The sequence below is a fragment of the Emys orbicularis genome, chromosome 12 (assembly GCF_028017835.1).
Source record: "Emys orbicularis isolate rEmyOrb1 chromosome 12, rEmyOrb1.hap1, whole genome shotgun sequence".
NCBI lineage: Eukaryota > Metazoa > Chordata > Testudines > Emydidae > Emys > Emys orbicularis.
In genome coordinates this window covers 22,195,465-22,339,643 of record NC_088694.1, presented here as the reverse complement: position 1 = coordinate 22,339,643, position 144,179 = coordinate 22,195,465, and the positions used below count along the sequence as shown (strand labels likewise).

The window sequence follows — 144,179 nt, the reverse complement described above, 5'->3', positions numbered from 1 at the left end:
ATGCCTATTACAACATGTGGTGTACCTCATCCAGAGCTCTAAATGTCCCAATAACCACTATGTGGGTGAAACCCGACAATCACTATGCTCTTGAATGAATGGGCCCAGAAAAACAATAAAAAACGAAACACCATATCACTGATGGGTGAACACTTTTCACAAAACGATCACTTCATATCTGACCTCTCAGTCCTTGTTCTCAAAAGAAACCCGCACAACACCTTCAACAGACAAACCTGGGAGCTAAAAATTCATAACTTTTGTTAGACCATAAAAATCATGGCCTTTATTAAGACGCTGGATTTATGGTTCATTACAACAATCTATATCCCTCTAATCCTTTTTTGTCCTATGACTTCAGAGATGTTAACTACCCATTTCACCTTGAATGGTCACTTACAACATGTTAGCGCCTTATGCTAAACAATCTTTTCCACCTGGTATTTAGTACCTTAGTACCTTTCCCAGATCCAGGGCCGGCTCCAGGCACCAGCCCACCAAGCTTGTGCTTGGGGCGGCACCTGGAGGGGGGCGGCGCGGTGCTCCGGCTCTGGCCGCCGGGGAGAGCGGAGCCGCAGTGGGCTCGCCACCCTCCCCCGGCGCTCTGGCCGCCGGGGAGAGCGGAGCCCCGGCCGGGCTCTCCGCCCTCCTCCCGGCGCTCCGGCCGGGCTCTCCGCCTTCCCCCCGGCGCTCTGGCCACCGGGGAGAGCGGAGCCCCGGCCGGGCTCTCCACCCTCCCCCCGGCGCTCTGGCCGCCGGGGAGAACGGAGCCCCGGCCGGGCTCTCCGCCCTCCCCGCGGCGCTCTGGCCTGTGAGTTCAGGAGTGTCGCTGGGGTGGCAAAGCTAAGGAATTATCTACACTGGAGTTTTTCTGAGCCCCCTTGGAAGCTATGTCTACAGTACCACTTATGTTGGTATAATGTATGTCGCTCGGGTGTGAATAAACCACCCCCTGAGCGACGTAAGTTACACCAACCTAAGTGCCGGTGTGGACAGCACTATGTCAGTGGGAGAGCTTCTCCTGCCGACATAGCTACTGCCGCTCATTGGGGGTGGATTAATTAAGTTGACAGGAGAGCTCTCTCCTGGCGGCTTAGAGCGGCTACACTAGAGGGCTTACAGTGACAAGGCTGGATCAGTGCAGCTATGCCACTGTAAGCTCTCTAGTGTAGCCATAGTCTCAGACTGAGGTAAGCTTCATTGGTACAAATTGTTTTTATGCATCAGTGCAGTGTGTCTGCATGCAGAGTTTACACCAGGGCAGTGCGTCTGCATGCAGAGTTTACACCAGGGCAGCTACAGTGGTGTAATTACACTGGTGGGGGAGTGGTGGGAAACAACCTTCCATTGTAGACAAGACCAAAGGCCAGAAAGGGGGAATACTGGGCTAGTGCCAGTGGCATTTTGTACTAACTGACCACAATTATGCACTGGCTCACCTAATATTTTATGAGTGAAGCGTCAACCAGTGGGTGTGGAGAATCTCCCTATCCTCATATAGAGCCTGATCCTGGAAAGACTCTGTGTCCTAGTGTAGATCTGAACTTCAGTTTTAGTTTCATTAAAGTCCTGACTCAGCAAAGTACATAAGTATGCCATTTACTTTTAATTAAACCATCCCTTTTCGGGAGCACACTTAAACGCAGGCTTAAATTCCTTTGATGTCAAGGGACTTAAGCACGTGCTTAAATGCTTTCCTGAATCAGGCACTCAGTGGAAGGATGAAGGATGGAACACAATGCCCAAGCCCCCCTCCCTCCTTTTTTAGCCCATCCACATTTTTAGCAGAAAACAGTAAAATATATAGGAATCACCTAACGGGTTCCAGGTTACTGCACAATGGTCTGGCTTTCTCTCCCATACAGCGGTTATACAAAATGTTCTGTTGCTTTGTGAGCCGAGACAGAGTCTGTTTTGATGTAGCATCTATACGCTGGAGGGGGAGGAGGGAAGACACTGGCATGGTGCCAACTGCTCTGGAGTTTTTTCTGATGATAAATGGTTCACAAGGAGTCAGCATGACCCGCCAAGTAAACCCAAGTGCTCTCAAAGAGCCGTGGGCTTCAGATCCTGCTGACAGACAAGCACTCCTTATCGGCTTCTCTGTTTAAACATACATTCAGAGTGCGGGCACATAGACTGTCTGCTACAGTCAGAGACCAGGGGATGCCAGTAAAGTGCAATGGATTGGCAGATAATGTCCAGCCAGCTGAGGTCAAAGCCTGATATCTGAAACTTTCTTCTGTTCCTTTGACCTCTGTAGAAACCTCACATCTCCTGATAGCAATGAGCTCAGAGCAGAGCAAGTGCCCTTAGCTGTGGCTTCTGGCAGATCAGTTATGGCATTATGAATAATACAATCAGATTTTGTCAACTCAGTGAATTTAAACTCCAATATTTGACTGATATGGGGAGGATCTGAAGCCTCCTGAGATATACCAACCAGTTTTTGCAGAAGCTGGTTGTTGGAGCTCAACGTTAGAAAGAACATCTTTCTGTTAGTTTTCTTTTAGTGAATTCAGTGCAGGTGGAGGATTCTGGAATGATGGCCTTGAAACCTGAAGTCCCCTATTTCACTTCTGAATAGGTGAAGCAGCACTACAACCTGACCCATCACTCATCCCATCCAGTTTCACTCTTGTTCTAGTGGGGCCATGTTTAGAGGTAATAAATTAGTTCAATCTCCATGGCCCATTCAGTTGTTGGCCTTTCTGCTGGGGATGGCAGCAAGTGTGCAAATTGTGGCACAGACACCTGTTCACTCGGAACCTGACCGAGAGCTCCATTTCACCGCATTCACTGAATAGCTAGAGGAATGATGCTTGACCACTGCCTACTGGTGATGAAAGTATTTACAGTCTGAAGATTTATTCCCTGACTCGTCCAGTGTGCTAGCACTTCTACCAGGACTAAAGCAGCACTTTAAAACAGTGCCCTCCTAATCCACGGATATGGAGAACAGAAATCAATAGTCACTGCAGAACTGGGGTCATCTTTGTGTAGCATTTTTCATGCAAAACTCTAGAGTGGGTTGAACATTTTTTCAACAAACACTCCTTCTCGCCCCCTCTCCCCCCCAAAACCCCTCCCCCCAAATAACCTGTTGAATTTTAAAGAATCTTTTAATTTGTTTTGGAAATTTTTGGTGATAGTTTTATCAAAATACTCATCAAAACCTTCATCAAAAACATTCTCGAAACTGCTATTGAAATAATGTTAAATGAAAAATGTTGATAATGATTTCAGTAAGAATGACATTAAATGGGCTTTGTTTTTGTTTTGTTTTTTATTTTCCACTGGCTTGGCAAAACACAGTTCAAAATTCTTCATAAAATTAATATAGTTAGAGTTTGCATACTATAGTTATTCAGCTGGTTTCTGTGATACAGTTAATGAACTAAACAAAACATATTATTTTATTTGTATTGTAGTAGTGGCTACTTACTCATGTCATGGATCAGAACCTCATTGCACTGGGTGCTGTACAATAACCCCTCCCCCCCAATTATAATGACTGAGTGATTGAGAAAGTAAGGTGTGGATCAGGGAGAAAGTTCATTTTCAGATGAGAGTTGGAAAAAGGATTATCAGAATCTTAGCTCTTCCTCTGCCTCGGGCAAATTGCTTCAGCACTCTCCCTCATCAAATCCCCCATCTTTGAGATGGGGGAATAGTTGCCTATGTTAAAAGGGTGGTGTGAAGTTTAATTAGTTGCAGGAAATGTGCAAATGGTAAGTGCCATATTATTGCAAAGTATGATTAATAATAATGATTATGATCAGAGCCGGTGAGGTAGATAGGTACAGGGAAATTGTTCCATAGGGCAAGAGCTGCAAAGCAGAAAGCTCTTACAGCAACAGTGCTGAGCTTGGCCTGGTCTACACTACAAAGTTAGGTCAGCTTAGCTACATCACTCAGGGTGTGAAAAGCTTCACACCCTGTGCAATGTAGTCAAGCTGACCTAAGTCCTAGTGTAGACACTGCTAGGTCAATGGAAATAGTCTATGGAAGTAGGGCTAAGTGAGAAGAGGGAGCAGGCTGGTGAAGAGAGATTGAAGGCCTGATCACAAATTCAGTTGCACCACTGTATGTCATATGTAATTCAAATGAAGCCCATTGAGTTGATGGGGCAATGCTGTGTGGTAGACAGGACCCAGGAATGGGAGTCATCTGCTGGGGTTCTATGCTTGGCTCTACTGCTGTATGAACTTAGGTATGTCACTTCACCTCCCATTTGGCACATCTCTAAAATGAAGATGCCGATGAGATATCTCATATGGGTGAAAATAAGTATCTTTAATATTATACAATTAGATGGGAATCAGGTGCTGAGACAGTGTCCACGAGGTAGGCTTCACCAGTCCAGAGAAGGATTCAAAACTAAGGCGGCTAATTAGCTTTGCAGGTGAAGGTTCTCTTGTTCGCTCAGGTTCTCTTGTTAATTCTTTTGTTAACTCCAACATCTGACATGCATATTTGATGTTGTGAATGGGGATCTATGCACGAGTAAAAAGTGTCAGTGCTACGACCCACCCCTACGACATGCCTGCCCTAAAACAAGGTTTGTAATAGGTCATTCGGAGATTTTTCCCTTTTGCACAGCTTCTTTTTCCAACTGCCATTTATGCACTTGCAATGGCGTCCCCACTTTCTACCATTCCAAGAAAAACAATTCTTCTGTCAAAACCAAAGTGCCACTGGGGGCAGATGCAGATGGTTTCTGAATTTTTCACTTTGTTTCTTTCGCATCCTGTGTTTGCGCTTTAAGAAACTGACGTTGAGAGAGGGGGGAAAAAAACAGGTAAACAAAAGTTGACTTTTGTTAAACGACTGACACTTGGCAGTTGTGTGGAGGTCACAGTGCTCAGTCAGTGTCAGCCTCCATTCCCCAGAGTTGTATCCTGTAATGTATTTATTTATCATTACAGACGGCCACATTTCCCCCCCCCCTTTCAGTTTGTTCTGTCCAAGGCCGCAGGGTTCCGACAGAGATCAACAGTGTTCCTGCCGTGATGAAGCAGCTCGTCAAAAGCTGAATTAGATGTTAAATCTTTCCAATGTTGGGGAGGAGGTAGAGGGAGGGGAATCGCATTGTGCTAAGAATTTATCATGTGTTGTTTCCTGTGAGATAATGTGTAGAAGATTTGTTATGGTGCAAGTTGCAAACTGCTGTTTCAGGGCTATAGTGTCTGCTAAGCTTATGATGTATTTGATCCTTTCCAAAAGGCTTCCCTCCCCCTCTACCTTTGGTTAACTTGTATGTCTTAGATCTGGGTGGGTATTTAAAATACTCCACTTAGCTGGATATTGAAGGTGGCTCCAAAATACGCTTGGGTAAATGGGTAAATAGGCCTGGGAGGTGTAAGGTTCAAAGGGACTAGGATATCGTATTGGGAGTGGTGAGACCTGGTTTCCATCCCCAGCTTTTGCATTTAAATCCCTTGGACAAGTCATTTTGTATACATTCACAGAGGGACTTAGGCATTGTGATGCTCGTCATTGCAATGCCTAACTTCTAGGTGCCTAGAAGATCACTGGGATTCACAAAGCCTGAATTAGGGATCCAGGCATCCTAAGCAATGAATGGAGGGAGATAGTTGCTTAAAAATGGGATTCACAGAAGCCAGCAGACTGAGATGCCTAAGCTACCCAATGGGAGATGCCAAGATGCATCTGGATGCCAGGCAGTGTGTGTACTCAGAGGCAGAAATTTAGAGTCAAGGAAGCTTTTACTGCAAACATTTAGATGCTGAGTGAGTTTAGCTGCCTACAGGGTTAGGTGGCAGTTGAGCAGGGATTTTGTGAATATCTCGTGCCTAAATGGTGCCTAAATCTGGGTCTTAGTCTGCTAAAGTGGCAGTTAAGTGCCTAAGTCCCTCTGTGAATCTAGCTCCTAGGCTCAAAGGAAGTGACTGATTTTGGTGCCGAACTTGAAACACCTATGGTCTGCTATTCAGAGCTGCTGAGTACTCACAATACCAGCTTAAATTAATGGGGACTGCAGATGCTAAACACCATTGAAAATCAAGCTCAAGATGTATTAAGGTGGCCATCCATTTGTTAAGGCATTTGGAATCAGTGCCCACTTTGGAAAATAGGGAAATAAAATGCCCCCCGGCCTTAGTTTCCCCATCTGTAAAACGTTAGTAATGGAACTCTCCCGCCTGTCTGTCTTTTCACCAAACTCATTAATTTTCTCACTCCCCAGAAATAAATCCAGATGTGTTTCACGTTCATTTAATTGTCTTTACTAGCTAGTGCTTGGTGGTCATCAAACTGGGGTCAATGGATCACAACTGGGCTTCAGACCCCTTCTTGTTTAACCTGCAGAATGTGTTATTTTGCAATCCAAACAGCAGGTGGGGTTGGGAGTTCAGAAGGGAGATGGGTCCATGAGAAGATCTCAATCTCTCTCTCTCTCTCCCTCTCTGTCATTCAGTCATCCACAGGACACACTAGCTGGTGTTTTGGGCTGAATTAGTTTCCCCTAATTCCTCAATAAAAAGCCAGGTGTGAGAACAGATCAACTGGTAATCCTGACATTTATTTGCACTGTGTTATCTCAGTACTGTATCTGGGTCAGGATTTTTCTGGTCTGCTTGAAATGGGCAAAATGTCCACAGATCTGAAGTGTCACCACTGACATTATGAGTGCCTCAGTTATCAGGCAGGCAGGAAGTGTATTGATCAATCAGGTTAAGCAGCATGTGCAAACCTGCCACTCTTGACTGCCCAAAATATAGTGACCCAAAGATTGGAACTGTTGGCGTTTGTGGCAGGCCCCCACTGCAAAGAGAAACTACCCTTCCTGCAGCAGGCTGGGGTTTCTGTGGTCTCTAAAGTACATGTCTGTCTATCTTAGGTCTGATCTACACTATAGAGTTAGGTCAACACAAGGCAGTTTATGTCAACCTAACTATGGAAGTGTCTACACTTAAATTTCGCTCCCACCAACATAACTGCCCTGCTTCGGTGACTTAAAAACTTCACCTCCATGAGCGCCGTAGAGCCAAGTGCGATGTAGTTAGGTCGACATAGTGTCAGTGTAGACACTGTGTCGTTTACGTTGACTGCTGGCTTTCAGGAGCTGTCCCATGATGCCCCACACTGAGAGTACAGTTGATAGAAGAGCTCCTGATGAGGACATGCACCTCCGACACAAGGAACAAAGTGTAGAGACGCATGTGTAATGTAATGACTGTGGCGGCTGTATACTGAGGTAAGCTAGGTCAACTTAATTTTGTAGTATAGACATGTCTTTATTTGGCCCCTATTACCATGGTATCTAGGTGCTTCTCAGTCTTCACTGTATTTATCCTCACTACATGCCTGTGAGGCAGGGCAGTACTATTATCCCCATTTTACAGATGGGGAACTAAGGCACAGAGAGATGAAGTGACAGAGACTCACAGAGAGATGAAGTGGCAGAACAGGGAATTGAACAGCTGTCTAGAATCCCAGGCTAGCACTCTGACCACTTATCCATCCTTCCTCTCCACATGCTATATGTTTGCTGATTATGCAAAGTCTGGAGGGGTTAGGGATGGTGGCACCTTGTGAAAAGGGAACATTCTCCTGCTTGGTGCACTCTACCTCTACATGTCATCTTCAGTGTGAAATGAACATAATGATGACACTACCCCAGGTTTCTTGGGATTGTATGTTAGCCTTCCGTGAGCATGCTTGAGATCATGTGTTAGCTTTAAAAAATTGTGGGAAATGGGAGAATGAATATAATACAGTGATTTTACAGCTTTTTAGAGAAACCCCCTATTTCAGTCCATAGACTACCCCCACAACAACAGCATATTTAATTCAAGCCTGCTGAGAAGGGAGATTCACATGAGCTTTGCATGATTCCTAACTTGTGCCATGATTCCTGGTTCTGGATCCAATTCTTCAGCTTGGGCTATGAGAAGTCTGTAATCATATTGTTGTCAATAACCTCCCTCCCCCTATCCCGGCACCATTGATCATACAGAGTAGCCCATTTAAGACTGTTCAAGAAATGGATTTGTCACAATGATACACCTCCAGTTCACAAAAAGAAAAGAAATCCAATAGAAAAGTGACATGATAAAGGATTAGCCATGTTAAACAAAGACATTTTCTGTGTATCACACCAAGACCTGGTGTATTTCATAACACAAGAGAGCATGCTTCCTCAGAATCCCAGGGAAGAGCCAACCTGTTTAAAAGAATAACATTTTGGTGCAACAGAGATACACATTTACCAGATCTCCAGTGCATTTTGCAGAGAACTTCGCAGCCCCTCTGATCTATGACAGGGGTAGGCAACCTACGGCACGCGTGCCAAAGGCGGCACAAAAGCTGATTTTCGGGGCATTCACACTGCCCAGGTCCTGGCCACCGGTCCGGAGGGCTCTGCATTTTAATTTAATTTTAAATGAAGCTTCTTAAACATTTTAAAAACCTTATTTACTTTACATACAACAATAGTTTAGTTATATATTATAGACTTATAGAAAGAGACCTTCTAAAAACGTTAAAATATATTACTGGCACGCGAAACCCTAAATTAGAGTGAATAAATGAAGACTCGGCACACCACTTCTGAAAGGTTGCCAACCCCTGATCTATGACTAAAATTTAATGGCAGCATGATCATTTGAACCAACCTTCTTTGAGACTTCCTATTGCAACAATGAAGCTGTCAATGGCCTTGATGTATTTTTAATTGTCAGAAGAAGAGTGGGATGTAACTTCAACTGGGAGGTGCCTGTTGATAAATCTGTCCCTTTAAAATGTTGAGTTGCCCCCAAGAAAGGAATCCAGTCAGGTTGCTTTTTATAATTGGCACGAGACTGTAAACAGAAGTATGTTTGTGTGTTCTGTAGATGAGTGTAATTGATTCCTCTCTTTAACCAACTCCACGCTGGGTGCTGCAGAGAGAGACACACACAGACAGACAGGCAGTTCTCCCTCTTTTAACTTCCCTTACGCTGCTGGAATCACAGTGGTGCAATGTGATGTGTTTCAGCTGCCAATCTGACACACACCTCACTGGAGCCTTCAGAGGTACAGGGCAAGGTGAGTGTGATTGGAATCATAGCTCTTTCTTGACCTGTCTGCTACTGGAACTTCTTTCCCTGGAGAAACCCCAGTGAAAATATTTAAGTGGAAAACACTCCTTGTGCTCTCAGCTTCTGATGAAACAAATGAACGTGGTGTTACATGAGGTGTGGGGGGCACACAAATTCACATACTGGTTTTGGAAGAAGGAACCTACGTATCATACAATGAGAGTCTTCGGCAATGCCTTAAACAGAGGACTCCTCTTCTCAATATTTAAGGAGCAAAGAGCTGATCTTCAAGTTTACGTAATTGTCATGCTGTCTGGAGTGGCTCACAACCGTGACTGAGGGCCTACCTCAGGGCAGACTGTCAAAAATAGGGCAGACATCCCAAACTGGTGGTGTGGTCTGCAATAAGATTTCACCAAGCCAGTAACAAATGTGAACACCTGGATCGCTGGAACAGTCTTACTATGGAGTCACACAAAGCCCCCTTAGACTCTCCAGTCTATCTTGCCACCCAAACTGGACTTAGTGATAAATTGTGACTTATACCAAAAATGCATTCAGGTTGCTTCCAGTCCCAAGAGACCAGTTATTTAGCACAGATCAATTGGTACCCTTGATTTTACATCAGACCCATGTAGCCAATCCTGTAATAAACTATCTAAAGGTTCATTAACTAGGAAAAAGGAATAAGAGTTATTTACAGGTTAAAGCAAGTGAACATGTACATTCAAATGAGTTACCATCTCAAGCCTAAGAGTGACAGAGTTGTAGTGAGCTGTCAATTCAAAGTGTCTTTCAGGGCAGACCTAGGAGGCAGCCTCTGGGGATCTCTGGCTTCAGTTTAGTATCTCAAGCCCTTCAGAGTTCAAACAGCCAAAATGATGGAACATTTTCCTTTGGTTTTGTTTTTATTTCCTTCATTCAGCTTCCAAGCCCACAGGAGAAACTTCCTTGTAGGTAGCATTTCCCAGGTGCGATAGGGCCGTTAACCAATCTTTTTTATTGGGATAATCCTTGATGGCCCATCTGATTTTGATAGTTCTTCTGGGCGGAAGGAGGAGGGGATGATAATCCTCGTGCCTGAGTTCGCAGCAAACATTTTCAAAGTTATAAAGCAAAACTTACAAGATTTCTTATAGCATGGAATGCAGACATTACAAGTGTGATTAATGCATGCAGCAACTTACAAGCATTTCATAGTCTAAACACTAAATACATTCTTATAAGCTTGATACCTATTTTGAGCAAAACTAACATACAGGTGACCTAATGTGGGCTCCAACTTCGAGGTTGTCAGTTCTTAGCTAATGCCTGCAGCCTGGGCAAGAGCTGGGATCTGGCCTGCCAGCGTCACACGTGTGTATTTTGAAAGGATTGTTCTGTAGCAGAATTGAGCTTTGTCTCTAAGGGTACGTCTTCACTACCCACCGTATCGGCGGGTAGCAATCGATTTATCCGGGATCGATATATCGCGTCTCGTTAAGACGCGATATATCGATCCTCGAACGCGCTCACCGTCGACTCTGGAACTCCACCAGAGCGAGCGGCGGTAGCGCAGTCGATGGGGGAGCCGTGGCCGTCGATCCCGCGCCGTGTGGACCCCAGGTAATTCGATCTAAGATACTTCAACTTCAGCTACGCTATTCGCGTAGTTGAAGTTGCGTATCTTAGATCGATCCCCCCCCAGTGTAGACCAGCCCTAATAGTCTAGGATATTCTGATTATAAACGTGGCTTCTTTCCTTGTGGCTTTCACTTAAAAAACAAACTAAATGGGGAATGGATGTCTCAGAACAGCTTTAAAGGGTCCCACCATGGCACCACCAGGGGCTGCAGCAGCATGACAAGAGCTGGACTTGGGTCCTTATCACAGATAGCTGAGGTGGGAGGGGATGCTGATGGTATGGGATTGTTGTTTTGTTGCCTTTGAAGTGGATGGGCCCCTAGCCTTTTCTCTCTCTCTCTCTCTTCTCTTCCTTCCTGTCTTTTTCTGGGGTGAAAGTCTCATGGGATTAGGGCAAATTAAAGATTAGATCCTTTTTATACCCCTACTTTCTGAGCATAGTAGCAAGGGGTTGGACTGAGTAGGGTGGGACTCTCACTAACATATGAGAGTGAGAAACTCATCCTTGGGGATGGAAAACATCCTGGTGGGATGAATATCATCTGGAGGTAGAAGACTCGTGGGGTTATGAGGTGGTGAGATAGGTTGCAGAGGCTGATTGACAACTGGTGTGTGTGTGTGTGTGTGTGTGTGTGTGTGTGTGTGTGTGTGTGTGTGTGTGTGTGTGTGTGTGTGTCAGATTGATGGGTAGAATTTCTCACAGTAAGTACATGACTCTAGTGCTCTGGGATCTGTACTGGCTACCTATTGTGTGTGGAGTTTTGACTTATAATGTCCTAAATGTCTTAGTACCTGCTTATTTGAGATAATGCCTTGTTGTCCTTCTGATACTGCTGCAGCTGCAGGCAGCAGAGGCACTTGGGCAGAAGTCCTTTCAGTTTAAAAGAGGGAATGCTGTCTGGATGTTCTCACCTGAACCTGAAAATTCACGCCTTCCACCCTGGTCTGAAAGAGCCCAAATATACTGATCTGCAGGGCATGTTGTCAAGTCCTTCTCTTTTCCCAGGCCTTTGGGGAGTGGTCACGAATGCTGTGGGCTTGAATTCATGCACTAAGGACTGAGATTTCTCATTGGCATGGTTTCTGCTTCTTTCTGGGCTTTTGGGAGGCCGCTAAGTTTTTGTTTGTTTGTGTAACTTGGCTTGTATTTTCAATACATGGCAAAGATACTGAGAGTCCTGGAGGGGCACCTTTTTATATTTTGTATTAAACTACATAAATACATTCAATATAGGTCCTTTCTCTTCTAGGTTGGTGGTTCAAATCCAGCCATGCTTGGTAGCAGAACAAGTCAGTCAGTAAAAACAAAACATCTCCTGATTCATGAATATAAGCACCAAGTTTTGACTTGTTCTGATTACTGGGGTCACAGTGTTGGTTGTATGTGTGTGTATTCAGGCAACAGCCAGAAATTCATGAAAAATGTATGTGAATCCTGAAGGTTTCATAAACGTTGGCCTCAGTGATTATTTGCCTTTGGGTGATTGAGTATCAACTATCATCAAACAAATTGCTAACTAAAGCCCAGATATTGTAATGAGTTCTCTTTAGGTGCAAGGCTTACAATTCTATTCCAAGTACAGGGCCAAAATTCTGCCCTTATTGACACCAGTGCAACACCTTTGGCTCGGCATAATCGTATTGTCAGCTAATCAAGCAATTTCATTGTGGTTACGAATAGTACTTCACTTTGTATACGGGCCTGCATTTTCAAAACATAGCCTCTAGCACTATGCACCCAACTTTGGGAGCACAAAACCACTTGTGCACGTACTTTCACTTTCTGCACACAAGAGTTCACACATGCAAATTGCATGTGCAGAATAGAATGCAAATTTTATTTCCACAAGCGCATGTGAAAATGTGCATGCGCATGTGAAAATGTGTGTGAACTAAGAAGTACACTGATAAACAGAGGCTTGGTTGAGGTCTTTTGTGAAAATTTGGCCTTACATGGTACATCTTAAAGGCTGCTGTTGGATGTCTCTATTCCTCTACCTTTCCTAAACAAATAAAGCTTTTAAAACTGTAAAAATAAAAGCAAGATAATCAGCCGTGGCCTAGTGAGAATGGGAGATGTGGCTTTCATCCCTACTCTCTGCCTTTCCCTCTTTCCTTCAGTGACATGAGCACAGTAGAAGCAGAGAACTTAGCCTTAAATAAATACTTTGTGTGGCTCAATAATGAAAATGACCAGTGGCATTAGTAGGTGCGGTGTTGAGTTTTAACAGTGGTAGAATTAAAGCAGGAAAACCAGGTGTTCTCTGGGGCTGTTTAAAACTTCCCCGTTCACATTCTGGGACATATGGATAAGTTTAGTTTTGACTGAAAATTCATAATTTTGAGTGTTGAGTTTTAACAGTGGTAGAATTAAAGCAGGAAAACCAGGTGTTCTCTGGGGCTGTTTAAAACTTCCCCGTTCACATTCTGGGACATATGGATAAGTTTAGTTTTGACTGAAAATTCATAATTTTTGTTGATGAACACTGTTTTTTGTGTGAATGTGGCAACAATAACAAAATTATTTCCATGCTCCCACATGAGAAAACCAAGATATTTGTCAATTATATTGCAAATTGATCATTTTCCACCTGCAAAAACTGCCTTTCATCATTGCAATAAACTTGGTAAAAGAATGTGATTATATTGCTTTTTCATACATGCAGACAGATATGCATGTTTTGGGGTTTTTTTTAACTTATTTTCACATGTTTTTTGCACAGATTTAATTCTAGCTTCCCACTGTTAAATCACTTAAAATAAGCAAAATGCTAGAGACAGGAAGCAGAACTGACTGACTGGTGCTTAAAAAACTGAATAATAACCCAGAGAGAAAACCTCCTGTGTATCTTTTGATCCTTGGGCTTCAGACATAATTAAGTTGTATAATCAGCTGACCGATCAAGGGCAACTTGGCATGTGAGTAGAAATCAAGAAACTATTATTCTGTGGCAAAACAGCAACCAAGCCAACTCAGATATGATACAAATCAGATACTTGCAAGAATGAGTCTCTGATTGGTATGCTACGTTAATGATGGGCGATTTCCTAAATGACTACCTTCAACAGCAATGGGGTCATTTTTGTTTACAGTGTGAGTAGGACCATGATGTCTTCACTGCAGCAAGGGCGAAAAATGCATTCAAGAAAAAGCAAACCGCCAAAAAAAAAAAATTAAATTTATAAGATGTAAGCAGAGTCAGGATGAGCTCTACCCTGACATCTGGTGGTGAATTATGGTGAGTGTGGAAAAGAACTCCAGGGGCTGATCTTGTTTGCATAGGCACACCCACCCGCCTGGCATGAGACAACAGCAACTGAAAGTGGTTACTTTGGCTGGTGTGGGATCCCCAGTTTCTCTGTTATTGGGGCAGGAAGAATAAAGTTTTGTTACCCTGATTCTGTGAATCAAGGCCAGTGGAACTGTTGTATGACAGAAGGACTCACCATTAACTAAGTAGCACTCGCTTGACAAGGGGCATGGGTTACAAAACCTAATGAATGGAGAGAGGTTGGGGGCAGGTATTTGTACCTGGTGCTGTGGACCCCTTTGTGAGTCTGAAACACCAATTGCTCCTCCTCCTCCTCCTCCTTGCTCTCTCTCTCTCTCTCTCTCTCTCTCTCTCTCTCTCCCTGTTGAATGTCAGAGCTAACTTTGATTTCATTAGGAGTCTAGTTACAGGCTGCTGAGCTGAATTCACTTTGGTCCAATAGTGCACCAGCACTGGGGTTCCCCTACTACTAGCTGAAATCACAAAAGAGCTAAAGTTACTAAGTTACTAAAGTTACTACTAGCTGAAATCACAAAAGAGCTAAAGTTACTAAGAGCTGAGATCACTGAGTGCTGTGTTAACTAGTGGGGGAACCTGAAGCTATATTGCTAAGCGGCTGGCAGAGCAGTTTGCAGGGACGGCTGGAGGAGCAGCTAGCAGAGCGGAGCCTTGCGGGGATGGTTGGAGCGACCCAAGGAACAGCAAGCGGAGCTGAGCCATTTCTGGGGATGGCTGGAACGGCTCACGGGTCGGTGAACAGAGCAGAGCAGTTCGTGGGACGGCAGGAGCGGCTCACGGGACGGCTGATGGAGTGGAGTGGCTCGTGGTGAAGGCTGTGGTGGAACCCCACGGAGAGGCGGCTGGTCGGCCTCGGATCATGTAAGGTGCCCCTTAACACTCCGTGCACCCCCCTTTGAACTCTGGGGCTGCACTGAACAGGGACAGAGACTTTCGGGGTGTTGGACTTTTGGGACTTTGGGTGATTTTTGGGTTGCTGGTTTCAAGAACCAATGGGAAAGGACATGGCCCAATTTGCTGGGGTGGGTCTTCGCTCATGGTTTGGTCTATGAACTCTAGTTGTGGTGTTTTCCCAATTTAATGCTATGTCGTTTACCTCATGTTATTAAACATTTTCTGCTACACCGAGACTCTGTGCTTGCGAGAGGGGAAGTATTGCCTCTTCGAGGCACCCTGGGGTGTGTGTAAGATTTTCCCAGGTCACTGGGTGGGGGCTCGAGCTGGTTTTGTGTTACGCTGTTGGGAGGGGACCCCTATGTACTGAACCCGGCCCTTGCTGCTATCAACTCGGCCTGGCAGAAGGGTTACACTATATGGAGATATACCTATCTCATAGAACTGGAAGGGACCCCAAAAGGTCATCGAGTCCAGCCCCCTGCCTTCACTAGCAGGACCAAGTACTGATTTTTTGCCCCAGATCATTAAGTGGCCCACTTAAGGATTGAACTCACAACCCTGGGTTTAGCAGGCCAATGCTCAAACCACTAAGCTATCAATTGGAACAGCTAAATCTCAGAAGAGGACAGTATAATGTACCTGATTGAATAATAAATCCTGGCACTCAGTGGATCAGACAGAATACAATAGTTATCATTCTGTTGAGTAAAATTCGTAGGCTAAGTGTATGGATCATTTACCGTGTTAGAATGCTGTGCATACACATCTCTCTGGGCAAGTTTCTCATACATATCACCTGTAAGAGTACAGGAAACCATCATATTTACAATATTTGTTGTGCAGTCCATCAGAGGTAAGCCTTCTGCCTTGTGAGATGTGTGCAATAAGAAAAGCTTTGAGGGCAGAACTTTCCATGAGACAGAGGACTAGTATTTGCTGCCCCATGAAATCTGGCCCAAACCAGAAGCTCAGCCAATCAGAGACATTGTATCAAAAAACAAAGACCCAAATGAGAATGACACTCTAAATGCTCCATATTAAAAGGAGGAACATTGAGTGGCATAGGGTTAATTTTTTTAATATGTATAAGATTTTCTATAATCTCAGTATCACCAATTCTGAGGTCAGGTTATAAACAGAGCACATTTGAGAGGGAAGTAAATTTCAGTCTAAAATGAGTGATACACCTCATAACCAGTTATATTAGGAAGGGATGCTTCTTACAGTGATATTCCTCAGTAAATCCTAGCAGATATGACTACAACTTCTACAGCAACTACGAGATATGCAATGAAATGTGAAACTCTTGAAATCAGATAGTTCATTGCAGTTGCAATGGGATAGAAGTTGGCAGCCTTCACGGGGCCCACTCTGTTAAGTGAGAATTCACAACGAATGCCAGCAACTCGGTGACCGAAGATCACTCAGCGATCTCCCAGTCATCAGAGCAGCAACTAATAAATTCTGCTACTCCTGATGTAGCCATTTGGCTCATTCAACTTCAGGTGAAATTGTAGTTGCTGCTCTACACCAGCCATACAAAAGAAGAAGAAGAAGACGTTGCATTGTGTGAAAAGGCCTAATTTCATAGAATGCTTATGAAGTTTCAGGAGGTTTTGCTTCAAACATTTCTGAAACGTCAAATTTTGAAATTAGAAATTTTAGTTCAGCTGATCCATTTTCTCCCTCAAAATATGTGCAAACTGGACATTTTTGCATGTTTTGATGCAAAAGACCCAATTCATTTAAGTGGGGGCTTCAGTTGTGTGTGGCACTTATCTTTACCTCAGGGAAAGTTTCACCCCAAACGTAGAACTGAAAAGTACTTAGACATGTATTGGACAGAAATACTATGCTTCCGGTCAATAAAAGAAGGGAATAATTAGGTGATCTCCCAACACCTTATGTTTCTAAGGCTTACATTTTCAAAAATGACTTGTGATTTTTGATGCCTAACTTGCAGCATGTTAAAGAGGCCAAATTTTCAGAAAGTGCTCAGCACTAACCCTGAAAATTACGTCCCATTAGGGTGCCTCCACATGAGCACCCAAAAACTGAAGCACCCCAAATCGCTGGACATTCTTGAAAAGACGGGCCTTCATGTGCACTGTTAATGATATGTAATAACTTTTTTACTGTTGTTTTTTAAAACAAAGAACATATTTGGGGCTTATCTTTTGCATGACCATCACTTTGTCCCAAGGTATAGGGGAGTAACTAAAAAAAGATTTATTTTCCTTTCTGCTACTGATTCAGCTAGAGTCGACTTTGACCTGGCCTGGTGCCCATCCACCTTTATTCCAGATGTTACCATGGCGAGCCTCTAGGGCTGTAACCAGGCAACGATAGGGAAGAAGGCCTTGCTGGCTCCAGGCCTAGAAACAAAGGAAAAACAAATAGGAGGGTATCTTGAGTCTTCTACTTGTATTAGTTTCCCAATCTTGCTTCCTCTAATGTTTTATTATTTTTGTGATAGAATACGGATGGTTTGATTTCAGCTGTGCACTCATACAAAAGCCTGCTAACCGCTATGGACTCTTGGTATGGTAGGGCTGTAGCTGCCTCTATTGATCCTAATTTAAAGCTGTAATTGCAAATAAAAACATCATTATTTCCCCTAGCTACCTTAATTGAAAGGATTGATTCACGGGAGCAAAGCATGATAAGAACTTCTACATGGGCCAGGTGCTTATGGATGATTTAACACCTTCATTTCAGCTCCAGCGGCATTCTCTCTCATACACAAAGGAATATTGGGGAGATGAGAGGGTGGAGGAGAACCTTCACCTGTTTTAACATGTGCTTAAGTCTTTGTTCATCATTTGAAATGAGGCCTGGTTTGCCAGTGACTCTTTATAGTCTGCAAGAAGTTCATTGGCCTTACCTTCCAGGTGGTAGGATTGGCTAAAGAAGCCACATTTATATCCAACCCTTATGCATTCACACTCCACTGGTGTGCAAATAGTACTGTGATGGGTCACAATAAGTGTAGAAAGGAGAATATTATGAGCATGAATTTGCTGAATAGACTGAACTACATTAATTATACCCCACAAACTTTGATTCCTTCCCTCTTTTACCCATAGATGTAATGTGGGCTGATTTAACCTTGCAATATTCAGTTGGATAATCCCAACCATGGACCCAGCTAGGATGAGGTCATTACATCTAGAGACATACGTGGTACCAAATCTTCTTCAGGGAGAGACGAAACAACTATATTCCCCAATGACTGATACTTTGAGGTGATCCCTTGAAACTTTTTTGGGTGGTGCAGTCAGTGCAGCCCTTCAACCCAACTTCTATTCTACCTGAGGTCACAAACCAGAAGTTCTCTGGGCTAAAATTGTTGCAACTATTCATTATTATTTCATAATATTTGTATTTAATTATGAAGTGCCATAAGTGTGAAAATTGGATCCACAAATGTTAAAATCCAAATAACAGGATGGGTATCCCTGTTTGGAAGAGAAGTGAATGGCTAATACTGACTGAAAATCCTACAGCAGACTTGTAATGCAAGAGGGCCCAGAACCAGAGTCGCCCACATGAAACCCTTATTGCTGAACTTTGGGAAAAGTCTGGATCAAGATCCAAACTTTGTACTTATCTCTATAATGGAAGTGACATGGAACCCTGAATCCAAAATCCCTAAAACCTGTGGAAGATTGGGATTGGAATCTTCATTGGGTCTGAATTTTACAGCTCAGACCCATCTCCAAATACCTAATTTCTAAAAAAGAAAAGGACTCTTTTTTTTTCTTTTCTTTTTTTTAAAGAAAAAACTTGTTATTTTTAGGCTTGTCAGAATTCAATCTTTATTTATTTATAAATTTGACATATATTGATATGCATTTTCAAAATGTTTGTAGATTCAAATTTTCACAGTCGTGGGAAATTATGGGGGGTCAGACAATGGAGGGAGGGTCAGGCAATAATTATTTAATGATAGTAGACATTGAGATTCAAAAAGTTAAAGTTTTATAACCATTAAATCACAAATGGTCACCATCATATGTCAAAATATATAAAGTAACTAGCCTTAAAGCAACTCTGGTAAGTTTTCAAACAGATTTTTTTTCTTACTTTGCCTGCTTGTAACTTTCAATTAATATCTATGGAAGTATTTTTTCAGTTTGTATGTGTATGGTGTAATCAACATTTAGCGACAAAAATGCAGTTCTTTCAAGCCTATTTATTTTCTTTTTTTCAGGTGAACATGTTGTGATTATAGTCAGCTAGAAAATTCACTTTCTCATTGGTTACAGCTGAGTGATACTACATCAGCAACAGAATATGTACAAATTAAACTGTTACAATGAACAAAGGCAAGGTATAACATTATCATAAAAATTACCCACACTACAGTATGACTAATGTTGTGTGAAATGCACTCATTGGTGAAATGATGTCTACGTGTAGCTTAAGAAGTTATGTTCATGGAGATAATGGTTATAGAACATAGATAAGGGAAGGAAAAAATAAGAAGGGTGAAAGAAAAGGTGTGGCAAGGACAGCAGGCGATTGTGGGGCTGGGAAGGATTGTAATAGAGGAGTTTGAACTTGAGGGAATTATGTCGGTACAGGATGTGGCAAGAATTTAACTGTGTTAAAATAACAATAAATGGATTTCCCTATACACACACTCTGAGTGCATAGGTGCTGGAAGTAAGGGTGCTGGGGATGCTGCCGCACCCCCTGGCTTGAAGAAGTAATAACAATCCAGATACATGGTTTCCGCCTTCAGCACCCCCATTATAAAAATTGTTCCATCAGCACTGTCTGAGCAGGTGTTCTCTCTCTCTCTCTCTCTCTCTCTCTCTCTCTCTCTCACACACACACACACACACACACACACATTCTCTAAAACTAGGAATGTTTATCATATGTAAAAATACAGGCTCTAAAATTGTTAATCATTCTCTAAAGCAAAACTGTCATGGGAATTTACCAACATATACTTGCTTGTTTTTTATCAGGAAAAAAACAGACTAAAATAACAATTAATGATAGTTTACTGACCTGTCCAAAACCAATCAAGCAACCAACAATACCTTACCCTTCTCCCGGGCAGCTGGATGAGTCGAATAAATTTTAATATTAAACATTGTTTAATTGGGACACACCCTAAGGGCCTCCCCTGGATTTTGCTCCATCTTCTTTCAATTCTTCCTCAATTAAATATCAGAGGGGTAGCCGTGTTAGTCTGGATCTGTAAAAAAGCAACAGAGAGTCCTGGGGCACCTTTAAGACTAACAGATGTATTGGAGCATAAGCTTTCGTGGGTGAATACCCACTTCATCAGTGTCTGACGAAGTGGGTATTCACCCACGAAAGCTTATGCTCCAATACATCTGTTAGTCTTAAAGGTGCCACAGGACTCTCTGTTGCTTTCCTCAATTAAGTTACCTTTCCATGAAGTTACTTTCCATGAAGTCCATGGAAGGTTTGTCTGTGCAAGGACTGAGTAAGAACCACAATATTGGCCCATTACATTTATTTTACTCTCTATGTGTAGAACTTACATGTAGAAAAGATTGTTCAGTGACCCTGAGTGCCAATTAAATGTTCTTCCAAGTCCTGGCAATCTGGATCACAAAATAGAACCCTCTGAAATAAGTTATTAAAAGTTAGAAAGTTGATAGCCATTATCTAGCTTTTTTGAGACTCAGTTATCTGTTGCTTGAAGCTAGAGACTGAGCTCTGATACTGTCGAAAAATCTTAAGCTTCAAGGAGAGACAAGAGTTTATGTGGAACAACTGACCAGCTACCATATGGACATGTGCCCTACCTCGCCACCTGGTTCGGCTACAAGCCCAAACTCAGGTCAAATTCACCAAACATTTCCCTTTTTGGCAAGCCCAGTGCTTCCTTTGATCAAACCTGTCCCAGTTTATAGTTTTGTGTAGAAAATGGAGGTGGCGCTTCGCTGCAGAGCTCAGGACCGTAACATCCTCAAAGTTGAAGGCTGTTCAGATCTGAAGGTTTGGTTTGGCCCTTTGTTGAGATAGGGCCCAGCTGGGAAGTTTCCATCAGGAGCTGAACTTTCCTAAAATGTTGGAGCTGTTCAGATATGGGGTTTCAGTTGGGGTCCAAGTCTTACAGTAAAACCTGCATTCATCTGAAGAACAGGGTTTTTTACCCATGAAAGCTTATGCCCAAATAAATCTGTTAGTCTTTAAGGTGCCACCAGACTCCTCATTGTTTTAGTAAAACCTGGGGGTTTCCTCTGAGTTTTATTTTGATTTTTGGGGGAGTTTCTGGAATCCTCAAGACTCACAGCTTTTGCTGTAACCAACTGCTTCCTGCTGCCACAAAACACCTTCCCATGAACTCCCTTGAAATGAAACTGCCAAATCTCACACGGCCCTGGTGACCACCCTCATCATACTATACAAAACCCATTTTCTTCATTGCTGGGGGAGGATTAGCATGGCCGAACTTGAACATACTGAGTCCAAGAACCAGGCACTAGAATCACCAGCCTCTCCATGTTCCTCTACTTCTATCTTTTACATTTCTGTGGTGGCTGCAACACAGAAGAATCTCCAGCCCTCCCCTCTTCACTTGGAAAATAAATTTCAGCCTTTTGCTGCCTGAAAGGGAAGATGAACTTATTCTCTTCAGTTTTGATAGGAGTATATACAATAATGTCGAAATCCCAACCTTGAAAAGGGGAAGCTGCACCTTGGGAGCTGAACTGGTTTATAGCTACGCTGATCCTCTTCTTTCTCTCGTCTGTAGCCCCTTAATGGCTTGACAAGAGAAATATAGGGAAGATGCAGCCATCTGATTAACAGTGACGAATGGGGGTGAGGGATGAGAGAGAAAGGGAGAGCAGTGTGGCTAAAAGCCAAGTTCCAGCAAGAAACAGAATATCTGGCTTCCTCTAATCTCTAGAGGAAAATTAAGCTACAAAAACCTTTCGTGGAAACTTTGCACGTGTTCAGTACCATTGGCATGTCTGACAGAAATAACTGATATATTATTTAGTTTATATGATACAGGTTTAAAAGCACAGTCCCCGCCCCCACACACACACACACCAAAAAAAATATAAAAAAAACAGTTGCACTCACTCATGCATTTATGAAACTTTCCCATGGGCAGTGAGGAATGGTCACATGTGAAATGTGTGTTTGCAAACATTTCCCCATCACAGGCCTCAATTCTTCTCTTCAGGGAAATATTTCACTTGGGAGGGCCTTCCACCCATGCTATGATTTGCCCTACCTTCTGAACACACACAGGACACATATGCGTCTTCTGGAGATGATAAGTCATAATACCTAGCTCTTGTATAACAATTTCCATCAGTAGCTCTCAAAACGTTTTGCAAAGGTGGTCAGTATCACAACCCCATTTTGCAGATGGGGAAAGAGAGGCACAGAGCAGTGATTTTACTTGCTCAAGGGACACCCAGCAGGACAGGATCAGAGCCAGGAACAGAGCCTGGTCTCCTGCGTCCCAATCTGCTGCTCTCTCCACTAGATAACATTGCCTCTCTAGGCAAGCTGGACACATTATTCTGTGGAAAGCTGGCAGCAAAACAGGACAAAATGTTTGCAGACACTTTTTGCAATTTCCCCCCTTGTTTTTTGTCATCGAAATTCAAAATTCTGATGAAAAATGTCTTCAAAATTCAAAAAAAGGTAGAGTAGCTCTGAAACTCTGTTCTTAATGTCAATTGAGTCAGCTCAGAAACAGGTGTAAGTGAGAGACGATTCAGGGCCTGAGTATATGAAATACATTAATTGTTTTCATTAATTAATCACATTGAGATGAAATGGCATATATATGGTGTGTTAATATAAATTATTTATGAAGCATATATTTCTCTTAAGGTCTAAAATGTACACTTAGCAAGATGCACATCCCTCACACTGCAGGCGTACCTCAATGGATTTTTGTGTTTTTTTTTAATAAAAAAAGATGGTGAATTAATATAAATCTTTCTCATCTCACCCTATGCTCTGTATGTGAGAGATTGTGTTTAAAGAAACGTTGGGTTTTTTTAAAGTATGCAACCAGTTCTGAGTAAAAGGAGCATTAAAACAATGGTAAAGTTCTGTTTCAATATGTCCTTCCGCTTTGAAAATATCCAGATAAGAGAAACATAGACAGAAATTTTAAGAAGAAAAAATGAACCCTCCTAACCTGGATGATCATTCTTATTGTAAATATAGTATTATTTATTTACCTGAAATTTATTTATTTATTTATTTATTTATTTATTTATTTAGATAGATAGACAGATAGATAGATAGATAGATAGATAGATAGATAGATAGATAAAATGTAAAATTATGAAACCAAAAGGTCACTTATAAGTAAGTCTCCCAATAAACGTAGGCATCCAGTTATATGAATTGGTTGTAAGTAGCTATTAGAAAGTTTACACAGAGCGCAGTTACGCTTGGCCCAGCCATGTCCCCCTGACAAACGCATGGAAAAGAGAGGCTTAGCACAGAGCATGCTGCTCCCGTTCAGAAGAGGGGCTCGGTACCTCCATGACATGCACCATCAACCAGCTCAGACCCGAGGGAGGGAGCGCTGCTGTGCGGGATCCATGTGGGGAGTAGGGCAGGATAGGAAGAGATGGGGGTCAGGCCCAGGACAGACTGGGACACACACCAAACACATGTCCCTTCACATGGAGATGAAGGCAGAAATATAATACGTTCCCGTCTTTCCACTCCCCTTTAGCAGTGGGGAATCCCCTTCAAAGGAAGTGACCAGTTTAGCTGTCACAATCCCGTCCCTTCATAGGTTTTTGCCATTGAAGGGTCACTGTGACTGCTGTGTAGCTGCAGTGTATTTAGCCACTGTACCATAGTGGAGCAGTAACATCACTATGCTTCAGGCTGATGAGCGTCCCATTTAAAAGACATTTTTTTCTAAGTGCTGTGAAATCCACATGCTAACTCAGATTGTCTTTAATGTTACAGAGCCTCATAGGGGCCCAGGTTATTATAAAGTGGTGTAAACAGCTTGAATGTTGAGTATTTGCCATCAGGCCATACAGTTAAAAAGAAATGGAAAAAGAAAAAAACGTAAGGAAATCATAAGCTGTTTGTGGGGATTGCGTGAGCAGCAGAAAAGGCTAGTTCATCCTTACATTTGGCTATTGTAACAGGTTCATATAATGAAGTTGAAAATGAGATTTCTTTCAGGTCTGAAAGGATGTTTAAGGTACTGACGTTGAAAAGTCTATATAGTGTGGTTGAATAACATAGTTTAGCTCTTTATATTCATCTGGTTGGCTGTGGTTTTCTTTTGCTGATCTCTAACGCTAATGGGGAATTAGGCCTGTGGACGGAGGAGAAAGAACAGATCCCCAGACTCCCCGACATTTAGTTATAAGTAACTTTTCCCCCAACCAACACTCCAGAAGGCCCTTTCTCCCATGATTCATTCACCAGCCCCAGCTGAAGTGAACATTTTCCATGCAATGGAACATAACAGCCATGTTTACCTGCCTTTTCCCCTCTCAGGATTTTATTTCTCTTTGGCCTCGGGGACCTTGCTGCCAACCAAAACACAACATGGGTTTGAAACTGAATGCTGCCCATGGCCATCCACAGATGATCCCTCCACTAGACAGAGAGGTTTGTGTTTGTGTATGTGCGGGTGTGTGAAAACAGATGTATGTTATCAAGAATAATTGAGGCTATTCAGAGTGTCACAAAATGGACAATTTATGGCCAGTTTTGGTAATTACTCAGACCAAAGAAGTGACTCAGGTCACTATTAAAAACTTACTGCTTTGTTTATTTTAAAAAAGAAACAGGGAGTTCCAGTTGATGAAGAAAGATACTAAGAGAGGATAATTAAAGGGAAACAATCTTTGATGTTTGTCTTATTACACAGTTTCTTCTTGTTCTGTCATGCTGCCCCCCTCCCCCTCTTTAAAAGCAAAGCTGCTGCTGGGAATGGAGTGAGTGGGTGGCTGCATGGGCATTTAGTTTATTCACTTCCTGCACTGAGCTCTTAGACCTCTCATTGTACCAAGTGGCCAAGTACAGAATCCCTGACATACTAGATCCTCTAGGAATGAAGCCATGGGGGTGCATTTGGGGTCATCTGTCTATGTAGCTGTTCTTAATACTAGAGCTTGTTGAAAGGATTCTAGTACTGAAATACTTTGATTTCAAAATGTTGCTGCAGTATCCCATGGGAGTTGTAGTCTCATGCTCCCTATTCTCCTTTATAGCTGGGCTTAGCTTTAGGTGAACCCCCACTTTTCTGGTGAAATTGTTTTCAACAGAATTTTTTACCTGTCCTATTTCTTACCCCTTCATTTTACTTCTCTCTATAAATACAGTGCATGTCAAACTCCTTGTAAACCAGTTTCCATCTCATATGATACATCTCTGATACTAAATTAACAATCAGTAAAATAACTGCTGTATAACATTGAAAGAGGAATGTAAATAAGCATGTTATTAATGCACTGGTATGTGATCTCTTTCTGAATCTGAGCAATTTTCTTTGCAATATCCATTATTTTTTATTCTATTGCGATCCCATTAAATCTAATTTTCCAATACATGCTGATCACACTGGGTCTCCATACCTCTTTAGAATGGTTCATCTGTATTCTCTGACACTGATCTCTTCTAGGCACCCTCTTAGAATTTGCCATCGGTTTTGAAGGTACAAGCCCTGCCATAGGAAACTATTGTTCGACAAATTTGGCAATATTTACTAGAAAATCCAATATTTTACTGGATTTATAAGGATCCCAGAGATCAATTAATTTGAGGAGTAAATACTTTCCTTATCTTTGGATCCTTTTAACTTCTGAGAATAGCACCCTTCATAGGAATATACGTTTTTCTTTCCCTGAGCAGATAATTTCTACAAGTCTAGTATGCCTACATTAGACAAAGAACTGATGCTCTAGAGGAAGGTGAAAACCCACATAATGCACCCCATAACTAGTGAATATGAAGAGGGGACATCCTTCCTGACCCCTATGGAGATTATATCATACTGCCCTGAAGCATGAGATTTAATAACATGCTAGTTTATAGCCTGCCTACCTATAAATATTGGCCCATTTTTTTTTACTGCAGTTGAGCTGTACTCAGCACAGGTCATGAAGAAGTGGGAGAGCGGAAGGTAGCTGTACTCTCCCTACATGTCTCTCACCTCCAGTTTTGGGAGAAGACTGGTCCTTGTCACAGTCTAGATCAGCTTCAATACTTCCTTTTAGATATTGCTAGTTGCAATAGTCTTAGGAGACTAGTCAGACATTGCCAATGCATAGTCAGTGCTCCCACCATGCTCTCTTCCCTCTGTCATGCCCCCTATTGTGGGGTGTGGCATAGGGTCAGTTACGCAGGTGTTCATCACAGAGGGATTAAGTTATACCATGGAGTACTCGGCTAGCAACTTACACCATCTTTAAATCAGTTTTGCACCACTGGAACAGTGCAAAGCTGATATCTCGGGGGCCAGGGTCATTCCGTTGTGTTTGGCCATAAAAACGTGCATCCCCTTTTAAGATTCATCTACAGTTAGAGAAGAGACCAACCAAAAATCTGGACTGAAACACCCTACACTTTGAGGGGTTGACATATGGCCCTGGAATTGAATATGGACTGAACCAAACCTAGCCCTGAACATCCCAGAGCTTCGGAGTATCCAAAACGAGGCTCCCCTTTAACTCCATGACCTCCAGCATCACTCTAATTTCAGAAAGCATGCCTCAGGGAAGCATGTTCTGTCTTGGGTCACATGCATGCAGGTGGAACAACCTGCTGGGCTTCCATTCTGTGCCCAATCAGGTCTATCAACAGGTGTAGAAGAGAGTGGGCCAGGTCTTCACCTCCTGCTTTTCTCTCCCTCTCCTGCTCTTTCTGGGATGCCTTGGACCCCTCGGTGGTGCTAGGACTGTCAGTCTCTCTATTCTCAGGAGACCACAGGGATTGTATCGGTGACTGGCTCTTGGGGCATAAAGGAGAGGGAGGTTTTGTGCCCTCTCTGTCTTGGGCACTCATGCAGGGGCTGATGCTCTCTATCCCACTGAGTGACCTCCTTGCTCTCATGCAACAGGACAGTGTAAAGAAGGAAAGTCCAGTCAAAGTCCCTCTGTCACCTTCCTCATCTTATGCTCTTCATTCCGTTCCTCTCTAATGTTTTCCTTTGGAGTTCTCCATTTCAATGAGCTCCCGGCCAAACCCTCTCCCCCTCCGCCCCCCGCACCACATGGTTTGGCTGGAGAACCTTGACAGTGGCTCTGTTGACTGTGGTCAGAGCACAGCAGCAAACTGTGACTCTGAGGAAGAACGGGTAAACAAACACCTAAGAAGCAGCATCTGGGAGAGAACTGTTACCACGGCTCTCTGCCGTGACACTATGGATTAATCACTTCATTCATACAAATGCACATTTCCTGGCAGTGATGAAGCTGGCCTGGAATCCAGACCTGTTCTTCTCTAGGTAGTGCCATTATCCTAAAGTGCTTTTATTGATCTGTTGACTCTCTGTCTCCCTCCTTCTCTTCCTCTCCCCACCCCGCCAAGCTCCTAAATGCTCATATCTTGTCTCATACAACCAAGGTATTTTAAGGGGCGAACAATGATTTCGAAGTCAGATTAGACAAGCTGAATTTGACCAGTGTGAAAGCAGATATCCCCCGAGTGACATCTATTTCAGACCAATGAAGGATCTGTCTCCATTTACCAACAGTACTTTCTTCATTCCCCCTCTCTTTCCCCCCTTTTGTATTTGTCCCTGTGATCTTGAAAATTTGAAAAATGGAAGAGATTAATTTCAAAGCCACCATTCAGGCAAGTGTGCTTCTCCTCTGTACCAACCTATGCCTCAGAAGAGGTTAATGCTTTACTATAGTGCTTTGTCTTTAGTGTGGGAGGGATAGCTCAGTGGTTTGTGCATTAGCCTGCTAAACCCAGGGTTGTGAGTTTAATCCTTGAGGGGACCATTTAGGAATCTGGGGCAAAATCAGTACTTGGTCCTGCTAGTGAAGGCTGGGGGCTGGACTCAATAACCTTCCAGTTCTATGAGATAGGTATATCTCTCTATATATGTATATTTTTAGTTGGTTAATACAAAATATAATACAGCTATAATAATACATCTATATGTAAAGCAATATTAAATGCTGAGATTTTACAAAAAGAATTACTTCCTAAGACCCATGGAAAGACAACCTCTTTAGGCCCCTTTGAAAAATTGCAGCCTAGATACATTACTGTACACTAGTACAGTATATTACAGTAACCCTAGCTGCTTCTCCCTTTCAGTTGTGAGTAAAGTGAGATTGCTAGGTAGGCAGGTAGATAGGTAAGGTTGCAATTCAATTTATCATTATTTTTATGCTGAGAGGTACTGGGGACTGCATGGGTCACAAGCATCTTTGAGACTGGGTGTGAACACAACCTTTAAGTAACATAATTTCAGGGTAAATTAATCACAAGCCCTCACCTAAAACAAAGGGGGCTCTGAAACTGCTCAGGAGTTTTAGTCTGGGTGGGCAGAAGGGCTTTTGCTTTGTATTATTTTGAGTAATGTGTTTGTGAGGGAAACGAGAACAGAGAGAGACCGTAGTAAAAAAAAAAGCCAAAAAGCCAAGCAGCAGCCGGTGAGCATGGTGTGTGACCCAGGACAAAACTAGAGAGAGAGGTGTTTTGGGTCTGGTGTTGACTAAAGGGTAGAACTGTAAGTTAAGGAACTGCTCCTTTTGTTTCTGGTTCCTCCTGCATTCAGAGAAGCAGGACCTTGTACATTCCATACAAAATTGCATATAAGAAAATCCCAGACACCATCATCAGTTTCTACCCCAAGCTTGAACTTTGACTAGCTGCTCGGGTCGAAAAGGGGCAACATTATTAGCAAATAGCTAGTAACCAAAGGATGGCTTTGAAAGATTGGTTGATTTATTCTGATCTGTTATTTCAGAATGCCCGGTTTCTCAGCTTCCTAGAAGATTCTCTTCACTTCCAAATAATAATATGTTTGATAACTAATGAGTTAATGTCAGGGAAGTGGTTTGAACACTATGCAGGGTCATATAAAACACTATCAAATGCTAAGTATTGTTATCATTATGTGTTTAGTACCTTGAATCCAAGGATAACAGAGTCCTTTATAAAGCTTAATTAAGCCTCAAAAGACTTTCAGTATGGGATATGGTACAATACATATTTTGCAAATAAGCAAACTGAGGCACATGTAGTTGAATTTCTCAGGGAATATTTCTGTAGTTTTGCAATGCTAAAACAATATGCATAAAAATGCATCTGCATGAAAACCACAAATTCACTTTGGGCTATATTCTGCCATCTTTGCTCATGCTAAGTAGTACTTTACTCTGTGAGGAGGCCCATTGAAACCAATGAGGCTATTTGAAGAAGAAAGTATAAATTAATGAGAGTAAAGAAAAATGCGGAAAATATTTATTCACTTTCCATGGCCGTTCATATCAGAAATATTTTTCCTCCTAAGCATATTCCAAGAAAGAGAGAGCATCAGAAATATTCATTAACACATAAATATTATTTGTCCAACCAGGGATCAGAAACAGCTCCATGTAATTTTAGATGACCAATCATGCAGCACAAATAGAGAATCATGAATGGCACTTGAATCAATAATCAAGGGAAGTAGTTTGCAAGAAATGCTGAGGCTGAAATGTGTTTATATAAGACATCTGTCTAAGAATTTTGAATACAAACAAATTTGAAAAAGTCTAAGTCTGTTTGCAGATAATTGGGGAATAGAAAAAAGAGACTTGGATTATAAACCCCTCAGGGCAGGGACAGTCACTTTGTATTCATACAGCACCTAGCATAATGAGGCTCTAATCTTGGTTAGAGCCTCTAGGAACTATTCTAATACAAATAGTAAATAATAGTAATAACATTCATTGACTACATTCTTCACTACAAATGGCAAATTTGTAATTGTTTATCACAGATCATCACTCAGGGTTCACCAATTTCCTGAAGCAATGTTATGTGCTTAATCCTAGTAGAAATTTCATTTGAACCATCAGCTGGTTTCTGGTGGGTTCTGCTAGCTTCTGTTAATAGCCCAAAGTACAAGTAGGACAGTAGACTCATTGCTGTGTTTGAAAATGTAATGATCTATGCAGACAGCACCATCACCTATAGGTGGTGCTGTATCTTTATTTTAATGTTAAGTTGTTTTCTTGTTTTGATATTGAATTGTCTTGGTGTAGAGGAGGGGCTAGGAAGAAGTTAAATTTGGTTGCCCTGTGTATACCGGAGTTGTTTCTTGCAGTGTCCCAATAAATCCTTTGATATCTATAAGTGGGTATTACAAAGTCCTAGTTGCCAAGTAAAACCTGTTGAAAAATTTCCACATAAGTAAATGTATCATCTCATCCCAATTCCTGAGCCATGGAAAGCTCACAATTTTGATTGTTTGGTAAGGGATATCATAAAGGTAATGTAGGTATTAATTTTCAGCTGCAAAGTCTTCTTTATACAACATAGACTCAACCTGTGGAATTCACTGCTGCAGGTGGTGATCAAGTCAAGCACTGTAACTGGATTTATTAAAAAGTTCTGGATAATTTTATGAACATCAATAACTCTTGCACTTACCCATCGGTAATTTTCAAGGTAGGACTGTGCCAAATGTAGCTAAATGTCATGTTTCAGGCCATAAGTGATCATCTGCTAGGATTCGGAAGGAATCCCCCACTTCCAACAGCAACACACAAACAGACAATATTGACAAGTGCATTTTATGATGGTTAACTTCCTCTGAAGAATTATGTACTAGTCATTAGCTGGAGGGAGGGAGGATTCCGAGATCTTGATCTGATCTGCTATGGCAAGACCTGTAATGACATCGATACCCCCATTTGCAGCCTTCAGATCTTATTATAAAAGGAGGTGTCTGTAACGCTGGAATATAGTGTTTAATAGTTTCAATTACAATGAATTACAGAGAAATCCAGGCTAAAGGCTGGCTGGCTAAAATAGAGCAGTGTCTACCTGTCAAATGAGCTATGCAGCTGAAAGAACAGGTTGGAGGAAAGTCTTCTCTATGAGAACATGATAAAATTCAGGGGGGAAAAACCTTCTCCCGCTCAGATATACTTAATTTAGGGGTGAGGAGTAGAAGGACTTTTTAACATGTAACAACTCATGCGGAATATAATTACAAATAGAGTGGTTGTGAGCTGCTAGGTGAGAATGGCATCAGAACCCATTGTAATTAACCATCCTAGTATGGTAGGGAGGGGTGTGTGGAAGGGAAAACCCCAGGATAAGCTAATTAGCAATATTTGCAAACCCTCACCCCTCTTTGGCACTTGCCCTTTGGAAATCTTCACCACCTTTTCTGTTTGTTCTGGAGCCAGGAACTAATGCTGGCAAATACAATAGTATTAACCATTGGCCAACTTCTCCCAGCATGCGCTGCAAGGCTCTGGAGGGAATATTATGCTAAGTGGAGGATGAGCATGGTTGAAGGGCTGTTAAGTTGAAGCTTATTAGCCTCATTAAGAGCTGTGTGTAATGTGGTTTTAGGCTTCTGATTGGGGAAGAAGAACATTTTTAGTGTGTTTTGTTATTTTGACTACTATGCTTTGAGGCGATTTAGTATCTGGTATTTGGTGGGCCAAATTCAGCCCTGATGTAAGAACACTATTGGTGTTGCATCAACTTACACCAGGGCTGAGGCCGGTCCAGTGTGTTTTGAGGTGACCACTCTCCATAATCACCTTTCATTTTACTCATCACTGGAAGGTCAGAGGAGAAGAGTGTTGCACTCCCAAGCCCAGAAGTGGAGTCCTGCCTGCTTCAGACAGGGCTGCAATCAAAACTGGCTCCGTTGCAAATATTCCCATTCCAAACCATTGAAGTTTTAAATCGTCCTAGTAAATTTTTTCTGAAGCCTTGTAAATCTCATAAAGCACTTGAACAGCTAGTAAATCTTGCCATTCATATACATGTTTTCCAGTAAAGAGGATAATGATTGTTGTTTCTGATACTGCCCCTCCCCTCAAGCCCCCCGTAGCTTGAGGAGCTGCTTTCAGGCACAGCTGGGCAATAAATAAGGAAGTAAGTAAAATCACATTTACTTTGCTTTAGTGCGTGAGAAAATGAAAGGGAGTGCTGCTCAGTGAGTAAAGAAAGTTCTTGTGGATTCTATTCTCAGCCCTGCCACTGTCTGATCCTGTGACCGTGACCAAGTCACTTTTCTTCTCTGTGCCTCAGTTTCCCCCATTCTGAACTGTATCATCATGCTTCCTTATAATAAAGAGGGTTGTGAGTCTTGATTAATTAGGGCCAGACCGTGTGCACACATAGTAGCCTGCGATGGGGGCAATATGGAATTGCAGAGCACTGGGGCAGTTCAGAGAGGTACTGGGCCTAAGGAGGTACAACCCCTCCCTGTATGTTCCACCACACTGGGAGGGTGAAGGGGCTGCGCCCCACTGTGTTATGCTCCAGTCTGCCCCCTTTCTGCAGCAGCCATCCCAACATGACAGTGGGGAAGTGAGGGCAGGGCCGTAGCCTTATCTCCTCCTATGCCTCCCCCTCTCAGGCACTGATGCTTTTGGAGAGGCATGGAAAGGGTGCAGGGGCTGTTTACTCTGACCCTTGAGTGGGTCTGTAAGGGGTGGGGGGAGAGGAAAGCTCCTTCCACCCTCACCACTGCATAAGAGGCAGGTCCACTCGGGCCCATAAAGCTGGGATTTCCATAGGGGCCTAAGTGAATTAGGCAGTGCTTAATTTGTGCCAGGGCTGAACCCCGGCACCTCTGGGCTTGGCAGTTCATAGCTGCGGCACCTCTGGGCTTGGCACATCAGTTATGAAAGTAAAAAAAGTTGTTGAGCCCCGGCATCTTTTTTTTATTACAAATGAAGCACTGGAATTAGGAGCCCTAATCCATTGGTGGGAAGGACCTGAGATGTTCAGAGGAAAGATGCTATGTAAGTACAGTTTAAAAGTAGCAGCATATTTCCCCTTTCATTTGTTGGCTCCCAAACCAAAATGAGCCTATTTCCCTTCCCAGTAACGCTTGTGTCCAAGGGCTCAGATCCTGGCATCAGTGGCAAAGTTCCCATTGCCTTTAATGGTTCCAGCTAAAAACCTAGCCCTGGGAGTGCTGGATCTCAATCCCTCACACGTGAACAGTCTCCGGGTAAGTCTATACCAGTGGTCGCCAAACTGTGAGGTGCACCTTCAGCCCAAGCTCCTCTGCTGAGCTAACTGTGCAGTAATGGAGGCGAGGGGGGGCATGGACAGAATACCCCCCCAATGAAAAAAATTCAATCAGCTCTATTCAGAACTGCTTATTTCCAGTCTCCCTTCTTATTCCTTAGGCCGTGTCTACTCTACAGGCGCTACGGTGGCACAACTGCAGCGTTGTAGCTAAGTCTCTGTAGCGCCACACTGTAGATGCTTCCTACAATGACGGCAGGGTTTTTTTTCCATTACTTTAGGAACTCCACCTCCCCAAGCAATGGTAGGTAGGTCAATGGAAGCATTCTTCCATTGACTCAGCTGTGGCTACACCGGGGGTTAGGTTGGCATAACTACGATGCTCAGGGTGTGAATTTTTCAGACCCTTGAGCACTGTAGCTATGGCAACCTATATTTTAAGTGTAGACCAGGCCTAAATCACAAGCCCATCCTTCTCCTCCTACTGATAGTTTTCTTTTCAAAGTCAAAGCTAGGATTCCCACCCTAAATTGTCCTATCGCATTGCAGCACATAATCCCACTGTTGAAAGGTCTCTGCACGGCTTAGGTACAATGGGATAGCTTAAGCCTAGAGTTCCTGACTTTGGCTAAATTCAGACAGATATCTAACATCAGATTAAATAATGAAAAGCCTTTTTTGGGGGGGAAATGCACATTATTTTTATTTATTCCTAACCCCTGCTTAGCCTAAAATACAGGTGGGATCGTATGATTCCAAAGCAAATCATATCATAAGATGCACAACAGGCTTAAATACAGTGAAAGCTGTACAGTGAGAAACCAGTGAAGACCTCGGAATAATTATTGCTCATGTTTACCCTTCTGTGTCTCAGAGGGTTATGTTTAATCCTTTAATGACGATGATTAAAAACATACCGAAAACACATTGTAATTAAAGGGAGCACTTACTGCGATTCTAAAAGCACAAGGGTAGCTTTGAAGTGCAACTGGACACAGTGGCTGCTGCACAGACATTACAAGAGTCAGGAACATCATACAGTAGGGAGCTGATCATTTTAGGCCCTCTGTATATATGATGGACGTCTGCTTTGGAATTTACGATAGGTGCATATTGCATCAGCCTTTTAATTGCATCTTGTACATCAGCAAGACTTTTGCAACTTGCGTCAGCAGCTAGTTTATGGTGGGTGAAGAATCTGTGCCAATGCTCTACCCTTTAATCTAAAATAAAGACAAAAGTGGCCCTGATTTCTTAATGGAGCCATCTTTTGCCGTGTGGGGCGATATTTAAAGAAAGGGAAATACAGGGAGCAAGTTAGAAATGTTAGCTGAGTATCCTGAAAATTTGGAAGACTGGGGCCTGATCCAGTGTGCACTGTTGATTTAAAGAATCCCATTGACTCCAGTGGGCATTGAATCAGGCCTTCTGTGTGCTGCCAGTATTTTAACAAGGGGCTCAGACAAAAACATTCTCCCATAGCCTGTAATAAATCCCAAGTCCTGAGGGTGTCTGAGTGGCAGAGAGAATGGGTCAGGGACTGTGGAGTCTATTCATCAGTCTTTCCCATTAAGCAAAACAAAACAAAAAAACCAACCACAACATGCTTTCACATACATCACTTCATTTGCAAGAAAGGTTTATCCTTTGTTCCTGGAAATTATAGTGAGTGTATTCAAAACATTGCTTCAGATTCCACTTGTTAATTTGAAGTGGGGGAGGGGGGAGTGGGCGCTGAAGGCTGTAAAGAAGTCAAAGACATCTTCTCTTGGGAATAAATATGTAAGATATCTGGCAATTGGTACACTCTGGTCCATTCCAAAGGAAAATTGTGCTTTTTGGAAGTATTTTTGTGAGCCCCAAGGATAAGTCACTTCTGGAAAGGATGATTTAGCAGCATCCAGAGATGTAAGAGAAAGCAGAAGCAGAGAAATCATTCCAATTTTTCCTTGAGCTTGGTGGAAGATCTTAATAAGTGGCCTCCAGGAGCTGCTGAGAATACATCACTGATACGTGGACATTCGAGAACTAGGGATAGGTGAGCCAGATCATAGGAAATAAGCCCTTCCTGAATCTTCATCCATAATTTGAATCAAACCTGAATGGAACCTTCTTTTGGTTTTGGCCTATCTCCAGTTCTGAGAGATGCAGATAGATACCCAGTCCTTTGTGGCTAAACCACTTCTTCAGCCTTTCAGATCGTTTATTGCTCCATGACAGGAAGGTCCAGAATTAAGAATGGGGTTTCTCAGACTTTGTCTTCATTCTTTTTAATCTTCCTCTTCTTTTCTTCACTACAGAACTTTTGACTTGATAGTTGCTCTGTTAGAGCCCTCTTCCCTTCCCCTCCTACAACTCTTCTTGTCCACTGTCACAGACACAGAAATTTCTCATTTGCTGTCCTGCTCTAACCTCTCCACTTGCCCCACTGACCTCATCCCATCCCATCTCCTGATTGCCCACTCTCATCCCCTCCCTTACTTTTCTCCTTAACTGCTCACTCTCCTCTGGCTCTTTCCCCTACAATAGAAGCATACTTTAATCTCTCCCACTGAAAAAATAATAATCCCACTGCTGACCCCACTTGCCTCTTCAACTACCATCCATCTCCCTCAGGCCTTTTACCTCTAAGCTCATCGAACACGCTGCTGACTCCTGTTTCCTATCAGTCCATGATACCAGCCTCCATTGCCCGCTTGTTAAATTCTCAAACGAGTGCCTTTCATGGTTTCTCCCATGCTGCCTCTCCCGTTCGGGGAGAGCTCCCCATAGTCAGACACAAAGCCACCTCATTATCCCCATTCAAATCCCTTCTTAAAATTCTCCTTTTCCATGACGACTACCAAAAACTTGACAACAGTTAGGCCGAGACCACCACCTGTCATGCTGATCAATATTGTCTCACTATTTCCTTGTACTCCCCTGTCTGTCTTCATTGTATCTGCTGACTCTTGCCTTCTACTTAGACGTTAAGCTCTTCTGGGGCAGGGACTGCCTTCTTGTTCTGTGTTTGTATGAGTAGCACAGTGGGGGTGCAAATCCATGATAACAATAAAAACAATAATAAGCAAGCCTCACTAGCATCCCAAGTCTTGTCTCCTATCCACTCCTCTCTTGTTATTGCTCAGATGAAATTCTGCAAGCACTGATCCAGCAGTAAATGGACATAGTAAGTCACAAAGTTTTACTTGCTTCTGAAACAGTACAGGGAATTTTCCTCCTCTGCCACACACATCTGACAATGACTTCTCTTGCTGCTTTTCCAGCCAGCTGTGAATGTTCCCTAATCCATAAAAATTAAGGAAAAATGTTTTAAAAGTAGGACTATGGGTTTGATGCTGCAGGATATTAGTAATCACCGTAGGGAGCCTTTCACTTCCAGGTCTCCTGCTCATCTTAGTGGCCAGAATCTGTTACCCATTGATGGATAGGTCTGATGGCCTGCATGAAATGAGCTGGTGTCCATAGTCCATTTTCTAGTAGATATGTGATAACACTATTGCCCCGTCACCACACCAAATCCTCGTTCTTTTTAGTGCTCTCAGCAAAGAAACTAGCGACTGGGAGGACACGGAGTCCAAACTAACTCCCCTCTCACTCTGTAATGGTCCCTCCAGGTTAGAGTCAAGGCATATTAGAGGGGCTTCCAGTGACCACACTGTACGTGGGCTGTGGTCATGGGCCTGTCAGTCACGTCAACACTTCTATGAATGCTAAGTTCACTGTTTTTTAAAACAGGGTTATGACTGGGAGTTGAGTCTGACATGGCCATGTCAGGCTGCAAACCTGAACTGTAGATCAGTTCTTTCTCCTCACTGAGAAGGCAGAGCTCGGGAGAAATCTAAAAAGCCCTGTGTCAGGAGCAAAGGTCATTGATTCTCCAGTAGCCAAGTATGTAGCCCAGGGCCAGTCAACATCTTGAGCCTTCTGTCATGGCTTTGGGACCTCTTACAAAATCTGGGCACGTTTCCAATACTGAGCTGAAAGGAGGATACTTGACCCAGTGCTGCACCTATGGCACCGCAGCCCTTATTTCATTTCACACACAACTTTGTCTGGGTTTATTTGATTTTATGCTTTTTTGGTAATACCACCACAGGAAATCCGCACTGCTCAATTAGTTTTTCCTGTCGGAGCTAGTCTTAAAAGAAAGAAATAAATAACAATTAAAAAAAATGGACAGGAAAGTTGTTCAGGTCTGAGGATGCCTTGATAACACCGCTAATGAGATTTCCAGAATTTCCCTGTGGTTGAGCTTTCCATTTCCCCCCACCCGCCAAAACCCTGGGAACAGGAGGAGTGCCAGTTGCAAAGCTTCTAATTCTGACTACAGGTGTTTGGTTTGCAAGACACCACATGCCATATTGTAATCTCATTTATGAAAGAACTAATTATATAAAAATACAGATGTGTCAGAATCGCAGTCGCCGAATGTCTGAAATGCCCATGGGTTTTAAAAAAACAACCACCCTCCTCCAAAGAAAGCCCTATCCATTTGCCTTTTGTAACATTACCCACTAATAGTAATTTATCGTAAAAAAGGCACTTTGAATGCCAACATGTGTTCCCAAACATTTCTTAACAGCAAGAGGATTATGTCTGAAAAACAAAAATAAAATTCTTAGAACTCTACAATCCTGCTATTTTACAGAGCAGAATATTTTTGTATTGTTTACTTCTTGCACATTCTATGTCATTGTTTATCACCTTTCAGCCCTAATTATTACACAGTGTTTCACCAACTATATGCAGTCAGAAAAACTCCAGGAATACAAAGTAGCAGCTAGACCTGGTCGACTTATTCATTGTGAATAATGAGGTCGCTGTTGTTTTTAAACAACAACAACTTGGTTTCGGCAAATGGTTATTTGTAAGTACGTGCTAGATCATTTGGATGAACATTTTTAAGTCTGTGGATTGTTTGCAAACTGTTCACTATGATTATTCACTATTCTATAATAAAGTAACAACAATTACTAATTAATAACAACAACCGTAATGAATATAGCATTTGTTCTGGCCTCGATCCAGCAAAACACTTAAGCACAGGCTTAACTTTCAGAATGTGAGCAATCCATTGAAGTCAAAGTTAAATGTTGGCATGTGCTTTAGGACTCTATTGGATCTATGCCTATTTGGAGTATGTGCCCCCCCCTCAAGAAAAAAAATCCTGAGTCACATGGCATTGTTTCTGCTCCCTGATTGGAGGAATGAAACTTTTAAAACCAGCAAATGCTGTACCGTGAATAGCATATTCTCCAGCACAGTTTTCTTGAGTGTTGCCACCCAGTTTATTCCCCAGTATAGTTGTACATTTCTTATTCCACAGCTCTCCCTGTAGCACAGTCCAAAGAGCAGGCTAGATCCTCAACTATGGCTGAACAATGCTTGCTCGGTGCAACTGGGAGAGATGGCACAAAGGTGGTTTTAAACTACCATTAAGCTCTCTGATCCTTGGACCGCTGTGTGCTGGCCTGGTCCTATGCTGTCAGTTAGAGCAGTTGTTCTTTTCTTACTTTCACTGGCTGAGTATGGTCCTAAGAGGTCATTGTGGAAGCCAGAGATTGCTGGAGAATATTAATGTCCCAGTCACAACTTTGTGTGAGCTGTAGGGATGAGGTGGTGTCTGACTCACCCCTGGAATCCCCTACAGAGAATAGCTAACCCTTTGTGGCTGGGTAAGCCAGCTTTAGGACAACTTTGCATTGGTGGAGCTGCCCTCGAGTAGGAGAAGATCTGGCACAGACCATGGAGAGACAGTTTTGGATAAGGATACTGGGTCAAACACCTACTCCTAGGAAGAGTATCATGGAAGCTTTGATGTCTATGCAGAACTGACAAACAAGGTTTCATCAGAAAGGCCTGAACATAGTGCAGATTTTCAGAAGGGCTCAGCACCCACAACTGGGACCAGACTTTCAGAAGAACTCAGGAATAAGTGGTGTGATTTTTTTCAAACGACATCAGCACATTGGGTAATGGGCTTTTTTGAAAATCTGACTGTAAGTATCCAAATAAGAGCTGCTGGGTGCTGAGCTCATTTGAAAATGTGGCCTCTATTGTGGATGCTGAGCACTGAGCACAATGGTCCATGGATGGGTATCCGTAGGAAGCATGATAATACAAATAACATATAATAACGGTAAACTGAAAATCCATGTTGCCAAGTACAGTGAGTCCCCTGACATCTGGTGTTCCGCTAAAGGCTTAGCTCCTGGACTCATGTTATTGCATCAGAATCTCAGGTTTTCTGGAAAAAAAAAGTTTCTAGCCTTCATGGTTGTGGAGAAAAGCTTGAAAATGGGACCTGAGGGCATCCTAAAGGCTCAAAACGCAGCAGTCAAATAGAAAGAGCCCCACACTTACGATTTTTAAAAATATCTCATGATTTTTAAGCCAATCTCGTGCTTTTTTGATGCCTGACTTATGATTTTTGAACATTTGGGGGTTGGCAAAACTGAAACCTGGTCCTGAGCTCTTGAAAACCTTCCCTATAGTAAAGTACATGTTATTCGAGGTATCTGCCTCAGTCGGATACAGGGCTTATTATCCCTGCCAGGATCTAAATCTGTGGAAGACAAGAAATCTTTTCTCATTGCCCATTGCTGACAATTGTTCCTTTCTCACTGAAGCTTCACTGTGCTGGGTGCTGTACAGACAGAAAGGGAGAGGCCAGGGCCGGCTCTGGCTTTTTGGCCGCCCCAAGCAAAAAAAAACAAAAAAAAACGGGGCGGCCAGAATGGCAAAGAAAAGAAAAACAACCTGCGGCGTGGCCGGAGCCAGGGTGCAGGGGGACTCCCTGCGCTGCAGCTGTGCCCCGGCTAGCGGGGGGAGGGGGAGGGAGCGGGGGGAGAGAGAGAAGGGGGGCGGCCAGGGCTTCAGTGGGGCGCTGCCACGCGGCCTCGCCGCCTGCCGGGAGGGCTCTGCACTGCTCTGGTCGGCGGGGAGGGAAGGACGCGGGCTGCCCTGCCAGGCTTGCTGCAGGGCGCTCCCGTCCTCCGCGCCGCCGCCCCCTACAGGGTGGCCAGAGCGGAACACCACACCAAAAAAAAAAAAAGCGGCCGTGCCGCCCTAGGATTGGGCGGAATGCCGCCTCCTACAAGCTGTCGCCTCAAGCACCAGCTTGCTCGGCAGGTGCCTGGAGCCGGCCCTGGGAGAGGCAGTCCCTGTCTGCAATCTACTATGATCATTCAAATGTTCACGTACGACAGATACACAAGGGGAAGGAGCGCAGCTGCAGCAAGTTCATTTTAAAATTCAACATTCATGGTACGTTTCTTTGCAGTTTTCACTGAGCTGTAGGGGTCAGCACTCTAACACAAAGCTGAGCTCCTTGCAACCCTGCCTAACCTCAGGCTTGGGTCTGAGACTCAGGTTCTGGGTGATTTCTCAAGCCTGGAAGCAGGAGCGCCGCCAGCTTTTTTGCCGCCCTAGGCGGTGGAAGGTCCCGCCCCCGAAATGCCACCCTCGACAGAGGCGGCGGAAGGTCCCGCCCCCCGAAATGCCACCCTCGACAGAGGCGGTGGAAGGTCCCGCCCCCGAAATGCCGCCCCCAACAGAGGCCGCCGCGGTGGCCGCCCCCCAAATGTTAGCACCTAGGTCGCCTAATTGGTTGCGCCGGCCCTGCCTGGAAGTCCACCAGAATGTCAGCACATCTAGCGGTACCACGTGGCTGTGGATACTGTAAGCGTGAAAGTGATAATGCACAGACAGAACAAAGAATCCTGGAAGGCCAGAGAGAAAGCAATCTTTCCACCAATGTCTGGATTCACTAAGAGTCTGGTCTAATGTCCATTAAAGTCAATGGGCATCCTTCCATTGTCTCCAGGGGTCCTCAGATCAGGCTGTTAAACAGGGGACATGTTATTTTCCTTTTGTTCCATGTTCTATGCTGTTTTTTATATATATAATTGAATGTAATGCTGTTACTTTTGTTCTGAATGCCAGAGAGAGAGCAGGGATGGAGGGGATGGCTAGCCAAGAGTAAAATCTCAGGCCTTTCAATTTCCCATTGTAAGGTATGGCTCTGTGTTGGTAGCAGTAAGCACAGCAAAATGCAGTGAGCTAGATCAGGGTTCTATTCAATTGCCTGGGGCCCTAAGTGAAATTTAATAAGCAAATGTAAGATTTTAGTGCTGTGAAATGGAAACTTTATGGTGACTACTCCATCAGCCCCTTTCAAGCGATGTATCACATGTATGTTTGTGCAGTGCACCTCAGATGCTGAATCCAGCTCCGTGGCTCTGTGCACTTTCACTCCCTCTTTTCTGTGTTTTCCCTGTGGATGGGACAGCCTCAACAACACTGCACTATGACTAGAAGGTGAAACTGAAATGGCAGAGCAGCATGTACACTGATGTGGTCTCCCTACCAGAGAAGGGAAGGGGTTGAATCTCCAACACACCCACATATCTGGACTTAAAGAATAGTTATGCCAGGGGATGCCCTTGGTACATCACAGGGATGTTTCTGATCACTTATGGTGACAGTGCAGTACCTTAGCCTTTGAGACACAAGAGTTCTCTATGCCATCAGTTCTCAACTCGGAGGCCCCTGCGGGTCCACGAGCAGGTTTCAGGGGATCCACCAAAATAAGTCAGAGAGCAGAACCAGCGTTAGAGTCACTGGGGCCCAGGGCAGAAAGCTGAAGCCCGAGCCCTGCTGTGCGGGGCTGAAGCCAAAGCCCGAGCAACTTAGCTTCGTGGGGCCACCTGTGGCATGGGGCCCCGGGCAATTGCCCTGCTTGCTACCAGTCCTGGCTTTTAATCTACCAGATATGCAGAAAAAACAGTTGTTGTGGCAGAAGTGGGCTGTGGAGTTTTTATAGCAGGTTGGGGAGGGCTGGCGGGGGGGAGCTCAGAAAGAAAAAGGTTGAGAACTCCTGCTCTATGCAATTCCCTCAAATTCCAGACCTCATTGGAGAAGAAATTTAGTGATTGCCTAGGGCAGGAGTTCTCAACCAGGGGTCAGGGGCCCCCTGGGGGGCCCGTGAGCAGTTTATAGGGGACCGCCAAGCAGGGCCAGTATTAGACTCAGTGGGGCCCAGGACAGAAAGCCAAAGCCCCACCATGCAGGGCTGAAGCCTGGGGTCCCGCCACCCGGGGCTGAAGCCAAAGCCTGAGCAACTTAATTTTGTGGGGGCCCCTGTGGTGTGGGGGCCCGAGCAATTGCCCTGCTCGCTAGCCCATAACACTGGCCCTGGCTTTTATATGCAGAAAAACGGTTGTGGCACAGGAGGGCTGTGGAGTTTTTATAGCATTTTGGGGGGCCTCAGAAAGAAAAAGGTTGAGAACCCTTGGCCTAGGGAACAGCCCACCACGGCATCCTTGACACACCAATGGGAAATGAAAAGCAAGAATTTGTAACTTTTTAAATAACAGGTGACTACGCTCAATTCAAAATGGTGGCTGGTTAGGGACTTTACGTCCTCCCTGAGGTGGAAATGAGATTAAGCCACATCGGATCCAGTTGTACTTTGCCATGTATGATCCTTAAGTTTTCTCCACCTGATATTTTGTGGAGGCTTGTGTAAACCATTCCCCATCTTTTAGAAAGCAGGAAAATCTAGTCATATGTCTTCAAGGCTGCGCTCAGAATCAGATCCCACCAGTAGCTGCACCACTGTACCATTAGGTAGGGATCATTAATACCCATACAGATAATGGTTATCTAGTAATAAGTAATCCTATTAGTTGGAGCAGGACTCTCTTGAGTTCTAATTTTTGCTCTGCCACTTACTTTGTGACTTTGGACAAGTTGCTAGGAGCCGACGCAACTACTGTTCATGTCATTGGGCAGTCATCTCAATGGACTTCAATTGGAATAGGATTAAGCCCCAGTGCTGCAAGTTGCTAGGTACTTCCTGTAAGGTGCTCTATATCTCCAAGTCTCATTGCTTTCTACAGGAGCTGAAAAGCCTCAGCATTTCTGAGGAGGCACTTTGTAGAATAAAACCATTTGGTCTTAATTTAAGCACCTAGAAGATAATAAGGTGATAAATAAAGTCAAATGGCTTTGTCAACAACAAATCATGTCAAACCAACCTAATATCCTTCTTTCGCAGGGTAACAAGCCTTGTGCATAGGGTGGGAGCAGTAGATGGGATGTATCTCAACTTTAGTAAGGTTTTTGATACTCTCATAAACTACAGAAATGTAGTCTAGATGAACCTATTCTAACGTGAGTGCACAACTGGTTGGAAAAGCGTACTAAGAGAGTAGTTATCAGTGGTTCACAGTCAAGCTGGAAAGGCATACTGAGTGGGGGTCCCACAGGGGTCTGTCCCATGTCTGGTTCTATTCAGTATCTTCATAAATTATTTGAATAATAGCATAGGGAGTACAGTTACAAAGTTTGCAGAGATATCAAGCTGGGAGGGGTTGCAAGTGCTTTGGAGGACAGGATTAGAATTCAAAATGAACTTGAAAAACTGAAGAAATGGTCTGAAATAAATAGGATGAAATTCAGTAAGGACAAATGCCAAGTATTCCACATAGAAAGAAATAATCAATTGTACAAATACAAAATGGGAAATGACTGCCTAGGAAGGAGTACTGCAGAAAAGGAACTCGGGGTTATAATGGACCACAAACTAAATATGTGTCAATAATGGAATACTGTTTCAAGAAAAGCAAACATCAATCTGGGATATATTAGCAGGAATGTGGTAAGCAAGACACAAGAAGTAATTCTTCCACTCTCCTCAGCACTGATAAGGCCTTGACTGCAGTACTGTGTCCAGTTCTGGGCACAATGCTTTGGGAAAGATGTGGACAAATTGGAGAAAGTCCAGAGGAGAGCAACAAAAAAATGATTAAAGGTCTAGAAAACATGACCTAGGAGGAAAGTGTGTAAAAACTGGGTTTGTTTAGTCTGGAGCAGAGAAGACTGAGAGGGGACATGATAACAGTCTTCGAGTACATAAAAGGTGGTTGTGAAGAGGAGGGTGATAAATTGTTCTCCTTAACCATTGAGGACAGGACAAGAAGTAATGGTCTTAAATTGCAGCAAGGGAGATTTAGATTAGATATTAGGGAAAACTTCCTAAGTGTAAGGATAGTTAAGCATTGGAACAAATTATCTAGGGAGGTTGTGGAATCTGCCTCACTGCAGGTTTTTAAGAATAGGTTAGACCAACATCTGTCAGGGATGGTCTAGATCAGTGTTTCTCAACCTTTTTGATACCAGGGACTGGCTCGTTGCCTTCCTAAACTGCCTTAGAAAGATCTCAGGGACTGGCGCTAAGCCACGGACCGGTCATTGAGAAACACTGGTCTAGATAGTACTTAGTCCTGCCTCAGTGCAGTGGATTGGATTAGATGACCTATCAAGGCCTTTCCAGTTCTATATTTCTATGATCTTTTCCACATGGTGTATTTTTATTTGTTTCTCTATCTTTTGCAGATGACAGATAAATAAATCTTCCTTTTCTTGTTTTTTGGCTTTACACTGTGTCCCTGATGTTTCTATGGTAATGTGTAAATCTGATGCTCCATTATTTCTTTTAAGCATATTGCCTAATTCTTATCATGCTGCCTCATTGTCTAGCTCTGGGACTCTTTCTTGGGTGATGGAAGAGATGAATGTGCACTAGTCAAAAACTAAACTTAAAAAAAAAAAAATCGATCCAGCTCATGGGGAAAAAATAGTTTCTTTTTTAATCACTGCCATAAAATGTACTACAGTTTGATGCTAGTTCCTTGTCAACTTTGAAAGACTAGCCGATGGGCCCCTGAGAGGTATCTTATAATGTGTCTGTTGGATCAATTGGAACTGTATCGCAGGCAAGGAGAACAATACTAAACAAGCCCTTAAAGACCAGGTTAGACTGAGTGCAGATGACATTTTTATTCATTCTCAGCCAGATTGCTTGGTAGTGTGTCCTCCCTGTGAAAAATGACACTCTGGCACCAAGCCACCAACTGCAAAACAACTTGGCTTGGAAGCTTCTGTATGTCTTAGCCCCGAGACTAGCATCACGGAAGAAGATGTCAGATCACTAGCTTCTCAGACTAAAACAGCTTCCTCCCTTAACAAGCACCTCCTCTCCTTCATTTAGAACAACAATGAGTTTTTTCCTAATACTTAGTTCTTCGGTAGAACCAGTGATGTTGCATAGTTCTCTCTCTAGTGAAAGCATTAGCTGTGTGGCTAGGAATCACTGCATCCAGTAGCAATGTGTGTGCAGGCCTCCTATTCTTAGCACCGTGTAGAGGGTTTGGAGCCTTTTAGCTCTCCTCTTCCCATTGCTTTCTTCAGGCCTCCTTTTGTGTTTCTAGGGTGATATTTTCAAAGGGATCCGAGTGAGTAAGGAGCAGAACTGACTTTCATGGAGATCGGAACCATCACAACTCTGAAAGCTGCCATCTTGGCTCACACAGCCCAGACTGAATTGGAGATCAGCAGTGGCAGCGCTAAACACAAGAGCCTCTACAGCTTGAGCTAAACGGTCAGGCTTTGTAGCGGAGAGCAGCAACATCCTTTATGGATGGGGCACAGAGGGTGGCACATAACACACACTGGCCAGTGGATTACACTACTGATAGGAATCATTGCCCCTTGCCAAGACTGTCTTGATAGCCAGCTGCTAAAATCTGACCTCTGTTAGAGAGGGGCTGCAACAGAGAGAGGGGAGAAGAGGGGAGAAGAGTTTTTCCTCTTAAGGTATGTCTGCACTTGTAGCTGGGGGTGTGATTGCCAGATCACATAGATATAGTTGCGCTAGCTCTCACTGAGCTAGTGCACTAATGTAGTATTGTAGATGGGGTACCATGGGCAGTGGCAAGTGCCAGAACAGGCTAGCTGTGCTGAGCACAAACCCACCCATGGTACATATGTATCACAGTTAACCCATGTCACCTCTGCTGCTGCCTGTGCTACCACGACTACACTACTATTTTTAGCATGCTAGCTCAATAAGAACTAGTGTGAGTATGTGTATAAGAGCTGGGACCCACACCCCTAGCTCCAAGTGTAGACATAGCCTTAGAAGGACAATCATTTAACTCTTCATTCTGTAGGCTGCCGGGACACATTATATGAGTTAAGTAAGTGTAGTGCTGACTGACTGGTGAGAACTATAATGATATATAGCAGCTACCACTGGGCACCAGGAAAAATCAAAGGGAAATCCTGGAGATGGATTTTGTTGCCCACTAGAACTTAATTCTGACTCTGCCTACTACATTGTGAAGTGGGTATTTCAGTAATCAAATAACAGCTTCTTTCTGAGATAAGGCCATTATCTTTGTTTTCAGCTGTGATGCAGTGCGACATGCATAGTAGGGCTTGTCAGGATTCATCGTCAGTCCTATTTCAATGTTAATAAGTCCTTAATCAAGTCATCCAGGATGTCACATTCAACAGTGGATCATGAAATGCTTGAGAACTGGAATCATATGAGCATTATGTAATGGTAAGCGGTATCCACATCATATCTAAAGTCGGTGCTTGCCAAGAAAACATCCTTCACATTCTGAAACTAATCTATCCAAGCTTTCAGGATCAATCATAAATTGGCTGGCTACATACACTATTACTCTGTGAATATGGATAGTATAATATACACCATACACAGTCATTCATTCTCACATTGCTTATCTGTTACTTATTTTCTGTGCCTAATTAACTTTTGCTTTAAAATAATACTGCACAATGTTGGCCCAATCACTTTAAACCAAGGTTGGCACTTTAAATCCAGATAGAAATGAACTGAAACCTAAAACCAGTTGTCCTTATTCTAATCTATTTGTGATTCATAAGGAGCAAGGGGAGGTTCAAGCCAAGCAGCTGGTGGTGGAGAGAAATTGGAAGCTTTCCAGAGGGGCTAGGTTTGTGATCAGAACCTACAGCTCATAGTAATCTTCAGAAACGAAGGCACAGAAGTAAGTGCTGAAATTGTGGCTACAGGATTTGGATTTTGTAAGTCTTTTCCATTTGAAAAAGAGCAGAGGGAACTATAATGACCCCATGTTAAGTATTTTCCCCTGCTATTTGAACCAAATCCAAAACAGTGTCACCTCTTCTTATGAGTTTGTCTTTCTCTCTCTCTACATTACATTTATACATTGTATAATATAAACCTAAATACAGCATATAGGTACATACATGTACTGTATTCTCGAGGGATGTCAGTTCCTTCCAGGGCTGGTTTAAAAAAAAGGGGGGGGGATACTTGTTTGTGGAAAGCTTCAATTTATTGACAGAAAAATCATTTTGATTCGACTCTAATGGAATCGGGGGGGAAACATTTTTTTTGTTTTTTTTGTGGTCTCTTTCTTCCCCACTGGAGATGAGTGACCAGGAGGAAAACCCCTCCACAAACCCTCCACATTTTTCACTTCAATTTCAAAAGTTGATTCAAATCCAAATGAAAACTTTTAATCTGTCGAAAAAATCAGAACAATTTGCTGTGAACATTTCTGTTGACTGAAAAGTCATGGCTCACTGGAAAAAATGTTAAGGAAAAATTGTCAATCAGCCCTAATGGAGACTGGAAGAATGAAACTATCGGCTATTATGAGGAGTCTTGTGCATATGGGAGACAGAACTGTTATAGGATCTGGATCTAGTTTATGGAAATTACTCCTGCAAGAAAAAAGAATGATCATGGACCTCATCCTATTCAGAACCAAATGCAAGAACTCATTTCTTTGACTTACCGTTACCTACAGAAATTAAACACTCCCCCTTAACTCGCCATTCAACAATATATTCCTCCCCCTCCCTGAATTACTCAAGCTCTATATCTCTAGGAAGAATTAATTTTATTTCCATGTTTAAATATATGGCAGGTGCTCCTATATTTATGATAATGGGGGCCCCATAAAATTACATAGACAGACAGGTAGGTGTTAAAGTTGCCTTGGTAATTTCAAGTATGAATTTCCAAACTGTTCGTGGGTTTTATACTTTTAACCTAAAATTCCATCAATATGGTTCATTCTTTGACATGTATCACAATGCAGAATTAGTGGGTTAGGGATGTTTAAATCAATGAAGTGATTATGTATCTGGATGGATCATCCCTGTGTACTTTAAAATCTCTTAAGTAGCTTTTATTTAATTCTTGTAACTGTTATCCTTTTTTAAAAAGAAGAAAAAGCCCTTTTAAATATTTTTCATTAACATATATTAGTGTGTGTAACTGCTGTAAGTATGTTTTAATTTAATTTAGCTTTAACAGCAACATTTTTCCATGTTAATTAAATGCCAGTTTGTTATTAAGAAAATATTTCTTGAAGTTGAACTGGGTGATAGATACGTATCTATCACATCATGGTGAAACCGTGTTAAATAATGTTTTAATTGCAGTTTGTTTTTAATTACCATTCATTAAGCATGTTATTAAATCTAAATTACCTACTTATGAAAAGGAAGGATTGTAAATGGAAATAGCTACAGACCCTTCACTACAGCATTGCTATTGGGACACTATCATTTGAAGTGCTTATTCTAAAAGTTTGACCTATTCTGGTTATTCCTAACACTGCTCAACAATCTAGGCCCCACCCCTTATTAAACAGAATAACAGGAGTCTGAGCCAATCAGCAGACATGAGAGCAAAATAAAGTATGAAAAATGGTGATAAAGCAGCTCTTTGGCCAAGGAAGCAAGGATCCAGCAGGGGAGGAAGCTGTAGCAAGGAGGGAACAAAGGCAGAGAAAATCCAAGTTAAACAAGAAATTGAAACCAATTATCTAAATTAAAAGAAGCAGAGGAGAGAGACTGGTTGCCTGAAGGGCGCAGAGGGATACAACTAATGGGATACAGAGCTTTTCCCTATTAGCTCATCATTACAAGTCTGGCCCAGGTCAGTAGTCGTTACCATCTGATGACTGAGTGATGGCTCTGATGTGAAATGAGCAGGTAGGCTCAGTCTACATCATTAATGGAACTGCTGTTGGTAGCAGAGAGGACAAAGCTAAATGGGCCATAGACCCCTTTCCCCCCTAGAGGTCAGGGTTGAGGCACGTTTGAGACACGCCTGTGCAATACCCAGAGGGTTGCACCAGAGATGTCAATTCAGCTTTTTAAATTTATTTTAAAAATAGAGCTGGTCAAAAAACTGGGAGGGGGGAGGAGGAATTGCAGAAATGTTCACAAAAATGTAAACCCCCCCCCCATTTTTTGTCAAAAAGGAGAAAAGCTGGGGGGGGGGGCATCTGATAGAGTGAGATTGACACAATCAGTGAGCAGATAAAGGAGACAGAGGAGGGCTGGGGTCAGAAAGGCCAAGGTAAGATTTCTGCTGGCCCCTACACTCACTAGAGGGCCAGTGAAAGAGCCCTGCCACTTCCTGACCCTGCCAGAGCTCTAATGGAAGGATTAACAGGGTGAGGGCCCCTTGGGCAGTACTTTGGAGTGGGAACACTAAGGAGATGCCTACATGTTGAAGATGGTTGATCCAGCTTGAACTGTCATAGGCTCGAGTCCACATGAAGTAGAGCTTTGTACAGTATGTATAACTCCTGCTCTTTTGGGCTTTTATTTCTCCTCTTACACTGGTTTTACATCAGTATCTCCATTGACTACTGTTTACAGTGTAGCTCAAATCTGAGTAAGGCCTCTCTGCTAAGTACCGTCTTCTCTTCTCTTCACTTATCTTGTTTCAAAACCTTCTGCACCAGATCTTACTTTGGTTTGCCAAAGTGATTTGGTTGCTGCTGTAGCTTCCCACAAGTTGATATCTGTGTCACAGAAATCAAGGTTTTTTCTTTATATCTCTGCCTCTATCTTTTGCTCATAAAACATTAGTTATACAACATTTGGTGTGACATTTTCATTGGTGCCTTCTCTGAAGCAGCTGTTTTTAGTCCAGTGCAGTGGTGCTTTTATGTGGATTGCTTCATTTTCATTGTGCACCCTCTTTACAGAATCTTGTGATTCATGAGGGTATCTTGCTTCTTGATATGTCAAATGGCTTGATGAAATTTTGCCAATTCTTTGATAGACCAGCAATAACTTGCCCATGTTTCAAAGTTTTGGAATAGTGTGGAGATCACTGTAGCATCATAAGCATGACTTTTGGCTGACAGATTATCTCAGTTGGCTGTGAACTTCTGCAAAAGGTTGGGGAAGGTATCTACCAGACCCTGATTCCTCCAGAGGACAGAGCACATAGTAACCAATCACTAGAAAGCTGGAGGAGGCCCATAAGTTCCTTATGTCTCTAGATCAGTAGTTCTCAACCACTTCCATACTGTGACACCAAGATACATGAGAAAATAAAGAAAATCTTCACTTTAGAGCAATATCCAGCAGCAGAACCATGGGTAAGGGTTTGTGCAAAGCCACTTGTGGAAATCCATATTTCCCGAAGTAATGGTCTATGAAATGGGTTCTCAACCCTCTGAAGCCTATTTATGACATACAAGGGAGGGTGGTTTGAGAACCCATGTCGTAGACCATTTAGCTATGGCAATATGGATTTCCACAAGTGGCTTTGCACTTTGCATCTGCATGGTGCTGTTGGGTATTGCCTTAGAGTAAGATTACTTACTGTTCATGACTCTAAATGATTTTCTAATCACCTATAATTTATTTTTATTGACTGCTTTTTGTCAACAATACATAGCCAGATCCTTCAGCCATTTTTGAGTTATTTCTGATCTAAAAAGTATTTTTAGTGCAAATATTTATCTGTTCATCAATAACTCAAAGCTAGTTGAAATCTGAAGTCACTGAAAAACATATTCACAGTGGTTCTTAGATGGGAAAGGTTTTCAGCCTAAAAGGAAAAAGTTATGACTAAGTGAAAACAGAGATTTATAATGGAAATTCTAGTGCAACGTTAACTGTAGCGCACACTACCTTGAATGCTATAGTGTTGTCCAATTACTTCAGCTATGTGGCACAATGTATTTTATACACACTGACAAACATTGGGAAGTATACTATATTTCCTGTAAGAAGATTGACTATGAATCCCCGAGTCTCTACTTTCATGTTGAAGGACATATCATAATATACTTTAGGCACACAACTGGACATCTAATTTCCATGCACAATTATCGTGATACACACAAATCAGGTAACTGCACATGCAAATGCCTCTATTATTTCAGCCATTAGTGCATATAATGACTCCATTTGGCCATGAATAAGGCAGGCAATTATGTTTGCTTTTTGCATGTGCTATTGAATGCTTTTAATTGTATGAGAATCTGTCTGTCTGCTGGTTAGTCTTTGATGTGAGGTATAATAAATATCATGGAGCTTTAAAGGGCAGCATGAACATATTTGTCTGACGTGTATAGACAGAGTCAAGGGACCTTGCTTTTGCTCATGGTCCTGGCTGTGTGAAACATTCTTCATATGGATGCTATAATTACCATTACATTTATACCTGTGTTTCAGAATCATTATTGTTGTCTTTATGTATGCTTGTAAGTCCTTGTGGTAGCTCAGTGCCTCAGATCTATGTACGTTGGCTGCATTGTTTTTTGTTTTTCTCGTATTGCTACTAATTTGATATTGCCTTATTGCCTTCTGCCACACCACCTTCCCTCTCTGTCACAGAAATGGGTCAAACAAGTTCAGAAGACTATAAATTGGGAGGATAGTCTCCTCCTAGCATCACTACCCTCCAATGCTGGATTGGGAAATTTTCCCTATAGGAGTTTGTCTTAATTAAAGGCTTCATTCTGTTTTGGCTACACAAACACAGGAGCCCCCATGCTGGTATCTGAAATTTACAATGTATTTTCTTTTTACTCAAAGATATTAAAGCAGAACAGAAGAAAGGATCAAAGGTACCATAATGTTTCTATAAACAAAAACAATATAGTTTGTTTTTCCTTGGGTCTATTTTATTCCAAACAAGTCTTGTAGGCACATTAGGCTCAGATTTCATTATATTGACAAATCACCAGCTGGCAACAAAATCACATATGTTTGAGTAAGTAAAATAGATTAGAAGTTGAATGAGAGATTGGCAGATGATTCAAACAATTGTATTAACTACTGTATATTCTGTATCTATCTAGCTGTCTATGGATTTATACCATGCTTTCATCACTGAGGTATCTGATCAAGATGGGCCGAAGTCACCAAGTTGGGATCCACATTTGGATCTGAACTTTCAGAGATGTTTGAATCGGGGACTTAGACTGAGGCCCATCTCCAATACAGAGGACATTACACTGCTCTACAGCCAAAATGCTTCTGAAATAAATGTAGTCGAACTTTACTAATTCTGGGTCACTGAGAACGAAAATGATGCTTAAAATTGTTGATTGGCTCTAGGTTTCAAGATATGCTATTGGGTCAGTATATACGATCCTTGACTTGGGAATGGCGGAGGATAAGTGAGTTATAAAGGGAAGGGATCTCAATTTAAACCAGAAATGACTAAAATACATCTTTGACTGGATCTATGAATAAATCTATGACTGGGTTTGGACAGTACTTGCTTTTTAGGCAAAACAATGAATGATGCAATCTGAAGCTGGTATTGCGTCATACATGATATGAATTGCATCATGTTATTCCTAGAAGTCATGGATGATGCAATCATAACGAAGCTTACATCACTCTGCTGAACAAATTGCCCTATATCAGCTCTAGAAATCATACAGTGTCGTGCTCTCTTATTTGTCAGTGTTTGATTTTGCAAAGGGACACATTTCTGTTTAGCCAAAGTGAGCAGAGATGCCTCGTACTTGTGTGAACAGTGCAGATCACTTCTGCTATGTTTGTGGTGAAGTGACTTTTGCATCACAAAAGCGCAGTATAACCACTATGGTTAAGAAAGCCTATCACCTTTATTTTGGCTGCAAAATTGGAGATCAGGACAAGAGGTGGGCCCCACACATATGCTGCAACACTTGTGCAACAAATCTTCGCCAGTGGTTGAACAGGAAAAGGAAATCTATGCCTTTTGCAGTGCCAATGATTTGGAGACAGCCAACAGATCATACCAGCAATTGTTACTTCTGCATGGTGCCTCCAGTTGGGAAAGGTGTGTCAAAGAAGAAAAAGTGGACTGTGTATTATCCAAACATTCCATCAGCTATACGCCCAGTACCCCACGGAGAAGGACTGCCGGTTCCTGATGCACCAGAATCATTCTCACTTGAGTCAGACGAGGAAGAGGAAGAGGATGAAACTTCTGGTCCTGAACCCTCAATGTCACATTTTCTCCCATCGTCCTCCTCTGAACCACACTTCATAACACAAGGTGAACTGAATGACCTTGTCAGGGATTTGGAACTACCCAAGAGTAAGGCAGAGCTGTTGGGCTCCAGACTACAGCAGTGGAATCTCCTGGCAGGTGATGTTAGGGTGTCCATGTTCCGTGACCGTCAAAAGGATCTTGTCCCATTCTTCTTCATGGAAGGTGATCTTGTAGCCTGCAACAACATTGATGGTGTGATGGCAGCCCTCAACATCGTTCACGATCCAGATGAGTGGAGACTGTTCATTGATTCATTGAAGACAAGTCTTAAAGCTGTTTTACTGCATAATGGCAATGTTTTGCCATCAATTCCAGTTGATCATGCAGTCCATATGAAGGAAACCTATGACAACATGAAACAACTTTTGAGGTGCATAAACTATGACCAACATCAGTGGCAGCTTTGTGGCGATTTGAAGGTTGTTGCTCTCTTGCTTGGTCTGCAGACTGGATACACAAAGTACTGCTGTTTTCTCTGTGAATGGGATAGTCGTGCAAGAGATTCCCACTACATCAAGAAAGATTGGCCACTCCGACAGTCATTGGAGCCTGGGAGAAAAAGTGTTCAGCATCCACCACTTGTTGAATCAAGGAAGATTTTGTTACCACCCTTACACATCAAGCTGGGTCTGATGAAGAACTTTGTCAAGGCCATTGACAAAACACAAGCAGCTTTCAAGTACCTCCGTGGAAAATTTCCAAGGTTAAGTGAAGCTAAGATAAAGGAAGGTGTCTTTGTTGGTCCTCAGATTCGTGAACTTCTTCGAGATGATGCATTTGACCATGCACTGCGTGGCAAGGAAAAGACGGCATGGAAAGCCTTCCAGTTAGTGGCAATACATTTTCTCGGAAACAACAAGGCAGACAACTACAGGTTGTTGGTGGAAAACCTCCTCAAGGCATACAAAAGCCTTGGTTGCAACATGTCACTAAAGATACATTTTTTGCACTCTCATCTAGATTTTTTTCCACCGAACTGCAGAGCAGTGAGCGACGAGCACGGCGAGCGATTTCACCAGGACATTGCAACAATGGAGAAACGCTATCAGGGCAAATGGAGCCCATCAATGCTTGCAGACTATTGCTGGACAGTGACAAGAGATGCTCCATTTAATGAATACAAGAGACAAGCCAAGAAGCGCCGAGTAGACACTGAATAGTACTAAACTATGTACATAATAGTTTTTTGCCTTTTGTTTCATAATAAATTTTATTTATATAACCCTTTTGCTGATTTTTAAAGTGTTACATAAACAGGAAAGGTGAAATATTATCATGTAAAGCAACCATAAACACATGAAAAGACCTAGGATTACAATTTATGATTAAAACTCTATCTACACAATATACATAGACATAAAATGTAAAAACTTAAATATCTTAGAAACAGTAGCCAATCAGTTGTTTTAATGGTCATATTTGAATTCAGCACATCAAAATACATAATAAATAGCACATTTTATCTCTGAAGCAGACGACTTCTCAAAAATTGTAGACCAGTGTTATCTATCAGTGTTCTGTATGGACTGGTGAGAACTGCATCAGCTACAAAAATAATCCACAAATCCCCCTAAACTGGGATATTAGTTTGAGGTTTTGCTGCCTTTCAGTGAATTTACAGGAAAAAATATAATTCCCTGGAAGCACAGCCAAAAACCTTCATTTTTGGTTTATTCATCAAGGGATGAATAATTCACTCCGAATTACTCAAACATAGGTGTAACTGCTATGATGACTGATATTTTTATGAGTCATATTTTTCCTCTATTCCCCGTATGCTCTTTGAGGGCCAAATCATGGTCCCTTTGAAACCAATGTGGATTTGCAATGGACTTCAAGGCTCTTGCCTTGTCTTTTCGGTGTATTCTGAACCCAGCTGGTAATGAAACCTCAGAATGCATCGATTTGTTTTTAAGGTCAATATACCTGTCTATCTCCCCTCCATTTTAGATTGAAATAATGTCCTTGGTATAGGGCATTTCTTGGGAAATAATGACCAGCTGGAATCTCCTTAAATTATCAACTCCTCTAGGCCCAGAAAATGTCCAGCCCCTCAGTCATTATTAAATTAAAAAACAAATGGTAAATCAACATCTATGCATTCTTTTTTTTTTTTAAGGGTTCTATAAAGTCAAGGCTCAATCAGGATCTTTACTGGATGATTAATGGGAAAAGATTTCCCCAAGTCTGCATTTGAATTTCAAAGAGAATTGACTTTGGCCATGCTCATGTCCCTTTTGTGGTCGCTCTGCAAGAATGTTTGAGTGATCAGGTTTTACTTACCCAGATCCTTATGGAAAGGACATTTTAATCTCACAGTCTTGATTATTCACAGATTTCTAATATGGGTTGGAATACTGTTTGACACAATAGGGGACTAGAATCCCCCAAACCCCTTGCCAGAGTCCTGGCCCAGAAATAAATATGAATTAGACAAGGATCTGCCCTGACTGTTTGCAAACAGGAATGGGCATGCATGTGCAGTTGCTTAAATTCTGCCCCCTGCCAATGACTCGTACAGTAGCTTAATTAATGACTGATGTACAATGATGTCAGGAACAAAATGTTTGGGGCTGAGGCAAGAAAATATTTCATTTTTTCTAAAACCATTCTTATCTGCTGCCTCTCCCTAAACTGCACCCTCTTCATGAAAGACTGAAATACTAAATGGCTTCTTCAGACTCTTTCTGGCTATGAATTATGCTGTCCAACTTGGGGACAGACTCCCTCCCCCAAGTCCTTTCCTTAGGTGCTGAAAAGATCACCCACACTTTTTGGGGAGTAATAATGAAGTGAAGTGGCTCAGTGAGCATTATATATGTGCCCATCTGGGCTGATCACATGATGTTTTCCCCAGGACACAGGCAGTATACACAGTACTTTTTGCCCCATTCCAAATCATCTGTATGGGAAGATAAACTGGGAGTTAACAAGGGTCAGGTTTATGACAGAGAAGGAAGACTGCTAATGACCATTATCTATGCCACAGGTTTAACTTCATTACTTTTGCATTAAATTCTTAATGCCCAAAGCAATAAGCAAACTAAGTCTGGTTGAACTGTAGTAACCTAATCTTCTTTCATAAAAAAAAAAAGAGGGGAGAGCCGAGTCATTTGAAGTTGCCTTTAGTTTATCTTTCTCTTCTCCACCCCCCGCCGGTATTAGCCATTAATATGATGTAGCGTTGCCTTTCTTGTATTGCAGTGCCTAACTCACTCAATCAGCATCTTTGTTTGTTTGTTTTGGTTAAGGTCAAAAGTATAGTAATTGAAATTGTCTGGCTGACCAGGGCTTTATTTAATACAGGGTTTCTTCTGATCAGGGCAGAGTTTCGATATTTCATGCAGTATAGGGTAGGCAGTAAGGGCTTGTTTCAGGCCTGGACATTCCCTTGTGCCCCAAACCAGACCCTGATCCCAAACTTTTTGAATTTCAGACTCTCCAAGAGTGATGAGAGGGCAATTTGAAACCCCAAATTTGTACCTGCCCCTCCAGTTGTGGCCCCAGTGAATCAGATCCCAAGCTAGAAGGAACATATTTTCCAGTTCCTATTTGGATGTGGTCAAACTCTTGCAAGAACAGTTTAAAAATTCTCAGGGCTAATAGATCTAATCCTGACTGTAGGCCTGATTCAGCCTTGATTTCAAACATTTTAAACATGACCCAGATTGGATCCTAATCCAAACATCCCCTGTTATGGCCCCAAATTAGTCCCACTGTATCTGCGAACAGTTCTAATCTAGTGAAAAAAGAAATGACACCAGAATATAATTAAATGAGATAAATATTTCAGAACAGCTGGGTTCAAAATTTCCTTTCCTGTTTTTTTTTAAGCCTCCCACTGTGTCACCAAGAAAATAATAAAATAGCCTCTGCTCGTGAGTGACACTGAGATATTTTTAGAAAGAGCCATCCAGGCAGCAGAGGGAGCACAAGTTACAGAGCCTAACAAATGTTGTCCCCAGACCTGACAACCTCAGAAAGTTTTTGACAAACAGTGACGCAAACAGCCCCTTGCTTTGCTGGCTTGGCCTCCAACAGAAACAGAGGGAAAGAATCGGTGTTTGCTGGGAAGGGGTAACACTGCCTGATAGGGGAAGAAACATTATTTTACTGCTTCTGGGATATAGCTATCAAGGTGATAGGTGCCTTAGATAGAGAGGTAGATAGATAGAAGAAAATAATGTTATAAACAAAGGGGAGTTAAGCAATAAAAGTGAAAACTTAAGGGAAAAAAATCCTATCACCAATGCAATATAAGATATTACCATAATCCAATATTATATGATTCAAATGAGAATCCTGCACTTTGAGTAATAAGTAGAGTTGCCAATTTTGGCTGGGCATCTTCCTGAAGGTTTCCTGACATGACATAATCTTTAATTCAAGATTCAGCTTTAATTCCTGGAGATTCCAGGACAATCCTGGAGGGTTGGCAACCCTGGTAATAAGTGTCCAAGGCTGGGCATTTATCTTATGACCTGTTCTCTGCTCTGAATTATCAGGGTTAGTGGATTCTTGGAATGTTAAAAATAAATAAGGGCCCTCTGCAATAACATTTCCCCACTGAGCAGGCTAAAGGGGATTCTGTGATCAGTCCTGATTCTGAGCTGGAGTGGGGAGCCAATATGCCAATGCTTTTCAGAGGCCATGAAAGTACAGTCGGAATCTGGTCCGCGGCTATCAAAATAAGGCTTGTTATGTAATTCTAAAGGTTGTCAGCCCTTTTAACAAGTCGTGTTGTCTCCCTGCTGACTTGTCTGCCTTTAACTGCTTGGTGTGACCCTTGTGCTGCCTCTTCCACCTGTGTTAGCCTCCTATTGCCCTGTTCCCCTGTTGGCTGCTAACCTCTTCATGCCCTGTCTCCCAAATGAGAAACTATTTTCATAATGTGAAGTAGCCATTTTGTGCGGCTCAGAATGCAGCTCAGGGAATGCAGATTCAAACTGCTGTGCATGCCACACACAGGAAGGAGTTAAAGGTGGGACCAACCCTGGCGGTAAGGAGAGTCAGCCAATTAAAAGGTCTTTATTACATCTTTGCCAGTGAAGGGAGCAGAAACGGACAAGAGAGAGCATGGGAAAGTGGCCATCAAAGCCTTTGGCTGTCTTTGTGGTCTGGGGAAAGTTCTCAAATCCATAAAGCCTGATCCTTTGAGGTACTGAGCTCATCTTGTGAAGTGTGGGACCAGCAACCTCAGTGGGAAAGGAATGGGCTCATCTTGTCTCTGCATTGGGGCCTTTAAGGCCTACTGGCCACTCAAAATCAAATTCCTCCAACTGTTACATTTTAATTTAGTCTTGAGCAGAGTTTTGGCCTTGCCAAACAATCACTTTCTCCCCGCTCTTTCATGTCCATGGAGAGGCTTCTGGCAGTGTACAGCCCAGCTTTGGGCCTCATAATTGTGTCATAAATAGTCTGTGTAAAACAGAAGCACCATTTTTGCTGAGCTAAGCTGCACCCTTGCTACAGAAGTTCAGCAGGAATATGCCCTCTCTAAGGTCCTGATGCAACGCCCATGGCTGTCAGTGGAAATGCTCCCACTGACTTCAATTGGAGTTGGCTTGAGTCTCAAACCAGTGAACTCCTGTATTTATCACTAGAGCTGGGCTGGAAATGATTTTCCTGTTCCACTTCATCACGAAACCAAGACTTTTCGATGAAAAAATGGGTGTGTGTGAGAGAGAGCACATCCAGAACAGCCAACAGACTGATCCTTAGGGCACTCCCATGGGAGAGGTTCAAGACCATGGCTGGCCTGGATTCAGATCGGGCACTTGAATCTGGGTCTCCAGCATCTCAGGTGAGGACCCTAACCACGGAGCTATTGGCTATCCTGGGGCAGGTGTCTCTCTCAATGGTTTTTTGTCAAAAATGTCCTGACCAACCCTATTTAAGACCTGAATAAATAGGCTGTTACAGGAGCTCAGGTTGAAGACAAAGAGTGTTTATAGCCATGCTGTAGCAATATTGGATCGGAACAGTGGAAAAGTCAATCAACTCCAGTGTAGTGAATGATGGTTGATGTGACAGCCTGCAAACTCAAATTTTGTTCAGATCAAGCATTTAATTACAACAGCTGTTTAGTAGATATCCTCTGAAGCCTCACCTACTGGGGCCCAGTGGACAGATGCTGTTTACCCTGCCACTCAATCTGTCACTTGAAAATAATCACTGAGTCTTTAAGTAGCACACCCCCCAGGACTGGCATGAAGATGTGGCTTATAAGAGGTTAAAAATAAAAGTCGAGATAGTCCAGTGCTCGAAGGGCAATTAGCAGTGGTTACCACATTGGGTTTACCACACTTTTCAGTAAAGAGCATATAAAGAGAGAGAGAGAGAGAGAATCATTACAAAGGGGTACTTATATTGCCCTCTGTAAAACACTCTTGTGCCAATGATACCCATCCCATGGCTCTTCATAGTCCTTGCATTCAAAGCTTTTCTTCAGTTTGACTAAGACATTGCATTAAATCCTGACATGGGTGTTGCTGAAGTCAAAGGAAGAATGTGGTTATTTGAGAGCACAGAGATAGGGGGCCGGAGATCTTAGGAGTTTATTGAAATGGGACATAGAGCGTTTCACTCACCAGCTACAATCCAGTGCATGTTGGCAGTGAATGAACGTTATTTCCCGATAGCTCCTCAGCGGCCTGTGTGAAATAAGAATTCACTGGTGTCTCTGTCTAGTTGCAAAGACCCTGTCCACTCTGGCTGGGGAAACCCTGCTGGTGATCATTGTGTTTGAAGCTAGTTGTGGCTAGCAACGTTTCCCTGACTAGTGTGGACGGGGATTTTTCACTTTCCCTCACCCTGAAGACTCCTGTTGTAAATCATAGAATCATAGAATATTAGGGTTGGAAGAGACCTCAGGAGGTCATCTAGTCCAATCCTCTGCTCAAAGCAGGACCAACCCCAACTAAATCATCCCAGCCAGGGCTTTGTCAAGCTTCTAAAGGTGTTTTTAAGCCTTGCTAAGCCTTGGCCATTCTAACACAGTCAGTGCCTGAAGGCTAGGACTACTGTCAGATTTTTGTGAAATTCACCTCCCATTGCACTGGCAGTGTTGCTGCTCCAAGACTGCTAGCCGTGATGAAAGCACTAGTGGAGATAGATTGCCAGCTGCCACTGATGCTGTATGTGCCATGTCAATGACTTTAGCTCTCAAAAGGGTTCGATGATACCGTGCTTAATACTTGGTGGCAGCCTGCAGCTTATTTTCATAAAGGCTCCCAGTGTTATTAGTACCGGAGAAGCTGGACTCCATCATGGACACAGTCTAACTGATATTCTCGTCTGCAGTCTCAGCAGAGAGACAAGGGTTGGATGTTCCTCTCATCTGTCTATGGGGTTTCTCCAAGTGAGAGTTGTACACTGAGGCTTAGTGGGGAGGCTTCCATTGCTGCCACACACACTGAGCTGTAGATGAAGAAAGGACTTTAGTCTCCATGCCTGTCAATCTTGCCCCAGGTTCTTTGCTTGGTGTCCTTTCTGGTTCCCTTGTTTTGACCCTGTAATCTGCACTACTCTACCTGTTTTTTAATCTTTGTCCCCTGTAATCATCCCAATTTTTTGTCAGAAAACTAAAAACCTGAGACCCCTCCTCCCCCCCCCCCTTTTTTTAGGTTTTTGGCTTTTCAATGAAAAGTTTAAATTTTCTGCCTAAACTTTTGATGAAAACAAAATATTTTCATGGGGGGGGGGGGGAGGGGGGAGAGAGCCAAACCAAACCATTTCCAAACAGCTCTGCTCTCTCTGTTCTAATATCATCCCTACCATTCATTATATCCTTTCAACCCACTTTGTTACAAAAAAATCTGTTCCCTGTCATGTTATTGTTAGAAGTAAAGTTTGCAATCTTCTTATTTCAAATTGATTTTATGTGACAGCTGTTGCCATTGACTTATTCACCTGTGATAAGTAACTAAAATGGTAAAGTCACTGAAACATAACACTTTAAAAATCCAAGTTAAACCCGTGACTATATAAAGTAATGTTGGTAACATTACAGGCATCTTCCCCATTGGAGAGATGGGAACTTTTTATTGTATTCAATACAAGACTAGGGTACATCCTTGTCTCTCCTTGATTCATATGTACATTATTTCTGGAGACTGCTGTTTTTTCAAATGTGCTTTGACTCTTTTCCTTTAGGAAAATTCAGACTTCAGTTTTACCGTCAGTCTGATTTGTGTTTCTGATCAGTTGCTTTCTTTGTGCTAAATGATGCTGGCTATAAAGTTTGAGGCTGTCCATTTAGTATATCTTAGAGAAGTTAGAGGCTTTCTAAAGCTTTACTGAAAAGGAGATGAGGAAGGGGATCTCTTCTCAGCACATGGAGCAGGTCACTGCATATCTCTGGTTGCTACCTTGTCCTGTAGCGGACAAGATGGGAAAAGTGGGGGAGAAGGGGGAGAGAAGGAAACTATACAAGGGCTGTGATCACCTTCATTTCTTTAGTGCCTTCTCAGGCACAGAATGGCGAATGCATGACTTGCTTACGGTCATACAAGATAACTATGCAAAAGCCAGGGATAGAACCCACGAATTCTAACTCATAGATTTAACCACAAGACCATCCTTCCTGCCATTTTCTAGAGTAACTGTAATAGCGAAATACTTCATATTACATGCCCCAGAATACCTCTATATACTCACCCTAAAGAAAGGTTACTGTAAAATAGCCTCTTTGCATAATCCGTGGCACATCATATCTTGTCTCTGTGGATCAGCAAAGCCTTCAATCCACATAACTAGCTCCCACTGATATTACTGGGAGGTCTGTACACCCACTGAGGACCCTATGTGCCTTCACAGGCGGGGGGTCTGAGTGGCTCTCACCTGCACCACGTAAATCAGGAGTAACTCCACTCAATACAAGTGATTTAAACCCACGGCAAACCAGTGCAGTGTTAGGCTTATCGCTTTATATTTTTGGCCTAAACATGTTTTTATTCCTTGCAGTCCTGCACAGTCAATATAGCTGCAAAGAGCAAGTGAGCTTCATTCTGTTCAGCCTTAATATCCCGTCAGCCAAACACACAAGCCAAGTTCCGATTCCAGATTATTTACTGTTGCGGCTGGTGTCTAAAGCAGGAAGAAAACAGTTTGATCTGTTGGTCCTGGGTTGAGCTCCAGTGCTGGCAACAACACGCAACTTATTTTGACTTGCAAGCCGAATCAACTGATGGAAAAGAAATAACGCGGCTCACGTCCCCATTCTGTTTAACACACATCTGATTTACTTTGGATTTCTTTAGTCTTCACTTGACATTCCAACTGGTTTTCTGACAGGTCCGTCCGCTTCAAACTTTTGTCTCTCTCTGCTTTTTCAGCTTTTCATTTCCCACTTTTGTCTGATTTTTAAAATCCATATTGGAGACACTTGTTGCCCTGCTCTCTGATCTGCCTTGAGCCTCTGCCAGGTGCTGCTGCCAATGGATTAAAAATGACTGAGTCACCCTTTTTTAAGCCTGCTATGAGTTTTGCATTTGCTTGTGGGGTGGCAAAGCCAAGGCCATCATGAACGAATCAAGCAACCACAAAAAAGGCCCCAAACACAAACACTGGAACGTAACCTCAAAGCATACACTGGAGCCCAATGAGGTGACAGCCAGCAGAGTGCATACCAAAGGGCCTCAAAGCATTACTCCATCTCCGTCCTTGATTAACCACATCAGAGGCAAACACCTCACAGCACCAGATTGGGAGGTGAAAAAAAGGTAGCAATGACCAAAGGACCATTCTACTTCCTCCAGGAATGAGTTTGTCAGAGCAGAGCGCCAGAAACCAGCCGATAAAAATGAAACATAGGATTACTGAACTGTGCAAGCTGGAGTTAAACAAAGCAGCTGTGAATACAGGGGGGGAAAGGACAGAAGACTTAACTTGTGAAAACAACACCACCTACAAAGCCCTCTTGGTGGCTTTTGGAATCATAATGGAAGGAGCAAAGTACCATAACTATCTCTCTGCAGGACAGGCTATTTAAATAGCTAACTCTTTTCTAACACAGCTCTTTCTGGAGAAGTTTTGCCATTTGACTTCAGATGGATCAAGATCAGGCTTGTTGTGTGTCATTGAGAGGCACAGGGGTATTCCAGTAGACTAATCTGTCCCTACCTGGCACCATCTTCAGTCATTTTGTTGAGTTAGGGTTTGCATCAGGGCGAGAAGGGGGCTGGGCTGAAATATACTCCAGTCACCTCCAAAGGAGGCGAATGCATTTGTGTCTCTTCAAATACTATCCTCCATTCAGACCAAAAAAGCCCTCATAGAAAGAACCTCATTGGAGCTTTTTCTTTCTTTCATCCCAATGCAAAAGGGAGACAGGCTCCTATTTGCATTGTCTCCATTTTGTTTGTGTAATTAATGTATGTGGGTCCCCCCCTCCCATCCACTCTTCCGAGGTAAAAAATGACCTTGTCAAAACTTAGATTACAAAATCTTAGTTACTAAGCAATGGGGAGGGCCCCGCTGGGATGGCATCCTGGCTCCTGAAATGGTATGTATAGTAAAAACTAATAAAAATGGTGTCAGAGGCTCACCGGCTTCTAAGTCCCCTGCTGTGTGACCCCCTGATCCCAATTTATTAGCTGAACCCAGGGAAGCAGACAAACCACTCTGGCTCCAGACTGTAGACTCCCAGTGAGAAATAATGCAAGCTCCAGAGCAGCGGCTCCAGAGAAGGGGGGACAGAAAGAAAGCCCTTAAAGAAGTTGAAGGGGGGAGGGGAGAATCAGTGACAGGAGCCATCTGAGGAGAGAAGGAAAACTTGCTCGTAGGTGTCTCGATAGTCAGTACCTTGACATTCAGATGCTTTAAGCATATGGGTGGTGGGAGGAGGCTTACTGTAAGGAGGCAGCAAGCCAAAGTTGTTTGCTTTCATGTGCTAGCAGCATGCTTCTATTTGAGATCACCTTGTGTTAGTGACATCCATGGCTAGGATTTAGCAGCTGGGGGCGGCAGATGGAGCGGCAAAGAATTTCCCCTATGGGTCAGAGGAACCATACATCTCTCCCCCCTCCTCTGCCCCTCGCTACAAGAATTTTTCATTTAAGGCCCTAAAGGGGGATGTAGCTTAATGTGTTATTTTTAACCCCCCTGGATTTCTTCTGCCTCTACATGCTGCTAATAATTAAAGCACATTGCACAAGGGGAGCATGCTTTAACTTGAGCTGCTAAAGTGATGCTGATGAAGAAGGAGGAGGATGTTTTGGTTTGGTTAGCAGAGATTTTACTTGGGTTTGGCTAAGAGCAGCTCCCTTTGTCGCCTCCCTCCCAAACCTGATTAGTGGCTCCACTCTCTTTAATAGTGTCTGACTATCTCGCCTATCTAATCTAGCTGCATTTTCCCAACTAGGCCTTGCAATAACTCTCCTTGTTAATGCCAACCATAACACTCAACATGCTTTGGCCTCTTCAGGGCAATGTTATCAGGAGAAGGATGAGAATTCTTTTTTAAATGCATCATCAACCCAGCTCTAATAGACTACAGTGAAAATGACTAACTTAGAAAGGTGACATGAACATCTCAATCGCTAGGGAGGTAGAGAGCAACAGATCAGGAAAGTCCCATTCTGTTCTTTAGGCACACGTGTAATCTGCTGTTTGGAAATATATTACAAAACATATACTAGGGTTCCCTCTCACTCAGTGGTGTCGAAATAAAATCAGCTCTGCTTAGAGGGCAAAATAAGAGGCCTGATCCTTAGCTATGGCTCAGTGCTCTATGTGCCACTCTAATGGGGCAGAAAAAGGATTAAAGTTGCCCTAATGGGACAGCTGGGGATATTTCCCTGACATCATGGTGTAAAACCAGCCTGGATGTTATTGCTGGTCAGGAATTGGGTTTTTTTTTTTTCCCCCTGCTTCTTAAAAAAAATGGAGGGGCAGGTTTTGTTTTTTGTTTTGTTTTGTTGAAAAACTGAAAAAATCCACTTCTTGGGAACCCCAAAAGTAAAATATTTCAATTTTCCACAACTAATATCTGGAAATTTTCTGTTTAAAACTTAAAACATTTTTGTTTTCAGTTGCCAAAAACTGAAAAAAATTTTTTGATAAAATCTGATTCCCTCCCCCCCCCCCTGAAAATGTCTGCTTTGTCAAAAAAAGCCATTTGGGGGTCAAAGGGTGGCTTAGAACCACCTTTTTCTCTCACCCTCTTAGTTGTGCTCAGCATGGGTTGAGCACAGCTGGGAATTAAGCCTAAGGTTCTTCCTGCATATTCAGTTCACTGTATGGAAATCAGCTTGTGCTTTTCTGCTTTTTCACCAACAAAAGAGAGGCTGCAGCCTGGACTTGGCCGAGGTTTTTTATGATCAACGCAGAGTGGAGATGAAAATGCAGTTTTGCCCTCTGCAGCTAGATCAACTCTGCAGCACTAAAAGTGATGATGTGTCTTTGTCACTTAACCAAGTACACGTGATTCTTTCAAAAGAAACATAAGGGAAGATACAGAGCCAAAGTGGAAGCTGAGCCATGCCAGGGATGGGAGCACCACTGGAGTTGCTACGCCTACAGTATTATGCATTCCTGTGCATTGGGAACTGTGAAGTTAGATGCTTTCTTTGCTACATCTTTAAATAAATGCAGCCAGTGATGCCCCATGCTGAAGTAAACAGGAAGAAGACCCACAACCCTGATGCACTCTGGGATTGTTAGCACCCTGTTGTGCACAGGCAGCCAAATTAAGACTGCCGTCAGCATGCTTGGAAGGGAAGGGCTCTGTCTGCCATTGCACGCCCACCTAGTGGCCATCATAATGGTGCCCACTGTATATTCAGTAGCAAGCGTCTATATCAGGGGTGGGCAAACTACGGCCCGTGGGCCACATCCAGCCCACGGGACCGTCCTGCCCGGCCCCCGAGCTCCTGGCCCGGGAGGCTAGCCGCCGGCCCCTCCCCTGCTGTCCCCCCTCCCTAGCAGCCTCAGCTCGCTCCGCCGCAATGCTCTGGGTGGCGGGGCTGTGAGCACCTGGGGCAGCGCAGCTGCAGAGTCTGGCCTGACCCTGTGCTCTGTGCTGAGTGGCGGTGGCGTGGCCTGGCTTCAGCCAGGAGGCATGTCTGTAGCGCCGCCAGCCACTGGTGCTCCAGACAGCGCGGTAAGGGGGCAGGGTGCGGGGGGGTGGATAGAGGGCAGGGGAGTTCGGGGTGGTGGTCAGGGGGCGGGGGTGTGGATAGGGGTTGGGGCGGTCGGGGGGGTGAAACAGGGGGTTGAATGGGGGCAGGGGTCCCGGGGAGGCAGTCAGGAAGGAGGGGGGCTTGGATGGGGCGGCAGGGGGCAGTCAGGGGCAGGGGTTCCAGGGGCAGTCAGGGGACAGGGAGAAGGGGTGGTTGGATGGGGCAGGGGTCCCAGGGGGGGCGTCAGGGAACGGGGGGGGTTGGATGGGGCAGGAGTCCCGGGGGGGTGGGGGGGAGGTGGGAGAGATAGGAGGTGGGGGCCGGGCCATGACCCCCTCCCCTAACCAGCCCTCTATACAATTTACTAAACCCAATGCGGCCCTCAGGCCAAAAAGTTTGCCCACCCCGGTCTATATTCACACAGTCCATTGCTCGTTGAAGCTGAATGATTGCTTCCTACTCCTTAGTACTGACTTCTCTTGAACCTGTGGCCAGGAGCATGGACAACATACACCCTTTAAAAGTTTCCCATGCAAACTGAAAGCCCTGGCCAGCTTGTTTTAGCTATCATTTTTCTCATGATAAGCTGAAATTCTGCAACCTGCTGGACGATTTTTATCTTGATTTCATGGGCTGTGTTTTTAAAGTGGGAGGAAAAAGGTTTCGCCTTGTTAACAGCTTAGGAAATGCCTTGCCTGAAGTCACGGGAGAGCAAGAGAGAAAGTGATGACCTGGCTCCCGTGCCCATATACACAGACCCAAGATGGAAACGTAAAGTTTCATCAAACTTTATGGGTGTGAAATCTTCTCCCTTTTATTCTTTTTTTCTTTGTTAGCCGATGGTCCATAGCAGCTGTATTCCTGGTTATTTTATGCTAGAGAAGGCACTGAGCAGAGGACTTCATAATTTAAAAAAAAAATAGTGGGAGGTAGGCCCAAAACAGTGTTGCCAACTCTGATGATTTTATTGTGAGTCTTGTGGTATTTGGTGTGCTTGTTTTAAAGCCCCAACTCCTGGAATCATGACAATTTTAGCTTTTATCTTTTGTAAAAAGCAAGTTTCTAGCCTTCATGGTGGCCAATAAAACTTGGAAAACATGACCTACCTGCACCCTGAAGATTGAGACACCAGAGACAAAGAAAAAGAACCCTTAGTTTATTATGTTTTTAAAATCTCATGATTTTTGAGGGGCCTGATGTAGTTTTTGAACACTTGCAGTTGGCAAGCCTAAAAACCTTAGATAAGAACACTATAGCACCGCAGCCTGGGCAAAATCCTGGATCTGAGTTCTTCAAAGCAGTTATTTTGTATATTCAAAATGCCAGTGGGTGCCAACAACTGCTCCATGTGGGAATCAAATGCAGAGGAATACCACAGAGATCTGCACTGCATAGGTGAGGTCAGGATCCTGGCTTTTGTAAATCTTGGGCCAGACTCTGATCTCAGTCACATGCTGGACTAACTCCATTGTCAGTGGTGCTGTCAGTGGAGTTCCTTGGTACTGCCACTCATAACAGACCAGAGTTTGGCTCCATGCGTATAGTTGCATTATTATTAAGGTATATGGGCATGGGTTCCCCATATATTAAAACATACTGAGCTAGGCTGTGGCTGGCCTTTGCCCACTTGTACAATGGGGTAGGAAATGGAAGGGTGCAAGGAGCTGACCCCTTAGGTGCAGAATCCATCCACATTTGCAGTTCTTACATTTGCTCTGAACTCTGAGGCTGCTCCCTGCTTGTCTTGCTCGGGTTCAAGCTACCCAAATGGAGTGAGGAGGAGGTAAGACCATGGCCCTGACTCCTTTCTGCACTGGCCAGCCTGAGGAATCAGCACCATGGGATATTGGAAGTGGGCTGGTACAGAGCAGAATGCCGTATGTACGCTTTCTGGGCATGATGGGGAATTTGGAGAGCCATTGCACAGAGACTCCTGATGGGCTGCTGCAGTTCAACACTTCTGCCGATGTGGGGAAGTAACAAGCTGCCACAATGTGTCTTCTTCTTCTTCTTCTTCTTCTTCTTCTTCTTCTTCTGTTGTAACAGTGGGGCCAGTGTGCCAAATTACAATAAATGAATCTAAGATTGACCCTGGCATAAAAGTGCATTTACTGTGAGTTCGTATTGGTTATGTGAGCCTGGAAATCAACAAATACAATTCTGATCTCTTTTCCTCCGAAAACTTTATGGACACATGTTCTGTTTCAAACCACTCAGGAGATTGGCACTTTTTGTCAATTGCAACCACAGAAGCACCATGGCAATTTATATCTATTAAGCCAGTTTGGAGCATTATATTTTGGGCCTTCTTAAAATGCAGGAATTTTACTGTTCTGAACCACACTCTGACCAGAAATAGACACAGGTCTCCAGGGTGCACAGGAAATGGCTTAGTGTGGTTCAGAACAGTAAAATTCCCAACTTTGCTTAGTCCTTTCCCAGTCATGTCAGTTAGTATTAACTATCCCACTTACGTAGACCTGACTTCCATGCTAGCCAGCTGATAATTATTATGATGCAGTAACAGGGCCCCTTTGTGCAACCTGTCCAAATTCATGAAGGAGGTCAGTGACAGAGCCAGGGATTGACCCCAGATTCTCACTAGAGCTGATCAGGAAACAGTTTTCCCATCCCACCAAAAAAAAAAAAAATCAAGATTTTTAAAATATTTCCCATTTGGAAGTGGGATAAAAAGTTGAAATCTCAAGAAAAATTCACGAACCCAAAATCTGAAGAATTATTTTGGTTTGGGTCAATGAAATGTTTTGTTCCAATCATTTCAAAATGTTTAATTTCTCTTTTGACCTTTTATTCTTTTTTCATAAATCTTTTTTTTTAAGTCTAAATTTCATAACATTGCTAAAGGAGAAGTCATTTTGACTCAAAAAATCCCAAAATTTTCCTGTTCAAAATGGGACATTTTGACAATTTTTCAAAACATTTTTTTCCAAAAAAATTTACAATTCAAGAGATTTGGTGAAGCTGACCCAAACTATTTTTGTTTCCACGAATAGCCATTTTTCAGGCAAAAACGGTTTGTCAAAAGATTCCTTGATCGGCTCTTTTTCTGAGTCCTAGTACATTTTCCCTATTCAGCAGGGCAACCAGGGCACACAATGGAATTAGGGATAGAACCCAGGCCTTCTGATACTCTGCCCAAAGAGACCACACTGCCGCTCTGTAATGCTAGCCCAGAATGCAAAACATGTGGAGTAAAACATATTCTACATTGGTGGAACAGCTCTTTCTTCTACATAACAAGGTCCCACTTAACTGATTCTCTACAGGACAGTTACCTTTATGGATTCTTAGAGCTCTTACTATGTATATAATGCCAGAAAGAGAGATTATACAGGTATAGAGCAAATGGTGGTTATAAAAAGGCTGAAGGTGAAAATCTAATGATCAGCCTATCAAGCCTTGGATCTGTAAATAATGGTACCATGTTTATTCCCTCCAGGACCCATTTAATGGCTTGTCAAAAAGACTTTTCTTGGCAACCTGTGAGAGAAACGTGGCTTATCTGAGTGTGAACAAAGTAAGTGCTCTTCTCCCACATCGAACCTTGGCCATGGGGGTGTGGGAGCAATAGGGGCAACCTGTGTTTTCAAATCAACTGTTCCTTTTCAGGAGGGGAGTTTAACTGTCATTTGAAAAAGCAGATGGTTTGTATGGTCTGTGTATAGGTGGAAAATACAAGGAGTCACCATCTTGCTGCAGCAAACTCTTGAGAGAGAGAGAGAGAGAGAGAGAGAAATAGCAGGCTTCCCATGTGCTAGAAAGAAAAACAATACATTTGTTATTGTCTCTAAGTGAAACTAATGTGTCACTCATCATTACACAATGACTCCAGTAAATAGCACTTGTAGAAAGGAAAAAAAATTACCCAAAGTCTAAACAATATGTAGTGGAGAACTGATTTATATACATGGTTTGGCCTCAAATAATTGCAGTGTTTGCTTCTAATGAAAATTTGTTGAGAACTTTCATGATTTTGTTTCTTTTTTAAGCAGCTCCCCTAGGCACTTAGTGGTTCAAACTTCACAATCAGATTCAAATCCTGATGTGGTTGATTCTGCCTTTTGTCTTTCCAAGGGAAATATGCTGGGCCAAATTCTTCCCTGGTGGGCACCAAGGATTGATTTATATTTCCATGAAGCTCACTGCCATAGTATCTTAGCATGTCCCCAACACTTAACCTCAGAATACCATGTCAATTAGGAAAATATTATCCACATTTTACAGATGGGGGAGACCAAGGGGAGACACAGGTGAATTGACTTGCCCAAGGTCACATAGGAAGTCTGTGGCAGAGCCAGAAATAGACTCTCACATCTCCCGGGTCACACTGCTGTGCCTTATCCACAAAACCATTTGGTCCACTTAGTTCAGCACAATTTTGGGGGTGGGCACTTTGAAAAATAACAGCTGTGTACATGCTGATCTGTATGAACAGTGAAGAGCCCTTGGCACTTTTTGTAGAAGCAGGAACTTGACTTTTTTTGTCAAATTTTCACCTTTCCCCACACTGCTGTGCTGTGTACTGTTCGGTTATTTCTTTCGCACCCCAGAATCAGCTGCATTTCACTGTTGCTGTTCTCTGTGGGCCAACTCCTATGATGCAACTGAACTGCAGGTTGTGTGTTCCAAGGTGGTGTAAAGTTCACCTTTGTATCCTCTGGATCCTGGAGGGTTTTTTGAAAGAAGCTTTTAGGAGCAGGCTTGGGGCAACATTCTTAGGATATTAATGTAAGGGGTTCATTTTAAAATTAAAATCTGCCAAATTAGACCAAGGAGAAGGGGAAATCTCTTGCTAAACAACCTGATGTTAATTTAACCTGCTAAAAGTTGCTAAAAGTAAACATTGGGCTTCTTTTGTCACTGGTTTACACCTTTGCAGTCCTATTGCCTTCAAATAGCTAGCCCATGGAGAGATCAGTGAAAAATGTGGGCCATTGTGCACATGCAGTCCCATGTAAGGAGGTTTTGTAAGTGATGAGCCGGTGGCCCCACACAGGATGGGATTAGCACAGGGCAGTCCTCACATTCTCAACTCTCCCAAGGTATCCACTTCAGTGGGAGACATGCTGATATATTGTCACTGATGCTTGTGTGTCCTTGCATACTATTTTGGGTACTTCGTTTAACAGAAGGGGAAAATAAGTCTACCCAGATTCAGGTGTTGAATTGGGCTGGGGCACGATGGTTTGAGACATCAGTTGGGCTGAGCTGGTACTCAGTGGTACACAATGCCAGTCAGATCAACTTGATGCATAGCTGTATGCCATTCCAGCATTGCTCTGGTGCCCCTCCAGTCTCTGCAGAAATTTAAGCTTTCCATTTAAATAAGTAAATTTCTAGCCACTTTGGCTGCAAAGCCAGCCTTCCATGTGCGAACGCATGTAGCATTGCCACCCTGAGACTGCAGACAGATGAGCAATAGCTCCGAAAGATGTAAATTGCCCCATTCATCTCACTGGGGTGTTAACTCTGAAGCCAGAGCCAGACTTATTCATGGAGCACCATAGGCATGTGTGAGTTGTGTAACAGATATAAAAGTAGACATGATCCCTGACCCTAGCAGCTTCCAATGATGAAAATATAAATGGGTGACATTGTATGGCCTGTATTATGCAGAAGGTCAAACTAGGTGATTATAAATGGTCCCTTCTGGCTGTAAAATCTATTAATCATTGAAAATGTCAACAGTGTTTACTACTTCAGTGCTGATCATATCAGCTACTCTAGGATTGTGGGCAGAGCTTGGCATTCTGGGTGGAGGTTGAGTAGATGATGGTGATTGATTATTATTAGTAGTAGTTATTTGTATTCTAGTAGCACCCGCAATGAGCTAAGTGTTTCCATACATACAGGACAACATAATCCCTGTCCTGAAAAGTAGCCCCACATATTTCCAGTCTGCCTCCTGCTCAGAGCAAATAATACAAAAGCCGTTCTCATCCACAACTCCAATTAACAACAGAAGTCCCAATAATTAAGCATCATCTCCAGGGGAGCTAACTTGCCAACAAGACAACAATTGTTTAACTAGGATATCCTGTCCTCCATTTCATAAGCATTAGATTCATTGCCAAAGCCTAAATAAAATTAAGAACAGCACTAAGTGCCATTCTATTTGTGTCCCTTTCACAGTCTGCCTATAATATATTTACTCCACCACCCTACCAAAGTGTGGTTATGATCAGAAAGAGAGGTCTGTGTTTCCCACTCTTCATTTTCCATTAGTGATTTCCTTCCAGATCAAAACTGTTAAGTTTACATATTGAGGCAACTTTTCTTTCCCTGGCAAACTCAACCGTGGTTCCTGAAAAAACATGCTGTTTTGTACATTATCATCTCTCTCTTCCCCCCTCCACCTCAGTAAAGCTTCAGGACCCAGAAATGAGCTGGCAATTCTGCCAGTAACACATGGAATGGCACAGAGTCCAGATTGCTTTTCAGCAGCTACAGAAGGTGGGCTCGGCTGTGGGAACCATCAAAGTTTGTTCTGAAGAGTTTACAGAGTGTCTGACTCAGAGCAGAAGGGTAAAGGGAATATATATGATGTGTCACAATGAGGTATATTTTTATAGAGACACTTTTCTGACCAGAAGCAAGTAGATGGATGAAGGGGAAAAAAGAGAGACAAAGAAAAGGTGCACATTTGCTTTTTCCCTGCTCTTTGTGCAATCATTCGCTGTGAATCATGGAACTGCATCTATTTTGCTTTACACGTAGGAAGCAATGTATAGCAGATATATAAGGGATCTTCAAACATCCACATACATATGGTATGGAGTGGGGTGCTGCCAATGTACTGACAACTCCTATCTCTGCATCGCCCCCATATGTGAACAGAGTGGTCAATTGGCTGCGCTGGCATCTGGATGAAAAAATAGCTGACTGAAGCTCAGAGCCTTATGAGAGAAGGACGAATAAAGAGAAGTAACAAAGGAACTAGCATGAAATTTGATTTAACTTCTTCTCAGTGTCATCCTCCAAGTTTTCAAGGTGGTATGAAACTTTGGGATCCGTTAGACCCTACCCTAGTCATGATAGGAAAAAAATAGCTTCTTTCACCTTTGGGGGTTTTGAACCAGCTCAGAATTCATATCATGTTTGTTAAAAATTCACTGAAATTCACAAACAGGCCAGTCGGGACTAATTTTCAAGAAAACATGATCCAGTCAGCGTGTGTTACCTTGTATCAAAAATAGTGCAGATTTTCACAGATTCACCTGCTTTTGCTTGTGAACTTGACCATTTTAAAGCAAAACTCCAAGGTGATAATTCAGATGGCTTGAAACTGAAGAAAATAATCACACACAGCCCTGCAGCGTGAAGCCACAGAGTCCCACAAAGATCCCGGGGAGATGCTGAGAACACAGCACTGAACCAGCAGAAAAAGATCCTTCCCTGGCTACAGACTTTCATCTCCAAAAGAGTTCACTGCTTCCACATTTGCAAAGCCTGGCTAACAGCATGTGGTGCAAAATGGGTGCAGCTTTGCTTTAAGGAAGTTGGCTGCCTCTGGCAAGCATTTAGCTGTGAATTGAACACATGGCTTCTGTCAGACACTTGCTCTCAATCCAAGCTTGTCCCTGATGCACGAGGTGCGGGCTGAGCTCTGCCCTTGGAACAGAGCAGCGTATGTGCTTAGCCATGTAACTTCGCTCCACAGACAGATGCTGCTAAACGCTGCTCATCACTGATTCATCAGGCGACCGCACTATACAAGCCTTAGGTTTTTATTTATTCAAACTGCTGGCATGCATTGTGGTTAAAAGTCCCCCATAGATGCAATCCTGGTGGTAGGGGGTGGAGATATGGAGGTGGGAGTGGGAGGGACAAGGGCTTAGGTTAGCAGGTTTTTGCACTAACCTGGTGAGTGCTAGGGTTTCATTAACCCTTTGTTTCCAAAGAGTGTATTTTCTGTGTCATGGAAGCATGCCATTATCTGATCCTGTCACTTCCTCCAGTCAGCCTTTCCTTGGCAAAGGGGTCCAAATGAATGATGCAGAAGCTAGTCAAACTGGCTAAAGCCTTCTCTTCCTTCCTCCCATTATTGGGCCCCCTTTCTCCTCCCCCCTCAGCTCCTTCTTTCACCCCCTTTTCCCAGCATTTGAGCAGCAGAGCTGATAGAAAAAAACAGAAACCGAATTGACAGACATTCTCTGAAATGTTTTCCCTCCATATTTATCAGTTTGTAAATGATTTGGAATTTTCTGGCCTGCTCCACTTAGCAGGGCTGCAAAAGTGGAGAAGACCCTCAACCGTACACCCCCCTCTGGTATTGGCCACTAGCCTGGCCCTTTGCAGTGCTCCCCCACAAACATCCCTCTTACCTCACAGAGGTTAAAGGGCATCCCTCTTTAAACTTTTAACCAGTGGCTGAGCCAAAGGGAAAACGATCCTCAGAAGCTGGGTCTCTTGTCTAGTCATAGCCCACAAGCTCATGTGCCTCTCTTTCCTGAATTGGCCTTTCAAAGGCAGCCCATACCGATGATGAATATAGGTCGGAGAAAAGAAGGTACATGACAGAGACAAAATATATTCAAAGAAAGGAGATGGAGCTTTACTGAAACTGAACTGCATTTTCAGGAAAAGCAGCAAAGAGTCCTGTGGCACCTTATAGACTAACAGACGTATTGGAGCATGAGCTTTCGTGGGTGAATACCCACTTCTTCGGGTGCATTTTCAGGACTACTCTATACTAGTCTAATACTACACCCATCATCTTGCTATCTGGGCACCTTTTTCAGATTTTCAGACCCCGATACATATAAATGTGCATGCAAAACAGTGAGCTCATTTGCATACTCACTGTGCTTGCACTCATTTCCAGTGGTTAGAGCAGGCCTGCATAACTCGTAAAGCGGCGAGGGCCATATTACTCCAAAGAAAACAGCTGAGGGCCAAGTCTCCCCCCCCCCCGGCCCCACCAACCCCTCCCCCCCCAGTGCCACCCAGCCCCCCTGAAACACAACACCTCCCCCCCCAGCGCCGCCCGCCCCACGGAAACACCCCCCCAAGTGCTGCCTGCCCCGCGGAAACAAACCCTCCTTCCCCAGCGCCGCCCCACCGAAACAGCAGTATTGAACCTCGGTAATATGTTATAGCGGGCCCCTAAGGTAGTATAATTAAGGTAAAAGAAAAATGTCTTTTTGCTAGAAGTAGAATAAGATCTTCCCCCCACTTTGTAATCAATTGCCCTGTTGACTGAATGAGGTAGGCATGGACGGCAGGCACCTCCAGACAGCTGCAACCCTTGGAGAGGGGATGGGAGCCAGACCAGATCAGTAGAACAGGTCAGCCACCGATTCGCCGGTCGCCTCCTCAGCCCTCCTCCCCCGGCTCGCCTACTCACCCCCTGCCACTGCCATCCCGCTCGCCTCCTCAGCCCCCCATCCCCTCCGGCTCGCCTACTTACCCCCCGCCACTGCCCACCCACTCGCCTCCTCAGCCCCCCCTCCTCCGCCGCCGGCTCACCTACCCCCCTGCCACTGCCCGCCCTCTTGCCTCCTCAGCCCCCCACAGCCCCCGGCTCGCCTACTCACTCCCCGCCACTGCCCGCCCGCTCGCCTACTCAGCCCCCCTCCCTCACCCGCCGCTTGCCTACTCACCCCCTGCGGGCCGCACAGTGAGCCCACGCGGGCCGCATGTTGTGCAGGCCTGGGTTAGAGCAAGAGACCTGGAGCCAGGATCCTGGGTTCGAGTCCAGGGTCTCCCCAATGAGCATTGTCAAGTCAGTCTGTGGGTTATGTGTTCCCCACAGCCAAAGGACAATAGCCCACATCCTCAAAGGTATTTAGGGGTAAGTATTTGATTTCAATGGGAGTTAGGTGCCAAAATACTTGAGAGGATCTGGGCCAAGGATCTGAAATGGGAATGTGAAAAGGGAGCAGGGAGAAAGAGGAACTGGGGAGAAACCCCTGGGCCAGATCCTCTGCTGTGTAAATTAATTAAATGGAGAGATGCTGATTTACACCAGCTGAGGATCTGGCCTATATTGTGCATGTATATAGCTCATGCAGAAGGAACCCTCATCTTCAGGAAATAGATCTCTTTTCTACGCATATGTCTTTCTTTCTTTCTTTCTTTCTTTTCTTACCGTCCCTTAGTTTTTGATCTGCTTAGAAATCCACTTTGTTTTTTTCTCTCCACAGTTTCCATAACCTCGCTGACTCTACAGCAATGAGGAAAACTTAGAATTAGCCACTTAGCGTGGACGTTCCATTCGGCCCAGTTGGGCAGCTCAGCATTCCTTTTTCTTTTTTTCCATTACCTCGTCCATTTCTGCAGAAGCAGCTGACACCTTAGTCACAAGATCGTAGTCACAAATCCACCCAAAGCTCTTAATGCCTAGTTGTATGTTTGTGTGTGTGTGTTTTTTTCAGAGTAAGTGCATACTTTAAAGATGCAATAACAGTTTGTCTGAGATTCAACATTTTATAGGGAGCCATCCGGTCTAGCAGCCAAGCTGTGTGCTGCTGTCTTGAGGTTTTGGGGGTAGGTTGCTGCCTGTCCTTTTACATAAAAGCAAAGCAGATTGTCAGAATAAACACATTTTAAATGTACGACACCATAAGTCAGAGTTGAGAGAGGCTGATTGGTTGGAAAAGAGATCAAGGCAACTGGGAATTTGGACAACCAGACTATGAGGCATTTGGACTGAAAGGTTCTTTTTAATTCTCTGGAACTGAAAGATGTAAAAATAAATTAATGAAATAAAATATCAGTAAAATGATAGAACTAAAATACCCTCTTCTTCCTTCTGGCATTGAACATGAAATCCAAACCTTTTTGTATTATTTTTATTTGTTTAGTTCTTTTGCAAGTGGCTGATTGCAATGAGGTGCAAATCCTTGTTCCTGGGCCTGCGGAGAGGTAAGTCAATATGTAGATCTGTAGTCCAGGTTGGGTCCTTTAATCAGCAAGTCATGGAGTGTAATGAGAGCTGGCTTAACTTTGTCCTCTAGAGATGGTGTCCCCAGATTCTGAACCTGTGTTGGGGGCAGCATGAATATGCACTGTCCCAGGGAGGGCACCCAGCACAGAAGGGGAGTGCAATCACTGCTATACCCCTTCAGGTAGTGCAGGATACTTTGCCCTGTGCAGCTGGTCAGCCATGTGTTGGAGGGGCCTACCACCTGCCTCCTGTCAATCTCTAGTGACTGCTGGAGCTACTGTTCCTTTCTGCTGCACTGGAAGTCTCCCTTGGGTCTCTTTTCCCTCCTCTTCCCTCTCTTCCAACCCCCTACCTCCACCGAAGGCAGCAGCAGGGCACACCTGGCCCATAAACATGAAAGATTTGTGTATTATATATCATGCATCTCAATGATGCTTGGAGGGAGAGAGGAGGCGAGGTTGACAGAAAGAAGCTGAGGTCCAGCTAGGAATTGGCTAGACTACTTTTGTGAATCATTTTCCATACTTTGTTGTTATCTTTATTCGCATCTGGAGGGTGTGTGTGTGTGCGTGTGTGCGTGTGGTATGTAAGAGAGAGAGTGAGTGAAGTGTTCCGGCAAATTAGAAATCTAGTTTTCCCTTCAACACAATGCAGATTGTTACCAACATACTGAGAAGCTGCTATAATTGTTATATCTTCATGGAAAGGTGTCTATCTGTCTTTCTCTCCGTGTCTTAGCTTGTAACGTGTAGTGCAGAACTGACAATGTCACCGAGCTTCCAGACTACAGATTCCATCTGTGAAGTAACTCTGTCCAGAAGGTGTGGTACCTCTGCCAGCGGACTAATAGTTTGACAACCTTAATGGACTATAAACCAGTTAACAGAAGTTCAGGCCAATTAGACATTGGCTGCTGCAGTTTGCTGGATGGTCTTCATCCCATGTCATCGCTGCAGTCAGATTTACCACCTGTGTTTGGCTGACCAGTTCAGAAAACAAAAGATAAAAGACTCTTGCTTAATTGACTTGATGCTACACAGTCATTCAGAAAAATGTCTATGTATCTTTATGATGATACTCTCATGTCATCATTTGACCAGAATAAGTATGCAATGAACAACTACAAACTTAGACAAACTTAGGCCAGACCCTGATGGTTTAAGAACATCCTACTGGCTGAGGAGAGCTCTTAGTAACTTACAGTTAAGGTATGTCTCCGCTCAAGCTAGAGGTGTAAATTCCAGCTCAGGTAACTGTATCTGTGCTAGCTTTGATGGAGCTAACACTCTAACACTAGCAGTGTATCCATGGCCCGCAGGTAGCGGGATGGGATATCTGCCATGAGTAAGTACCTAGGATTCCAGACAGCATTATACTCAGGGCAGCTAGCCCATCCTGCCACCTGCGCCACTGCGGCTACACTTCTATTTTTAGTGTGTTAGCTCGATCAAAACTAGCATGCATACGTCTCATTGAGCTGGAAATTGCACGCACAACTCGTGTGGAGTTGTGCCCTTACAGCTGTCCAGAGGATGACAAGTCTGCTTCATGACAACTTTTGAGGTTTCAAAATTTGTTTTCATTCCACAAAAAAAAGCTTTTAGAACATTTTCACAAAACAGAAATTAGTTGAAATGGCTGTTTTCAGAAATCTCTCTGTCTCTCTGTCTCTGTCTCTCTCTGATCAGAAGTGACCCAAGGGCTCTGGACCTCAAAAACCTTCCTGACAAAAATGTCATTGAAACCAATATGTCTGCAATAAACATTTTGGCTTTGCTAAACCCTCATTGGTTGAAAATGTTCTGACCAGCTCTGCTTACACTTATCATAATCATCTCACTTTTGCCTTGTATTTCTCTGTATGTTTGTTATATCCACTTGTCTCTCATCTTATACTAGGTTTGGAATCTGTATGGCACTGATGCTGTTTTTTTCTTTTATGTGTGTATGGTGCCTACCACCGTGAGGCTCCGATCCCCTATTGAGACCTCTAGGATTTGCCACCATACAAATAATAAATAATAATGATTGTGCGAAATCTGATGCAAAGCAAAGTGAGGAAGAAGGCAGAGGGAGAAAAGCCAAAAACAACAATATGAACAGGAGCTGACCAAGAGTTAATAAAATAACCAATTAAAGGAGTTTAATACTGTTTGCTTTCTTTCTTTCTTTCTTTCTTCTCATGGAATCTTTTTTTAGACTCTTAGTTTTGTAATGATTACTGCAGCCAACCCTTGATACTTCTCCATCTGATTAGACCTGAATTTCAGTGGCCATGATGAGTTACCACAACAATCCATTATTGGCCTTGCTAACTAGCATCCCTCATTAAATTAAATTAAAGGGGAGAGGGAAGGGAATCTTTCAAAGGTGTTACTCTGCTTATAATAATTTCTTTCTTTCATTTTTTTTTAAAAGACACTTATTTTTCTTTAGCAAAATCTTCCTGGCCAGGAAATTAAGCCTCTTAATTTCCCCCCCCTGCAATAAATTTATCCTTTGGAGTTTTTAATTTACTATGCAAATAAGACAATTTGAAGGTCATACTCAATGTCACTAATACTGCACAGAAGGGCCTTTGAGTGTAGCCATCTATCTAGGTACTTTTGTGGCCCACATTATAATATATGAGCACCTATGTACCAAAAATATAGTTAGTACCTTTAAACCTATAGGGACCCTAAATGCTTTATACACTAGGGACTAAAGCCCAGATCCTCAAATGTATTTAGGTTCCTAATTTCCATAGAATTTGGGAGCCTGAATATCTTAGAGGATCTAGGTCTCAATTTCTGTACATGTCAAATAACTCAAGGACAGAATAAGGCAGAAGCTTTTGCCCTGATTCCAGCTCCCACCAGAACTCCACAAGGCCATGCCAAAGCCCTTTGTGAAGGGGCATTGCATTAGTGTGCCTAGGCCCTGATTCTACAAAGCACTCACACATATGCTTAACTTTAATGGGACTTAAGCACAAGCTTAATTTGAAGCATTTGCTTAAGTGCTCTACTGAATCAGGGCCCTGGTCAGCGCTTGTGTGTATGTGTGTTTCTCCTTACCCAGCAATGAGAACTGCACACATTCCCCCACCATATTTCCATGCAGCCCCATGCAAATCATTCATGCTCCTAGGAGAATGATATTCAATGCATTGAAATGGCTCAGATTTCTGCTGTAATGGAACTTTTATTTGTTACTGTCCCAGCTCCTTTTGCCTTTGCTACCCAATTTAAAAAAAAAGAAGCTGCTTTTGATATCCTCTTATCTCTGTTGTTGAGTTAAGGAGCATCCACTGGATCATCACAGGGCAAGAGGTGGGAGGCCCACAGTGGAGGAAGGCCAATGTAACACTGTCCACAATGTTACTTGTGTTCAGTAGGAAGAGCAAGACCATGGGAAAACATCCTTCTTTGTTAAGGCCTCGTTAAGAAATGAAGGGGATTTCTTTTGCTAGAAAGAATGGGTTTTCTCAAAGACACTGGACAGAAAGAAGAAAGTCATGCCACCTGATGAAGAAAGAGTTTGTTTCTATTGGAGACACGATTAGAAAATATGTAAGAATACTCCAGTCTTGTGAAAGGATTTCTTCTGGCTCTTAGTTCTGCTTTCAGGGTTCCTCCAGGCCTTCTAGTTCTATTATCTCCCACACAAGCACAGGTCACAAAAATTGCACGTATGAGGGAGCATAAACCCATTTTTGTTCAGATTCACATTCCTGAGTTGCTAGAGAAGGAAGGTGCTGTGCTTGAGAGATTCTCATTCCTTTTCCATGGTCTCTCTCTACACCATTTTGTTTTGAGTTCCTTTTATTTTCCCCCTCACACCAGGCAGGTTCCACACCACACATTAGCTCCCGTGTTGATGAATATTAATTCTGTCACATGGTCTATGGGAAAGGCATGCTAGGAAATTTCCCCATGTAACTTGCCTTAAAAATCAAGCAGAAACCACGTATCAGTCACTATGAATAAATATAGAAAGCTCTGAGATTGGAACCATCTGCATCCTTTAGGAGAAAAAAATTCCAAAGAGTTCTACATCTACCTCTTTGATTTCGGAACCTGTTTCTATTTAAGATTAGGGTTGGCCAGTAAATTGTCTGGTGCCACACTGAGTATCATTTTAACATTTTTAGATGTCCAGTATGCGCAATAATTTGTCTGGTAAAGTTGAGTATCTGATACAAACCTCCCAATCCCACACTTATGTACCACCACAATTATCCCCATCAATTACAGGTGGACAGTCAAATGACCAAGAAATAATATTTAAGAAAAGGTCATCTGTTTTCATGATCATTGAGTTATTGGCTATATCACCAGTATGAGTCTAGCACAGGACAGTAGTAAATGAAAGTCATTACAAATGAAGGTTACTTGGTGACCCGTGTGAAAGGAACTAATGACTGTCACTCAAGTTTCGTAATGGACAGAGATCCATATTACAACCCTCTACCACTACAACTGACACCGCTTGCTGGAACTCACTGCTAGGCACTGCTCCACCCACCCGCCCCCGCCCCCGGGGTTGGGACACACTGAAGGGGAAGCCTATACAATTGCTCCTCAGCCTTTTCAATTGCTGTGTATAAATAGAGGGCTTCCCATTCTCTGTAGCCAGCAAGGTTGAACTGATAAATGCTGTCAGCTGTTCCTATCACTGTGACTGACTTCAAGACAATATGAGTAACAAGTGATGTATCACTCTCTGCTGCTGGTCACCAGAGAAGAGGAATCCCATTTCCACTGTTATGGCTTTTGACACATACAGGAAGCAATCATGTACTTTCAGTCTAAATGGCTTTTATTGTACATCAAAGAAACCAACAAGAACGAATACAAGTAAACTCTCTGTGGGAGAGCACAGTTTGTGAGTCTCTTGTGTAACAGGCTACAGCAACTCTGAGAACAAAATGGTTGCTGTCTCTGTGCATAGGGAGAACTCATAAATGTATAGGTGCAATATACAGAAATCAAAACCATCATAATTTCCTAGTTACATGCACCACACCCTCCTAAAACTGCCCATATCCCCCATTGTTTTTCTGACTATCTAAAGTTTTGTTATGATATTAGGGCTGTGATTTCAATGGGACTTAAATGTACCTGTTATTGTTAGTATTAATAATCATGTTTATTACAAATACTGCCTAAGGGCCTACCAATAATGGGGGGTCTCATTTTCTAGGCACTGTGCAAAACAGTTAGGAATGTTTTTTAGTTCTTTGCTGAATAGGGGTGGTTTTAGGCATATAATTGAATTTCAATGCTTTGCTGAATTGGGACCCTGACTCATAAATTTAATTTAGAAATGACTGAGAGGAATAAATATTAAACTCCACAACATCAGTTTAACAAAGTCACTTTTCTGTCTACATAGCAACTGCACTTTAAGATAGGTAAAGCATCTTAAAAACCCTTTTGCACTTGCTAAGAGCTTATACATTATCTGGTACCTTTCATGCTAGGCATTACAGATGTCTGTGCATATTATATAAACACTAGCCACTTTGCAACAGTTTATAAACCTAAATATTTTATAAATATTGAACATTTAACTCATCTTGTGTTTTTTTATACAACAATAAAAAGCACCACTTCCAGCGAAAGATTCTGGGAGATAGGACTAATAATGTGACACATTGTTATAAACTGTGAAGAAGAGCTCACCTGATTTGGAATTAATAAGGCATATCATTTAGGCCAGTGTAGGTACATTTGCACTGAATGGGAAAACAGCAAACTTTTTCTTTGTTGGCTTTGCAAAAAAGGATATCTATAATTTGTCAGCACATCAGCTCATGGATCTATGTACTTGTACCATAGTTATTAGCAATGTCTGAGACCTTCACATTCAGTGCTTTTGTTTCCAAATAGATGTCATCGTGAGTGGGGAGGGGCAAGGGAAGAGAAGGAGGTTGCAGTGCCCTGTATGAATATGATCAGATATGATAATAGGGTTTCAGAACTCCATTAAATATCCTCTTGCTTGCAGGAAACAGCAGCTCGTATCCCCACACTATTTGCCCTAGGTGTATGTATTAGTTTCAAGGAAGCCTAGGCTGAATTTTGAGTGGACATGAATGAGTGCAGTTGTTTCAATCTGGAATTCATAAAGAAACTCTGTGGGGTGTGAATGTGTGGGACTGAAGCAGAATAAGGTCTTGGGTAACATTTTCAAAAGCACCTAAGCAACTTAGGGGCCTAAATACCATGTTCAAAAGTGATGTAGGCACTTAGGCCCAGATTTTAAAGGTGTTTAGGCATTGCTGTGCTCAGCATTGCAAGGCCTAAGTGATTTAGATGGCTAAGTCCCATTTTCAAATGACTTAGGCACTGAGGAGCCTAAAACCCTTGACTTTCAGTGAGCCTTGGGCAGCAGGCTCCTAAGTCACTGACGTAATTTAAAATGTTTACCCCCTTTCTATCATAGTACAATTGCCTACCATTGGTTTAGCACCAGTGCAGTTCCACTTGAGGTAGCAACGACGGAAGAGCGGGTAGTGATATGAGCTAGATAAAGATGATGCAGTGGTAGAAATGCCTGTGCCTTGTCTACATTACTGTACCCATCACAGCTAACACCAGTGGCGTTACACCTGTGCTGGTGCCACAGTGGAATAAGAGCTGTATTTCTCCAGGGTCAAAACACCTGAAAGGTTTGCATAAACCTCTGCAAACTGAAGCCATATAGTTTTGCAAGGCTTTACCATCTATTTTCCCCAGCATAGAGCAGCCCCTGGGTGGTATATTTCTGTTTATGGAGTTGACTGGAAATTTTTCCACTCCAACATTTGCATAGCACTTTGGTCATACAGAGGAGAAGAACAAAAAGTCTGTTGAGATTTCTGTTCTGAATAATTCAGGGATTTATCTGATCTCCTTTATTTAGTGAGTGTGCCAAGCCACCTCTAACTCACCACATACCAAGTGTGACAGATGTATTCCTTTGACTCTTAAGAAGACTGTGGCATGTACCTGTCAGGGTCCAGGTTTGCAGGAAATCTGTATTCCTTAAGCGTTACAGTAGCCATGGAGTTGGGCTTTGCTTTTAATGGGTTGTTATATACTTGGGGCCAGCAAACTTTTTTTGCCTAATTTCAGACCTGTGCAGACATCAAAAGTTCACTCTAAACACACGTGTTGTTGCAGTCTGCTTAGGAGAGGCTGGAAAAAGGAGAGAGAGAAAGAAAGAAAACAAAGAAAATCCTGGGCCCTACTCTGCTCCCACTTATAGAGGCATAAGTCAGGAGTAATTCCATGAAAACCAATGGAGTTACTCCCAATTAACACTGGCAAAAAACGAGCTCAAAAGCAGGGCTTGCATATATGCCATGTACAGGGCACCCGATTATGCCAACCTGAGTGTTTGGGGTGGTAGTTCTGCCTCTGAGGGTATGTCCACACTGGAGCTTGGAAGTTGCAATTTCCAGCTTGAGAAGATTTATCTGCATTAGCTCTGATCAAGCTAATACGCTAGAAATAGAATGGTGAGAGCTGCAGGGGGGGCTAGCCACCTTGAGCATGTACCTAGGATCTCAGATTGCAGTCGGGGTGGCTAGTCCCTCATGCTGCTCAGACCACTGTTGCTACACTTCCATTTTTAGCACACTAGCTCAATCAGAGCTGCTCACACTGGAAAGTACACCCTCCAGCTCCAGTGTCAGTATACCCTAACACAATGGTGTGCAAACTTTGTCTCTCATGCCCCACCTTACTAGTAATGAAATCTGTCCGTGCCCCCCGCCTCCATTATTGCACAGTTGACTCAGCAGAGGAGTTTGGGCTGAAGGGTTGCCACCTTTCTAATTGCTGGTAACTGGACCCCCCGTGGCCCTGTCCCCTGCCCCGCCTCTTCCCCCAAGGCCCCGCCCTGCTCCACCTCTTCCCCAGAGGCCTTGCCCCCTTCTCTACCTCTTCCAGGCCCCACCCTGCTCCGCCTCTTCCCTCTAAGGCCCTGCCTCTGTCGCTCACTCGTATTCCCCTCTCGCCCGTCGCTTGCTGGATTGTCTCCAGCTCTCCCCGCCAGCTGAGTTCGCTTGCTCCAGGGCTGGGACAGGAGCTGTTGGAGCCTGCCTGCTGGTAAGAAGTGGCCATGGCTGGGCAGGGACTGGTGCTGGTTTATGACCTGGTAGCTCCTCCCACCCCACAGTAACCGGAATTTTGGTGTCCGGTCAGTACATCTGACTGGACACTGCCAGGTCCCTTTTTGACTGGACTTTCCGGTCAAAAACTGGGCACCTGGACACCCTAAATGGCACCCAGACACAGAAGCCAAAAACTGGACTGTCCAGGTAAAAGCCAGATGGGTGGGAACCCTAGGCTGAAGGCGGAGCTGGGGGCAGAACTGGGGATGGGGAAGGAGCTGGGGCTAAAGGCGGAACTGCCCTGGGAATGGAGAGGTAATGAGGGCAGAACTGGGCTGGCGACAAAGTGGAGCTGGGTAGTGCTCCCTCCCTGACTCCCATGGAGGCTGTCCCAGACCCTGTCAAGTGCCCCCCAAACATTCCTCCACACCCCCTTGGTGGCATGCCCCACAGTTTGGGGACCACTGCCCTAACACATAACAAAGACTTTCCTTTACCTTAAAGAAGCGTGGTCAAAAGCATAGGAGTGGGTATCAGGAAATCAATCTATTGTACTTATTTGGCCCCTGTACTGGCTAGCTCCTCATGGTCTATTTATCCTCATAATACATCTATGAGGTAGGGAAGTGTTATGATTGCCATTCTATAGCTAAGGAAGTGAGGCACAGAGAGGCTTAGGCCCAGATCCTTAAAAGTATTTAGGCACCTGACTGGCATTGAAATCAATAGGAGTTAGGTGCCTTAATACCTTTGCGGATCCAGACATACGTGACTTGCTCAAGATCACACAGGAAGTCTGTGGCAGATGAAAGAATAATTGACAGCAGTCTCCTGATTCCCAAGCTAGCACTCTAACCACTGGACCGTCCTTCCTTTTCATCTTCAGCCTATTCTGGCATTGTCACAGACCTTCTGTGTGATCTTGGGCCAGTCACTTAACTGCACTGTGTCTCTCAATCCCTCCCTTTGTAAATTAGCGATAAAGCCAACTTCTCAAGGTCATAGAGCTAACCAATCAATATAGAGCCAATAATTTATTTGACAAGTTTCACCTCTTTTTTTAGTAGACAAATTGTTCACAAGCAGATTTATTCCTAGCTTGGAACATTTTACTGAATTATTTCTGTTCAAAACGATTGGGTAGGAGATTATTTGTTAGCATTTTGCTAAATCCCAGACTGAACCTCTTTGAGCCACTCATTCCAAGATTAGACGTAGGACAGAATCAGAACCCTAGATCCAAACTTCTTCCAACTTTGGGGTGTTCAAAATCTGGAACTGGATCTGAACACCCTGGACTTTTATCTGGATTTTAACATGAACACTATTTTTTGAGCCCAACTCTGCTCCTAGCACACATTCCTATATTCCCATCTCACTGGACAGGGGAATTCTCATAGGTATGTACCTTTAGCCTTTTTAGAAGGGCAGTGGGCTTTGTGTGGAGAGCAACCATCCAACAATCCCTCCTAAAGTGCATTCAGATGAAGTTTGCATGCACTGATTTAAAAAAAAATAGTTTGGTTGTTTTTCTGGGTCACTTTGAGGCCTGTGGAATTTGGTGTTTTGACAGGAGCAAGAGTGTATAAGAAACCCTAATGAAATGTATTATTTTCATGTTCCTTTCCCCCTTGCCTATTTTCCATGCAGCGCTTGCAACTGCTTCCCACTTCCTAGAAATCGGAGCACCACTGCTCCTCCCAATTCCTTTCATTTTCCCACATCATGAGAACATTGTATGATTTTTTTTCTCCCTGGATGGGAATGTTGGGGTGAGCTGGGGACTGTGGTCTTTTGCACTAACAGCACATCAGCTGCAATTCACTCTTTCCAGGGAATTATCCTAGATTTATTCACCACAAAGCAGCAGACCATAAAGTCTCGGTAATTTTAAGGCCTCAGGAAAAATAAGATGTTCAAAAAATTCAGTTTAGGATAATTGAGAGTTGTTTATTTCTGTGCACTGCTGATTAGGTTGTCATATGCCACAGTTATCTCTGTCCCAAGGAATGGGATTTTTTCCTCTGCTTGGAAACAAAGTCATTGTTTTAACTACATAAATGCTGCCTGATGTACTTGACAAGTGGGGCAAAACATACCTCTAGTGCTACCCCATCTAGCAGATGATCCAATACCATGGTGATGAGCATTGGATGACTGTCTAGATAGGGAAATAGATAGAGAAATAGATTTAGTAGGTATGATGAGAGCGAGTGAGCTATGTATGCAGTGGCAGCTTTTGGTTAAAATCTTCGGGCATTCTGATCTTCCTTAGAGAGCACATGCAGGGCACAATGCCTCACTGCATAGCAGAATTTGGCTCACCCTCTGCAGTATAGAAAGCATCTGCCAGTGCAGTTGCATTCTGCAGAGGTGCATGCACATCTTTTTAGGTATATCTACCCTGGGAATTCTCAGCCCTTCTTCCAGCATTGAGCTAGCACTCAGACTACCTGGCTGCCCACTGAATGGGAGTGCTGTCCTTAAAAGTTCTGCTGCTGCTGCTTTTTTGCACTGTGCGTGCTATGGTTTGGGGCATGAGAGCTGCTGTCTCCGTACAGATACTTTCTGAAAGGTGGACATGTTGCCCTGGCAGTTGGGAACAGTGCACAGAATTGGGCTGAAAGGTAAATTACTTTTGCATTGATTTTATTTTCTCATTTTTCTAAGAGGGGCAAAGAGTCACCATTCCAGTGGAATGTTGGCCTTGTTGCACACGCCACAGAGAGTGTGTAGTGCAGGCCACTAGCAAAGAGGTTTTGCACAAATGCAGTATACAGAAAATCTGTTACAACAGAGGGAAGCTCTGCATTTGTGAGCACCTATATATTTGCAAAAACGTGGTTTTTTGTTCCAGAAGGACTGAAAAGACTGATCCAGGGTACAACTGATAGTAATTGATAGACCTGGATCAGTCTATTAGCCAAAATGGTCATGGATGCAACACTATGCTCTGGGTGTCCCTAAACCTCGGACTGCCAGAAGCTGGGACTGGATGATGGGGTTGGATTAGGGTTACCATATTTTGAGTGTCCAAAAAGAGGACACTCCACGGGGCCCTGGCCCCGCCCCCAGCCCCGCCCCAACTCCACCCCTTCCCCCAAAGTCCCCGCCCCAACTCCGCCCCCTCCCCTGCTTCCCACGAACATTTGATTCGCGGGAAGCCTGAAGCAGGAAGCAGGTAAGCTACGGGGGGGGGGGGGGGGATGGGGGGGGGGAGGAGGCGCAGCCCACTCCGGCCCCCTCCGGCAGCCGGCCCCGGCCCCGGCCAGCCCCTGGCCGAGCACCCCCGGGCCAGCACCGCCGGCCCCAGCCCCCGGCCCAGCGCGCCCCCGGCCCCGGCCCAGCGCACCCCCCGGCCGCCCAGCACCGCCGGCGGCCCGGCGCACCCCCCGGCCGCCCAGCACCGCCGGCGGCCCGGCGCGGCCCCGGCCGCCCAGCACCGCCGGCGGCCCGGCGCACCCCCCGGCCGCCCAGCACCGCCGGCCGCCCAGCACCGCCAGCGGCCCGGCGCCCCCCCCGGCCGCCCAGCACCGCCGGCGGCCCGGCGCCCCCCCCGGCCGCCCAGCACCGCCGGCCGCCCAGCACCGCCAGCGGCCCGGCGCCCCCCCCGGCCGCCCAGCACCGCCGCCCCCCAGCACCGCCGGCCCCCCAGCACCCCCGGCCCCCGGCCGCCCAGCACTGCCGGCGCGGCCCCGGCCCCCGGCCCCGCGCACCCCCGGCCCCCGGCCCCGCGCACCCCCCGGCCGCCCAGCACCGCCGGCCCCCGGCGGCCCGGCCCCCTAGCGCCCCCGGCCGCCCAGCACCGCCGGCCCGGTGCACCCCCCGGCCGCCCAGCACCGCCGGCGGCCCGGCGCACCCCCCGGCCGCCCAGCACCGCCGGCGGCCCGGCGCCCCCCCCCGGCCGCCCAGCACCCCGGCCCAGCGGCGCCGGATTTTCCCGGACATGTTCGGCTTTTGGGGATTTCCCCCTGGACGGGGATTTGAGTCCCAAAAAGCCGGACATGTCCGGGAAAATCCGGACGTATGGTAACCCTAGGTTGGATCACTAAATAATTGCCCTGTTCTGTTCATTTCTTCTGAAGCATCTGGCACCTGACACTGTTGGAAGACAGGATATGGGGCCAGATGGACCATTGATCTGACCCAGGATGGCCATTCTTATGTTGTTATGTTCTCTTGTAGGTTTTTAAAAATAATGGTCCTGATTCTCATTTGCACTCAGGCTCACTTACACAGTGTAAAAGGAGCTTAAAGTAGGCATGAATCATATTTACACTCACTCTAAGGCCTGCTTACATTTCCAAAGCAGTGTAAAGAGGCATTAGAGTAAACCAGGATCAGGCCCAGTAAGGTATCATTCTGTTATCTGAACCAAACTTCCAGTTCTTCTGAGGTTCTCCTGCAACTAATTTCTATCAGATTTCATTGGAGGTGGGATCCAGAGGACATTAGGCTAGATGCAAAGCTCCAAGAGACAGCATTGATTTTACCCACAGTTTACATTACATCTAATTTACACAGCATCTTGGATTTTTTAAAAGAACCCAGCAACCACCAACTGAAGAGAGGAAAACGTCAAGCCATTTCCTTAGCCTGAACCTGCATGAATTAGTAGTAAATTGTTGATCTCTAAGCTTGCAGTTTCTGAACCATAAAAGCTGTTTATTTCCCTCTATAAAAGAACATTTGAACTTATATAGCTATTTAAGTTTAAATGCTACCAGGGAAGGGTAGATTGTGGGGGAAGAAGCAGCTTGAATCAGTAATCCAAGCTTGCAATACAATCTTACTCCGCTGCATAGCTTGCATAGAAATCCCCTTCAATGGGGATTTTCTCTGCTCACAGCAGCCCCGCCATTCAGGAAACGTACAGTATATATTTTCAACATTATCCGTAATTGCAGTAAAGCTTACAAAGCAAGCCATTCCTTGTGTGTTCCTGGTGATCTGCAATAACTGAATACTCTTCAGTATTCATTTAAAAAAAGAAAGACTCCTACAAGAGTTGGCAGGAACCAACATCTGCAATGACTTAAAAAAAGTTGTCTTTATTAATGTGCCGTGGATGCGGGAACAGCAAGAGCTGTGAAACATGGATTGAAAAGTTGCCTGGTACGTTTTTACTGTATTCTAGTTTCAAGAGCTTCAGGGTCCTCCTAAGGGCAAAATGCTCTGGGCTAAATTGTGCCATTTAAGCACCACTTTGTGTGGGCAGTGCAAAGCAGAAATGCCCCAGGGGCAAAGATTGTGTGTTTCCAAGAGGCACAATCTCTCCCTGAGCACTCTGCTGTAGGCTGGTACATAGGATGGTGTGACACTTTTCAGGGGTACCCTGCATTGTGAGGCATCTCGCTACCACCTGCTCTTAGAAGGAGGAAGCCTTGTCTGTACCTGCTGTGGGTCAGCTCACTGACTCCACTGGTCATGGGCAACACAAACACTCCTCTCTAGGCCTACACAGACCCTGCTATCTCTGTCTACAGGTTAGTGATAGGCACGCTCTAACCCCCAAGCCCTCTGAACATCTCCCTGGAGCGTCCAGCCCTTGGGCAACTGGACACTCCCAGTGTTCACCAATCAGCTGCTTCCAAAAAACAGTACACCGCAGCTTGCCAGTTCCACCTCAGATCACCACTCTATTTAACACGCAGCCCTTAGATATGTTTATAGTGTACACAAGTATATGTAGATTTAACAAAGTGCAGAGAGTCAAGAGATAGCAAACAGAAGCATTGGAAACAAATGATTGCATATAAAATAACAACATGCCTTCCAGAGCCTAGACTTATATAACAAGATACTCTCATATCTTACAGAGCCATGTCCTTCCAGCATTTTACAGTCAGGCTTCGCTGTCATCTTCTGTTCGTCAGACAAGTCATGCTGTCAGCTTGCCTCCTTGGTGAAAGACCCAGGGTATTTCTTGGTCCCTTTAGGTATCCTCCAAACAATCCATTTTCCTCATTGATAAAAAGGACACCCCCCCGCTGGTTGTTTTTTCCCCTAGAATGCTCTTTTCCTGCAGATTTCACAATCTCTCAATCAGTATCTGGCTCAGTATGTAAATAGGCCTCCATTATGAAGCGGACAATACATAATACACGTATGGTTGGGCAAAGAGATAAGCCTCTGTTACCTCCTGCCTGAAAAAAATCTGTTTGAGACTTGTTACCTCCTGGTGACCTGCCCTTAAGAACATAATTTGCAGTATAGATACATAACTTCTTATATATTATCCATCCATACATTTCACAATGGTTGTGATGACCAGGGGGCTACTGGCTCTCATAGAGACCTTACATGCCACCTTTTGGTGAACTAATATGCATATGCCTGACCCAGGGGATCCCTGTAAAAGCCTATTCACCCCCTGTGCCCTCTGCCAGTTGTCATCAGCTGGGTCACAGATGGAGAGGACCATAGCCCTGCCCCCTTTGTGGCAATTGGTATCCCCAGGGGACAACAGCAGTCCAAGGTTAGGGACTGTCACCCTAGCATAGGACACAGAAAGAACAGACCAGCTCCTTGCACCATCCCTAGCATCTACCCCTGTCCATCCATGTAAGAACTAGAGACAATCTAGACATTTGCAAATTGCTGCCTCTTGTAGCAATACCCCTAAGTGAACTGCAAGAGACAGCCTGATTCCCTGTGCAACAGTGCACTGTGGGTGAAAGAAGTACACCACAATGCAATGAAAGGCTAGGCTACATCTGCGCACTGTAGGTCCTTTGCACACTAAAAGGTCCTGAACTTCCAGTACACAGCTAAAAATAGGTCAACGCCTAATCATGAGTTCCCTGAACTAAGGGCCTAGTGGATCTGCATTATTTAACTTGCCATTCCTTTGAAACTATTCATCCTTTCCCTCGTAAAACTTAAATCAGCTCACTCCCTGATCCAGGAGCTGACATCATTATGAGGTTATATCCTATGTAATGGTGTGAGGCCTGGAAAAGCATTCAAAGTCAAACCATGCAGTGAATTAAGTTTGCAGCGTCTGACTCTTTGCTTTGAATCTAACCCTCCATCCGTTGTGCTTACATGCACTCCAGACCTTACAAACCCTGCAGGGCTCTCACCTTGTGTTGACATTGCAAACTGCAGCACAGCATTATGTTGCTGAGGTTTCACTAAGGGCCTCGTTCATCTTTCTGTTTTGTCTCCATTTCTGTTACAGTACTGCAGGGAGCAGAAGTGACCAAGCTACCAAAATGAGCATCTGCAGATCTGTGTACACTACAATCACAGGGTGTGATTTCAGCTCAGGTAGACACACCCAGGCTAGCTTTAATCTAGTGGAAGAGGTGTAGATTTGGCAGCGCACATGGCTCAGCATGGGCTTTATAAACCGCCACATGGAACCCTGGGTAATTACTTATGTGACTAGTCTGCGCTGAAGCACACGCTGCTGCAGCTTCACTGCTCTGGTATCCAAATTAGCTAGATGAAAGCTAGCTCAGGTATGTCTACACAAGCTGCAGTCACACTCTGTGACTGCAGTGTAGACATACCCTGAGGCGGTTTTCTAGCCATGAACAATTCCTGGTATCTCACTGGCAAATCTGGAAAATATTATTTGAACGAATTTTCTAGTGTGCTTGCCACGGGACTAAGCAGGCTGATGTGTCTGTACTTGAAATCCAAACCATGTTTAACATGGTACAGCAACAAGGTCATGTTAATGTCTGCCTCTCTGGGCCCATTTATTCCATTGAACTTAACCCAACATAATTAGATGTTTCAAGAACTACAGGCCTTTTCTTTGGAAGTAAATGACTGCAGAAGAAGACTGACATTGGGAAACTACTTAGATCCATGTGGTGAAATGTCAATGGGAATTTGCTGTTGACTTCAGTGGAACCAGGATTTCACTCATTTTGTTTGCATTTCTATGTCTACCATATCCTGTGACCAAGTTGGTTGTTCATGGGGACATCATCTGATGGTTCAAAGGGGATTATTATCCTGCTGGTGTCTTTCTCCTTTCTAGGACCCCTTACAGATGGAGAACTGAGGCACAGAAAGGCTAAGAGGTCTGCCCGAGGTCACACAGCGTAGTGGTGTAGGTAATTGAACCTGGGGTCTCCTACATTCCACACCAGTGCCCAAATCATCGGGTCATCCTACCTCCCTTGCTTGTATTTGTTTGCAGTTAGTTTTCCTGGCCTCTGTGTGCCTTTTGTCTGATGATTTATTTATTTTTTTTGGTGGCACTCCCTCTTCTGAGTCAATTCTGAACCCAAATCTTATGACCTTAGGGGACCATGATCTGTGATGCTGCAGAGTACCATTTTTGAATGAGATGTAAAACAGGGATATTGACCATTTATGATCATTAAAGGTCCCACGGCACTTTTTATATGAGATGGGGTGATAGATCTGGGGCTCAATCTCCTTCCCTTTTACACCATTTTTGGTCAGTGGAGATGTGTCAGGGTAACAGAGTGGAGAATAAGGGCAGAGACCTAAGTCAATGGAGACATAGCAGTGTATTCCGAATTCTAGCTTTGGAATTTAGAGTCTTCTATACAGGGTTCAGAGGATCCATAAAAACCTCCAGAAAGATACAAAGTGCATTTTTAATGTATAGAGAGTCATGACTTTAAAGTGCATTGTCTTGAGATTGCCCAATGGAAGACTCTAATGCTGTGTTCCCCCACCAGACAGCTGATAATCTCCAGTGGTTTAAATCTGCCATCCCTAATGCTTGAGGGTCATAAGATCTTAGTTCTAAAACCTGTTCCTGGTCCAAGACTGAATATTACCTTGCCTGACCTTTAGGCCTGTGCAATTTTTAATGAGGAAAATTCCACAATGGGAGGAAATATTTCTCTTAACAAAAAAAAGGCAGCTGCTTGAAGCCACGCAAGTGACTGAGTTATTAAAAGAAGTCATGTTGGGGAGAAGGAGTAGTGGGCAGAGTGCAGGTGAGATGGTCAAAGGAAGATATCTGCAGGTTGTTCTGACCTCCTCTCTGCTCCTGTACATAGTCTTGCGGCAGTTCGTATGAGAGCCTTCTCCTCTGCAGCTCCTGTCATCTGGAACAGCTTTTCCGTGCCTCTCTCCCTTCTTGGCTCCCCATTTCATTTCAAATCTCTTTGGGAAGGATCTTTTCCCCAGGTCCTTTGCTCTTCCTCTGCTGTTGTTTTGTTATTTAACTCGGAAGTGGTTACCTTTATAACTTTAAGGTGAAACTGTTCTTTTGGGATGAAGTTTGCACTGTCAAGTTGCATGGGGTCGTTGGGGTTAATCCTGATTTTTGTGTGTGTGTCGCAGCTCAGATGTCGTGGGCCATTTTGTTATCATTCTTTTTTTTTCCTTCAGAAAATAATAATAATAATAATAATTAATAATAAAAGCCCAGTAAATTGCAAAGCAAAAGGAAATGATCTCTCAGGAGCCCTCAGTGTTGAAGCGGCAAGCGGCCACTCGTCTGAGCTAGTCATTTGCTAAGACAGAGGTTTCTCCTGAGCCCTCATTAGTTCAGAGCTTATTGTGGTCTGGCAATGCCCGGGCCGCTGAGCTCAAGGCTAATGACAGGGGGGATGATAAAGTGTCTGCTGAAGCTGTACATGGCTGTGGGTCACTGCCTCAAAATGTGAGAACAAAATGGGTCTCAGCGCTAATGACTTTCAGGTGTGCACGCCAGGGCCTGTCAGGGCAGTCAAGGAATTAGTGCTTGGCGCAAGGCACAGGCCTCTTGGCTGCCAAGTTAAACATAAACGGGGCCTCATGTAAATAAACAAGGGGAAAGTGAGCTTTCACCTTACACTAGATGGTATATCAAGTCTGTGCACACACACTCACACACAAACACATACACACGGGGCACCCCTCTCCTAGGGCATTATGAAGATTAAAAAACTGGATAAGGGGGGGATCATCAGCTCGGTTTTTCATTTTAAAGCAAGAGGAAGGAGCCTCTGCCTCATTAGGGGCTGTTAAATCGCCCGCTGCATGACAGTAGCTCTGTTCTTTGTTTCCTTTCTCATGCTGATTGCTGAGTGCTGCCTTTCATGAGATCACCTTCAGTTTTTACATTGGAAATGTCCTCAGAGGGGCTTTCAGGGGTAATGCTTGGGTTGGTTTTTTCTGTTTTTTTTTTTCAAGCTGACTTCATCATACTCCCAAGCCCACCAAAGTCCGTTAGACATTGAGATTAAATTACCACTTTGGACTGAATTACATTTTCCAAGCCAATATATTATGCCGCCTTACCTTTCCCCTCCCCACCCTCACCTGCTCTCATCCTATGCCCAATAAAGATTATTAATATCACCAGTTACCAAAGGATTTATGAGCAGGGTCCAAACTGATGCCATTTCACATTTTAGCAGCGCAGTGAAAATAATCCTGAAGTGTTCGCCCAGCTATAAAAACGTACTTACACTGTCATATTCGCAGTTTCAAACATGCACCACTTGATAGTCTCAAAAGTGCTGTTTAATTGGGTTTTATGGGTTCTAATTAATTATCCCATGTAACAAAAAAAGACTTGTCCCATTACAGCCCTGTATGGTTTACCATGCATAACAATGTAGTTCTGAGATTAGCTTTTTCCCGCTCCCAGGAAGAGTTGCAGAAAGATTTAACCCGCCTGCCTGCCCACCCATTCCCGTCCCCTCTTGCTTTCCCCCTCGAAAATAAAACCCACCTGTGTACTTTGCAAAGACAGTAAAAACGTCTACAAGAATCATAACTGAGCGAGAGCTACAGGTGTTCACGAAACAGCTTTAAGTGCACCTCCAAATGGCTCCAATTTATGCAGGGTGAATCAGGCTGGATGAACTATGAATGTTCTCCCCCCACCATCAAACCTTCACCTGAAACTCAAATCCAAACTATGGTCCTGATCCTGCTTAGTTTATAAACACTATGAGTGAGGCTACGCAACTGCCTGTGTTGGCAAAACTTACGTCGTTCGGGGGTAAGAATATTCCACCCCCGTGAGCGACGTAAATTATACTGACATAAGCACTTGTATGCACAGTGCTATGTCAGTGGGAGAGCTTCTGCCACCAACATCGCTTCTGGCGCTCACTGAGGTGTTTTTTTTTATGCCGACAGGAGAGCCGTGCTGCAGTGGCGCAGCTGTATCAGTACAGCTGCGTCGCTGCGCCACTGTACGTATAGACACAGCCTTGGTCTGGTTGACTTCAGTGAAATTGCGCACAGTGAATGAAGTGTGGCCTAATGGATAGAACATTGGAATGGGACTCAGGAAGACCTTGGTTTTATTGCTGGCTTGGCCAAAGACCTGGAGGACTTGGTCAAGTCCCTTCACCTCTCTGTGTCTTAGTTGCCTCTCTATGCCTCAGTTTCCCCATTTGTAAAATGGAGGTAAGGATGCCTGCCTGCTTTGAGATCCACTGATGAAAAGCACTATGTAAGAGCTAGGCATTATTATTAAGTCTTTGCAGGATTAGGCCTGTATTGAAATTTGGAAAAAAACATGGATGGTTTCTTCGTGTACTTCTCCACTCTTCCAGGGTCAGGATGGAAACAGAAATGCCAGCATACCAGGCTGTCTTTATGGTATTTCTGGTCCAACCTGAAGCTAGATGCACTAGTGGAAACCTCACAAATTAAACCTATTCTTATGGGATCACCTGTCTGATTTTGCAGAACCATAAGGTTTGGATTGTTCAGGCAATGTTTGGAGCCATGTTCCGATATGTGGATGCACATCAGAATCTCACAGCCAAGCAGATACAATTTTTTATTATTATGTTTATACATTTATATAGGACCCAGCCATCACCATAGTATCCAGACACCTCACCAGGAATAAATTGAAATACATGCACACACATGAGAGAGAGGGGAAGAGAGAGACAAAACACCATGCTTTCCTATGGCTACAGCTTTATCAGAGAACTAGGAAATCAGGCTTTTAATTAGGTGGAAAAGCTTAGGCAAAGAAGCTTTTTTTAATTTGAGTGTGTGTGGAGGAAGTGACGGGTATGTGCATACTTTGAGTCATCTGCATAATTGTGCAAATTTTCCTACATTTTTAACTTATTTCAGAAACAGACTCTTGGACTGCAAACTATTTATCATTTCCCAAGCACTTTCCTCATCCAGGAGTGGGGGAAAGCAAAACAAAAAAACAAACAAGAAAAAATAAACCACAACCAAAAAACCCCTTTTGTTTATGGCAAGTGCCTACAAAACTGCACTGGCAAACAGTGAAAACCTAGTGAAAGGCCTCAGCTCTCTAATGTTGCTTTCAGCACCAAAAGTCAGGGTTGTTAAAGTGACTGTGCACACCTGAATGATAAGTGGATCAGAATGCATTAGTCTGCCTTCACTGATTACCTTTTCACAGAATAAACCCACCTGCAGGTCAGTTGCATAGTGAAACTGGGACCATTCTGGGTATCTAGGGCAGTGTTTCCCAAACTTGGGACGCCACTTGTGTAGGGAAAGCCCCTGGCGGGCCGGGCCGGTTTGTTTACCTGCCGCATCCACAGGTCCGGCCGATTGTGGCTCCCACTAGCCACGGTTCGCTGCTCCAGGCCAATGGGAGCTGCTGGAAGCGGTGGCCAGTACGTCCCTCGGCCCGCACCGCTTCCAGCAGCTCCCATTGGCCTGGAGCGGTGACCCACGGCCAGTGGGAGCCGCGATCGGCTGAACCTGCAGATGCGGCAGGTAAACAAACCGCCCAGCCCGCCAGGGGCTTTCCCTACACAAGCGGCGTCCCAAGTTTGGGAAACACTGATCTAGGGCATCGTCTTCAGATAGAAGTACTAGAGCTGCTGAGAAAAGTAACTGGGACTCATCCACATTGCTTATCAGTCTGAAAAGTAATAAGATTACTACTCAGGATTAGTTTTTTTTATAAAACAGTCTTTTAATAGAGACAATTAATTAAAAGAAATTTGATTACATGTATCTAGAGAATTACTTTAACAGTACTGCAAAGCTTTTATAGAGTGGGTTAATAGCCCAAAAGGGCAAATAGGATTGTACATTCAGGAACCCAAATAAACCCAAATGTCTCAATATAGTGTTTGGGTAAACTCAAATAAACCTAAATATCTTGGTACTTGTATAGTGTTTACGTTTGCTTTTCCATGACTTTTTACTGCCTCAGAAAGCCATTTATGGTGAGGAAGCAATGTGAAATTGGGTCTTCTCATGTAATTTCCACTATCCAGGGATTTAAATAGCATGTAAAGAGCAGATCTCACATTATTCTATCACCATAAATTACTCAGTGAGTCATTAAAACAGTCTATGAAAAACATACTCATAAATACCTGAAGCACAAATACACATACTGCATCCCCCCCACACTGTTATTGCCAGCAGCTCCACATTGCTTATTTACAGAGTCCAGCCAGGCCAGATCTCAATATGTATGGTAGCATACAGATAGCAAAGCAATTCTACACCCTGGAAGTCAATGCTAACATTTTCATTGATTTGCACCATGCAGGAGCAGGCCTTTACTTGGGAAACTCACCTTCCAGATGCTCTGCTTCCTGGGTGGGGAGGAGAGAAAGGCACAGGAAGCAAGAGGGGATGGAAAGAGAGAAATGTGGAGAATGAGGAAAAACTCAAAAGGTTCTCTCCGGTTGACTGAGGTCTGCTTGTTACAGCAGGTGGGGTTGGAGGAGGCATCATTGAATTGGGTATTGCTCCTTGATTCTGAGGGCCTATCTGTACAGGCCCCAGCCTGGGCAAGAGTTAGAGCAGCTGAGGGGCTGCTCTAATTTACAGCACTGATGTAGGGTCCTTAACAGACCTTAATCCTTAACAGACCCTACTCTAGTGGAGGAAAGGTGTGTCAGAGTGAAGTTCTCTGATGGCCCCTCTCCTGATCTGTCCTCCCCACTACACTGTTTGAGGGGCGAGCAACTGGAATGAGAGCCACCTCCACTAGCTTTATGCCAGCAGGGAGTTTCCTATGGCAGGGGAGTTCCTTGTTGGCTGTTTGTAACTGAATCTGACCCCTTTGCAATGCCGAGCAATGCAAAAGGGCCAGCTCTAAGCTGGGAATCCATCTCCATTGTCTCATTTGCCTTCTAAGTACAAGATCCCTATGCACCGTTTTTTCAGATTAAATCAGTTTTACTTCAGTTCTTCTGCCTTGGGGTCCTCATGCAGCTGAGATAAATTCCAGACAGGCAGCTAGAGTGAGTTGTCCCGAGTTGCCTTTTGCACTACAATGTTCCTCCCTCCACATTCCCTCCCCCTTTGCCTGATAAGAAAACAAAAAGAGCAAATTCTCAGTCATTGTAACTACCAAACTATCCTGCTTTCCATCACACTTAATGTCTGGTTAGGCTGACCCCTGCTCCACTCTTTAAAAACGTGCTGTGTCTGGTCACGGGTATCCTGCACAGACAACCGCAAGTGCCATGTTATCAGTGCTCAGAAGATCTCCAGGACTTACCAGTGCTGTCTGGTTTGGAGCACATTAGGAGAGAGAGAGCAGATTACACTCTGTGGTCAATGATATCACATGTTGGAGTAACTGGGTCTGCTGAAAAGACAGAGGGCTGATCCTTCTGCATTTACACTTGACTTATTAGAGTTCAGCATTTATTGTGTGCTGAAGCAAGTTAGGTTCATTTTTCTGAATGGGAATACTTACATTCTTAAAACCAAACTTGTGTGTAAGTGGTTTTCTCAGTCAGGACCCATATAGATTTATGAAATATTATTTCACTGTATTTATTCCTAATTTACCAACCATTAATTTGATGCAATGCTCCCATCTTCTTCAGCCCCAAATAATCCTACCCGTAGCGCTCTTAGTATCAAATGGCTGAGCACTGGGATGCATATTACTTCAAACAGGGAGCCCCCACCCCCCTTTTATAAATAAAAGACTGAAAAGTTTCCAATAGCAATAAGGTCTCTGTCTGTGAGATGCAGACAGACTGCAGGAAGATGACCACTTCTCCCAGCCAGTTATACATTGTGATATAGTCTTGTAATTATGTGTTTATATATTACTTTTTTCCACCACACCCCTGCTTCATTCAGGATAGACCACCTTGGGGGGTGAGTAAGGGCTGTGTACAATAAAGGAAGCTGTTTTCTGTAGGACCCCTGCCTCATTTGTTGCAGAATTTGAAAGATATGTAGTGAATGAGGCAATTGACTTCAAGAAGAGAAAGGAGGGTTTAATGATTAAAGCAGTTGAATGCTGCCTTGGAAAGCTGGATTCTATCCCTGCCTCTGCCACCGAGTTCCTATGTGATGCAAGTCAAGTCACTTCAACCAAACCTTTCACCGATGGTAACTAATTGTGTGTCCCTCATTTTCTGGGTGCCCAGCTTGATACCCTGTGGCCTGATTGACAGAAGTGCTGGGCACCCACAGCTGCAACTGAAGTCAATGGGAGCTGTGCTTTGAACATATACAATGCAATACAAATGCTAACTTCCATGAAAATCAGGTCCTAGGTGTCTCAAATGAAGTACCCAAAATTAGTAGAAACTTGTGACATTAATCGTTCTGTGCCTCAACTCCCCATCTGTAAAGTGAGGATAATAGCACGCCCCTTACCTCACAAGAGTGTTGTGAAAATAAATTAACGCTTATGAAACACCTACATATAGTGAAAAAGCCATTGAAAAGTACACAAGGAAATTAATAATTCTGTCTTCAGAGCAGGCTTTGAATAGTGTGCAGTAAATCGGACCTGAACTTTTGAGGGTTTGACTGTGCAACCTTAATATTATTGTAATGTAGTATTTTGTGTGTAATTATTCATTTAGTATCATAGGTAGAAATGGTGCATTACAATAGGAAAAGTGTGCCTAACGAAGGACAGACTCTCTGGCCTACAGTGCTTGCAGTCTGAAGGCATATGTGGGAACGGTAGCTCACAAGCAGAATGCAGGGCTGCCCAGAGGGGGGAGGGGAAGTGGGGCAATTTGCCCCAGGCCCCGGGCCCCGCAGGGGCCCCCACGAGAATATAGTATTCTATAGTATTGCAACTTTTTTAATGGAAGGGGCCCCCGAAATTGCTTTGCCCCAGGCCCCCTGAATCCTCTGGGAGGCCCTGGCAGAATGGAGACTTACCATCATCAAGAGAAACATGATGACTGGGGCCTAGGCCTACTGAAATCAATAGTCATGGTATAGTTCTTGATTCAGTTATTTCCTGTTGTAAGTAGAGGGAGCTACTGGGATATCTTGGCAGATCTCAAAAAAAATGGGGAGTGGTAAATAATGAAGAGGACAGGTCCCTGATACAGAGTGATTTGGATTGCTTGGTAAACTGGGCACAAGCAAACAATATTCATTTTAATAGGGCTAAGTGTAAATGTATATATCTAGGAACAAAGAATCTCGGCCATATTTACAGAATCGGGGACTCTATCCTCAGAAGCAGTGGCTCTGAAACAGATTTGGAGGTCGCGGTGAATCATCAGCCGAACATGAGCTCCCAGTGTGAAGATGTGGCCAAAGAGCTGATACAATCCTGGGATACATAAACAGGAAAATCTCGAGTAGGAGAAGAGAGGTTATTTTACCTCTGTATTTGGCATTGGTGTGGCCACTGCTGAAACATTCTCCAGTTCTAGTTCCTGCAATTCAAGAAGGATGTTGATAAATTGAAGAGGATTCAGAGGAGAGCCACAAGAATGATTAAAGGATTAGAAAACCTGCCTTATAGTGATAGATTCAAAGAACTCAATCTATTTTATGAGGTAGCTTAACAAAAAGAAGACTAAGGGGTTACTTGATTATAGTCTACAAGTATCTACATGGGGAACAAATATTTAATAATGGGCTCTTCAGTCTGGCAGAGAACGTATGACAATGGCTGGAAGTTGAAGCTAGACAAATTCAGAGTGGGAGATGTAAATTTTTAACAATGAGAGTAATTAACAGTTGGGACAATTTACCAAGGATTGTGGTGGACTCTCCATCATTGACAATTTTTAAATCAAGATTGGATGTTTTTCTAAAAGCTCTGCTCTAGGAATTATTTGGGGGAAGTTCTATGGCCTGTGTTATACAGGAGGTCAGACTAGACGATCACAATGATCCTTTCTGACATTGGAATCTATAAATCTATGAATCTTGGGTACCTCGGAATAATTCTTGGCAAATGCTGGCGTGTTACCAGCTATCACTGAAGATATCACAGCTTCATGTATTTCTCCACTTGCTCACACTTCTTCCTATGGCCTCTAGAAGAAGCACTTAGGTTCTATAGCAATCAAAAAGCTTTTAAAGAGCTATGCAAATGTGATCTAATTAATCCTCACAACAGCCCTGTGAGGCAGCAAATTAGTATTTATTTTACAGCTGGAGAAATTGACCCTTGTAGATTAAGGGGCCAAATCCAGTCTCCTGGCCGCAGGGAGCACCCAGTAAATGGGCACTAGACAAAGTAGCGGGAAAGTGGGAAAATGTATCTTCCTCACCTAGAAAGCCTGCAGACATGTTATGTAGCCACTAATATTATCCTTGCCCCTTTAAGGCACCTATAGGTAGAGATGATGATGTGGGGATTTGTGTAGGAGTGAATCTCCTACTCTTCCTTTGCCCTCAGACTTCCTGTGTCCCTCCCCCATCTAGATCCTGCCCTCTGGAATGGAGGGAGGCCCCAAAAAGCTATATTCAGCATCACACAGTGGTTGTGCAATGTCCACACATCCTCCCCAATCCTTGCTCCCCACCATTTGCACAGTGAAGTGCACTGGTTCCATTGCTAAGGGACCCTTTGCAGACACAACAATAAGGGATAGTTAGCAACACAGTAAGTTGATGGGATCAGAAGTCACACTTGGGACCTAATCCTCTGCTGAGCCCTATAAGCAACCCTTGCCTGTTTAGACATCAGCAGTGAGAATTTTAGGGTGACCCTTTCCTAGCTGGCAGATCTGTACCTTCATCGTTCCTCCCTCACAAGCAATGTGCAGTTAAATCTTTCAGTCACTTTGACATTAGCTTCAGTGGGGATTTTGTGGTTGCATTTCAGAGCTCTCATGAACATCCCTTGTTTCCTGAGTGTGCTACAGATAATAACCTTAATCTTGCATCACATTACAATGCTCTAGAAATTGTTGAACACTTTGGTTTCTTTTTTCATTCAACTAGTCCAGATGCTGTTACTGTATGAAGGTCACATTGGTTATGTTTGCCATTCAACGGAAGTGGCCTAGTCAGCTGCTCGAGAGGGGTCAAAATTAGTGACGAACGAACGACTTCAGCTAAAACAAGCTTCACCCAGCTGAATCTTCACCCAGAATTCAGAACAGATATTTTCTGAGGTTTGAAAAAGTTCCTGGAAACTCTTTTTAAACAAGTATTTTTGGTGTGGTGAGGCCCCAGCTGTTATCAGTCTGACCCATCACGAAGGCTGTAGAATCACAGCCATTGTTTGCATGGTGAATAGCTTATGGTATGTGATTATGAGAATTTGCACTGAAGACTCCTTGTCATCGCTTGATAACATCATTAATGTATGCCACTGTTATACATTGAGAACAGTCATTTAGCACACAGGGCCACAGATTGAGCCAGAGAGGCACAGAACCATGTTGGGATGGGGTGGAGTTGCACCAAGGAGAGCTCCAGGAGGACTGTGCCATATCAGAACCCCCAGGCCCTCGGTCTGCAGAAGTATGCTGGCTGTACTATCCTTCTTGATGATACAACCTGCTGTACTCAGCATGCATGGCCATCTCTGTGGGCCAGGGCACAAGAAGGCCAAGTTACAATCCTTCCCATTACCATCCCTCCCAGCACCCTTTGAGGCTACTTGCACCTGAGGAGATGCAGGCACACTATGATGAAGCAGTCCCGTTGTTCCCCCAACACACTGCTATTTTGTGTTGCCTTTGTATAGGGTGGATGAAGGGGTGGAAGCTCCTTGCTAGAACTGGCCATCATGCAGTATGTTGTTGCCCCTTGGCCTGGGTGGTCAGACAGTTTTTGGGACCTTGCTGGGTTGTTTCTATTAGGAAAAATTGATTATATGAGTCAGATATTTCTTTGTAAATAAAAAGGATTGTACCAGAGAATGTACACAACAGTCCTGTTTCCTTGAACGTAATAGTAACCAAAAACAGCAGCAAGCTTTTTTGCTCACAGTTTCCAAGCCTGCCTTTCCAACCAGTCTTCTGCCCAAAAGAAACTCTCTCTCTCTTGACTTACTCCGAGGCTCACACTCACACTGCTTTTCTCTGTCTGTTCACTCTCTGTTTCTGATACACACAGACACACAGCTCCACCAATCAATGCCCCAGCCCCTACATTTTCAGTCAGTCCCAGAGAAACCCATTTTCTTCTCAGAAGAACATCAGAACATAAGAATGGCCTTACTGGGTCAGTTCAGTAGTCCATCTCGCCCAGTATGCTGTCTTCTGATAGTGGCCAGTGCCAGGTGTTTCTGAGGGAATGAACAGAACAGGGCAATTTATTGCATGATCCATCCCCTGTCATCCAGTCCCAGGTTCTGTCTGCCTGAGATTTAGTGAGACCCAAAGCATGGGGTTGCATCCCTGCCCATCTTGGTTGATAATCATTCATGGACCTATCCTCCATGAATGCCTCTAATTCTTTTTTTGACCACAGTTATACTTTGGCCTTCACAACATGCCCAGGCAACATTGGTTGACTGAGCATTGTGTGAAGAAGTACTTTCTTATGGTTGTTTTAAACCTGCTGCCTATTAATTTCATTGGGTGACCCCTGGTTCTTGTGCTATGTGAAGGGGTAAATAACACTTCCTTATTCACTTTCTCCACACTATTCATGATTTTATAGACTGCTATCATATACCCCCTTAGTCATCTCTTTTCTAAACTGAACCGTCACAGTCTTTCTAATCTCTTCTCATATGGAATTGTTTCATACCCCTAATCATTTTTGTTGCCCTTCAGTATACTTTTTCGAGTTCTAATACATCCTTTTTGAGATGGGATGACCAAAAATGCATGCACTATTTAAGGTGTGGGAGTACCATGGATTTCTATATGACATATGATATGATATTGACATGCTCACCCTTGTCCACTTGTTTGTTGACCCCCCTCAAGAAATTCTAATAGACTGGTGAGGCATGATTTCTCTTTACAGAAGCCATGTTGACTCTTCCTCAACATATCGTGTTTATCTGTGTGTCTGATAATTATGTTCTTTACTACAGTTTCAACCAATTTGCCTAGTACTGAAGTTAGGCTTACCAGCCTGTAATTGCCAGGATTTCCTCTGGAGCCTTTTAAAAAATCGGTGTTACATTAGCTATCGTTCAGTCATCTGGTACAGAGGCTGATTTAAGCAATAGGTTACATACCACAGTTAGTAGTTCTGTAATTTCATATTTGAGTTCCTTTAGAATTCTTGGATAAATACCCTCTGTCCTGGTGACTTGTTACAGTTTAATTTATCAATTTGTCCAAAACCTCCTGCATTGACACCTCAATCAGGGACAGTTCCTCAGATTTGTTACCTAGAAAAAAATGAGTTAGTTCTTGCTCAGGCCTTCCAATGCAGCCCAGCAACTTGGGTGGAAGCTTCTGTTGTTTCAGCTATCCCTAAATAAACAGCATTTAATTGCTCCCTCATTTAGCCTGAATGAAAGATGGCTAGCGCACTCATCAGCTTCAGTGAGGTCTGGGATTTCCCAGAGATCAAAAACACACTTGCTGCCAGCCACCAATACCATCCTGATCAACAGAATTCTTTTGAGTTAGGCCAAATTTCTTGACATGGTTGCTCAAAGTGTAGCTCCTAAATGAACAATGAAGCTCTGTTTTGGGTACCTATATTCTGATTTAGGTACCTAAACATGGATTTAAGCTGCACAGTAATTAGTGCTTAGTGGCCTGAATATGGATTTAGTTATCCAACTTTAGGCACCCACATTTGAAAATTGTGTCGTAAGAGTGACATCCTGCTTTCTTTGAAGTCAGTGGGAGTTTCAGCTGTGGCTTCCGTGAAAGACGGTTGTATGGTCTATGGCCTCTTTGTCCTTTTGTCTAGCACAACATTTGATTAATTATTATAACCCAGGTGACCTGCTGGAGTTTTAGCTAGTTTCCAAAGTGTACTAGGACTGGGAGCGACTCTTCTTCTTTTGCCTCTCCCAAAACAAAATGCTGAAAGAGCATAGATACAGGAAATCCGTTCAAATTAAATAAACAGCCAGCGTATGTAGCCTGGCAGGATTCATTCATACACATCCAGCCCAGACTGGCTGGTTTGATTCCAGTTGGAGCGCTTTCTTCATTACAGGCCCCCTGGGGAATGTTAATCTGTACAGTATAAACATTTATAAACATCTACTAAATCATTACACTTCAACTGCCCCATAAACATGCACGACTGCTTTCCTTAGGCGGTGTCGGTTGGATAGTGTGGCTTTTTGGAATGAGTTTACATGTATTTGGCATCAGTGGAAAAGGGGGAGAGTGCAGGAGAGGTTAAACAATATTATTTAAGATCCATGACTTCTTTAGGACAATGGCAGCAGCTGTTCATGAAGGATTAAAACATGACTATTGGAGAGCTGTCAAAGAAAGCGGGTAAAGATACATAGCAGAACATACAACTTTGATCAAAGTGAAAGCCTGTACGGCCCTTCAGCTTCGCATGGAGGATTTCAGCAGTGTGCTGCTCTTGTTAACATTACATAGCAGTGGTAGCAAGAAGAGGACATGCAGCAAAAACAGACCTGCAGAAATTCAAAAGGGGCTTAGCAGTTTCTACAGGTCAGAAGAATATGTTATTATTCATGCATGACCACAGCACTATTTGCCTCTGAAAGCACTGACTGATGCAAGAGAAAACAGAGACATAACTATTGAAAACTCAACCAGAACTAATGTGATCTACAGGACACTAATCAACTAGGCCACAGCTCAGAGGTCTACTCATGGGCTAAACAGGCCTCCAATCAATGCAGGGAGGTCTGACAGTGGTAGTGGGATAAGGGCTTCATACTGTAAGTTCCTTGCTACACTGGCATACCTAATATATACATGGCATACCTAATATACACATGGATAGCACTTCAGCCAGGTTGAGGCCCGGCCTCCTTTTTTGAAGGCAGAGTTTTGCCCTCAAAAGAAATAAGGAGAACAAATCTGATTAATTGGATCTTTTCCTGATTTGCACCTGCAGTCAGGTAAGTGTGAAGTGCAAGTACCACAGACAAGTTTGAAGCTGCAATTGGGGAAACAAAACAAACCATGTTAGTTGTAAAGTTAAAACTGTAGATTACTCAGTGGAACTTCTCACTTGAATAAAGCTACTCACACATGGAAGTATTTTCAGGACTGGGCCCTCAGATATTCTTATGCATGATTTAGAACTAGTTGGTGCATGGAAAAGCAGTCCGTCAAAATAACCTCCTTATGGCTTAAAGTTGCTAAAGGAGTAAGTATCTTTACAGCTTTGGTTGTCCCCAGGTGGATCATGCAGGCATATTTTTTAGTTTGTTATGGGGTTTTTTGAAAAGCCAGGAACTGGCTTGTGTGTCATCAATTACCATAGGCACTCCCTTCGGACATGGGTAGTGAAGCAATTGTGTAGGTAACTATTACCATGTTCGCAAGAGGCACATTATGATGAGTTAAAGACAGATCTTGATTTTTTTGAGTTTGTTAACAATATATATATATAAACATGTATCTTTATGTGTGTGTGTGTGTATATATATATATATATATATATATTGTACTCATACACACATGCATACATATATGTGAAAATATACATTTATATGCAGTGTTGTAGCTGTGCAGGTTCCAGGATATTAGAGAGACAAGGTAGGTGAGGTAATATCTTTTATTGGACCAACTTCTGCTGGTGAAAGAAACAAACATTTGAGCTCACACAGAAAAGAAGAAGAAGAGCTCTGTATAAGCTTGAAAGTGTGTCTCGCTCACCAACAGAAGTTGGTCGAATAAAAGATATTACTCCATTCACCTTGTCTCTCTCTATTTCTACATAGCATTTAAATTCAGAATAACAGTCTTTAGAAGCAGCCTGCAGAAGTGTCTTTCTCTCTCGAATATATACTCATAGAATGCAGCTCAGGCTCCGGTGAAAACTTAAGATATTTTCTCAGTGATTTCAGACAAACCCTAGAGAGGTAGGGGAAAAATCCTTTTTGATAAACACAAAGCCACTGTTGCAGTTCATTTCCACTCTCCTCCATTCCTGGGCCCTTCTCTGAGCTGTCATTGCCAAATTAACAACCAGTGTGAGACTCTGCAAATGGAAGAATTCCAAACTCCATCCTGCAGTCTAATGTCCTTGGGGCACAGCAGTCTGCTAGATCTCAAAACTTTTAATTCTGTTTGACCTGCTATCCTGTCACTTTGACACCTGCTCACAAGGATGAAATGGACCATTTTAGCACTGACTGGCTCCTGCTACATTGCAATGTAAAAATGATACCAAAACTGTTGCTATGATTACTCATTCTACACCAAAGCCTCTAAAAACATGAAATGGAAGCAGAGACCTAACTATCATAGATTAACAATGATCTTGCTGTATCTGTGCTTCCCTGCCAATTGAATCCATCCCAGGTTGTCAGTAGCTCTGCGTTAATTTCTTGGCTTTTTGGTAGCACCCTGTGTGAAATGAGTTTGGTAGTCTAAAACCAGTTATAACTAGCCAAGTAGCCACATCACAAAAAATACCTGCACTGTTTTTTTATTACCATAGTGTATAACTAAGAGCCCTAGTCTTGAACCAAAACCCCATTGTGCCAGGTGCCGTACAAATACAGAATCCCAGTTGGTACCCTCTTTGACATCCTCAGTAGAGAGACCAATAATCGAATGGTCCCAGAGACTGAACTGTCATTATCCTTTTACACAGATGTGGTCACAGTTGGAGCACATTGGGAGGGACATGCTGTATATCTGCAGTAAATCGAAGACTTCAATCTCAAGCGCTCTGACTCCATCACTTTTAGGTTTATTAAATTAACTTTAAAATTAACGTGTTTCAGAATGATTTTTTTCTAAATTAAAAAAATCTGGAGTACGTTATTTCACCAGATTCTAAAAAGTTTATGTTAGGTCAGATTTCAGAAATGACATGCTGGGGTGGATAGAGTTCCTTTAAACAATTGCACGGCAAATGAATTTTGTAGAGCTGGTTGAGATTATTTGAACAAAATACTTTTTTCGTCAGAAAAAGCCAATTCCTCGAAATAGAAACTTTTCATGGAAAAGGGTTGGAGGCAATTAGAAAGGCTTCTCGGGGCCAGGATGGAATTTCTGGTCTGGAAAGTGTGTGTGGGGGGGGAACTGACCCACCCCAGAATAGGTTGGCAGTTAGGGCCACTCACCTAAGATGCAGGCAATCCGATTTCAAGTCTCTCCTCTACCTGATTCAGAGCAATGATTTTAAGCTGGGTCTCCTACATCCCAAGTGAGTGTCCTAACCATCAAGCTATTCTGGTGCAGATCTTTCTCCTTTCTCATTTTCTCAAAAGGTCTTGGGTTTGTCCCCATGTGGAACAGGAAACTTTTTGAAATCTTGAAACCTTTACCCACGCAGCACTAGAATTTTGTGATAGACTGATCCATCACAGAGTCATCTGGTAGGTACCCCCTATAGCTCTGGAATAGCAACCCCCATACAATAGAGAGAGGAAAATCAGCAGAGCAGCCAGCAAAATGTTTTGAATTGGCAGATTTTGAAAGTTTGTCTTTTATCTATAGATATCTGTAGATATCAGTGCTCAAGTCACAAGTCAGATGAATGTAGTAGTCTCATATAAGCCCTTGTTAGCAAGAGTCACGCTAACTGTAACCCTAATAACGCGAGATTTGTTTTTCTCCGACACCCTCAATGGGCATTATTTATCCACTTCAAAAGATCACCTTATAATTCAACACTACTGAGATTCTCTGACTACTTCAAATGTTCTTCTTTAGGAGGACCAGAAGATGAGGGAATTTTTGCACATGAACACTGAGGTGCATTGCCACAGCACCTGGGTCAGAATATGCAGTGCGGCAGTCAGAGCTGTGTGAAGAGCCCAGGGGATGTACATTGACAAAAATGTTCCAGGAGCACGGAACTGCAGTAGTTTGGACGCTACAGGTAAGGTTTGAACTGTATTGGTAATTCTGTGGGGGAGGCATACACAGCAGCTGCCCACACTATCCCTGGCTCTGGTCAGTCTTATTTCTCCCTTGTTTTCATTAGCACCAAAATTAATCTAGTTTTAAAAAAGAATGAAAAGTAAGGGGATTGCAGACATCCCCTTACATTTCAAAGTTTGAAGAATTCAAGACACTTTGCTAGTGCAAGGTTGACACTCAACCCTTCCCCACAAATGATTGTGACTGTCAACCACAGAGCCTCTTGGTATTTGCAGGCAACATCCAGACATTTAAGAAGGCTGGCCTAATCTAAGCTCCATTAGAAGCATTTCATATTGGCTCGCCACAATCTACTGCAGCCTTTCTCCATATTTCTTCATCTCTCTGGAAAATCAGATAGCAGTGGCTGTGGTGAAGTGGGAGGGGAAAGCAGGGAGTTGAGCCGGCAACTTGTTCTAGTAGAGCTTTTCCAGCAGGATACGTTTAACCACGTTTCTCGCAAGGTTAAGAAGCTGCACATGTCAAATTACTGTCCTGTCCTGCCTGCCTCCTGCACAAGTTCCCTGCTAACATACAACAGTATTTTCTCAGGTGAGTCACCTGGATTGTCCTGGCTGGGCAACGCCTTAAAGGCTTGGGTCTTTCTTCCGTCTCTTCTGGAAGGAGAAAATAAAAAATAGTTTTGCTGATGCTCAAAGGGTGAAATTCATTAGAGTTAGGCTCTACAACCTTCAGGGCAGGCACCTCAGTAAGAACTGAACAGATGCTGCTTAGGAATACTTTGTGGCTTACAGGTACAGTTGACCCCTGCATATGTGTGTATGTGAGAGGATGTAGTCTGTGAGATACGTAAAACTTTTGCTGGTGTTTCTACCCTTAGTGAATTTGTAGTTGCCATAATAACTTCCCAGCCAGTTTCTCATTTTCTTATGTAACCCATGATTAGAGTTGAAACCTCAGCATAGTCCATGTCCCCTTTTTCTGAACTCCTTGGAACCTTCTCCTATAGACTTCATAATATTACTGCAGCACTTAAAAACCCTAGTCAGACATCAGGGCCTCTGTGATGCTGGCTGACCAGGTGCTAGTTCATGCCAGTATCCTCATGTCTCAACTGAATAATGAGAAATGCATAGCTGGAATCAGTCTGATTCACTTGTGGGTTAATATTGATAGAATAGGTATTAGAATTATAAGAAAGTGTTTAGACTCTATTGAATGCTTGTGAGTTGCTGCATGCATTAATCTTACTTGTAATATCTGTGTTCCATATTGTAATGTAATATTTGAGCGGTTGTATTGTGAGTCTCTGTGACTACATGAATTGCTTACAGGGGAGGGACGTTAATTAGTGTGAAGAGATTGTTATACTCCTCCCAAAAGAGGAGACCCATCAATACCAGACAGCCTAGGGTTGGTTCTTTACAACTGGAAAGGCTGTACAAGTGGACTGAGACACCATCAACAAAAAAACAAAAGACTCTTATTGTTCTGCTCTCCTCCCTGTGAAGATGTCTCATGCAAGTGGACTCCTCCCATCAGCTGAGATTGCATCTCTGAACACATGGCAGGAAAGGGATAAAAATTCCAGGCCAAAGGATCTCTATGCTGCTTGGACTCTTGGGGGCAAGGTGTTTCTAGGCATAAGCAAGAGATCCCAAGCTGCTTAGCCTAGGTTAGCCCTAAACGTCAAATAGAGCTCGCTGATTATAGAAGCCTATATTATCTTTCGAAACCTAAAACTAACTCATTCATCTGCCTGTGTTTGCTTGCATTATATGACTCTCTAATTTCCTTGTCCTATATAATAAATCTTCATATACTTTACTACAGGATTGGCTACAAACTTTGTCTTTGGTGTGAGACCTAAAGCACAGTTGACCTGAGGTAAGTGACTGGTCCTTTGGGATCAGGAGTAACCTGAATGTTGCTGTGATTCTTGGTATAAGGAACTAGATACACTCACCTGGGTGGCAAGATAGACCGGAATACCCAAGGGGACTGTCTGTGACTCCGTGTAAAGGCTGTTAAAATGCCTGTGGAGTTTGCAGTTGGTGCAGTTGGTTAATGAAATCTAAGGTTAGAACTCACAACCAATTTGGGGTTAGTGCCCTGGTTTTTAACAGTCTGTCCCAAGGTTGGTACTCACGGTCTTGCGTTACTGTTAGGAGCGTTACAGCCTCATTGTGCCCCATAAATGACATTTATTTAGGTATTATTGGTTCAGTGCCTTACTGTTGCATTTGTCGCTCAATGAGGAAATCTGTTTCCCCCATAGGCCACTCTTCTTCGTGCCGTTTGTTCCTCTTCCTTCCCCAACTTCCCTTCTGTTTCCATCCCCCTCTCCTGTCTTTGTGAGTCTCCTCTGTTCTTTTCTTTTCTCTGTTCTCTGTAGAACAACCCCCAATTCCCAACCCAGTGGGCTTCACCTGCACCCCTCTGAGTCATTGTTTCAGACTCTTCACATACTCAGGCAGACATCACTGCATTGGCTACACTTGGTTCACATTTAAGACTAACAGATTTATTTGGGCATAAGCTTTCGTGGGTAAAAAACCCCACTTCTTCAGATGTGTCGTTTTCACCCACAAAAGCTTATGCCCAAATAAATCTGTTAGTCCTTAAGGTGCCACCGGACTCCTCGTTGTTTTTGTGGATACAGACTAACATGGCTACCCCTCTGATACTTGGTTCACATTTGAAAGGTTCTCTCTGCAGCCATGAGGGCTAGAAACTTTGTTTTTCATGAATATCCTTCAGGCAGGAATGTCTATGGAAACAGTGAATTTTAAGTGACTATTGGAGAATATTCACATAAAGTTAATTTTCATAGATTCATAGATTCCAAGGCCAGAGGTGACCATTGTGATAATCTAATCTGACATTTTGTGTAATACAGGCATAGAACTTCTTCTGCAAATAATTCCTGTTTGTATTTTGTAATCATAAATGTGAGCATTGGCACCATTAACCTGATTCGATCTGCTACACTGATCTAATCATGGAATCAAAACATACCATGTGACCTCTGTGTCCTGTGAAAACAGCTCAAATTTCAAATATGAAATTCTCACAATGGTCTAGCTTGCAAAGAACAGACCAAGAATTTCTCACAGGGTTTATTTGGCAAATCATGTCAAGCAACAAATAGACTTCAGAAAATCACAGACACTAATTTGTAGCTGGAAAAAGAGACAAAATCAATTGAATATATTAACTGTTACAGTTTGTTCACCCTAGGGTCAGACTTAAATGCTGCGTAGTCCCTGGGCTGACCCTCTGCAGAGAGATCAACTTCACATCCAGCTCTAGGGATAAGCATTGTTTCTCAATTGTGCTGAGGACAATTTCTGCTCACACTTATGCCCATTCCAACCTAATAACTTGAAAGTGTAAATACATGTGAGATCTGTTAGGCAGTTAGGGATTTTCTTTTTCCTCATACCAGAAGCCCAGGGAGCTCAGGTACTATGCTGATGAGCATAGTATAAGAACTTATATAGAATAGGTTAGAATTTGTTTTTTTTCTAGGGTTTGAAATCAGTCTGATACTTCTCCATACATTCTTTTCCCCATAATGTTAAAGGCTGATAGTTTCACACTGCAGTACATGATAGCAAGGAATGGCATTGCTTGTAGGATTGGTCATTGGGTATTGGGCTTTTCACCTACCCTTTGTCAGGGCCAAGCTATCTCTGGTAAGTAGTGGCTGAAAGTCCCTTCCATATGATGGATGTTTGGGGCGGTCACATGGAAGACAGTCTCTCAAACCAGTCCCCAGTAGACACATGTCCACATCACCAAAACCACCATCACACTTGGTCCTAACTGGCATTCTTGTTGGCTTTCTCAGGCAAGGATGAGGCCCAGATCCTCAAAGGTATTTAAGCACCTAACTCCCATTGAAGTCCATGGGAGTTAAGGACCTAACTACCTTAGAGAATCCGAGCCTGAATGACTGCAATAACCTCTGACCTTTAAAAGGGATCTGCATGGCTGCAACGAATAAATTCAGGGATGAAGTAGAGGGAGCATACATCTTGGTTGCCAATGCTGTCCATGTTCTGTGGCCACTCTCCAAGTCTGTCAGTTCAGGCCCTTTCACTAACAAGAAATTCACAAAGGGCTTGATCCAAAGATTGCTATAGTCAATGGGAGTTTTTCCACTGATTGCAATGGGCTTGGGATCAGGCCCTAAATACTACTTCTGCGCCTACTAATAATTAATAATTAAATTTAAAAAAGGGCTGGCAAAGTTTTAAAACCATTGTAAACAAATATGTTTCCACTACAAAATGCATTTAATGGAGTTTTGCAGCATTGGTCTCCCGGGCAAGCATATTAGTGTCTGCTTCCTCCCACCCCTCACCGCCCCCAGTCCTTAATGGCCACAGCCAGGGGGGATTGGTTTGAACTGTGGAGGAGGCTGTTTTTTATCCGCCTTGAGTGGTGAGGCATAAATTGGCATTCCGTATCATCATAAAAAAAATCCCAGCAATTATTAAAAGATTCTTATCTCTTGCTCCCTACATGGATAATGAGATCCTTCTCTGCTGGACTGAGACAGCCTGTCTCTCAGCTCACTTAATGAAATGGACCCAAGTTTGCAAATTAGCATAGCCCTGACTCCAAACGTAACCTCTTGTTGTCTAGTTGTACATCAAGGCACCTGGCTTATGTCTTTGCTTATTAACACCCCGTAATCATGTCAGCCCTCTTTAGTTTTCATTTCCTGTTTCCTTTTACAAATCCGTGTTAGAGTTATGGGCACCTTTTGGGGGGATTTTTTATTCAGATGGTCTGGGATGTTTTTTTCAGTCCCAGTTGTAAAATTATTATTATTATTTTCATTTAGTGGCTAGGGCATTGGACTGGGACTTAGGGCTCTATTCCTCCCTCTGCCACTGGCCTGCTGTGTGACCTTGAGCAAGTCACTTCCTCTCTCTGTGCCTCTATTTTGCCTCCTGCCCTTTGTCTGTCTTGTTTATTTGGACTGTAAGATCTTTGGGGCAGCGACTGCCTCTTACTATATCTTTGTACAGTGCTTAGCCAAGTGAGTCACCCATCTTAATTATAGTAGTAATAATAATTGTCAGGAGCAGTATTTTATGGTGGTGGTCACCGTATGCTAAGAACTTTCCAAGCCATGAAAACGGATGATCCCTTTAAAACCATTTTTCTGATGCAAAACTTCATTGTTGAACCTTTAGAGCAGTGGTCCCCAAACTGTGGGGTGCGCCATCCTAGGGAGAGCGCAGAGGAACGTTCGGGGAGGGCATGGCGAGGCCTGGGCGAACCCCTATGGGGGGACGGGGAGGGAGTGCCACCCAGCCCTGCTGTGCCCCCAGCTCTGTTCCGGCCCCAGCTCCTGGCCACCGCCACGGCTCCTGGCCACAGGTCCGCTTCCAGCCCTGCCCCCAGCTGCAGCCTCGGCCTCAACCCCTGGCTCCCAGCCCAACCATGGCTCTGTATGAGGCCACAGACCCAGCTGCCGGTCCAGCCATGCCTCTGTTCCCGGCCGACTCCCCCACCCCCGCCTCAGCCCCCAGCTGCAGCTCCACTCCCGGTCCCGGCCCTGCTCCTGGGCCACAGACCCGCCCCCAGCTGTGGCCTCAGTCCCTGGCTCCCGGCCCAGTCGCAACTCCAGCCCCAGCCTCGGCCTCTGTCCGCGGCCCCAGCCCCAACAGTGGCCCTGCTCCCAGCCCTGGCTCCCAACCGTGGTTGGGGGGTGGCAGACAGGGGTAAGGGGGATGCAAGGTAAAAAGTTTGGGGACCACTGCTTTAGAGTGCTATAGAAAAGTAACCCAAACAAAGTGAATCAAAAGTCACCTGAACATACACTGCTGACACAAAGCATCTTTGATAAGTCAGTGCCCTACCACCTTCTCCACTGCCCTGCTAATTGTCCTTCACTTTCGTGAGCATTTAAATTTGCTCACCCATTCGAATAAACAAGGAACAAGAAATGGGTTAGCTGTATGGATAAGTAGAAATTCCACAGTGTTAACTTGGAATTATTATTTTTCCAGGATTCCCATTGTATTTTTTCCCACTTAAGTCTATTACAGTGAAAATTATTTACAGTTTGTAACACAAAGGACAACGCCTTGATGCAAAGCTTTAGAGTATGCTTTTAGAAGATTTATTCCTTTATCAAGTATTAATTTAAGAAGGAGTGCCTTCTAGGTACGGCAATGACATCAGCAAGTCTGCCGCATAGCAGCAGATTTATTAATTTAATAGGTTTATCCATTTTACAGCTCAGATAATCATATTTCACTAAACTGGTACACAAGGAGGTTTCAACCCATCTGACAGTTTTATTCTTGTATAAGTTAACAGGCACATTTTATACTCACTACCTTGTGAATTATAGAAGCCTTGTGAGGAGCTGGAGTGAAATGGCAGACCAAATCCGAGGAGCATGTTAGCATTTCAGTTATACTGAGCCCCTTTCCAGAGGGAGGAGAGAGAAATCTTCCCTGTAAACATATTGTAAATATTTGTTTATTTTTGGTTTAATAAAATAAATCTTGGATCCTTTGGGTAACATTTAAAGGACACTGTTAACATAAAAATTGCGGACCCGATTCTCCTCTCATACACATCAGCAGTAACTCCATTAACATCAATGAAGCTATTTTTGATTTACTCCAATGCAAGTAGAAAAGAGGCCCCCATTTGTTTAAAAAATAAATATCCTTACATATGGTTACCAAAATCTGTATTGCCCAACCCCAAGCATTCAAAAATCAAGAGTTATATATTCTTTTCATTTGTTTTCTGTTTTTAGAGCCTTTAGGGTGCATTTAGATGCCATTTTTCAAGCTTGTCTTTGAAACTATGAGGGGTAGAAACTTACCGTGTATACTCGATCATAAGCCGGTTCATTTATAAGCTGACCCCCCACCCCAAGATGGATAAATAAAAAGGGAAAAAAATTATAACCCGTTCATAAGCCAACCCTATAATTCAGGGGTCAGCAAACTTTGGCTCCCGGGTCATCAGGATAAGCTGCTGGTGAGTCGAGATGGTTTGTTTACCTCGAGTGTCCTCAGGCACAGAGGTAAACCTAAGTAAACAAAGTGTCCCGGTGCGCCAGCTGCTTACCCTGACGGGCTGGGACAGCAACTGGTGGGGAAATTTTTTTGGGGGGAGAAGCTGGGAGTCAGGGGAGTAACCCCTGTGATTACCCCCCACATGACCCAACCCCTAGCCCGGGATCCCCACACTCTCCCCATATCATCCCTTCAGGACCCCCACACTCTCTCCATTCCATCCCTTCCCACCTTATCTAGTGAGGGCCAGGGGAGGATGTCTCTGACCTGGCTGGAGCTGCTCCGGCAGGCTGGGCAGCGCGGTCGCAGCCTGCTCAGGCGGGCCAGACCAGGCGGCGCGGCCGCAGCATGGTCCAGCAGGCTGGGCCGGGTGGCACGGCCACAGCATGCTCCGGCGGCGTGGCCACAGCCTGCTCTGGGGGGGCGGGGCCGAGCGGCACGGCTGCAGCCTGCCAGCCCCGGAACTGCAGCTGCTTTGGAGGCTGGGGGGGAGAGCAGCGTGGCCAGAAGCGGAGAGTCTCTGGCCCCGCCTCTTCCCTTCTGGCTCTGCTGCCTCTCCTTGCTCCCTCTGTTGGGGGGAGGGGCTGTGTCCCACCTCTCCCTCTCTATACCCGTTCATAAACCAACCCCCTTCTCTGGTGCGTCCCTTTTTTACTAAAAAAATTTGGCTTATGAACGAGTATATTTTGGTTTTTTTTAGAGCTTGTTGGGAAATTTTTGTGATTTTTTTGTTTGTTTGTTTATTTGTTTTTTCCAGTGTTCATTTTTGTTTAAAGCATCATGGAAAATTTTGACCTTTTGCTGAAAACCCACAAAATAAAAAAGGTTTTGGTTTGTTGGGGCAGGGGAGCAGTGTTTGTTTGTTGACCAAAAAAAAGTTAAAATTTCCCTTGGAAAGCAGACACTTTTTGTGAAATATTTTGTTTAGTTGAAAACACAATTTTTTGTAAAAAAAAAAGAGTTTTCACTGAAATTTTTTGACCAGCCCTCCTTCTTTTTAAAAATGAAAGCTGAGATACTCATAGTATTACATATTTCAGGCAGCAAGGCCTTCAAGATAAACACCAAATATTGTGAAACTCATGATAAAATCATGAATGTTGGCAGTATTGTAAACCTGGAAAAATGTTAATCCCCTCATTGTTATCTACAGTGAAGGCCTCTTTACACCACTCTGGAAATGTAAAGGGGCTTTTGCGCAAATCAGATTTAGGGCCCGAGGGTGGAATTTCAAAACTGTGCTCAGTATTGATCTAATTCTGCTCCCATTAAAGTCAATGGTAAAACTCACATTTACCTGAACTGGAGCAAGGATTAGGGCAATTCTGATCACTTTTGAAAATCCCATTCTTCATTTACTTTTCCCTCCGGTATGTGTTTACTTTTTGCATGTCCCTCCATTTGGAGAGTGCGAAACAAATGTTCATCTCCTCTAAGCTATCTTCAGAATCTGCCCTGTCCGGTTTTGTGCGTGCACCAAACTGGACCAGCAAAATCAGGCACTTACCCATGCAAAACACACAGCTGCACCCACAGATTTGGGTTGTGCATATGTACAAATAGTTATGTACTGAGCAAGTTTTGCACAAACCTGAGTCTGCAGTATCTGTTGCGGGTCTGAAAATGTGGCTCCAAAAGTTGGCTGGTTTGTTTAGCTTCACTCTCTGTTTCTATAGCCTATCACTTTCTGATTCTCATGCACCAGCACATTGCTACTGTGTTTGGCTTTGGGGATGTTTAATTTTTTAAAATGTTTAATTGTTTTTTTTTTAAATATCATGAAATACATTTACATTTTGAGACATCACCTTTTAAACATTGGGCCTAAACTATTTGAATATGTCCCATTGAGGAAAAGATGTTTCTCTTCTGTCCTCCTCTGAGGCAGAAAGCTTAATGAGATGGCCTGGTCTACACTAGACAAAAGGCAATACAACAAACAACTGTTTCTGCCTGTACAGCCTGGAGTTCTTATTTAACCTGAACTGGTTAGTCCATCCCTTTGTACCACAGGAATCCCCATGGACCTTTCTTAGCTCATAGCTCTGAGGAGGTCTCTCCAGTCTACATTCCACCCCATGAGGATTATGTGTCCCCCAGTTAGATGGTCTACTCCTGTAGATGGTTGTGAATCAGGAGCAGGATTTTCACTGCAGCAGAGAATTCGAATTGACATATGAATGTCCCCTTATTTTACTTCCTACATGTTGAGTGAGATACATAAGCAAATCAACATGTCTAATTGTACTTGAGGACATTATTAGCCAGCATACCATCAAAATGAGTGGTTTAGTAGTAACTTCTTGACATTGCTTCTTTTGACATTGTCCCATCAAGCTGCTTCCTGTCTGGAAAATCTGCTCATTCCCTTTCTCCACTTCAAAAGAGGGACATGTCTTTAACTGAAACACTGTTCAGTCACAGGAACACTTTATAGTTGGCCATAGATGTGTTACAGAATGGGATCCCTAATTATTATCAATTTGCAGATTGCCTTGAATGTCTTATTAAGATTCCTGAGGAATGATTGATCATAATCAAAGAAATTAATCACCAATCAGGCCTAGCAATTAACATTAGTGAGCCTATTTGCATATATCTGATAATTTATGCTACTGCTGGAAGAAAGGACTTTTGTTGAATAGTATTGATTAAGGGAGAAGAGCCAGAAGCTTCTATCAATGGAATGTTAGACAGCGTTAGAGAGAGCTGTTAATGTGTAAGAGATTGAAGGACACTACTGTCGCCTGCCTTTATGCAGAAGTCTTCCAGCTTCTTCTTGTTAGAATTTCTCAAGTGCATTCTCACAAGCGTTCTCTAATATTGAGTGGAGGGATGATCTGCTTTTTGACCTAGAATACATTCATATGTCTTTGTCTTTTATAATACAAATATTTAAAATATATTCAACAATCTATGGGTCAAATGTTTTTAATATTGGGCTAGATTGTGCAACCTTACATTGGTGAGCAGTTACTTACAAGAAAATTCCCGTTGACTCCTGTGGAAGTAACTGTTTCCTATTGTGAATAAAGAATTCACAGTCAGGCCCATCGTGATTTTGGCTAATTGCAATGACATTTAAAATGCATAGTATTGCATAATTGAGTACTAGAGTTTGCTGGTATTATTCCATACTTTCCAGTGTATGGATTTTCTTTTAAAGTGAAACCTTAACTCTGTATTTCCAATTTTTTTCTTTATAAAATGCAATGTTCTTTTAAAGCACTTTTGAAAAAGTTTTGCTGTACATCTCATCAATCTTAACTCCAGTTTAATGAAATTGTTTACTGGAGAATGTACAAAGATGTTTAACACATTATAAACCTGCCACCTGATAGTTACATTCAGTTAAGCACAATAGTTTGCCCTTATGTTCCAATATACCTCAGTATCACAAATTCAAATTTTGCTTTTATTTATACCAGTTTATATCAGAACTAAACCCATTTAATCCAATAGGGCTGCAGTTCTCAAACTGTAGGTCGGGACCCCAAAGTGGGTCCCGATCCCATTTCAATGGGGTCACCAGGGCTGACTTAGACTTGGTGGGGCACAGGGCCGAAGCCTAAACCCTACTGCCCTGAAGCAAAAGCCCGAGGGCTTCAGCCCTGAGTGGCAGGGCTCAAGTTACAGGCTTTGGCTTTGGGCCCCAACCTGGGGTGGAAGGGCTCGGGTGGGCTCGGACTTCGGTACCCCATCTTGGGGTCGTGTAGTAATTTTTGTTGTCAGAAGGCGGTTGCGGTGCAATGAAGTTTGAGAACCCCTGCAATAGGGGAAATGATAATGATTCACACTCATTTTGCACACTGCTCCCATGTAAATGAGAGCAGAAATAAGCCCATAGTATTTTAAGCAGAGCTGGTCAACATTTGAAAACCATTGAGATTTTGGTGAAATGCTGAATTTTGAAATGCAAAGGCAAACAAACAACAACAAACAGGAAATACTTTGGTGATTTTTTGTGTGGATTTTCCCCTCTATTTTTTAACCAACTATTTTAAAATTTCAGATTTCAAAAAAATAGGGTGAAAATTTCAAAATCATTTTGCATATTTCCCCCCCTTTCTTTTGACCAACTCTGCTTTGCAATAGTGGCTTTGTTCCAAGTGAAATCTGTGTAATGCATATTATCAGAACTTTGTGTAACTTTTGTACTGAATCTCTAAACCAGTGAACTGATCGACCTTAAATATGTTCTTTTTTTAAATTCTGAGTAAAAAGTCAAATCTGTTCTTAATTTAGCCAGAGTGGTTCACCCAGTGATTGCATCTCTGTACTTATCTCACACATTCGCCAATAGCAATGTATTACTTATTTGTGAATGCACACTGCATTGTTCTGCAAGCTTCCTAGGACTGTGTCCTTAACCCCTTATGTGCTTCTTCAGGGCTTAAAATCTCCTCCTCCCAAGAAGGAGTTTTACAGTCACACTCAATGGAAGTAGAATCAGACCCTGCACCATGGCATTAAATAAGCTCATTTGTATTTCTCCTTAAGCATTAATTCATCTGAAAACATGCTATCACCAAATCCTCTCCAGAACCTATTTTGGGTCTAGATTAACTAGCCACAACATCTGGTTTGCGCTGAAGTTGGTTGGTAGCCATCACAATTTATCAATGGAAAGTGCAAAGGTTAATTGAAATCAGAGGAGCAAAACCTATTCAATTGTCCAGTTAATTATGGTCAGCTCTCCTCCGCCTCTTCCATTGCTCCAGAAACATCAGCAACTGACCAATCAATGGTAAATGAGGGTTAAAGCTGCCACTAGCCTGCTGTCACTTATCTTGATGGCTGGTATATGCTTAACGGCCGAGTCACTGAAGCCAATAAAAATGCCTGTGTTGTGGGGAAGGGGTGTAAGTGTGTGATGGGGGAGTTGGTGACATCTCCATACATCATCCCCTAGCTGTAATGTTAGGAGCTTTCATTGAAGGCTGGTAATGCTTTGAGATTTATGGCAGGTGCACTTTACTGAATGGACAGCTTTGGTTGAGAACACTGTAGCCAAGCTGAACAGGATCCCACAACAAGAGACTGGTTGCCCAGTCTCTTAATCCTACCTCAGGTTTACATGGATGGACGTCATGTTGGGAGAGTTAATGTTGCATTGAACAATTAAATTATAGTCTGCCTAGAATATAAATATTTTTTTCTCCTCTTCCCTTCAGGCTCATACACCAAAACAATAAGAACTGTAGCATTTTGCTAAGCATATTACATATCAGAGGTTTATTTCTCAAGTGTTGCTGTATTCACCAACTAAATGCTATTTTGCTTATAGTAGCTAGACAATCAGAGCCAGAAAAGAAGATTCACATTCCAGAACTGATGATACATCAGCACATTACATTAAAGGCTGAATCCTGCTATCAGTGACAAAACTTCAATGGGGGCAGATGCCGGTAATCTGAAAAAGAACTCTTCCAATATTGGGTACTTCTGGTAGAAACATGAGCAAAAAGGAGTGATATGGTATGAATTTTCAGATGGAAATTGGAAAATACATTCTAAACATTTTCTTTTATAGAGCGAGTCAAACTATGGGTTTCCTAAATATTAAGGTACCTCAAATCAATAGCCATTTAAAAAAAATCTTTGCCCGCCTTGTTTATCCCAAACCCTCAAGGCCCATATTCAACCTTCCTGCAACAGAACATGGACACCAAGCCTCCTCCTAACCCACATACAACCTTTCTCCTCCAACAGACGCAGGCTTCCTCTTATCTAAGGGCAGGACTGTTTGGAAAGGAGACTCTGTATCCTATAGTCAGCCGTTGTTGGCTTTAATCAGTAGTATTATTATTGCAGTAGTACCAATGAGCCCCGGACATGGACTAGAATCCCATTGTGCTGGGCACTGTACAAACACAGATACTGTACAAAAAGACAGCCCAGGCCCCAAAGATTACAATCGAATGAACTTTAACCTCTGTATATGGTGCCTTTAATACAGATTAAACTGCCAGTGACTGCCCCTCTTTAAAAACTACTTTCAGTGGGTGAGGATTGTTGTGACTACAGTAAACGTGGCCTGAAATAAGACCCCAAGTGTAGCAGTATAAAATCTAACTACTACAAGTATATAATTCATGTGGATATATATGGGAATTATCAATAAATCTCCACTACGTTCTTAGTCCTTCCCTACACATACATCTGTACTAGAACTGATAGGTAAATATTCTTTTTTGTTTTAAATGAAAATATTCAAAAGAAAATGAAACATTTTTGTTCTTTTAAAAACACTTACCTGAAATCTTTTGTTTTTTTCAGTGAAAATCTGAAAACTGACTCTTTTTTCAAGGTCAGTTGTTTTTTTAAAACTGATTAATTTAGTTTGTTTTTTGGTTGAAAAACCAGAAAATTTCAAAAGAATTTTTTTTCTACTAGTTTTTGTCCATTTGAAAATGTTTTGTCCATTTCTATTCTGTTCACATTTCGAGCTGATACTTCATAAAAGCTTCTCATCTGATCAGGTGAGATCTTATAAACCCATGCAAATCCCCTGAATAATGTATGTGTCTGTGCTGTATGACTCCCATTCTGTACTGAATCAATCTAGAGTGATTTCCTGTGAACAACCATATTACATCCACTACCCATGTGCGCTTGGCTGGCTGAAAAAAGAAGCAATGTAAACTTATTAGAGCATGCTGATATGGAAGCAAAATCCTGAGCAATATGGAGTGCAAAAGTGAGCTTTCATTTCATAGTCATTTCATTTGAAGAGGCTCATGGAATGTGCCAGGCCCATGCGGTCCAGTAATTTCACTGATACACACTCTAGCTTAACTCCCATTGAATTAATATTCACAGCTGGGAAACAAACATTTAGTGTGAATGGCTAGAATCTAGAGCTTACTGGGAAATGAATTTTTTGTCTCATAAATTTTTTTAATGAAAAAATGAAATTATTCTTTGATTTTTTTCAGATATACATTGAGAAACTGAGAACCCCGAACCAATTGGTTTAATATGGGAAACTTTTCAGTTTTCATTTGCCAAAACCTAAACATTGTGGGGTTGTTGGTTTTTTGTTTGTTTGTTTGTTTGTTTTGTTTTTGTGAGTTGTTGACGAAAACATGAAAACTTTTTACAGTAAAGGAAACTATTTTACAAAAATTGTGTTTAGTCAAAAAAAGTTTTAATGAAAATTTTTCAGCCGGTTCTAGTAGCAACACACCCAAGATCTTGGTAGTGTTTTTAAAATTGTTTTCAGAGGCCGAGTCCTAGAGTCTCGACGGTATTTAGACTCCTAACTTTCACTGATTTCAGTGGAAGTTAGGAGCCTAACTTGATCACAGTCTATAAGTATCTACATGGGGAACAAATATTTAATAATGGGTTCTTCAATCTAGCAGAGACAGATATAGCATGATCCAATGGATGGGAAGTTGAAGCTAAATAAATTCAGACTGCAAACAAGGCATACCTTTTTAACAGCGAGTGTAGTTAATCATTGGAACAACTTACCAAGGGTCGTGATGGAATTTTTCATCTTGTAAATCAAGACTGGATGTTTTTTTCTAAAAGATCTGCTCTAGTAATTATTTTGGGGAAAATTCTATGGCCTGTATTATACAGGAGGTCAGACTACATAATCACAATGGTCCCTTTTGACTGATGATCTTGGCCAGAGTTACTATCTTAAATCAAATCACTTGTTAGGGCCTGAATCACTGAATACAAACTGTGGGGAGAGTACAAGCGAGAATGTGCAGTAGAGGAGAAGGACATGTGTTGACTGTTGATACTACATTGGCTTGCTGGCAATAGAAGTAGGTTTTATGTTATTTTTCTGCAGCTGATGGCAGTGATATTATGGATTTAACCTAAACTAAAGCTGGTTTAGTTAGCTCAGCACATGCCTGTTGTACTTTATAAGTGTGGATATGAAGATAATCTCAGGGAATATGAATTTGCTGCAGATTGGGGGTGGAAAATAAATGTTTTCCCTGCACTTGTTATATGTTTCATAACATCTCGGAAAAGTTTCGCTGCAGATCCTTATGCCTTCAGATTTCTCCCATATATTCCGCAGAGCTGCACCCGTCCAGACATGGACCTAGCAGCTGCATTTCAGAAACTGTACCAACAATTAAAAAACCCTAGGAATACACCCTCTGCACCCTGTCTCTGCATGAGAGTTCCCTAAAAAGGCACATGGCCACAAACACAATATCATTTCACTGTTGGGTTTTCCCATTTCTTGCAGATTGATATTAAACATTAAATTCCATGTGCACTTTTTAATGGTTGCTTAGAAATGGCTTGTCTGTCACCCCAGTGGTTATCTTGGCATTCTGCACCTGATTGACTTTCTCCATCTCCCCGAGAAGACAAGTCAAAGGTTATAGTTCAGAGGTGAAAGAGCTTGTCAGCAGCAGTTTTTTTCAAGCTGAGATGAAGCTGAAATCTACATTTTTTATGGCGTGGCTAGGTTGTGTGTGTATTTACATGACTGTTGGAGTGTATGCTTTGTCTGTGCGCGCGTGTATGCAGGAGGTAGAGGAGGAGGATTGAAAACGGAAATAGTCACACTAAATAAAATGTGACCTCGAAATAAATTGCTGTGATGCTAGAAATCAGACAGAAACTAAATGATAAATAAATAAATGAGCAAACAAACAAACAAATAAAACCCACCAAAGACAGCTCAGAGTTAAGGCACAAAAAGCTGGTGAAAAAAAGGCTCAGCTGATTGGTGAAAATTCCTGTGGGGGAAAAAAACACCCTCTTTTCATCAGAAAATTTCAGATGTTGAAATATTTAAACCACCTCTCCTCATTTCATTATACGCCAGCATGGCAGGGAACTCAGAGCTGCTGGATATCTTATCTGCTATTGTACAGCTATTTAATGTACGTATGTGGGCCCCATTCCATTTTAACTGGTCAATTTACAGTCTTTAATATATTTATCCTCACAACACACCTGTGAGGCAGGGCAAGGCTTTTATCCCCGTTATATCCTCTGGGGCACCTGGCATTGGCCACTGTTGGAAGACAGGATACTGGGCTGGATGGACCTTTGTTCTGACCCAGTATGGCCGTTCTTATATTCTTATGTATAGCTGGAGAATTGAAACACAGAGAGGCTAGCTGATATACCCAAGGTCACACTGAAAGCCTGTGACAGAGTAGGGACTTGAACTTAGGACTTCCAAAAAGAAAGGTAGCATCCTAACCCCTGGACCAATTTTCTTTTTAAAGTGAGCCCCAATACTGATGCATAGTGGGGTGGTTAGGAGACAGAGTACCAGCTGCCATCACTAAATTTCCTGGGTTTGATCAGTTCAGGTCAGACCCTTCAAGTTATTTGAATGAAGAAGGTTTGGTTTGGTTTCTAATGTATTTGTTTGCTTCTTTTATTGTTAATTGAAATTTCTTATCTTTTTCTTTTTTCTTTTTAAAAATTAGTTATGGAAATAAAATCTGTCCTGGAAGCTCTGTCAGCCCATATGAAACACTGGTGGCTATTGTTCATGCACTTTAAAAGGGATGCAGTTGAATTATTTAGGTCTGAAGTACAGGGGTTGATTGGGATTTTAATATTCCTTTGCTGGGATGAAAACCCAAACACAACACATTGTGCTAGTGGATGGGTACCAAAAAGTGATACTAAGAGGTTGTCAACCCCATGTATTTAAGAATCCTGAGTCAGCCCCCTTCCCCAAATATAAGATTTGCCTTAAAAAGCATGAGATTTTTTAAAAAGAAAATACTTTGCACGCTTTTTATTTTACCTTCTGGTTTTTGTAACTTTAGGCTGTACTTGGGTGACACTTTCAAGCTTTTCACCCAAACCATTTAAAAATCGAAAGCTGAGTTCCTCATGCATTCACATGACTCCTGAAGGTAGGGCTTTAAAAATAACATCAAATATCACAAGACTTGTGATAAAACCACAAGAAGTTGACAAAACTGCACTGAGTATAAACGTTGATGGTATCCAGCCTAGTTTCTTAGTCCAAGGTGAGAGAAATTCAAACAGTGAGCAAAGAGAATCAATAGTGGAAAGTAAACGAGATTTTAAAATTATTTCCATGTTAACTATGATGGTAGGTTGGGTTAGTAGCATGGGCAGATATTTAAAGAGAATATACATCATGGCCTAATTCTGCTTCTACTTACATTGGCTTCATTTTAGTATCACTCCATTGATATCAGATATACAGTACCGTCAGCCTCACCCCCTCGCCCCCCATACCCATGAGATAGCTTAAAACTCAAAAGATTTAAAAAATAATAAATGTTTTAAAATAATAATTTTTTAGCCTTTTGCATTCACATTTTCAATTTTTTCTCTGCGGACACAAGGGCTAGAAAGATGCTTTTTTAAAAAAATATATATATATGAAAGCTGAGATTCTCATGTAATCACCTGAATCCAGGAGCTAAGGCTTTGATAAAAACACAGATATCATGAGACTTGAGATAAATTTGCAAGGATTGGCAACAATGGGGAGTTATAACTGCCATATTAATGAAAGTAAAATCATCTGGCCCCACATATTTTTCATCTTAATAAATGTTGTAGGGCTCTCAATCTATTTAAAGGCATGCTACCCAATTCCTTTGTTCTGTATATTATTTACCTGGTTGACAGTAATGTCTCCCACAATCACATGACAGTCCATCCTGCAAATATATACAGGACCGTCCAAATCCTCAGCTAATGTAAAAATGGCCATAGCTCCATTGACTTCAAAATCAGCATAACTCCAAATCCTGGTTTCATCTGTAGTTCCAAAACGTGCCTAATACTGTGGGCTAAATCTTCAGCTGGTGTAAACCCTCTGTTGAATTCAGTGGCGGTATGCCAAATTGTACTAGCTGAGGATCTGGTGCACAGTTTTAAAAATGCATATTCAAACTTTTTACTGCTGATTGAGATAATGTGGTGTGTAAAGCTGTGTAGATTATTGACCTGGTGGCATGTAAACAGCTTTTTGGAACCATTCTGGTATGTGACAATCCAGCTCCTGTATGTTCTTGTGCAGCGAGTGGAGAGAGAGAACAAGCTATAAAATCCCAGATGGATTTTCTTTGAAAACTACTTACTGTCCAGGTGCAGACGACACTTCTCATCGTTAAATATCTGCACATTTTAATGGGCTTCTTTTATTTCAGAATGCCAACATCTCATGACCTGAACCAGCAGTCAGTGATCTGCACTGCTCCACTGCAAGAACAAGAGAGGCGTTCACTCTGCAGACCTTTTCACCCCCGACCTTTCTGCTGAGATTGGCAACAGAGAGGCCAATTAATGCCAGTGATTGGCGGCGGCTGGAGGGGAGGGGGTTCTGAAGGGGCCACACCTGCCCCCAGGGAAGCTGGGCTGAGTCCCATCCGTTCATTTCACAAAGGCAACCAAGAGCCTTTTATTTTTCATTTGCAAGGAAGTGAAGCAAACAAACCAGAGAAAACCGCCCCTCCCGTTCTGACATGTTGAGTGCCAAATTTCAGATCAAACCTTCATGGCCAAGTTGGAATGCAATGAAAACAGGAGCTTTGTTCTAATGGAAATGCTGTGAACTCTTTAACTTTAGCACCACTACCGACGTGGCTCTAACACTGTACATTGCTGCTAAGAGCTTCCAGGGACCGTGGGTGGTGGGTGAGGAGAGGGAAAGAGGTGGTTTAGCTATGTGCAATATTTCCCATAAGAAATAAAGGGATATAGTCTCACCTCACTGCCTGTTTTTCCACATACATGGAGACGGAGCATGTTTATATAACCCTATTAAAGGGGAACACTCAGTAGCAAACCTGGTCTTTAAATAGCTACTGTTCTACATTCTCCTGTCTCCAAACTCCTCAATTCCATCTCACACCCACTTAAATTCTTTTTGAAATACCCCTCAGCTTGTCTGTGACTTTGGGCCAAATCCACAGTTCATTGATGGCAATGGAAAGATTCTTGTTGATTTCAGTGGTTTCTGGAGCAGGCCCTTGGAGCCTTAATACTATGATGCTAAGAGCAATAGATTAGATAGACAAAGAGAGAATATACATCATGGCCTAATTCTGCTTCCCATTGAAACGAATGGGAATGCTCCGATTTACTTCAATGGGGATAGACTCAGAGCCTTTATTATTGGTATTTAATAATAATAACTACTTTCATTGGTAGACCTCAAAGAGCTTTATAAAAGAGATAACCCCATTTTACAGAGGGTGAGACTGAGGCACAGAGGTGTGATGTACCTTGCCCATGGTCACCCAGCATACCAGAGGCAGAGCTCGGACTAAAACCATGTCTTCTGAGTCTGGTCCACTAGGCAATACTGCCTAAGGCTTGATCCTGCCAGATGCTGAGCAATTCCCAGAGCTGCGTAGCACTTTCATCTCCTATCGATGTGATTCGGAGTTGAGGGTACCCAGCACGCTTCCATAAATTCTTGAACATTAATAAAGCTGAGCAGCTCTACAGAAGCATTTTTCTTTTGAACCACCCAGAAATATTAGTTCGTGTTTGATTTTTTCCCGGTGTTAATATTTCCCCTTCGACTCCTGTTATTTTAGTTCCATTTAGCAAATGCTTTTTTTAACCCAGTGTTTGTCCAGCTACCCTAAGCTTCCCCCTCGCCCCCTTTCCCTTAAAACCCTTTTGCCTCCTTCAATGCACTGAGTGGATTTACAACCCATTTAGACAGCTTACAGTGGCACCGCTTTTGCAGTTCGCAGGCAGAAGGGCCATAAAAAGATTTACAGTTACACCAAGAGTCAGTTGCATGGAGGCTCGGGATCCAAATTAGACAAAGGGGGGCAGGCAGCGTGAGTGGCCCGTAAAATAAGTTTGGAAACAAAAACAAATGAAACTGCTGTTAAAGGGTGGGGGGCGGAGTTCCCTCTTAGCTGAATGGTGCTGCTGCGGCAGCTCTGTTAATTCTGTTATATGAAGCCTTTTTTCCTCCCTTTTCCCCCCTTTCGGGTGGTGTTGTTGTTGGACAGATTTCTTTTGAAAACACAAAGCTCAAGCTGGAGCAGCAGCAACTTTGCACAGTAGTTGAGATTCCAAAGCAGATATTCCCGGGGTGTTGGCAGCTGCTCTTTCTGCTGTCGCTGGGACTCTTAAGATGCAAACGCGAGAGAGCAAAACCCAAGGACTAACACCAGCCCATCGGGGCAGAAGACTAGAGGCTGCATTGTAGAAGGTTAATCTTGATTCTCAGAGGTGTCAGAAATGTGGAACACATGAAGAATGTAAACTATGTTAAGGGCCTGATCCTGTTCCCACTGGAGTTTCGCCACTAACTTCAGTGGGAACAGGGGCAGACCTGATCCCATGACAAACTGAAGTGAGCGAGAATCTTGCTACTGATTTTAAAGGGAGCAAGATCAGCCCAATAGATCATCACTAGGGTACGGCCAGACTTTTCCAAAGGACTCAGGACATTGGGTACTGATCTCATTTCAAAATCTGGCCATAATGGTCACAATGGGAGCTTCTGCTGCTGAGCACTTTGGAAAACCTGACCCTTGGTTAGGTGCCTAAAAGGGTACAAAGCTCTTCTCAGCAATCTGGCTCTCAGCGCATATTCATGCAGTAGAGCTGCTTGATTATGTAGTCAATTAATTACACAAGACTGCTCAAATAAATCATTCTGTGGCTATATAGTATAAGCAACTTAGACAGCTCTGGCATGCATGTGTTGTATGGTATGTATGGTGTGTCTATAGTGTACCAGTAAACATGAATAAACATAGCTTTAAACAATATTTGCTATTTTTGCTTTAAAGGACAACATTTTCATACAGTTGTAAAACATCCCTTACTTTCATTTGCCATATTGCTGACATTGAGTTAATCAGTTTTCCCAGTCAACTTCCAGTTCTAACCACTTCCCCTCCAAATTTCACCTGTAGATTCAAATAGATACAGTCTTCTTCATTTCCTGTCTAAGGCCTGGTCTACACTAACCCCCAAATTCGAACTAAGGTACGCAACTTCAGCTACGTGAATAACGTAGCTGAAGTCGACATACCTTAGTTCGAACTTACCGCGGTTCAGACGCGGTCCACACGCGGCAGGCAGGCTCCCCGTCGACTCCGCGGTACTCCTCTCGCTGAGGTGGGGTACCGCAGTCGACGGCGAGCGCTTCCGGGATCGATTTATCGCGTCCAGACCAGACGCGATAAATCGAACCCGGAACTTCGATTGCCAGCCGTCGAACTACCGCGGTAGTGTAGACCTGGCCTTAATTGTTATGCAGTGTTGCTGTTAAAACAGCTGCTGTGTGTTAGTAGATGTCATAACTCCTAGTAGTTCCTAGCTCATGCTGGGTAGCAGCATCTAGTTTGAGTTAGCGAAGTATTTTCTCTTAGGTCACTTTGTAAAGAACTTTAGGATCCTTCTTGATGAAAAGCACTACATAAATGTAGGTCTTTCATTGTGGCTACATATCCTCTGAGTTTTACAAACGCTGGTTGTCTCCAGGAGAAAAAATAACCATATCCTCTTATCCTATTTCCCCTTTAGGATCAGTTAATCCTCTTTCATGAAAAGAAACTCCTAAAAGAAGATGGGGAATATTTCTGGAAGGATTTGGCTAGTGTCTGCTTTTTATTGGGAGAAACCACCAGCCTGCTAAGGCTGTTGAAACAGAACTTAAATAGCACTCATGCCTCCATTAACATTTAAAAGCTAATGACAACAGCCAGGCAGTCATCTCTCACCCCTTTTCTCCCCCTGATTTCAACCCATATATGCACAAGCCTTCATGCAGGCCTCAGACAAATTAAGTGTGTGGCTCTGTGTTTGCTTTGTATATATTTGCAGTGTTGGGCTCTGCAGCTCTACAATGTTAGTTGTCTAGCCAGCTGGCACCCTCTCTTACTGATGGTATACATAGTGCTATACAAACCTCAAGTGACCATTCAGGACACTGATGGATTTTTGTGACTACCCCTGGGGATTTTCAACAGCACATTGAACTGTTACATATGCTGCCACCTCAGGTTTGCTCTCCCTCATAGCTTTCTCTATCTTTCATGTTTTCTCATCTCTTTTTTCTTTCTCCCTTTTTCTTCAGCCTCTCTTGTGAAAAGTGCCTTGACCCTCTGAAGTGAAGCCCTCTTATGAAAGAAGCTCTTCAAAGGAAATGAGACAATTTTATTAAGACTGGTCAAAACGTTTTCCTCAAAAAGTTTCCCCCGCCCCAAATGAAAAATTATTTCTTGGACACTATAGGAATATTCATGAAAAAAATGAGATTTGACATTTTCCATTTTTTCTGACAAAACCAAAGAACATCATTTTGAACAGAAATCGGAATGGAAATTTTAGCTTGTGAGATATTTTCCCCCTTTCTCTTCATTTTTTTTCTTCCTCCCCCCAGATGTCATAAGAAAGAAAGGTGAAAACAACTTTTTTTAAAAAAATGTTTTAATCCTGTCTGATTGGAATCAAAATGATTCCCCCCTCCCCCACTTTGAACCATTTCATCAAAAAATTGGAAAATTGTGGAATTGTTTTTAAAGGAGGTGAACAGTTTTTGTTGGTTTGAATTTTTTTTCTCAGAAAAGAATCCCCAGTGTTTGTCCAGCCCCATTCATGATCCCTAAAGAAAATGCAAGAAGATTTGAAACCCTTACTTTTTAAACCAGAGGTGCCAGTGTCATAGACCACTGCAGTCAAGACCCACTGGCATGTCAAAGACTTTCAAAAAGGCTGGTCTTAAAGTCCCCCTCTTCCACTGGTATTGAGCTGTGCTCTGTGAGTCCCCTAGAATGTTGCTTTGATTCCTTTGTTGCTGACATTAATGTTATTCTCCCCCCCACACACACACACACACTTATTTTTTGCTTCATTTCAACTCTCCTTCTATTCTGGGAGTGAACTCTCTATATATTTATCCCACTGAAAATTACTCACATTAACTCTCCTCCTCATTCACAAGAGACCCGCCTTCTGACACATGCAGGGCAGATGTGCTGCTGTCATCCTGGCTGCATGGAGGTGCTGCAGTACTGTGTATAGTTCAGCTTGCCCCCTCCCCCCCCCCCCCCCCCACACACAGAGGGAGAAATCCCTTAGCTACAGAGTTGCTCAGCCCATCAAACTGATGCAACATTTAAAATGGCCCGACTTAACCTAGGCCCCCCCACCTGTGTTTTAAGCTGCTTTTGCCTGTGTCGTCTCATGTGTAATAGTGAAATAAATACATGTGTGTCTTTAACTGTGTCAGTGTGATTTTAGTTGTGCTTCAAGCATTCACCATCAGGAGGAAGTGGTGGCACTAGCTTCAACTGAGTGGACAGCAGCAGCCTCAGACAGATGAACATAAGGAAGTAAAATATGGGCTGCTGCCAGAACAAATGTAGAGATTTGGGGAGACCATTCCTAGGCCTTATAGGAAAGTGTGAGAACTCTGATCGAAGCATAGAGTCAGTCCTTTATTATAGCTGCTCTCCAGAGCCAGGTTGTTGTGACCGCCCCTGAAGAGGGAAGAGCTGGATGAAATTCAGCCGTTTTGCTTTGTGTAATGACACCCTTGTGCTGGTTGCCTGTGGGGCCTGAACCCAGAACCTATGGATCTAAAAAGCATGCCCCCTACCATCCTAGTTAAAGGATCAACTCTATTAGCTTGAGAGCAGCAGTCTTTTAAACCACCATGTGTTCGGCCCGCTGGAGCCAGGGCCAGCTCTAGGTTTTTTGCCGCCCCAAGCAAAAAAATTTTTGGCTGCCCCCCACCCCAGCCCTGGGCTCTCCCCCCACTCACCAGTGTCCTCCCCCACCCACACCCCCTGCCACCCCAGCCCTGCCCCCCCCAAACGTGACCTCCTCGTTCACCACAGCAATCCCCGTTTACACTTGCGGTGGGGATCAAACCATTTCTCCTATTTTTATTTCACTTTAGTATAAATCTCGCCCCCCCGCAACCCCATCTTCAGTGCTCCAAATGCACATGGAAGGCATAGGGACTAACCCTCAAACCTTGTACCCAGAAAGGGATGGGGATCTAGTAAAGAGGGTTCAGGCAGAGGAGCGGGTGCGGGGGTGTTTGGGGGCTCTACACTGGCAGAGAAGCGGGGTGTGATGTACTCGTGGAGGAGGAGAGGAGGTATCAGGAGGGTTGCAGGAGAAGAGATGCAGGGGAAGGGGGAGGTGTGGGAGGAGAGGGCTGGGGGAGGGTACAAGGGGAGAGGTGCAGGGGAAGGGGTGCGACGAAGGAGCGATGGGGTGAGGTACAAGTGAAGAGGCTGCGAGCGGGATGGGGGGTGCACGGGCTGAGAGGGGCAGGCGCTGACAGCTGCTTCCCCAGCCCCGTGCAGGCAGAGCCGAGAGGACGGACACTGACCCCCCAGGTGCCCAAGCTGCGGGGGTCCCCTGGCGGGGCAGTATCCCTCACTGCCCCGCTCGGAGCCGGGCTCTGCCTCTCCCCGCCCCTGGCGCTGTGGGGGCCCGTGGCAAGCAGCGCGGGGCTGAGGCGGGGGAGGTGCGCGGTGGGCTGGGTCCAGGGGTAGGAGGGGGCAGCTCCCTGGCAGCTCGGGCTGCCCAACCACTCACCCCATCAGCGCGCGAGCCGGGATCCGCACCCCCTACCCAGCCCGGCGGCGCCCTGCACAGCCCACTCGGGCGGGGAAACATCACATCACCCTGGGGAGACTCAGAGCAGCAGCGGTGGTGGCAGCGGTGTGGCAGCAGGACCCCTCCTCCCTCCCTGCATCCCAGGCCCCGTTTCCCTCCCTCCCCGGCTCCTCACACACTCTGGGAGCCCCCCTCGCCGCCGCAGCCCAGGCTCAGCTCCAGGGGACGATGCACTGGCTCTCCAGCAGCAGGGCTCTGGCATGGGCCGGCTCCCAGCTTTTTGCCGCCCCAAGCAAAAAAAAAAAAAAAGAAAGGGGCCAGAATGCCGCCCCTTGGAAAGTGCCGCCCCAAGCACATGCTTGGAGCGCTGGTGCCTAGAGCCGGCCCTGGCTGGAGCAGGACACAGAGCCACCAGTGTTAGCCTGGGTTACCTTTGCCCAAATGCATTGGAACATTTTCTCCAATGTTGTTGATCCAGATGAGTTCAAGCCCCTACTTCCAAGTTCCACTTTGTGTTTCAAATTCAAACAAACCCCAAAACTCAGTGCTAAACTCAGTCAAAGCCATCACGTTTCACCTGGTGTTGAGGCAAAACCAAATCTCAGCTTACAGTCACCTAAACTGGATTCAAAAGGGTACGGTTCCTGCTCTTCATTTTTGCTTAGCGCTGTTGTGTATTATTCCCTTTTCATTTGCTAAAATCCCATTTTCAAAATTGTTCTGCAAGAGTCACCAGTTAACTGTTGTTTCAGAACCCACAGGGGGTGCCCAAGAGCAATGTACAGGCCCTATATTGACTTGACAGCCAGAGTCTGATAGTCACATGAATAGCACTCTGCTAACTGGTGCAGCTAAGATCAGACTCTGGCCTCGTGTTTTAATTTCCCCAGGTGACGTAAACAGCATCCTCAGTGATTTACAGCTGAGAAAAGCCCATCACAGCCACTACAGCTCAGCCAGTTGAAGGCTTTAGTTGCATGATCGGAGTTCCTCTGTGCATTATTTGGGCCCTGGTATTAGTAATGGCTGCAATGGGTTGGAACTCCAGCCCCAGGCTGGGGCACTGCAGTGTATGCCCACCAACTGGCAGAAATGCCACAAATAGTTTTTGATCATACTGAAGCATGATGTCCAGTTATACCGATACAAATGTGATCCAGTAGGGGCTCCTCCCAAGGCACTGCTTAAGTACCCATTAATGGACATGAGAGATTCATTAAATAATTTATGTGGTTGGTGTATTTTTGTTTCTTACAGATCTTCCTAGGAATTTAGTTTCTGTTCCTTTGCATGTCTTTGCAGTTTCTGTTCCATGTAATGATGCATTTGATCCTATCTAGCTAGGGCTTTGTTGACCTTCCCCGTTAGGCAGGCTCACTTTAACCGCACTTCTCTGTTGTATAGAACTTTGTATCCATATTTTAAAGTGCTTTACAAAATCAGGCAAGTAGCTTTATTCCCATTTTACTGACCAGGAAACTGAGGGGGAAAGCGACTTTCCCAAGGGCACAGAGCAGGTCAGTGTAAGAATTGGGAACAGAACCCATATCTCTTAGTCCACTACATTATCCACTGGATTGTATTACCTCCTTTCAGTAGCAACATAAGGGTTTAGAGCTGGTCAGGAATTATCTGCCAAAGCAATGTTTAATCAGAAAATGCCAATTTGTTGAACTTGAAATGTGTCATGAAACCATCTCAGGTTTTTTGTCAAATCACAGGCAGGGTTCTGAGGGCTATCTGCCGGGTGGCTTGGTGGGCTGCCGGGGAACACAAGGTTTGAAGCTCCAGGCAGCTCCACCATGCAAACTGTCCTGGGGCAAGGGACCCTGGGCTTCCAAGAGCCCTGGTTCTAGGGTAGCCTCATTAACAGCACTGATGAAACTGACAACAATGTGACTTTTAGTCAGAAGCTACTGGGGTCCCAGCTCTTTTTGAAAGCACCACGTCAGTGTTTCAAAATATATTTTCTTTTCGGAATTTCCGGTTTGTGGGAAATCTAAAAAAAAATCAGTCTTATTCCAAATCAGACCAAAACTAAATTTTGAAATGCCAAAATTTGCCGTGAATCAAAGTTCAGCCAGCTCTACTTTTAAGGACCTACTGTGTGAGTAAGGAAGTTTAAATATGATTCCATTAGAGCCATCCCAGCAGTCGAATTACCATTCAGCAGTCGTCATTGCCCTTTATGACCCCCGTCTCAGTGATATGAATGCCACCTCCTCTGCCCATTTCCCCCTATGATAAAGGTTGATCTCATATTATTGCTAGCCCCTGACATGAGAAATGTCTGGAAATCTTGCAAGCTTTTCAGCCCAGCTTTGCAGATTCAGGTGGTGAAGGAGGACTAACTTTCGATAAGCAGCTGGGCTTTTGGGTGCTTGTCTGAATCAAACCTGCAAACCTTTACTGGGCCTCCCAACCCTAATTATCAGCTGTAATTAAGATGATTGCCCTAGCTGCTCAGGAAGGATTCCCCCCAACCCTTCTCTGAAACATCTGGCAATTGCTATTGATGTCGGAAGGAAGCCGGGAAGATGTACCAGTGGCTTGATTTAGCATGCCAATTCATATTCTCATAGAATATCAAGGTTGGAACAGACCTCAGGAGGTCATCTAGTCCAACCCCCTGCTCAAAGCAGGACCAATCCCCAGACAGATTTTTGCCCCAGATCCTAAACCCCCTCAAGGATTGAACTCACAACCCTGGGTTTAGCAGGGCAATGCTCAAACCATTGAGCTTTCCCTCCTCCCTCAGCTTCTTATCCCTAGTGCATATTCCTTTGGCTTCATCCCTCACAACTCAAAGGTGAGGAACATGATATAATTATACCCTTTTCTGTACTTGAAATAGGCTTCTCAAAGATGGGGAATGTTCAGAGCTGAAATTTTGGTTTGGCCCTTTACTGAATCTGGGGTTAGCCACTGAGCTCAGTTCAATCAATCTAGATCCAGGTGAGAAACTCTTGCAAGTTCAGGGAGTCCCTTGGAGGCAGGATTTTTATGTAGGCCGCTCCCATTATTAGACACACAATTTAACTGTGAATGCTGTTCTTTGTACCTTTGTAAAGAGCAGGTAGTTCACACTTTAAGGTGAAAGCTTGTTTTCAAATGACACTCTGTTCTCTAAAATAATCCATACCCCTTAGTATGTTCACTTAGGACATGGTGTTTTCCTCCACTGCAGCACATAGGAAGGAAGTGTGTCTTCAGGAAATGTTTATTATATCAAGAGATTCTCTGAAACAAGGATCCACAATAGCCGGAAAATAAAAGCACAAAATTAGTATTAAAAAAAAAAAAAAAGATTGGCAAGATTGCATTCATTTTATTATCATGGCTGGACAGAATAAAATGTTCAGTAATGTTCTATACTTATACCCATGCCTCAGAGTACAGCTGTGTGGCTACCCTTCTACAGCTGATGCGCGACCCAAAGACCTTTCTGTTCTAAAGGCCAGGTGAGCCAAAAGAGAAGATTCCCTCTAATCATCTGTACCCCAGTTGGAATCACTCTTTGCAAGTCTTACAACAGAGAGACAAGATGGATGCACTAATATCTTTTATTGGACCAACTTCTGTTGGTGGACGGTACAAGCTTAATTTATTTAAAACCGTTTTCACTATACAAGGACACTTCACCAAAGAAGTTGATCGCATCATGGAAAGGGCCACCCCCAAATACCTGGGAGAAACTGCTTCAATACAGAAAAAAAAAAAACCACTGACCACACACCCCTAGTTGTCACTTACCACCCCACACTAGAACTCATTCAGGGTATCATCAAAAAATTACAACCCATATTTAATGGGGACCACAGCCGGAAAGAAATATTTCCCAACCCCACCCCCCGATTTGGTCTTCAAAGAACCCCCTGACCTCACCAACCTCATTATCAGAAGCAAACTCTCCATAGACTAGGACACACCAACTCAAAACAGCACCAAACCCTCAGAACAACGGAGGTAAAACCTGTAGACATATCTCCACTGGTACCATGATCAATACCCCCCACCCCACAACACACTTTTCAGGATTCATGGGTCCCATGCATGCCTGTCACAAAACGCGGTGTACCTTATCCAGTGCATCAAATGCCCCAATACTAAACTATGTAGGTGAAACCAGACAATCACTGTGCTTTTGAATGAACTCACACAGAAAAATGATAAAAAAACAAGAACACCATGTCACCAGTGAGTGAAGACTTTTCAAAAAGCGACCACTCCATATCTGATTGTTCAATACTCATCCTCAAAGGAAATCTGCACAACACCTTCAAAAGGTGAGCATGAACTCAGAAATGCATAACAGTGCCAGACACTAAAAAACGAAGGATTCAACAGGGACACTGGTTTCAGAGTTTATTACAACAATTTGTAACAATCCTTAATGGCCCACTTCAAACCCTTTTGCATAACAATCTAACCCTTACAGTTTGCTCCATTTCAAGTGGCTTCCTACAACAACTGTTACCCTTTATGCTGAACAATCTGTCCCAACTTGTATTTGGCACAGACATCCTGATGTCCTTCTTCAGACCTGAAGAAGAGTTCCCAGTGGGTTAAAAAACAAGGAATCTGGTGGCACCTTAAAGACTAACAGATTTATTTGGGCATAAGCTTTCGTGGGTAAAAACCTCACTTCTTCAGATGCATCTGAAGAATGCATCTGAAGAAGTGAGGTTTTTACCCACGAAAGCTTATGCCCAAATAAATCTGTTAGTCTTTAAGGTGCCACCAGATTCCTTGTTGTTTTTGTAGATACAGACTAACACGGCTACCCCCTGATACAGTGGCTTAAAAGCTTATCTCTCTCACCAACAGAAGTTGGTCCAGTAAAAGATGTTACCGCACGCACCCTGTCTTTCTCATAGCCTCGGACCAACCTGGCTACAACTACACTGCAAACAAATGTCTTACAACAGTCATTAGAAATCAAAACAAGTGTGACTCTTGGCAATGTAACTATTTATATACTGCAGGGACAGGTGCTACAGTAAAACCTAAAACAGATAGATAACCTAAATCAGAAAATCATTATGTAAGTTTTGTCAATTCCCTATCAAGAGCCTCATGACCTGTAGAGAGCAGAGCAGCGATATCTCCTGGCTGAGCATTGGAACGTGTGTCAAGCTCATCTCAGCTGAAAGTTGAGGTTCCATTCTTTAGGGTTTTATTATAGGAGTGTTCACCACTTACTGATACCATGAGCTCTCACACAGAAATCATTCACTCTAGGCAGATTATATTGGTGCATAAAGCAACAAGAACTAATATCTTAACTAAGAGCAAAAGTGCTAAAGGATACAAGATATTTTGTGTAGTCCCTAATACAGCTCTACCCTGTCCCCTCCTCCCACATGTGCACCATCTACACTCTGCCACACAAAAGAAACCCCCCAGTTATTGCCTAAGCCAGCTCAGCATGTCCCTGCAGTCCACCGCAGACTTATAACCCGCTGCTCCTTCAGGCTGGCTCCAGCATGCTACGCCTTAAGTCTGGCTCAATTCAAATAATCATGGAGAGAGGCTTCCACGGAAACCTCTAAATGGCTTTTAATGTCTCCCCGCCGTAGGATTCCCGGAATTAATTTGCGTCTGGCTTTTCAAAGCGGGGGGACCATATTAAAGAAGATGGATGCCCCCTCGCCTAAGAAATATTGAGAAGAATGAGGGGATGACAGTGGTGGTTAGCTTAATATGCCTGGTCACGGTTTGCAAGAGCAGTAATGTGGTGGTTTGATTCAGATCTTTGCAGTGGCAACACCCACATGGTTTATTTATTTATTGTCTCTCCCTTCATGTCACCTAATAATTATTTTGGCTTTTCTAAAATTTGTGTAGTTATAGATCTAGAAGCGATGGGCAAGCATAGGCTTGTTTGCTAGCCTCGGGGATCAGCAGTCTGTGGCCATAAGGGAGGGGCATGGATGCAGCAAGATTCCTTTAGTAATGCATAAATATACAGGGCCTGGTTCTAGCTGATCTTGCATGGGGTCTGCACTGTGGTGGAGACCATCCACACTTTTGTGTATTTGTGCAAGGGGCAGCCAGAATCCCCCTGCTTGGTCTACCTGAGCAGAATACCTGGATAAGTCTTAGTGGTATTAGATCAGGGGTCGGCAACCTTTCAGAAGTGTTGTGCCAAGTCTTCATTTATTCACTCTGATTTAAGGTTTCGTGTGCCAGTAATACATTTTAATGTTTTTAGAAGGTCTCTTTCTATAACTCTATAATATATAACTAAACTATTGTTGTATGTAAAGTAAATAAGGTTTTTAAAATGTTTAAGAAGCTTCATTTAAAATTAAATTACAATGCAGAGCTCCCTGGACTGGTGGCCAGGACCCGGGCAGTGTGAGTACCACTGAAAATCAGCTCACGTGCCGCATTCGGCACGAGTGCCATAGGTTGCCTACCCCTGTATTAGATACTCCAATGGTAGCCGGGCCACAGCCTCAGACTCTTCTACTCTGGCTGGCGGGATAAGGGGAGTGTTATAGGTAAGCCTGGCATACTTGCACAAAAACAGGTGTGGGAGCCACACTTGAATATGCTCCCCACTGCCCTTTGCACTTGCTTGTGTCTTGTGGAGGCAGAATGCCTTCAGGAACTGCATATGTTGCAGTGATGCCTGCATTCACTTGCAGGGCAGCCGTGGCAGGTAAAATCATCACAGATCCCCAAAGCTATGGTAGCAAGCATTGTTTGCTGCCATGAGATGGGCCAGAGCTGCAAAGTGAGGAGGTGGCTTTCCCAAGTGTAGGGGCAGTACTTGAGAACAGAAAATTTCGTTTAATGCATTATAGACTTCGACAACAGCTACAAAGTTCCGAGGTGGATCTGGGTTTAAATCCTGTGATGGGTTCGGTCACAGAGACCCCCTTGGGACTGTCACCTGATGTGCTGAGACTACCTCTGAGCCTGTTTTCCCTGCCAGCTTGGGATTTCAGAACCCTGTCTTGTTGAGCTAGATATGCTAACCCGCTGCAAACACAGACCCAGGGTCTGAACCACGTTCCCAAAGCTGCAGACTTAACTGAAAACCACTCAGCAAGTACTCCTGTCTCCAGCACGCAGACACCCAGTTCCCAATGGGATCCAAACCGCAAATAAATCTGCTTCACCCTGTATAAAGCTTATACAGGGTAAATTCATAAATTGTCCGCCCTCTATAACACTGATAGAAAGATATGCACAGCTGTTTGCTCCCCCAGGTATTAATCACTTACTTTGGGTTAATTAATAAACAAAAGTGATTTTATTAAGTATAAAAAGTAGGAATTAAGTGGTTTCAAGTAATAACAGACAGAACAAAGTAAGTTACCAAGCAAAATAAAACAAAACACGCAAGTCTAAGCCTAATACATTAAGAAACTGAATACAGGTAAATCTCACCCTCAGAGATAGTCCAATATTCTTTCACAGACTAGACTCCTTCCTAGTCTGGGCCCTATCCTTTCCCCTGGTGCAGACCTTGATAGTTTCAGCAGGGATCTTAGGTAAAAAGCAGGGGATTCCACCTGTAGCATAGCTAGCGGGGTGCAGGGGAAGCAGCCGCTTCCCCCGCCTTTCCAAAAGCGGCCGGAGGAGCGGGGGGGGGCGTGGCATGCGGCCCGCAGCGCGGCTGGCAGCCATGTGGGGGCATCCTGCAGCGGGGACCCCCCACACCCGTCTTCAGACTGCGCCTGGACCCTGCCGCGGGCTGAAATCACAGGGCTTGCTCGCGGCACGAGCCCCAGGGCTCCTGCAGGGACGGGCGGCCTGGCTGCAGAGCCCAGGTGCTGGCCACAGAGTTCTTCAGCTGCTTGATGAGCGGGAAGAGCAGGAGGCCCAGGAGGAGGAGCGGGAGGAAGAAGAGCGCCAGGTAGAGCAGCAAGTTGAACTCCCACCACGCCATGCTGCCGCTGCCAGGGGAACCCGGGCGGGAGGAGGGAAGTTGCTCAGTAGGGGAGTCTCTTCCCCCCGCACACACGCTGGGGATGCACCGGCAGGGCAGAGCAGGGGCGGGGCACGACAGGTGGGAGGGTTTCCTGGGCAGGGCTCGGCCCGCTGGCTGGAGGGCGAGCCGCCGAAACACGCCTAGCGCAAAGTGAGTTCTAGCGCGGTAAAGAACAGCTGCCTGGACAGGGGCCCGTGGGCTGCAGCTCGCCGCCCACCTTGGCGCGTCCGGGCCCCTGGGCAGCGCTCGGTTGCTGCGGGAGCAGGGGCGAAGGCATCCCGGGCTCTCTTCCCCCTCGTCTGATCATCGTGGTGCAGGGGGAGATCAGTGAGGGGCGCAGGCAGGTGTAGCGTACGAGAGGCAGCTCCAGCTCTGACCCTCCCGGACGGACCGACGCTTGGAAACGATCCACTGAAAACAGTCCCGGCTTGCTGTGAAGCCCCCCAGGTGGAGCTGCTGGCTCTGGGGCCACGGAACAGAGGGCAGCCCCAGCCAGGGGTGGGTCAGGGCCACTGGCTCCGCTCACATGAGGCAACTTCCAGGACGGGGAGAAATCGCTGTGCTGAACCTTCTCCGTGTCACTAGGCAGAGCCAGGCTGCAGCTGTCCGGAACAATTTTGCACTGGGAAAGAAAGTCTTCGCAGGCTCATCACTGTCAGTTTTTGGGGAGGGGGCGGGTTGCCCTTTCCTCGGAAGCCTTTTGGCCCCTCTCATAGACTAGACACTGGACCAGCTGGCCCCCTGAGCTGTTCCAGGATAGTTCCTAGATTCTTAACAGAGATGATTTTTCTTCTGGCCTCAGTGTAAAAGGGGCCCTGCTTAGCTTCAAATCTAAAGGGTGGGCATTAAGCTGGGATACAGTGAAAATGATTCAAATCCTGAATGGCTCCAGGCGGGCGCGGCCGGAGGAGCGGGGGGGAGGGGGGAGCAGGGGCGCAGCATGGCGTCTGGCATCTGCGGCCGGAGTAGCGAGGGGGGGGGCACCGGGGTGGCATGGCAGGGCCGGAGGAGCCATGGGGGGGAGGGGCGGTGCGGCCGGAGGAGGAGCCAAGGGGGCGTGGCCAGAGGAGGAGCCAAGGGGGGCGCCTTTTTTATGTTTGCTCCCCCTCCTCTAAGAAGCTGGCTATGCCACTGGATTCCACATGACTGGCCCCTTTGTTCTGTTCCACCCACTTTTATAGCTTTGGCACAAGGCGGGAATCCTTTGTCTCTCTCTCCTTCTAAATGGAAAAGCACCGGGTTAAAGATGGATTCTAGTTCAGG

At 43.7% G+C, this 144,179-nt stretch overlaps 1 protein-coding gene across 1 annotated transcript; it reads right to left on the bottom strand.

Annotated features, from left to right (window-relative positions):
• Nucleotides 1–142,685: 142,685 nt before the first annotated feature.
• On the bottom strand, nt 142,686–142,874 carry LOC135886947 (small integral membrane protein 43-like). The gene has a single exon (XM_065414728.1). It carries the CDS (start codon nt 142,872–142,874, stop codon nt 142,686–142,688), a length of 189 nt encoding a protein of 62 aa, XP_065270800.1.
• Nucleotides 142,875–144,179: the final 1,305 nt, after the last annotated feature.

Bases quoted from the DNA above. Each gene is read 5' to 3' on its own strand.
- LOC135886947 (XM_065414728.1), bottom strand. From the start codon at position 142,874: ATGGCGTGGTGGGAGTTCAACTTGCTGCTCTACCTGGCGCTCTTCTTC.